Below are 132,871 nucleotides of genomic sequence, written 5' to 3'. Positions count from 1 at the left end.
TATCAAGGTAATTTTTAAATTCCTTGAACCAAATGACTTTTTAGGATTTTGAAACTGTCATTAGAAACGACAAGTTCTCCATATCTAATAGCGTTATCTCACCCTCTATCGTAGGTTGTCTTTGTTAAAGACAGGGTGGGAGAAAGAGAGATTAGTAAGTTCACCAAAGAAAAAGGGAAAGAGACTAAAGACAAAGATGGTTGGGGATGGTGAAGTTTATCGTCTCGTATGACACTTTCAAAACCTTATGGTGAAATTTGTTACTTTTTAAACCTTGTATGGGGGAAAATTATTAAATTTTTAAACTAAAAGAGGGAAATGTGATAAGTTTATATTTTTTTAATATTTTTAACTCAATGATATTTTTATTCTTGATTCTAACAATGAATTTTACCGTAAGGGTTGATATTTGGGTTGTTAAAAGATAAAAGGTGATAATTTAGGAAAAGAGTAATCTTTGAGTGGGAATCAATCCTTTGGCCTTATAAAAAATAAAAATTATCATAAAAATAAATTATTTATAAAATTACATAAAGAAGTAATTTAAGTGATAAAAGCGAAAATTTCATATATAAAACAACAAGGTTCAAGTCTCCTTTGACATTATATGAAAATTAAACTTTTAATTTATCTGATTAAGTATTGTAAGATTAGTCATTGGATTCAGGATTTGTAATAATTATTATGTGTTGTTAGAGGTATAAAAAAATACTTAGAATTTATTTTAATTAAATGTCATAAAGATTATTGAGTATAGTTACCCTCAATGGGTAACTTGAGTGGTAAAAAAAATGTTTTATATATAAAAAATTATGTGTTCAAGTTTCTTTTGACGTCATATTAAAATTAAACTCTTAATTTATCTGATTTAATATTATCAGGTCTATTACTAAACTTAGGGTTTGTTCTGTTTGATATAATTGATTCGATCCCAAAAAGATAATTAAGCTTGGATGGAGTTCCTTCTTATCCAAAAAAAAAATTGCTTATAAAATTATTAAATATGAATTATTATGCTCAATCAAAAACGATATCTATAAATAATAATTTTAATTAAATATCGTAAAGATTATTGAGTATAATTAAATCTAAAAATTATTTATATTGTTTATTATATTAATTAAAAATAAAAATATTTTTATTATAAAAATTAATAAGTATCAAATTCTCCTGATACAACATGTCACATCATCATTTACAAATAAAATAAGTTAATCTCAATAATAAAAAATATATTATCAGTTACTTTTTGATCAGCTTGAACCAAAGGCTAATATCCAATTGAATGGACTGTTATTATAAAATATTCAGGAGTGTCTTGATCTATATTGAAACTTTTGTTGCTTGCTTTTGTTTTTTGTTTTTTTTAAGTTAGTTTTTTGTTGCATGCTTTAAGCAAAATAAATGTTCAAACATGAATTTTCAATTATCAAACTTGCTTGAAAGAGTTGCAGAATTTCTCACATAGAAATGAACATGAAAATTGAATCCACAAATATTAGATAAAATCAGAATGCATCTATTGAGGCTTTGAACACACAATGTGGAAGACCATCTGGACTGGATGGCTGGTTGGCTGCTGTTCTTCTGCAAATTTACAATTTTTCACATGGGCTTCAGTATTGCATTTCTCTTCAGACTTCAACCTTCTTCTGATTAAGAGCTGTGTATCTCCATCTAGCCTTCTCAACAAAATCTGCATCTAGAAATTGAGCAACAAAAGCCCACAGCCTGTAAGCGTCTTCGAAATTTGCCAGAAATCCTAATGAAGTTGTAACTACGGATATTCCAGGGACCTTTTTATCTTTCTTCTTGCTTTCGGTTATGCCCGTTTTATCCAAAGCTTTGTCCTTCTCTCTCTGGTACTTTTCCGAGAACCATATGTTATGCAGTTTTCCATGGCTGAGAGATATATTTGTTCGATCGGCAAGTTTTTGTACAAGAACAGGCTCAACTTTTTCGCCTTTCCAATCAAACACATTGAATGCCAATGCAGGTCCCCGATCAAACTTTATCTTTGGCCCATAAATTTTCACCAGGGCAACCCCATCTGTGCTGGGATGTTGCAGCTTTAACAATGCATTCACCAGCCAATTAATGAGGCATCTTGCTCTTCTGCTAATCCTTGTCAGCCCCATTGAGTCCACCTGATCCAAACCCCTGCATTCAATCTCTATATTCTCGACTCCTCTATTTTCAGACGCTTTAAACGCTTCAATTGCTGTTGGTTTGGCCTCAATTTCTGGCTCCAATTTTATCTTTGCCGGCAGAAGACTGACCATTCCAGAACTGGGTTCACCTTCAAGAATCGGAAGAGTTGATTTTTTAACAATTAGGCATCCAAATCCAGATGGGTTTTCCCCAAAAATCTTGTAGAAGGAACAAATGAGGAAATCAGGGCGAAAGAGGGAAAAGCCGAAGCTATCCATATCTTTTGGGCCCAAAGCACAAGCATCGATCAAGACGTGCCATCCATTTTCCTGAGCGATTCTCAGCCATAGATAAGGATATCTTGCCCCTGTAACTCTAGAATGAAGAGGGAAAACAAATAATCCTTTCTTCTTGTTCTTCTGACTCACAACCATCTTTTTCAGCTTTGCAGACTGAATCCTCAGTCTTGGCCATGAGAATTCTGCTGACATGACTCTTGCTCCTTTCTTCTCAGAAGTATTTATCATGGCTTCCACCGCCTCGCTCTCGCAGTCATAAACTGTTAGAAGCTTCTGACTAGACTGAAACGGATAAGATTCCGCCAGAAGTTTGAAGGCTGATGTTCTGTTTGCAGTGAAAACCATGCTGTAATCATTCTCAGAAAAATTTAGAAAATTCATTATCTTCTTTTTCATTGTAGATTCCAATTTCGATTCAGCCCCCCCATGAAGCAACTGCGTCTTCAGACTCCCCATCTTGTACGACACACTAAAGAAGGGAATATCCAAAATCCGAGAAGGAGAAGAAGAAGATGCAGTTTCATAATTAAAAGACTCCTCCTGGTTTTGCAGCTGAGAATAAGAGAAGAGGCCTATGCCAATGTAATCAAGACAAACATGGCTAGAAAGAGAGAGATGATAGTACTCTTTGGCTCTTATCTGATCAATTTGAAAGTTTTCAGCATATTGCGGATAAGCGTTGAGAAATTCAGAGAAAGATTTTTGCAAAGATGGGAGAGATTCATGATTAGTAAACTGGGTATTGGGGAAAATACAAGAGGAAGTTCTTGCCACAAAATCTCGACGGCAATCGGCAGAACTACTTCTAGGCTTTGAGGCTTTGTGCAGAGGCTCCGGCGGGTTAAAGAGAGGAGATAGGCAGCAGCGATGTGGGCTTACTTGCGTAACTTCTTTCAGGCAAGGTGACTGCATTTTCTGTGTACCTTGAACTTCTGCCATTAAGATATGGAATTTCAGCCAAATTCAGGCTCTCTTTTAAAAAAACTAATACAGCAATAGGAGGATAGTAATTTAATAATTTATTAGTTTTGAAAAATAAAAATAAAAAATGACAATTTTTTACTAGATCCAAACAATATAAAAATCACGTTTTAATCTTAAAAGAAAAGTTTGCAAACTCATAAATCAATTTTAAAAATCTTTTCGAATCTCTATATATTTTAAATTATTATATGATTCAAATAGTTATAATATTATATTTATATAATAATTTATTATATTATGTTCAATTCTTTACGGGTTTTGATGTCATTATTTAAATTATTAGGGTTAGAGAATATATCAAATTTTTTCAAAAAACCTCCAATTTTTTTATGAATTTCTAATAACCTTTGAAATTTCAAAAAACATGACCTCTAATATTTTAAAAATTATATGTGACCCTCTAGTACAGGAATATTTGACAAATATATTCCTCTTTATAAGATGAGAGGAAGCAACAAGAATGAAAGGAAAGAAAAATAAAAAAAAAATTTTATATAATTTGAATATTTAAAATATGAATTTTTTTGTTAATTTGAAGTTATATGATACTATTAAAAAATAAAATAATAAAGGGAAAATAATAATTTTAATTCCCAATATAATTGTTTAATTAACAAAGTATAATTTTGGATCAGGAAAAAATATTATTTATACTAATTAGGGGTAAAAAAAGGTTTTTAAGGTCAAACATTGGGTGGGAGTTTTTCTTTGTCCCAAGTGGTTTTGGACTGAATAGCTGATGATGGGCATTAATGCCCAAACACGCTGATTGAACAAGTCAAGCTACTAAGTTGACCTTGTCTTTCGTGTATTCCCAAGTAGGTACCTAATGATGCATCACACTCATCTTTCCGTTACACGTGTCCACCAGTTGAAGAATCAACGGCACAAATTTCTCCTGATATGGTGAAATTGCAGGCAGGTAGTTGTTTTCAAGTGCAGGAGGCGGAGAGCGGCAGTCAACAATAACTAGTGGACAAGAAAATAAAAGTGCCTTTTCATCGGCAAGGGAAGGCCTCATAATTTTCCACTTTGGCTAAAAATAAAGCTGCTTTATAATTGATTCTTTTTTTTTTATTTTAAAGAAAAATTTATTAAAAATTGAGGCATTATATTTAAAATTAAATTAATCATATTAAATAAAATAAATTTTAAATTAAATAATGGATGTTATAATTATTAAAAATATTTAAATTTATATTTACTCAAATACAAAATTTCTTTCCGTACAACCCACTTTTGCGGCTATAAATGCTTCGCATTGAAGGCTTCCAAATTGCTCGGCAATAAACGCCTGACACATTCTTCACACTTCACCAAGTCAATCGATTAGCTGCCAAATGTCCCCACCAATAATTACTCTTTAAATTTGGTAGAATTAAAGATTAATTGGACAATTAATTTAAATTAATATAAATTAAATAATTATTTTTCACATAACCTGTAATAAAATGATAAATTTTTCTTTTTTTAATTTAAAAAAAATTAATATCTTATATATATGATAAGTTTATTACAAAATTATTTTTTTATAAAATTATTAAAAAGACGTAAAAACACTCTAACAAAACAACATTGTACTTTCAAAATTTTATTAGATAATTCTTTAATTTTTAATTTATATTAATTTTGATTAAAAATAAAAACTTGCTAATACAAATATTTATAGAAAGATCAATGATATATAATCAAATATGTAAAGTAAATTATAATTTGTGAAAATATTAAGAATGGTAATAAAAATTTTAGAGAATTTTTATACATTTTAAATAAAATTTAGAGTGTTTTTTAAATTTTAAAATTTTAATAAACCCTTCAATAATTTAAAAAATTATAATTATACAGTAAAAAATAGAATATAACAAATTAGAAACGTAAATATCATATTAAAACTATTAGAATTAGAAATATATTTTTAAAATATATTAAATGGATTTGATACTTTATAAAACAATATAAAGAAAATATTTATTTGTCGTTTATAAATTTTAAAAAATAAAACATACACCTTCACTTACTCTTTATGTTATAATATTGAGCAATGCTATGTGTACCCAATTTTGGTACACAATTCATGTACACAATGATGTGTCATCATGCAATTAGGTGATTTTAAAACATGTGTCACCATATAATAAAAAATTATCCAATCACATGATGACATCTCATCTGTGTACATAAATTATGTACCAAAATTGGATACACATAATTTTATTGTATAATATTTGACCAAAATAACGTAAATACTCTTTAATTATTAAAATTAACTTATTGTTGATAAATAAATAAAAATTATCTTTTTCAAACTTTAACGATAAGAATTGTGGGTGAGGAATACTCATTTGACCAAATATTTATTGGTATTTTAAAAATCAAACTAGTCTATAATCAAATCTAGTTTATATATAAATATCAATTTATTTGAAATTCGGTCAAACTAAATAAATCCATTAAATTGAAAAAACAATTTAAAACAACAATTTGTAATTTTTTTTAAATCTATGTAATGAAGTTTCATTTATTTAATTAACATATTTAAAATTATGTTTTATGTTTTAAAAACATGGTAAATATTTCATATTATTTAAGAAACATATAATAATTTGACAATAAGTTGAATCGATCAAATTGTAAACCAGTGAGATAATCAGTTTGATCCTGTTTTAAAAACACAAATATTTATACAATAATACTATGTATACAAACAATGATATACATCATATAATTGATTGTTATTTTATATTTAATTTTTAACTATCTAATTATAAAACAATATATCATTATTTATGCACGTAATAATACTCATGCTTATATAATGGGAGATATTAATTAAAATAGTCCATTTTTCTCTCTTGTATACATATATAGCTACTTTTTTTCCTATTATACATATATAGTGTAAAACATAAAATATCAAAAATAGTCTTAGATCTTGTACTCATTCAACCAAGTATAAATTCATTCAATCAAGATACAAAACTCATTCACTCATCCAATCAATGTTGAGATATAAGATAAAATAAGATGAAAATATAAAATTTTCTTACAACTTTGATAGTGAGAAGATTTGGTTAGGTGATTGACCAGCTGGTTAGACAGTCGATCAAACATCCAACTAACCATATTTTTTTTTAAAAATTGATTGGTCAAATTGGTCGACCCAACCAATCTATCTAATTAATATCAAATTTTAGAATTTTTTAAATAAAATCAAATTAAAAATTAAGTATATTTATATAATAAAAAAATTAGATATTAATTAAAATCGGTAAAATTTTGTCCGCTTAAACCTTTTTAGGCAAACGTACAGCGGTTTTACCTTTATAAGCAAATTTACTTTTAATTCCAAAAATATCCTCTCCAGCTTATTACGTCACTTTCAGCAACTTCTGTGTGCATATCACAATGTATGGGGGCGTAAATGGTACGTAAGTGCATACAAGGTGCGTGTAGGGTGCGTACAGGGTGTGTAGGTGCGTATAAGGTGCATGGATGCTTGCATGGTGCGTGAGTACGTGCAGGGTGCGTAGGGTACGTTAGGATACGCAAGTGAAGAGTTGATGCTTGGGGTGCATGGCTCTTGGAAAATGGTGAGCCAATAACTAATATATATATATAATATTTAAAAATTATTATTATTATTATTTATTTATATTATATCAAATATTATAATATTATTAAATATTATAGTATTTAATATAATATAAATAAATAATAATAATAATAATTTTTAAATATTATATTATATTATTATATATAAATATATATATTTATTTATATTTTTTACACACCGCACACCCTGTACGTATTCTATACACATCTTGCACGCACTCTGCACACATCTTGTATGCACCCTACACACATTTTACACTTCATACACACAGTGATATAGCATCAGTTCGCATTTATCATTCTCCTCATCTATGCTATTTTTTCATTACTATCTGTATTTGAAACCTAAACAAAAATTTATCAATTTTTAAGTATGTTTTTAATCCTTAAAACGTGAATTAGTGATAATTCAAATAAAAAATTATCAAATATGTTAAGAAAGTTTTAGGTGATCGAGCGTGACGTAAATCACTGGGAGTGACACAATAAGCTGGGAGACGGTATTTTTGAAATTAAAAATAAATTTACCTATAAAAGTAAAACCATTGTACATTTGTCTAAAAAGATTTACGTAAAATTTTTTTTATCAATTTTAATTAATATCCCTAAAAAAAATTGACTAAATATATATATATATATATATATATATAAAAGATAAAAAAAATTATTTTAATTAATATCCCTATAAAATGGTTCTTCATCAACAAATATGAGCGATGTTTCTTCCAGTTTTGTGCATTAAAACCTTTGAGAATGGGACCGAGTAAGCATGTTGAAATTATGATGATCATCACCCTTTAATTCACTTTAAAAAGAGAATTTTGACTGCGGAGCTGACCCGCTTTGTTAAAAGGCGACAAAAAGGCCCAAAAAAAAGGCCGCACGCATGGAGGACAAAAACAAAAGAAATCAAAGACATCTGTAAATAAAAATTTCAGGTTGCAAGTGTTATAAAAATAATATCCAAGTATATAAAGATAATGAGATTAAAACGAAAGTGAGAGAAAAGGAGAAGAAGAGCAGAAGCTATTCAAGGAAAAATGCTTTCCCGGATGAAAAGAAGAAGAAAGAAGAAAAGCAATATGCAATTAAATTGAGAGAAAAGTATCTGTACAAATGAGAGGAGAGGGCTTTATATAGAAAACCTGCTGCCCCCCTTTCTTGACTTTAATGCATGCTTATATTCTTGCATTCACACTAATTTGTCAATCTTGCCTACGTGGTGGAAAATCCACCATATATAATACTCCCCCTTGGATTTTCACCACTCATAGATAATTATATTAACTTTACTAAGGAAAAACCCAGTGGGATAAAAACCAAAGTAAAGGAACATAATTATTAAATGTCCTGTAAGTTGGCGTTGGACGTGTTTAAACTGCCTCATTAAAAACCTTACTAGGAAAACCTAGTGGGATAAAACCTAGTGAAGGGAAAAAGAGTACAATGCACCTTTTGTCCAATACTTCAAAATTTTGTCTGATGAATGCTCTCCTTGATGAACGCTCCTCCTCTTTGTAGTAGGATTAATTTGGTTGCTTGTTGAGCTGCCTCATACCGATGTTATACACTAACTTCTCAAATGTTGATGTCGGTAGTGTCTTAGTAAACAAATCTGCAAGATTCTCACTAGATCTTATTTGTTTGACATCAATCTTTTTACTCTGCTGGAGCTCATGAGTTTAAAAGAATTTCGGTGAGATATGTTTGGTTATGTCTCCTTTGATGTACACACCTCTAATTTGGGCTATACATGCTGCATTATCTTCATATAATATGGAAGGAGTGTTTGTTATAGAAAGGAGACTGCATGCATTCTGAATATGATGGATGACAGACCGTAACCATATACATTCTCGGTTGGCTTCATGGAGAGCTAAAATTTCTGAATGATTTGAAGAAGTTGCAACAAAGGTCTGTTTGGTGGAGCGTCATGATATAGTTGTGTCATTATAAGTGAAAACATATCCCGTTTGTGAACGGGCCTTATGGGGGTCAGAAAGATAACCAACATCTGCATATCTAACCAAACTAGGATTTTTAGGAGATTTGACAGAATAGAATAATCTCAAATCTCTAGTCCCACATAGGTAACGGAGTATATATTTGATTCCGTTCTAGTGACGACGGGTTGATACAGAGCTAAATCGGGTCAATAAATTGACTGCGAAGGATATATCCGGTCTCATGCATTGGGCCAAATATAATAAGGCTCCAATGACATTAAGATATAGTACTTTAGGACCAAGTATCTTTTCATCTTCTTTTTTAGGACGAAATGGATCATTTTTTGGATCAAGAGACTAAACAACTATTGGGGTGCTCAAAGGATAAGTCTTATCCATATTAAAGCGTTTTAATAATTTTTCAATATACGCTGATTGATAGATAAGTATTCTATTTGAATTATGCTCGATCTGCAGGCCGAGACAATATTTTGTTTTCCCCAAATCCTTCATTTCAAATTTTTTTTTCAGATATTCAACAGTTTTTGAGATCTCTTCAGGAGTCCCAATTAAATTCATGTCATCAACATAAACTGCTACAATAGCAAATCCCAATTCTGACCTTCTAATAAAGACACATGGACATATAGGGTCATTCACATAACCCTCTTTTTTCAAATATTCACTGAGGTGATTGTACCACATACATCCGGATTGTTTTAATCCATACAATGATCGTTGTAATTTAATTGAGTACAAGCCTCTTGAATTGACCCTTTTTGCTTCAGGCAATTTGTATCCTTCAGGGAGTTTCATATAAATTTCAGCATCTAAATTTCCATACAAATAAGTAGTAACTACGTCCATTGGACGCATATCCAGTCCTTCAGAGACTATTAAACTGATTAAATATCTGAATGTGATTATATCCATCACAGGTGAATTTGTTTCATAAAAGTCTATACCGGGTCTTTGGGAAAAGCCTTGAGCTACAAGTCTGGCTTTAAATCTAGCAATTTCATTTTTCTCATTTCTTTTTCTCACAAATACCCATTTATATCCAACAGGTTGTACGTCTTGAGGTGTTGAAACTACAGGCCCAAACACTTGACGTTTTGCTAGAGAAGCTAATTCTGCTTGAATTGTTTCTTCCCATTTAGGTCAATCATGTCTTTGTTTGCACTCAGTCAGAGTACGTGATTCAAAATTATCATCATTCAGAATTTCAGTAGCTACTACAAATGAGAATATTTCATCAACTATAATTGTTTCATGATTCCACATTTCTTGTATATGAACATAATTTAAAGATATTTCAATATTCTCATTTTCCTGTTCTTCAGGATTTTGTACCACTTTAGGGGTTTGTGCCACTTCAGGGGTTTGTGCCACTTCAGGGGCTTATGCCACTTCTGGGGCTTGAGTGTCTTCAGGGACCATAACCTCTTCTGGAGAAATATTTGTTTGATTATTTGCCTTTCTTTTTTGAGAAACAGTGTCCTTCGATCCAACAGATCTACCATGCTTCTGGCGTGAGGTAGATGGATCAGTCATGGCTCGAATGGACTATTCAGCAATCACATTGATTCTTGCTAGTGTATTAGCAGCTGGAACATGTGATCTTGTCACTTTTGCCATATCAACAAATGCATCAGGCATTTGGTTGGCAATAATTTGTAATCGCACTATCCTCTGAACTTCAGTTTCACTTTGGGATATGCGAAGATCTAAATGAGACATTGTAGGTACATACCAAATAAGTTCATGCCTAATTTGAGGAGGCATTTTCTTTTCCCCTAAAGATGGGAAAGTTGTCTCATCAAAGTGACAATCTGTAAATCGTGTAGTAAAAAGATCACCTGTTAATGGTTCCAGATATCTGATAATGGATGGTGAATTATATCCAACATATACTCCCAAACAACGTTAGGGTCCCATTTTTGTGTGTTGAGGGGACGCAATAGGGACATATATAGCACAACCAAATATTCTCAAATGAGATACGTTAAGTTGGTAACCAAGAACCAATTGTAGGGGAGAATATTGATGATAAGAAGAAGGTCGCAAGCGAATTAACGCTGCAACATGTAATATAACATGTCCCCACATAGAAGTAGGTAATTGACTTTTTAATAATAAAGTGCGTGCAATTACCTGGAGTCGTTTGATAAGAGACTCAGCTAAGTCATTCTGTGTGTGGACATGCGGGACTGGATGTTCAACCTCAATCCCCATAGACATGCAATAATCATCAAATGTTTTGGATGTAAATTCACCAGTATTATCTAGCCGTATTGACTTGATCGAATAATCTGCAAAATGTGCTTTTAATTTGATAATTTATGCTAACAGTTTAGCAAATGCAACATTTTAGGTAGGCAATAAACAAACATGAGACCATCATGCAGATGCATCAATTAAGACCATAAAATAACGAAATGGCCCACTTGGTGGATGAATGGGTACACATATATCCTCTTGAATCTTTTGTAGGAATGATGAGGATTCACCTCCAATTTTAGAGGGGGATGGTCTTATTACTAATTTGCCTTGAGAACAGGCGGTGCAAAATTATTCACTAAACAATAAAATTTTATGATTATGTAATGTATATCCATATGAATTTTTAATAATCCTACACATCATTGTAGATCCTAGGTGGCCTAAACGATCATGTCAAAGCATAAATGCTTTTGGATCAATGAACTTCTGGTTCGATACTATGTAGGATTCAATTGTCTTTATGATTGTATAATAAAATCCAGATGGTAAGACAGGTAATTTTTCTAGTATAAGCCTTCTTCCGAAGGTATTACTAGTTATACAGATGAATTCTGCACCATTTTCACTCATGGTTTCAAGATGATAACCATTTTTTCTTATATCTTTAAAACTCAGTAGATTTCTTCTGGATCTACTTGAATATAATGCATCATTGATGCTTAATTTGGTCTCATTGTTTAACATAATTGTGGCTCTTCCGGAGCCTTCTATCAGATCAATTGATCCTGATATGGTAGTTACTTTAGCTTCAATTAATGCTAAAGATAAGAAAAATTTCTTTTCCTTAAGAATTGTGTGCGTTGTTGCACTATCCACCAAACACATATCTCCTTCATCAGCCTTTGAAGTCAATACGTCAATTTTGGAGTCCATTTCCTTTCATTTAAAAATTACATTAGTTATAACGTACACAAAATATTGAAAGGAAGAGAACATAACAATAAAATACAAAATAATATGCATGACTCCAAAATATATATGATGGATTTAATTATAAAAATTTTGGGCATTTCATACTCATAATAACTACTTCTCGTAGTTGCATTCACTTCAGGGAACAATGTATAACAAGAAAATATTAATTCAGAATTTCCTTTCTCATATTGCTACTACAGGAGCAATAATAAAATGTGAGGAATATTTTATTTTCCACACTCAGGAAAAGATTCTGAACATTACAAAGTTATACTAAATATAGTCATTATATTCATATTTCGGCTTGCAATCCTTCAGGGATATGATGCCAAAAGATAATAGTCTTGTATTTGTCCTTCTGGGATATTTTATTTAGTTAGTTTTTCAAGGCTCACAAATTATAGGTGGAGACTCATGCAAAAAGCCCATTTAATATTATCCATCTAATTTTAGGAACTTCAGGTTCAATTATTGTCATATTTACAAAACTTCTGGTTTTGTAGACAATATATATGAGTTAGTCTTTGAAACTTCAGGTTCAAATATTATCTCATATGTACAAAACAGCTGATTTTATAAGAGAAATATTAGGATTAATTTTGGAAGCTTCAGGTTCATATATTATCCCATATTTACAAAAATTCTGGTTTTGTAATTAATATTCAAAATATTATAATACGTATTCTGATTATGTTTTGGACTTCAAGTCCATATTTTTCACCCTTTTATGCAAACTTCAGGTTGCAAAGGTGATATCATTATTAAAATAAAGACTTTGATGAAACTTGGGACTTCGGGCTTATATATATGTATTCTCATGATTTTACAAACTTCAAGTTGTAAATCGTAAAACTCGGGACTTCGAACTCATATATATATTCTCACGATTTTACAAACTTCAGGTTGTAAATAGGATATAAATAAAAATAAAGATGCAAATAAATAAATATTCAAATAAATGGGATAAAAATAAACATTTAAATAATATCAGGACTTCTGATCCAGATTCTTGGTTTTTGTAAGCTTCAGGTTACAAATAATATTTATAACTTCAGGTCACAAATTTATAATTTCGTAAACTTCGGGTTACGAATGATATTCAGGATTTTAGATCCAAATTCATGATTTTCAGGACTGCAAGTCCAGATTCATAATTTTGTAAACTTCCAGTTACAAATAATGTTCAGAACTTCGGGTCCAGATTTATGATGTTTTAGACTTCAGGTCTAGATTCATAATTTTGTAAACTTCAGGTTACAAATAATATTCAGAACTTCGAGTCCACATTTATGATATTCCAGACTTCAGGTCTAGATTTAAGGGTTGCAGGACTTCAGGTCTAGATTTACAATTTTACAAACTTCGGGTTGCAAATAGAGTATAATTATAATGAAAAATTAAATAGAAGCATAACATAAAAATTAAAAATAACTGGGACATCACAATTGGGATATCTGTATTTATAATATTTAAGCAGCATAACGACATAATAAAAGATATAATATACCTGAGCTGATAGTGTTGATAACGTGTTATAAAAATAATATCCAAGTATATAAAGATAATGAGATTAAAACGAAAGTGGGAGAAAAGGAGAAGAAGAGCAGAAGCTATTCAAGGAAAAATGCTATCCCGGATGAAAAGAAGAAGAAAGAAGAAAAGCAATATGCAATTAAATTGAGAGAAAAGTATCTGTACAAATGAGAGGAGAGGGCTTTATATAGAAAATCTGCTGCCCCCTTTCTTGACTTTAATGCATGCTTATATTCTTGCATTCACACTAATTTGTCAATCTTGCCTATGTGGTGGAAAATCCATCATATATAATAGCAAGGAAATTATTTAACATATTTTTACTCAAACAGACCCTGAATCAATGCACACAGTAACATTCAATCAACTTCCCTCTTCCCCGAAAAAATCTTCATCTTCATCTTCTACTTCTTCCCATAGGGCAATCTCTTTCTCTCCTGCAAAATCCTTAATCCCATGTACCTTCCAAGCATCATCACAGTAGCCTGAGGATTGGTTCCAGGAGAGTTAAAAAAAGTAGAGCCATCAACAACCCTGAGAGCGTCGATGCCAAGAACTTTATAATTATCATCAACCACTCTTCCAACTTGACACCCGCCATGATAATGCCAAATGGTCATCACAGTGTCTCTGCAAAACTGTTCCAGGGAAACTGCCGCGCTGAGGTGTCTCGGTCTCAGGTTCGTGGGGACGTTCACTATCAAGTTTATGAGCCCTTGAATCGGCATGTCACTGTAACGAAACTTTGCCAGGGCCCTGGAATTGACGACATTGATGATGGTTTGCATCCCCTGGACGCATCGTTTTAAGTCTTCAGGATCCTGAAAATAGTTGAAAGTTACAGAAGGGTTATCGTCGGCATCGGTGATCGGAGATCAAGATGACCGGTGGAGATTGGACCCATTATCTTCTCAACGATAACTCCAGCTCTTATTGTTCCATTCATGTAGGATTGCATGGTTTCAAGAGCGCTCGCCATTGCTTCTGGCGTCACTAGGGACGGCTGTCGTCTACTCTGCATGTATGCATTTTTTTTCACAAAAGTTAATTTGCTATATTAATTTCTAGCCAAATCATTATTTCCAACCGAAGGATTGTGAAATAACAATTTCAATGGTTAAGTTTGAAAAATTAATTTCCCATCCTTATGTAACATTTTTTCACAATTTTATTAACCCTTTATATTTATCTAATATTTCATATAATACTCTCATTTGTTGTCTTATATGAAAATATATCTATCTATTTCTAAAATTTCATTTAAAATATTCTTGCAATGTTTAATATCAAAACACCCCATATTTTTTAAACATTTTATTTAACCCTCTAAATTATATAACATTTCATTTAACACCCTTAAATATTGTGTTCTCTCGAAATGCATCATCTATTTCTAATATGTCATTTAAAACCGTCTAAAAAAATTTAATATCAAAACGCTCCCCGTATTTTCTAATATTACAATTAACCTCTATAATTATCTAATATTTTATATGACACCCTCACATATTGTCTTATATGAAAATACATTTATCTACTCTTAACATATCATTTAAAACCGTCTTAAAATGTTTAATTATCAAAATATTCTCATATTTTTCTAACATTTTTTTAACCTCCTATAATTATATAACATTTTATTTAACACATTTATATGTTGTTTTGCATCAAAATGTATTTATCTATTACTAACATTTCATTTATAATGTTTAATATCAAAATACCCCTCATATTTTTATAACATTTTATTTATCTCCTATAATTATCTAACATTTTATTTAACACTATTGTATGTTGTTTTGTATGAAAGTATATCTATCTATTTTTAACATGTTATTTAAATATTTTATATATTGTGTAATATCAAAATGCCCTTTATATTTTTTTAACATTTTATTTAACTCCTAATTCATTATCAAATATCAAAATGCTCCCTTTTCATGACATATGAACTAGATTTAACAAATAAAATTAAGTTTTGAGTTAAGATTCATATAAATATTTTTTTCTCACGAATTAATTTTTTTCAATTCGAATTTAGAAATACGAACTTTTTTCTTTCGAACGAACCTGTAATAACTAATATTGAGTAAAAATGAGAGTGAGAGTGAGTGTTTGAGTAATATGAAAAATGAATATGATGAGAGTGAGAGTGAAAATGTTTATATAGATGTGGCGAAGGTATTTTTGGTATTTTAAAAATTATTTAAGGTATTTTTTTTAGAATAAAAAAATAAGTATTTTTACTTTGAAATAAAGAAAATAAGCATTTTTTGCTTAATAAAAGAGTAAAATGAGCATTTAATTTAAATTTTTTAGTTTTAAAAATATAAATATTTATACAATAATATTATATACACAAATATCAATATATCATTATATGATAAAATATTATTTTATATTTACTTTTTTAATTTTTTAATTATATTATAATATATTATTATTTATATATAAAATTATATCTAATGCCTCTTCTGATTTTGATTACGTAATGATTCTTCGTTAACAAATATGAGTGATGTTGCTTTAAGTCTTGTGCCTTAAAACCTTTGAGAATGGGACCAAGTAAGCATGTCGAAATTATGATGATCATCTCATCACCCTTTAATTCACTTTAAAAAGAGAATTTGACTGCTGAGCTGACTCTCTTTGTTAAAAGGCGACAAAAAGGCCCGGAAAAAGGGAAATCAAAGGCATCTGTAAATAAAAATTTCAGGTTCTAAGGAAATTATTTAACATATTTTTACTCAAGCAGACCCTGAATGAATGCACACAGTAACATTCAATCAACTTCCTTCTTCCCCCAAAAAAGCTTCATCTTCATCTTCTACTTCTTCCCAGAGGGCAGTCTCTTTCTCTCCTGCAAAATCCTTAATCCCATGTACCTTCCAAGCATCATCACAGTAGCCTGAGGATTGGTTCCAGGAGAGTTGAAAAAAGTAGAGCCATCAACAACCCTGAGAGCGTCGATGCCAAGAACTTTATAATTATCATCAACCACTCTTCCAACTTGACACCCGCCATGGTAATGCCAAATGGTCATCACAGTGTCTCTGCAAAACTGTTCCAGGGAAACTGCCGCGCTGAGGTGCCTCGGTCTCAGGTTCGTGGGGACGTTCACTATCAAGTTTAAGAGGCCCTGAATAGGCATGTCACTGTAACGAAACTTTGCCAGAGCTCTGGAATTGACGACATTGATGATGATTTGCATCCCCTGGACGCATCGTTTTAAGTCTTCAGGATCCTGAAAATAGTTGAAAGTTACAGAAGGGTTATCGTCGGCATCAGTGGATCGGAGATCAAGATGACCGGTGGAGATTGGACCCATTATCTTCTCAACGATAACTCCAGCTCTTATTGTTCCATTCATGTAGGATTGCACGGTTTCAAGAGCGCTCGCCATTGCTTCTGGCGTCACCAGGGACGGCTGTCGTCTACTCTGCATATATGAATTTTTTTTTTCCCAAAAGTTAATTTGCAATATCAATTTCTAACTAAATTCCCACCCAAGGTTTGTGAAATTATTATTCCAATGGTTAAGTTTGAAAATTAAATATTTCATCCATCTCTTAAATTTTTTAACAAATTCTCTTTTCTTTTTTACACAAAAAAACTCTTAAGATAAATGACACTTTACTCCCATAAATAATTTTATATTCTAATGTCTATTAATTTTAATTAAAAATAATAAATATTATTAATACAAATATATATAAAAGTGTTAGTGACATATAATCATATGTTTGAAGTAAATTTAATTTTTAAAAATATTAAAAGTGTTAATAAAATTTTAAAAGGGTTTTGAAATTTTAAAAAAGTTTGAGGTATTTTTAAAATTTCAATATACTCCTTAATATTTTCAAAATTAAAAATTACATTCTAAAATACTCAATAAATAAATAATATAAATATTACATCATAAACTATCAATATTATATTATATTTTTAAAATATATAGAGTGAATATGATAATTTCTTAAATGAAATAAGAAAAATATACATGGACCTTGAGTTAAGTTTTAAAAAAATAATGTTGCCCACAATACACTATTATTTCAATATTAAAAAAAAATAGATAAATAGCATCTAATTCTTCAATTAAAAGTTAATTTTAACATATGGATGGAAAATTGATTTTTTTAAACTTATGGGTTGATTATTATCAAATCTTAGGTGTAAAACAGGTGATTTTAAAAAATATAAAATAAACAAAATCCACTGGCTGCAGAAACAACTCATAGAAAACCTGATTAGAGAACAATTCATAGTCTGCAGAAAGCCTTTGAGCCCAAGAGTAAGCGAAGCTCAAACCACTGGCTGTTTCGATGTAGCTATCGAACCTTGTGATGCCGACGACTTGAATCAGTGAGACCTCAACAGGCAGTGGCGAAGGGATGAAAAGGGCGTTCATCGGATTATCGGCCATCCCTTGCCCCACTAACGGTTGGTCCACCACCACGTCGATGCCGTGCTGCCGAAGCTGCTTGGCAGGTCCAACGCCGCTCAGCATCAGCAGCTGCGGACTCCCGATTGCACCGGCCGACAAAATTATCTCACTCATGCCGAAGCTTTTGATTAAGCAGGCTTTATGGGTCCCTCCTGACGCATCTTGAAATACCACACAATGAGCTTCTGGCCTCGGTCGTCTCCCTTCATCAATCAAAATGGAAGAACACGAACAATCTATCAGAGCCGAATATAAACGTGGTAAAATCGGTGGGTTACTCATGGTTATCCATATAAAAACAGGTATAGATTTTAGATTTTTAAACTTATATTTGTTTGAATTTGCATTCGAAGATAATGGATTTTTGCTTACTATCGGGTATACCCTCGGGTCATCAATTATTTCTTTCTTGCTAATATTTTCCTCCTCCTTCAATATCCCATCACAAAGTTGTTTTTTAATATGAAATAACTTCAAATTTATTCTTAAATTAAATAATTTATTATGTTAAAAATAAATTTAAAGAATTTAAATATTAAACATTTTGTTATAGATATTTATTTTATATACAATATTTAAATTCTTCAAATTTATAAAAAATATTTTTATAATTTAATATAAATTTTTGTTTTTCAATAAAACATTTATCATAGAGTAGAAAAATATTAAAAATTATATAATATATGTTAAAATAATACAAATAAAAATGTAGTTAGAAATTAACATGAGCGAGTAATCTTCGGATTGATTCATACTCGGAAGATTGGATACGAGTAGTGAGAAATGAATCGGCACCCCCACCCGTCGGTTTGCCGGTATAACAGTGCATGCATTATTATAAGAGAAAAATATGATTTACCTTTCGTTGTAAACAAGATTTTCTGCACGGTGGCATGCAAATAAACCGTAATCTTCTGAGGATCAGCATATTCTAGCAAATCGGCGGCAGTGTGTCGATGGCCATCGCTGTCAAAAATAGTTCCACCGACCTTCGTCCCATATATATGATCATACGTGAAGCCGTTGTACGGCAACACTCCAACTTCAATCAACCCATCTCTCACGGCGGATTGCCAATGTAACATCGGTGGTTCAAAGGCCACCTTCTTCTCCACCCATTCATAAGAACGCTTCACCAAATCTTCCCTCCACCCGGCTTTTCTGGTGTAATTTTCACCAGCTCGCGTGTAGAATCCGGCGTTGAGAACACTCCCGCCGCCGAGAACACGGGCACGGGCGTTGTACACGCCGTCCTCGGAGATAAACTGTTGGGCTGGCGATGTCGGGGAAGTGTCCGACAGAGTGGTGGCGAAGTTGCCTATGTCGTTTGGTTTTGTGTACGGTGAGCCGCCTCTTTCCAAGACTAAAACCACCGCATCCTCCGAGAGAGTTGCAGCCAAGGGACAGCCAGCGGTTCCTCCACCGACGATTATGTAATCGTAATATGAAATCGGCGGAGCTGAAGTTGCTTCTTTGACAAACGTGTAGTATGGAGCTGTTTATTATAAACATAAAGCTTTCATTAAATGTAGACCGAAACCTGAATCACTTGTCCACTCCCTGGTTTACTTATCTGGTAAAGTCAGACAGGTTCTTAAAAAAAGAAACATGCATGAACAAATAAGAAGTAAAACAAATGGTTCTCCTACCTTTCTCTGAGAGACAGAAGCCATGGAAGATGAAAATGGCAACAAGAGAAAATGGGAAAAATCTCCACCATTGCAAAGCCATAACTTGATCTGTAAAAACTTAAAGAAATCCAGCAATCTTGGTGTGCTTTACAGAAACACTAACAAGAACATAAATCACTGCCAGGCTTTAAATATTAGCCGAAGCTCAGCGGTGTATACGGTGTAAAATTCTTTTGCTGATCTAAAATATAGTTCAACGACATTAATTGAACCCCCACTTCATATAAAGATTCAATGTTAATTCTGGATTAAATGCATGATGTGTGGCATTAATTACCAGAACTTCTTCCCCTTGAATCTCTCCACCTATATACTTACCAAAACTGATCAGCTTGCTAATGGTGCTCGACAGTGAAGATCGAGTGTTCATATATCATCACATAACGTTATTTATAGGCAAAATATTAATGACACTATGCAAAAGTTATACTATGATTTAGCTGCCTGCAATCTATGTTACCTTAATCTTAATTAAAAGCTAGTCCAAACCAACTCATTCGCTGTGCTTCTGCTCTCTCTTTTTTTAATTTTCATGAAGTAATAGTTACCCATTTTAATTACGTAAATAGATATATTCTTAATATATATTATTATATAATTAAATAATTTTAAATTACTAATATAATAATATATAATCATATAATATATAAATATATATATATTTAAATAAATATATGTAATATTGCTTTTTGTGAAAATTGTGAAAATCCCGATTCAAGCTCGACCATAGTTACTTTGTTAGTAGGAGTATTATTAATAAAGTAAACCATTTGCCAGGCCAGGATATCTTAATTGGGCTGGGCCTCAGGAATGTTATTCATAATATAATCCTACCTATATGGATGATTAGGGCTATAGGTGACCCAAGCTGACTTAAGTTTGGATCGCAACTTAAATCTAACGATCCCAATTTGAGTAGGTGTTGGCCCATCTCAAGATCAAGTTATCGAAAACTTGTTCAATGACTTTTCATCTTTTTCAATTGTTTTTCTTCTTTTTGACAACCTTCAAATAGTGGCAAAATAATTGTCAATCAACCGATCTAAGTTTGAGTTGACCTTTGTTTGGTCCCAGTTAGGGTTAGACTCGAAACGAGCCAACTCTATATGAGCTTGATCGAGTTCAAACTTGAGTTACTCGTCAAATTTTTCAATTAAAATTTTTGATACAAAACGATGTCATTTTGACCAATATGTATTAAAACGACGTCATTTTAATAACAAAAAATGAGTCGAGCCAAATTCAAGCTGAATTCGAGTTTGGCTTTCACGAACTCGAGCTCAACTATATGTAAACCGAGCTGAGCTCGAGTTCGGTTCGGCTCAAATTCAACCCTAATCCTAGCTCAACCCAACTCAAATACCTCTATGGATAATAAAATAATATAAATATTATGTTGGGACATTAATTAATTTAACATTTTTTAGTCATATTATACAATTTTAGCTCACTTTTTATGTATTATACATATATAGCTAAGATCTTAATTTCATACATATTTCACCCCTATCTCTAACATTAAGAACCCTAGTCTTTCAAACTTTTTTTAATTCATATTCTTATCTAAAAATTAGTTCAAAATAAAAAGAATTCTACATGAAAATCATTTTAATCCAAGTAAATAGCATTCATCATATTGTTTGTTAATTTATTTAAAGATTTTTGAAATTAAAAATTTGAGATTTCTTTATGTAGTGAAGAATTCTATTATGTTCACTGTTTTTGTTATTGTTTAATAGTTACTTTAGTATTATGAATAATTTCTTTACATTAGAATAAAAGAATATCTAGCTTTTTAGATCGAATTGTTGGAAAACAAAATACTTTAATTAAAATAGCATGAGCGTAGGCACAGTTAGGTGGGTAGGCATGGGTTAGACGAATATTGTTTTTTGATTTGTTCAAATATTTATCTTATCTGATAACTTTTTTTTTTTCTTTCTATCTTCTTCTCTAACAATTTTTCTTTTTCTTCTTTTCAGCAACTTTCCAATGGTGGCAAACTAATAACCAATCGAGCGAGTATAATTTGAGTTGGCCTCTACTTGAGTTCGATTCAATTATGCTCAAATCTACTCATATAGATAATGAAATAATATATATATATATATATATATATATATATATATATATATAGATCTTGTATTTTTCAAATTATGAGTAATCAAATAGACAAAAATCAATGGCGTATACACATTTGCAATCACTTTGGGATAGATTCATTAAATGCAAAGAAAAACTTTAGATTATTTTTCAACCAAGTAGATGAACTACCTTGGGAGGAATCACATTAATTCAATTACTTTAAATGGATTTATTTCTAATAGGGGAAACACAATTATTTAATTAATTTGGATTTAGAATTGAATTAGATAAATCCTTGTTATTTATCATTAACACGTGAACTCAAAATCCTAAAGCTTATGTAGCGTGTGATTATTAAAATTATATTTAAGAACATATGAATGAAAAATTAATTAAAATAACATATTTTTAATACGTTTGGTTGATTTAAACTAATTTTTTCACTAATTTACGAATATGGTTAAGAAGTATATATATTTTATTGAAAATATTTAAAAGGCTAAGATACTTAAATTTAAAGATAATGGTAATTTATATATATATATTAATTAAATTAGGATTTAATTAAAATTATTTGCACACTTAAAAATTAGACTATTTTAATTAATTTTTCTTAATTAAACCCTTATAAAATCAACTTCATTTTATTCGTAAAAAGGATGATCGCGTGAAGGTGTGAACAAAGAGTGAAAAGAGGCTGAAATTTACAATAATTTAATAGTTGAAAGTGACCATGATGGAGCACAGTCAGAAGAAGAAAAAATATATATACAGGACAAGAGCCACTCCTCATTTTTGTCTTAAGTATCAGCCTTCCTTTTCTAATAGGCCAAAAGACCAATTCCCACTTAAGGTATCTCAAATTATCTAAATATTTAAAATTATGCATATATAGTTTTATTATATTTTATTATCTTGTCCCTATACCACTTATTTCAACAGTATCTCTAAAAAACCGAATAAAAAAGGCCAAAAGACTATTTTTCATCTCAGATACGTTGTATTCTTAAGTTTTTCTCTATTAATTTTGATAATATTAAATATTCACGTATGAGTTGTTAAAATTAATGGAATCTTAACTCCTTAAAATTTTATCTCTTTTTACTCTCTTAAACTTTAAAAACTAAATTTTCCCCTAACCTAAGTTTTCAAAAACTATATTTTCCCCTCTAGGGTTTTCAAACTTTTATCTAATTTTTTCAGTGATGACCGGTGATATCCAAGCACCTACTCTCTCCCTTCGACGGCCCCTCCTTTCGGTCGTACCCTTTTGACTCTGTACGATGTGACGACACGTCTTTGTCGAGACAAAGACGAATCATCTTCATCTCTGACGAAGACAAATCATCTTTGTTCAAAGACAAAGACGAATCATCTTCATCTCTGACGAAAACAAATCATCTTTGTTCAAAGACAAAGACGATTCGTCTTCGTCGACGACGACACCTAGGAGGGAAAGACATCGTATGGTCGGAAAAAGGAGACACCAGGGAGAAGGAGACGTCGCCTGGAGATTGTCAGTCTTTACTGAAAAATTCAATCCGAAAGTTTGGAAACCCTAGAGGGAGAAATATTATTTTTGAAAACTTGGATTAAGAGAAAATTGTTAGTTATTAGGGTTTGGGCGTAAAAAAGAAATTAAATTTAAGTTTATTTTTAATATTATAAGTAAAATGATGATTTTGCCCTTAAATCCGTCAATCTGACGTTTTTTTAACAATCTATGAGTAGGTAAATAGGTTTTTCAAAGTTAATAGGGGAGAATTTAGAGAAAAGCATAACTTGGGTGGGAAATAGTCGTTTGGCCAATATGATAGGAAGTGGAAGCGGCAAAAGCGTGGGAGGTGCCAACCCACAATGTCGCATTCATCGTCATTATCCCAAGTGTGGAAGAGGAAACATGGCTAGTTGAGGAAGACGATGATTACACGATGGATGGTCTGTGATGTATATATAATTTTTAATTTTTAAATAATATGTTATTATATAATAATATTAAATATTCAAATTTATTTATAATTATACCATCCAATTTCAGTATTAATTTTTAATAACTAACTATTATATATAAATGGGAACCCATTATTTAATTTTTATTTTATTTTTGTGAATTAAAACGACAAAATAGAAAAATATTTTTAAAAAATCCATTATGGGCAATTTGATGGTAGAATTGACAATTGATAATCACCCGGAAAGAAAACAAACAAGTCATTTTCCTGGTCTTTGTCAGTCTCTTTAATTATTCCCTTTTACATCCCATTTTCTGTGCAAAATACTTATTCCATTTTTTTAAGGATTTTTTATTTTTATTTTTATTTTTTTGAATTTTGGATTCCATAATCAATTTTTCAATAGTAATATTATGTATAACTATTTTTGAGAATATAAATAAATATATAATATATTAAACCATTATATAATTATATATTATTTTATTTTTAATTCAAAATTACTCAATCATTTAATTATATATATCAAATATGTACTTACGTATGTATTTAAAATAAATACAAATAATTTTTATTGATATTTTAAACGCCAAAGGACTGATTCCCACCCAAGTTTTAATATATTTTCAAAGTCACATCTACAATGTTTAAAAAACCTAAAATCTCATTATTTTACTAATAATATTAAAAATATATAAATTTTTTTTTTAATTTTAAAAATTAATAACTCCACTTTAGTCTACAATTAGTCTATAAATTACATTTTAAATTTTTTAAATTTTGTAAATATAACTTTAAGAACGTATTAAAACTTAAGTGGCAAATATTTCTTTGGCCTTTTGGCCTTTCTTTAAAATCTGCTCAAGGCTCAAGGTATGAGTTCATATATTTTATATCTTTTTTAATCTAAACTTATCTGGTTTTTTTTGTTTTTCAAATGTATATAAGGTGGATATGATATAAACTAAATTGGGTTTGAAAATTTATTAACTTGAGTTTGATTGAATAAAAAATAATTTGATTGGAATTCAATGAATTAAAATTAAGTATTATTAGAGTTTAATTCATATAAAAATAACACAGTTTAAATTTATAATTTAAATTTGTGATTTTAATACACAAATTATTAATAAAATGAGATTATTTTATTTAATAATTGATAAAATAATGTTATTATCAATTATTTAATATAATTTAAATCAAATTATGAGTTAAATTTAAATCAAATTAAATTATTCATAACTTATAAATAAAATTGAATAGAATATTTTAAATTTAAATTTAATTCGATTTTAAAAATAAATTTACTCTTTTAACTTAAATACTATTTAACTTTAAGTTAAAAGAATTTAAATTTACTGAAATTAAACCAAACTGGCTTTGGAAGCCGAATCAGCTTGGGTCACGGCTTACATCCAGTATTGAGGTATTATTCCGACGCGGTGGTTGAAAAGCATGGGAACTTCAAGGATTCCTATAAACGTGTCCAGATGAGTCCATTTGAAAGAAGACACGTTTGGGAAATTGACAGTCAACTAAAGAGATCTAAACAGAAAATTATAGTTCATTTAAAAAATAGGCTGAAGGACTATTTCAAACTCAAGTTTTCACATGTAAGTGAAATTTAAAAAATTCACAGTTTCATCATTGCTTTAAAATCTCATATAGAATTAACGATGAAATTATTATTTTAAAAAATAAAATTTTATTATGTTCACTTTCTCAGTTTAAAAATTTTATAATTTTTTAACTTAAAATTTAAAAAATTAATATTTTCTCATTAGAGTTTGTAAACTATTGTCGAAAATTATTGTCTCCGACTGCATTAGCTATCCCTTCCTACTTATTTTTTTCTATCGATCAAATTTCAATCACTGATGAAATCAATTTTCTTTAATAAAAACAAGTCTTTGTCTAAGAGGATGATGAATGTCAGAGATCTCAAACGAAGACGATATGATTGTCTAAGACCTTCGACGGTTGTCTTCATATTAGATAAAGACGAAATCATTTTCGTCTAAGATAAAAACACTCTGACAAAGACGATTTTGTCTTCGTCAGAAGAAATCAATTTTACCGGTAGTTAAGATTTGATTGGTAGGAAGAGATAAGTCAGGAGAGAGAGCTGACGAAGTTGGAGATAGCGAACTTTATAGTCTCCCGCGATGGTTTGCAAACCTTGGGGGAAATATGGATTCTTCTAACTTTAGAGGGAGAATTGTGAGATTTTCAAATTGAAATGGACAAATGTAATAAAACTTTAGTTTTTATAATTTTTTTATTAAATAATAATTTTACCTTCAATTCTAACTGGGATTTTAAACAAATGGATGCGATTTTAGGTTTTTAAAACCTTCTAAATATGATTTTAAAAACGCATCAAAACTTAGAAGAGAGGGAAATAGACGTTTGGCCTTAAAAATATATTAAAAAATTTAATTTAAAGATAAAAAATTATAGAGTGAATCACATTTTCCGACCCAAAGTTTGGGCTGAAACTTTAACACTCATTTATAGAATAAATCACTTTTTTAAATTTAAAATTAAACTCAATCAACAAAAAATAATCTTAAATAATCTTTGGGATATATTTAATTTAGATAATTTTTTATTATTAAAAATAAAATATTACCTTAAAGATATATTACTTAAGAGGTTATTGAATATAAATTATTATTATATTTAATAAAATTTGATAAAAATTAATAATTATAAATAATTATGGTATTTAATTTGAAGTAATAATAATTATTACTATCAGAAATCGTAATGGTTGCCAATGATGGGTGGAAAAGTTATGGAACAAACATGGAGGGGGCAAAAGGACTCCCTCAAAATTATAGGAACAAAAAGAAAATGTTTATCAAATTCCCCTAGCGGTTGAAGGAAGGCCGCAAGCCTTTCTTCCCACCATCAACCGAACTCATAGAAAAATTTGTTCTTTCAGCTCTGTTAAAAACAAATCAAATTCAAGATGAACTCGAATTAAGTTTTCGAGGAATTCAGAACATTTGAGATTTTTCAAACTGCAGAAATCGAAAATGAAGTTTATGAATATCTGATAAAGAAAAACGATCTGCGTACCTCAAAGAGTCTCTGGAACAGAACCGGCAAAAAAACTGAAGAAGATTCATTACTCACGAAGAAATATATACAAAGAGTTTATTTTTATAGTCAAATTTTATTCTCTGTGATGAAAACAAGTCGTATCAAAATCAAAACAGCTAAAAGTATTAATCCTATCAGAAATCATATACTCGTATAAGTATATATATACGATACAAGCTAGAAAGAAGAAGAACAGAGCTTTCCTTTCTCTTCAACCAGCTACCTCAACTTTCTGGGTTCCGAAGGAGTAATTTTGATGACGAGACCCGGGAAGACATCATCCGGGTCATGGATATGCGGGTTGCGCTCAACTATATACGGGTCGCCACACTTGTCGCTGATGGTGTGGAGGGTCTCGCCTTCACCCACCACGTAGATTTCATCACAGGGTCTGTCTAAAAGCTGGTTGCCTTTCACTTGAGTTTCATCGGGAAGGGAATTGTTCTCTCTGATTGAGCAGAGTAGTATTAAGGCTAATAGCACAATGGCACAGTACCAAGAGGCGGCATCGGTAACGGTTACTGAGGCTCTGGTTAAGGAAGAAGATGAAGAAGAAGAAGAAGCCATGAATGGAAGAGGACGAAACAGAGGAAAAATCTGGAGCTGTTTAAGGAAAGAAAGGAGAGATGGATGTGTACATATATATACTGTATGAATGGTAAGAAGAGAGAGTTGGGAGGAAGTTGAAGTCGGGTTCAACGCTTGGCTACGTGTGTTTAGGTTAAAGCTAAACTAAACATTATCAGCAATGTTAAGCCAATGCAGACTTTAAAAAGATAATAAAATTAATATAGTATTAAATCTTCTAATAAAAAGATTTGGATTTGAATCTTTGTTACGTTTATAAAACTCTAATAATAACATATTATTAAAATATTTAAATTAATTAAAAATTAGATATATATAATTTTATTGAAACATTAATACTTTGACCTTCTACGATTATCGAATTATACAAAACTTCTTTGATCTCTTTTTCTTCGATTAATAAAAATGGCAGTTGGGAATGGTTGCTTTAGTTCTTAAAAGTTGCTGTAGAAATAAAATTACCTAACCAAGTTCTTTGACTTCCACTTTTAAATAGGGTTAAATTTAATTTGAACTGTGTGACTTTACACTCAAATTCAAATTTTAATTGGATGAATGAGATCGGGCAAGGAGGTTTTGTTCAAATTGATTTAAATCTTCAAGTTCAAATTAATTTATATTGAATTCAAATTCAAATTATTTTTTAATTAACTCAGAGCTTCGACTCTTTGATTTCAAACAACTCTTAAATAAGTTAGTTTAGGGATCAATCTAGATCAATCTAACTTTACTTTAAAGTGATGCTGTTGAGTATCAATGCATATAAATCAGTTAAAATTATATAAATATGATAAAGACTCGAACTTAAATTTTTACTTTCGAAATTCTAATACTCTATTAATTTTATTAACACTTGAAGTTTGTATGATTGTATAGTTCGTAAACTTGATAACTAATAAAATATTAATAAATCTCTAAAATTTTAAATCATTAATTTTGTATACGAGAAATAATTGATAAATATAAAAATTATAAAATTTAAATATAATTTTTTAAATAAAGGTTGGGTGAATTGTTATTTTCTCGTATTTAAATTTAAACTTGAAAGTATTTTAGCTTAACTGCCCTTGAGTCAATGACTACTTAACATGGTTGGATTACACCCCCGCTTCCAACTTCAAAGGAGAGAAATCATAAGTAAATTGTGCTTGAAGATTTATAACCATAGAATTCCCAACTAATTAATTAACCAACAACTCCCTGGCAGAACCCAACCCCGAACCTGAACCTTTGATCCAGTCTTCTCTCCTTATGATTTCCCTGGGATCAAAATTGACCTCAGTCTCACCCCTGGACTTTACTGTAGACGTGCTCAACCCGGGAGGAGGACCTCGCCTATCCAACAAGTTTACGTTATTCTCTGCTTTGAAAACAAAAAATTATGTCGTGTTTGAAGGTTCAACAACTTTAGTTTTATTTTTCCTAGTTTTCATTGGCTCGGATAAAAAATACTTACTACTGTTTTCTGAAATTAGAAAATGACTTTTTAGCCCCAAGACTAAAAACTAGTAGAGTATTAAAACTTTTAAGAAGAAGACCTAGATTCAAATATTTATAATATTTATAAAATCTTGACTTATTTAATACAATGATTATAGGTCTGATCATTGTATCTTAAGTTTATCTGTCTAACAAATATTGATGGGATCCTTGGTTATTAAAAAAATGAGTTTTTGGAATTCTCAAAAACCTCTTAAACATACTTGAAACAATAAAACTATGCATACATATTTTTTATATATAATTTGTGTAGTGTGTGTGTGTGTGTGTCTGTATTAGGGTCAGACTAGATTGGATTAGAACAGTTTAGTTTAAATTTAAACCAAATTCAAGCTGAAAAAATATATATTCATTTTTAAACAAGTCGAACCCAAGTCATAAGATATTTAATTTAAGTTTGGTTTGAATTCATAATTTAAATCTATAGTTTCAATTCACGACTCAAGTTCAGCTAAAATTTATAGTTTAGTTTACAACTAATTTCTACAGTAATATTATTTTGTCTATTATTTAAAAAAGCGATATTATTTTATCAATAAATTACGAATTTAAATTATAAATCTAAATTGTGAACTTAAGTTACTAGAATTATTTTTAAATTTTGTTTAATAAACTCAAATCAAGTTATATTTTATGTAAATTGATCTCGAGCCTAGTGTATAAATAAATTAGTAATAAATGTTGAAACACGATTTTAATTATAATATAAATTAATACAACATTTTCAAATTCTCTCATTTTAAATACATGGACGTGAGAGCCATAATTTCGGATCCTAAACCAGAGGGAAGCACTTGGCAATGGCTATGATGAACGTTGAAAATGTCATTGCATGTCGTTGTTAGGTAGTAAATGGTTGGCCGAAAATTTAATACAAAGCTTGCCCTATTTTGGTGGTCAACCCAAATGTGACCGACCAAGCTTACAGATGAGCCCGACGCACATGTAACTTATGTATCTTGCTTTCAACTTGTTAGAAATTTTTTTGGTTGTGAAGTAATATTAATTATGTTTTTAGTTTAATAAAATTAAATAATTTAATATTATTTTATAAATAGATTTAAGTGCTTATAGAGATAAACCTAATATACTTAACGGTTATGATCTAAATAGATAATATAAGTATAAGTCTTGAGAGTATTAAATATTGACCGACTCAATTAATCTATTATATGTTGATCGGTTTTGTTTCAAAACCTAATATGATATAGTATAATTTACTCATTTAATGCTATTATTTATAAAAATTTATAAAATAAAAGATTATGTTACGTTGAGAGATAATCTCGATAGAAAATTTTGAAAGTTTTACGGAATTATATTACATGACAATCAAAGTATTCTTAAAACCCTAAAATTTAATTCAATATTTATAATTTATACATAGATCTTATGAATTAGAATTGTGTTATTTTATTTATTTATTCATGCATATTAAATCTTACACAACTTTCATATAGTTTAATCTTTTGGTGTTAAACATGATCCTTTTCTTCTATTTTTTAATAATATTATAATAAAATCAATAAAAAAGTGTTTTTAATTCTTAAAGCATTATCTTCATTTGTAATCATGGGTTCGGTTATTGTATTCCAGATTTATTCCTTCAACCAATATGAGTGAGTTTCGATTACCAAAAAAAAAAAAATTTAAGTGTTTATTTCTCCATGAACCGTAAAATCTAAGGTCAAATTACAATTTCCCACCCAACTTTTGATAAAATGACCATCACATTTTAAATTTGAAAAAAACTAACTTTTAACATCCACAATTAATATTAAAATATTATAATAGCGAAAAATCATTTTTCAAAACTTATTAAGAGTAAATAAATGTGTTCTTTTATTTTGTTTCATAAATTATCATATTTGTTTATATATTTTCAAAATATATTATAACTTTAATAGTTTTTAATATAGTATATATATCTCTATTTTTATTCTTTTTAGTTATTTAATGTGTAACTATAATTTTTTAAACTATTAAAGGATATATTTAATTAAAAATTTTAAAACACTCAAACTTTTTTAATTTAAAAAATATCTATAAAATTCATTATTACCCATAAAATTTTAAAAAATTATATTATTATATAACATTGACACTCTTATCTATATTTGTACTATACAATTTTTCATTATTTTTATTGAAATTAATATAAAGGACAAAAGTTATTTTTAAAATATTGGGGATAAAGTATTATCTAGTTTCAAGGTTTTTTATTTTATCAATAATTTTATTTTAAAAAATTCAACAAAGTTAACAAACAAGTGAAAAATGATTTTTTCAAATTTAAAATATGAGAATCTGTCGTTTCATCAAACCTATAATGAGAAATAGTTATTCGGTAAGTTATTGTCGAGAAACCAAACCCAATTTTATAATCAATGATATTATCTCGATATGCTATGCTACTGGTTAAAAAAGATTAGATTATTGTAATACAAAATTTTAATATAAATTTGACACATAAATTTATAATCATTGATTGGCCAAAGGACTATTTCCTATTCAAAGTATATTGTTTTCCCATGTTTTCTCTTTTTAACTTTGAAAATCTCAAATACTCATCTATGAGCAATTAAAATTAATGAAACTCTAACTCCTTAAAATTTTATTTCTTTTTGCCCTCCTAAACTTTAAAAACTAAAAGTTTCCCTCAACCTAAGTTTAAAAAATGACAGTTTCTCCCTATAGTTTAGTTTCTAGATCTCCGACGTCATCTCCGGTGTCATTATCAGTGGCCTCTCCCTCTCGAAGATTTCTCTCCCTCTGACGATCTCTTTCCACCCATTTGGATGCCTAATCGGCATGGAAGATTAAGAGCTTTGTTGGGGAAGAAGAAGCTCTTTGTCTTTCAATCCTCCTTTGACGTTAATCGAACGTCCAAATGAGTGGAGAGAAACCGTCAGAGGGAGAGGAAGCTTTGAGAGGGAGAGGTTGCCAGCAATGGTGCTGGAGATGGCGTTGGAGATCTAGAAACTAAACCCTAGGTGAAAACTATCATTTTTTAAAACTTAGGTTGGAGGAAACTTTTAGTTTTTAAAGTTTAAGGGGTAAAAAATTATATTTTAGTTTATTTTTAATATTATAGATAAAATGATGGTTTTACCCCTATTACTGTTAATTTTAACCAATCGTGGGTAGGTATTTAAGATTTTCAAAATTAAAGGAGGAAAACTTAAGAAAACAACATACTTTGAGGGGGGAGGAGGAATAAGTCCTTTGGCCTTATTGATTTAATTCAATGGAATGCAAAGGATTTGAATTAGGATTGGATTTGATCCAAATTATTGGAGTTGGAATTGAATAAGTCAAGAGTTTAAGTCAATCCAAACATTTTAATTCTAGTATGTTTCAATTTACGTTTTAACTTATCAATCTTGAACTGATCTTAAATTGATTTTTGTCTAATTAATTTGATCTAAAATTAAGTTTTACTCAAGTTTGACCTATATCAAATTTAATTTTAACCACGGCTATCTAAAATGATCAGTGTCTTGTCTGTTATACCAGTTTGATCCATGTGTCAATGTCTAAACTTTACATAACAATACACTTGATTAAAAAAAAAAGGTGTTTAATGGTTTGTATTAGAAAGGTATTTTCAACGTTCCTTTTTATATTAAAAATAATTTACTTATTTTAACTAAAGAATATAAATTTCAAAATATTTATTATGTGTAAAATCTTTTAAAATAATTAAACATCAAACACATGGGAAGTAGTAACGAAGCTTGGATTTGTTTATTGTTTTGATGCTCGTCTTCCATTTAAATTTTAATAATTTCACTTTCACAAAATTCTCAATTATTATTTTTTTATTATTTAAATAATTTTTTTAAAACAATATAACTTTACACTAAGTTAAATATTTAAATAATATATTGTTATATAATTTAATATTATTTTATTTAAAAATATTTAATTGTATAATAATATAACATTTAAATATTTTTTTATATTCAAAATTGCGGAATGTAAATATGCCTTTAAATATGTGAAATGAAACGCGTCGACAAGCCTCTCCGTGGTTTTCAGTTTCCACAGATAAACCCTCTTCATTGCTTTCTCCAAACTAAAAAAGCATAAAAATCTATGGGCAAATTGGTCATTAAATAACTAAAGAATTTAAAATTAATATAATAAAATGGATTATTATATTTAAAATTACGAAAATTTGGAATATAAAAGAAAATCCTGTCCCGCTTTAGCATAGCACTCCTCACTTTGATACCAAGGGAGCGTTTGGTTAGAGGTTCATAAATATTATTTTGATAATTAATATTTTATTATTTGTATTATCTTATTTATATGATAAATAATAAAAGATTTTAGTAGTATTTTAATACTAATAATAAAATAATAAGTAATATAATGAGTAATCTAATTATTATCTCTATTTTAGGTATTAAAATATTATCAAATAATTTTAATTTTATTATAATTATATTTTTATTTATTAAATTTTTTAGGACAAAAATAATTTTATTTTTCAATTAATATAACAAATAACGTAAAAATATTTTAGAATAATTATATTCAAGGGTATTTAAATAAAATAATATATTAGTATTTTTTTATTGTCTCTAATCAAACACAATAATTATTTATACTTACAAATTTTCATCAAATTTTATCAAACATAGTAATAATTTATACCAGTAACTTTTAAAATAATATTCCAATTTTGATAATAAAATATTATTTAAACTAAACATCCGGTAAGAGTATAATTGAACTAAGTCAGTCTAAGTAGGATTTGACTTGAATTCTACTCAATCATTTTAAAGGACAACTCGAACCCTAATTCTTCAAATTGATAATATTTTAATTTAAGTTTAAACTCAAGACATGAATGAATAATTCAAATTTGACTCAAAAAATTATATTTAAATTTTTTAATTTTCAACATATCACTTTAAATTTTATAACTTATATATTTATTAATTACATTTATATATTTACAGTGAAAAACAAAATTTTAAGAGGATAAAAACAAATGTTAAAATTATTAAAAACATGTTAATATTTTATTTAAATTGAATTATAAGTCCATGAATTCACTAAATCAGCCAATATTAAATTTAAGTATAACATAAGAATTAGACTTAACCAATTTGAACTGATTAAATTCGAAGTCCAAACAACCCAACCGTCCACAACCTCTTTAACATTAGACAAAGCCCCACCCCCCACAGGCCACAACCATAGTCCCAACCCCAGCCTCGTAAAATTAGTGTCCCTTGTACTATCCAATACAACCGAATCGTCTTTGTAGATTTGAAACTCAAGCAGGGCAGATTGTAAGAGCAAAAGGAGGAAAGTCAAATGCCTAAACTACATCATTCTGTGTTACCCACTGACACCTAAGTGTATTAAACCCGTGTTTAGTTAACAAACCTAGCCTATAGCATGACTAACATGCCCTTAGTATTACCAAAAGACAATAATGCCCTCAACTCAACTAATTACTAATTTACAACAATACCCTCAATTAGTTTACGTCTAGAGTTTACATTATCTTCTATTCAAAATAACTAATTCATTGATAAATCATACGAATATTTATTTAAGTATTCAAAATTATATATACATAGCTTATTGATTATATCATTGTTATTATTATGGTTGTAACATTAGCAATACTCTAGAAAATTCCTGACCTATCAAATAAGAGAAGCCCAATTAATTTAATAGAGATTGGCCTCAACCTACTACAGGTGTGATAAGTCTACTAATTGTTTTTGAAATCTCTTATCTTTAATTACATATAATTATATAATGATACATCGTTATTTATGCATAAAATTATACAAATAATACTACTCATATTTTTAAAGATCAAACTATTAGAAAATGACTTTGAAAATACTTTTATTTCCCGTCATTCATGGTCTTAGACCTAAAAAGAGAGGCCGAAAATGACCACATTCAAATGCCCATATACTTAAACAAGTATTCAATTAGTCTACAAGCGAAATGAATGAATTTGTGTTGAATCGGTCAATTTTAATTGAAATTTGAATGAAAATAAATTAATTTAGAAGGGGGAAAGGAAAGCTATGTAGCTTATGGTCATGGTCGACCTTGACCAGTTGAGTACCTTAAACTTTCAGCTGCTTCACTAATACGGCAGCAATTTATCAATTTATATTAATAATTTAGTATGAAAAAAAGAAGATTTTAAATCCAAGTTGTAAGCTTAAAGTGATATATTTTAAATTTAATAAAATTATATATACTTATTTATAAGAATTTAATTAGTTCTTTAAATAATATATTATCATATAATTAAATAATTTTAAATTAAAAATAAAATAATATTTAATAACATGGTAATACATTATCAAAATATTCTATTTATATTTAAAATTGGATGTTTTTCTAATTATTTTTGATGGCCCAAATTCTGGAACTTAAGCCCATATTCACGTTGGACAATTTCTAATCTTATTAATTAAAATAAAAAGATTTTAGAAATTTATTTTAAATTAAATTTAGAAAAATTAATTAAAATAATTACTTCCAATCAACAACCTAACCCTATGCTAGTGTATCAATAAGATATATTAAATATAATCTTGCCCACATCCCCAACTTTCCAAAAGTACACTAAACTCAACCTCAAACCTATTAATAAAACTCTAAAACTCTTGGTAAAGCGAAAAAAGATCATTATTCCTTTTGGGTGTTAAAACAATGAACTTAAAAGATATATATAATTTTTAAATCAATAATATTATATGTACTTAATTTTGAATATTTAATCGGACAAATTGTCATGTGATTCAATGATTAAAGTGGTTGTTTATATGATTTCGTGTCCATTATAACGGAAACCTGGAGACTATTAGTTAAATCAAGATAAAAGATATGAATAACCATTCTTCTTGTACTACCAAAGTGAAAAAGTTATTGCACTTTCACTCTTTGTATTGGATAAGCGTTGAAAGTTAATTATTAGGAAAAAAACTTCATATTTTTTCACATATTGGAGAAGTAATGATGGATCCAATTCTAGTTGGCTTAGTTTGATTAAACCAAACTCGAGTTAAAATTTTAGTTCAATTTATTTATATATCTAATAATATTATTTATCTTATCAATAATACTGTTTACCCTTATTTTAAGATGGTCAGGCGAAGAATAACGCTACTTTAGGTAGCCCACCCCAGATCACCCTACCAACTCACTCCTTAAAAACTGTTGGGCTTCATGGCCGCCCGGCCCATATTGACGATAAGGCCAGCCAGGCATAAAGATCAACGAGCTTTATTCTTCGTCTGAAAGCTTCAGACATTTCTGCTCGAACCAGTTCCAATTTTCATGAAATTCGCAAGATCCATTAAGCGTCTCTTTACCACCTCTTCAGCCAACTCAAAATTAGAGCGAATAAGCAAGAAAATAGTCTCCATCAACTCCATTAAAGAGCTCCATGCGCAGCTTATCAGAACCCAACTACACAAAGACCCATTTTCGGTATCTCATGTTATAAAATCATACGCTTTATCTGAATCTTCCTTTTATTTGAACAAAGCACATTTAGTTTTCAATCAACTTGAAGAACGCACATTGTTGGTTTTTAATCATATGATCCATGGTTTCTCCCAAAGTGACCAACCAAATAAAGCTTTAGATATGTACAATAATATGTATCATCAAGGTTTGGCTGGTGATAATTTGACCTTTATATTTGTATTCAAGGCTTGCGCTCGTGTTAAGGATGTTTTTCTTGGTCAAAAGTTTCATTCCCATGCTATGAAACTTGGGTTTGAATCGTATCTATTTGTTTCAAATGCATTAATTCACATGTATGCTTCATACGGTAATTTAAGTCAAGCACATCAAGTGTTTGATGGGATGTGTAACAGGGATTTGGTATCGTGGAATTCGTTAATTTGTGGTTACAGTCAGTGCAATAAGTTTGAAGAGGTATTGGGTTTATTTAATTCAATGCAAGAAGCTAATGTAAAGGCTGATGCAGTGACAATGGTGAGAGTTATTTTAGCTAGTATTTATTTGGGCAATTGGGATACTGCAGATTCTATGGTTAAGTATATTGAGGAAAACAATATAGAGACCAATGTTTACTTGGGAAATACTTTGATAGACATGTACGGACGGCGTGGTTGGGTGGTTTTGGCATGGGAGACTTTTAATCAAATGCGATATAAAAATGTAGTTTCTTGGAATGCTATGATCAGGGGTTATGTTAAAGCAAGGCTTTTAGTTGATGCGCGGAAACTTTTTGATGTGATGCCGAAAAGGGATGTGATATCTTGGACTTCTATGATCACAGGATACTCGCAAGCTAACCAATCTGCTGAGGCAGTGAAGCTTTTCAGGGAAATGATGTTAGCCAAAGTGAAGCCTGATGAAATCACAGTGGCAAGCGTTCTTTCTTCTTGTGCACATTTGGGCTCACTGGATGTGGGGGAGGCAATTCATGAATATATACAGAGGCATGCTATAAAATCAGATATTTATGTGGGGAATTCACTTATTGATATGTATTGCAAATGTGGGGTGGTTGAGAAGGCATTAGTGGTGTTTCATGAAATGAAAAAGAAGGATTCTGTCTCATGGACCTCACTTATCTCAGGCCTTGCTGTGAATGGTTTTGCTGATTATGCAATTGAGCTTTTCACACAAATGTTGAGAGAAGGTTTGCAACCAACTCATGGAACTTTTGTTGGGGTATTGCTAGCTTGCACTCATGCTGGATTGATAGATGAGGGATTGAAATTTTTTGGAAGTATGAAAACAGTGTATGGACTAACACCAGAAATGAAACACTATGGGTGTGTTGTGGACCTTTTGAGCCGCTCAGGCCATCTAGGGAGAGCATACGAGTTTATGAAAACAATGCCAATAGATCCAGATGTTGTAGTATGGAGAATATTGCTGAGTGCTTGTAAGCTTCACGGGAATTTGGTCCTAGCTGAGATTGCTACAAACAAACTTCTTGAATTGGATCCTTCTAACAGTGGGAACTATATTCTCTTGTCAAATACTTATGCAGGTTCAGATAGATGGGATGATGCTAGAAACATTCGAGAGTTGATGAAGGATACTGGTGTGCTGAAGCCATCTGGTTGGAGTTCCATTGAAGTAAATGGAATCACAATGTCATATTAAGGAACCGTGTCTATCTTAACTGAAGAGGAGTTGTTTGAAAACTATAACCGATAATTTAGTGAATAGACAACAGTTTTGAAAGTACCAAAATAATCTTTATCTTGGTCAACCTGATCGGTATTGATCCACAGATGGTTTGTTTATGGTTTTGTTCCAAAATTTCAGGAAGTTGGATATCAGAAGTCATGTTATTGAAGAGCATTGCAGTTTTATGTTGGAATCCTTGAGAAGAAAATTTTTGATGGTGCTGCTCATCCAGGTTGAAAGAAGGTTGATTTTACAATATATCAGAGCTCAAGTATTGCGATGAATGATCTTAAGAGTTTTATGAGGGGATAGTTCTATTACTTGAAAAGCTGTGATGAAAAGAGTCTATTGCAAATTCTTGAGGATTTCTTGAACGGAGAGGGTAACAGACCAACAGCAAGGGACAACGTGCAAGGTCATGGAATGTTAGCAGTTCTTACGGAGGGGGCAGCCTATTTGCCCAGATGCTAAGATGACAATTTTGCACACGGATGTGACCAATAAAAAGGTCAGTAATTGACGAAATTCAAAGTTGTCCATTCGAGGTATTGTGCTTGTGGAGAATAATTTTCTTAAGGAGGTGGAGAATAACATTGCAACAATTATAGAGATGCTTTTTACATAAGGTATTTATACTACAGCTTGTATAAGAATATGAAATGCTATTGGTGGATTCCTTAGAATAAATTTATAGTTTATGTGAATTGGTAATGAGAGAAACCATAAATCATTTGGTTGATAAGAAGACTGAAAAAGAAAATAAAACCTATTCTAATCTTATGGGGCTCAGGAAGATGCAGTGTTTGACAAGATTTGAGATGTAAAATTGGGAGCAGAAACATTTCATCTTTATTGGTTTGATGATTTACTGATAAGCAAGATGCTCTATCAACAGCTGTTACAGTCATTATTTATTAATTAGTTGGTACAGAATATTATCAGTTTCTCTCCACCTTGAGCTCTTTATGTTAACCGATTAAACATGACCTTGATGGCAGTGCCATGTTAACTAAATTCAATCTTCTACAGTTGCAGTAAAGCTGTTCTATATCACCTTTCAGCAGCTGGGGTAAGAGGAAATTTACCTTCCAGCAAATTGAAGTGGAATTTGTAACTGTGTAACAAGAAGAGCAAAATATATACCCAGAGGAGGCAAATGGTAAGAGTGAATTTAAGAGTTTTGATTCCAAGGAGCCAAGCAACCATATTCTCCTCTCCTCCATCTCTACTTAATCTTAACTGCATCACCACTTATCAATCATCACTTTGTCCAATTTCATTTTCACCCTCTTCTTTCTTAGCGGTTTGTACTCCCTCTTTTTCGTGAGTGGTTTGTACTGACCAACACTTAATCAAGAACTAAAAGAAAAGAAAAATGTAAATGCTACCATCCTTTTTCTGACTTTATCTTAACTTAGACATAAATGGCGGCTCTGTTGAAGTTACGTGATGATGACAATGAAGATATTTTACATTTTGATTGAGAATTCTTCCTTCTCTTTGTTTAAAAGTTTGACAATTTTCTTTTTTTCCTTTCCACTTCCACTGTCATGAAGAACTCCCTAGCTAAGTGTAATCTTTGTGCAATTGGATCATCGTGTACATTTTACTCTTCAAATTATTCATACCATTCTTTCTCATCCTCTTTGATCCTCCCTTCCGCCATCAATTATGATATAAACTCAACGTAAACATGTATTCTCGCACAACCAAATGTGATTTCCAAACTATTCAGATTGTGGTATAATGGTGTAATGGGTTGTGATTGTTTATAATGTGTGTTAAGGTTTTCCAATTTAAATTGAGATGGCTATTTGAATTATATTGACTGAATTATAAGTTTAGATTCGGGTCAAACCATTAGAATGAGATTTGTGAAAAGGGTCATTTTTTAAATTTTTGAGTAATTTTGCAGTAATATTGTTTTCTTGAAGCCATGGAAAATTCGGTAGCTTCCTAAACAAACACTTTTGCTATGGCATTTGAATAAGGGTCTCTCCCCACAAGTTTTTTTAATGTAAATTTCTCATTCATATAGTACTAGATTTTTATGGCATCAAGAGGGCTTATTGATATTAAGCGTTAAAAATTAATTTCAAATAGTTAAATAAAGAGCATTACTGATCAAATGAATGGATAGACATTGACCGTTTCTTTAGTAAATTGGAATGGATATGGTCAAAAAAAGATGAGCTGATATTTTGTTTCTAGAATAAAGCTACTAGCTTCATCGTCACATTATTTTGAAAAAGAGGATAAAGACATGGGTTTAAAACTATATGGGACTTGTCATAAATAATTATGATAGATTGGAAACTATTTTTAAAATTAAATCGAGTTAACCCGGATTTTAAATGGTTGGATTGGATAAATATTTAAGTTTGATTTGATTAAGAAAATCAGTTTAAAAAAAAATTAATTATTGAGACTTAAACCAAAACCTTACTTATCAATTTTAAGTGTGTATATTATTTAATTAAGTTTATTTTTAAGTTAAAATACTTAGGGTATTTATTTAATGATTAATGATACATATTTTTTAATATTAATTTTAAATAATTTAATTGATCCGATCATTTGTTAAATGGTTTAACCATCGGTTTGAATCGTATATATTTAATGATTAATGATATATATGTTTATTATGATTGTGGATAGATTTGAATTGAGCCAAGTTCAAACTCGCTGTAAAGATATTTGAGAGGAGTCGAGTTTTAAGTTTGATTTGATATTAAAATAACGTTATTTTAATACGTATTAATCAAAATGATATTATTTTAGTTGATCTATATTGAATTTTTAAGACTCACGAATTTAATGAGTCAAATACCGTAAAACTTAAGTTTGAAAATATTAAACTTTCAAATTTAAACTCGAATTTGCTTTACTCAAATTTATTTTCGATTCATTTAAATTGAGTTTAAATTCAAATTCGATTTAAACCTAACTCTAATTACAATAGATATAATTGCATTTTAATATTAAGAGAAAAACTATAAGCTGAGAATAAAAAACAAAAAGGTTGGCCTGTTGATTTTAAGTTTCTGTGTACTTACAATTTTGGTTATTTATTTTTAAGGTAAATCTATTAAAAATACTAATATTTATGGTAATTATAATAATAGATATGCTCTCATGTTTTTTCTTAAGAAATTGTCAACTGAGATGGATACTTCGCTTGTTGATTTTAAGTTTCTGTGTACTTATATTTTTTGTTATTTATTTTTAAGCTAAATCCATTAAAAGTTAAAAAATTTATGGTAATTATAACAGATATGCTCCCATTTTTGTCTTAACTGAGAAGATTGAAAATAAACCAGTCAGTGGCAGACAAATAATCCAATCTTCACCGCAAATATACCTATAAAATATTGAGAACTTATACCAATTATCATTATCCCATTAACTATTATTCTTCTTTACAGTTTCTGGAATAAAAATCATCCTTTAAACATATAACATCCTCCATTATAAATCAAGCATCAGTCTTTGAAGAAGCAAAGCAAGTATGGGGAAAGGAGGAATGTCACATGGGGAAATGAAGGATGGAGAGGAAGTGAACATGGCTGCTTGGCTTGTGGGTGTCAATACCCTCAAGATTCAACCTTTCAACCTTCCTTCTCTGGGTATTCTTTCTTTTTCCCTGTTTGCTAGTTGTCTTCTCAAGTTTTGGATTTTTATATCTTATCAGTACTTTTTAGTTTATTTAGAGTGTTTTTGGTGAATATATTATCTTTAAAATTGATTTAATCTTTGTAAACTTCAGGACCATATGATGTTAGAGTTAGAATGAAAGCTGTTGGTATATGTGGAAGTGATGTTCACTATCTCAAGGTATATACTTATATTCCTCTTTATGTGTCTTCTTGAATCTGGGTAATGAAGGTTATGCCAATTGATTTTTATTTCCTATAAATTTTTTGTTAAATGGCTTAGAGTTTATCATGAGACAAAATCAGTGTATTGGCTTTATACATGAAGACCGGATTCAGTTTTAAGTTTTTGTTTTTATCCCTTTATTCAGATGAAACTGTATGCAAGGCTCAGAGCAGATTTTTTCCATTTTGAGATCCTTAATTGAGGACTTTTTGAATGTTGTGTATGTTTCAGACCATGAGATGTGCAGATTTTGTTGTTAAAGAGCCGATGGTGATTGGTCATGAGTGTGCTGGGATCATAGAGGAGGTGGGAAGTGAAGTAAAGACTTTAGTGCCTGGTGATCGTGTCGCCCTGGAACCAGGGATCAGCTGCTGGCGATGCAGTCAGTGCAAAGAAGGTCGATACAATCTATGCCCTGAAATGAAGTTCTTTGCAACTCCTCCAGTTCATGGTTCTCTTGCCAACCAGGTTAACAAAAATGTTACATTTCTAACTATAGAACTTGTAATGTCCGTGTAATTGTGTCGATATGCGTAGTCCTGTTCAAAATACACTGGTTAGTTCAATTGTGTTATTCTAATTTGACCTTTTAGCAAAGGCCGCATAGTCTTGGACAAACTTGGGACTGACCCTGTGGAGTTCTTATGCTTCTGGATATAGTTGTCTTAACAGTTGGGTGTAGTGTCACGGGCTAACTTCTTGAGCATCTCCCCTAATGAGTCCAAGGAAAGATGAAACTAGTGACTCATAACGTAGGCATATGCAAGGCTAATCTTTGAGAAGGTAGTATCGGGGATGTTGCCGCCCTAGTAGGTTAAAAAGTTTGCCCGTGACAATAGGCTCTAGGCAGTGTGCAATTTTAGGACATTCATGTTGGGCAAGGCTATCAGGAAAAAACAATAGCCTTTGCATTCTGCATATGGGTTCTTTGTGATATGACAATTCTGTTCATTTCTTGTATATTGTATGCTTAGCTCTGAATATTGACTTGAATTGTGTAAAATGCTTTCTCTTTTTGGGCTTCTTCTCATTCTTCTGTGGCAGCTATGGTAGAGATAGGAGGTATTTGGCTGTGGTGTGATCAATTTGTTTCTTTTGGACAACCTAAAGGCCAATTTTAAGATGCATTATTGTGCATAATAGGTGGTGCATCCTGCAGACTTATGTTTTAAACTGCCTGATAATGTGAGCTTAGAGGAAGGGGCTATGTGTGAGCCCTTAAGTGTTGGTGTCCACGCTTGCCGCCGTGCTAATATTGGTCCAGAGACAAATGTATTGATTATGGGAGCAGGGCCTATAGGGCTTGTCACAATGCTAGCAGCTCGAGCTTTTGGAGCTCCAAGAATTGTCATTGTGGATGTGGATGACTATCGTTTATCTGTCGCCAAGGGACTTGGCGCAGATGATATCGTCAAAGTTTCAACAAATTTGCAGGTATACAAGAACTCATATTGCTCGACTGGTGTTCCAATGAATAATTGCCATGTAACTACTTGGCTGTTTTGCAGGATGTTGCCGAAGAAGTAGCACAGATACATAAAGTTATGGGTGGGAGAGTGGATGTGAGCTTTGATTGTGCAGGCTTTAACAAAACTATGTCAACAGCTTTGGATACCACTCATGCAGGCGGCAAAGTGTGCCTTGTGGGGATGGGCCATAATGAGATGACTGTGCCCCTAACTCCAGCAGCTGCAAGGTACTTCATCCAATGTGTAAATTACATTTGACAGTATTTTTGATATTATATGAGGTTCTGCATCTGAAGGCAGTTGAATTTTTCATGAATCACAGGGAGGTTGATGTGATCGGGATCTTTCGATACAAGAACACATGGCCACTATGCCTGGAATTCATAAGAAGTGGTAAAATCAACGTTAAGCCACTGATAACTCATAGATTCGGATTCTCTCAGCAGGAGGTGGAAGAAGCATTTGAGACTAGTGCCCGTGGTGGCACTGCCATTAAGGTCATGTTTAATCTGTAAACCTGATATGCTTGCTTGAGAGGGTTGAGAAAAGTTCACTTGCTTCTATGTGAACGAGCCGAGTAAAATAAACTAGAATTACTAAATCGAGGTTGCCTTTGTTGCTTTCTGTGATATGATAAGCACTGGGATTGATCGCTATGTAGTTTCCTGTTTCCGTATGTTTGTATCTTTGTAAATAAAAACATAAATTATCCATATTTAATTTATGTTTTCGTTTAATTCACCTTTTAAATATATTATTTTAAAATTTTAAATTTAAAATATATTAAATATATACTTTATATAATTCTTATATTAAAAACATATTTTTTTCCTATTTTTCTTTTTTAATGAATTTTTTACATTTTTAATTAATTATTATAATCTCATAATTATATAAAATAAAAAATTTAATTTTTTATTATCTAAATCTTTAATCTCTTTCGGTAATTTGTTACGATGATTAAATCTTAATAATCTAATATTTAATTAGATATTTTATATTTGAATTATTAACAAAAAAAAAAAAAAACTAGAAAAAAAGTTAAAATTATATTTAGTATTCTCATCTTTTAAAAAATGTATTATTAATAATGTACCATATTAAATTCATATATACATATTTTATATTTTTTTCGTATTTAAATTTTACGATACTTCTTTTATAAATATATTTTTTACTATTTACCATAATTTATCCATGTAATTCTTGTACTATTTTTTTCTGTTTCTGTATTTATTAATTAGGGTTTATATTACACTTATTAAATATTATTTTATTTTTAATTTAAAATCACTCAAATACATAATACTATATCATCTAAATATTTAATTGATTACCCAAAATTGGATACTCATAATCTTATTGCTTTCTTAAACATAAATTGTTGCACACAGAAGATGAACACTGAGGAAACCTTGAGAAAATCCAAGGCACCTCAGCTCAAACTAATGGATACATGATGAAAGGCTGGAAATGTAGTCCGTACAAAGTTCTGTATTATGAGGTCCGTTGTTGCTGCTAAAAAACTACAAACTAGGATGGGTTAAATGGCATTCTCAACTTATAATTACTTCCGCAAACTTGCACATCAGAAGAAAATGCAAAAGATAGAATGGAAAGATATAAAATAATGAAGATAAAAATACAAGATCCAGAAAAAAAATGTCACAGGTCATCAAGACGTATCAGCCGATCCATTCCACCATTGCCACACTTTCACTTGCCCAGTTCCATCACCAGTAAAAAACAGACCACCAGGACCTAGTTGGATGGATCGAATATCCTGCTTGGCAAAGATTTTACCCCTTTCAGAGAACCTAGACCAGAATACAATAAAGACAGTTGTTAAGTTGAGAGGCAAATTTGCTGAGTCTACTGTTTAAGAGATGGAAAGGGAGGACTGGAATTCAGATTGAAGTAACAAAGAGCCAAATAGAATACTCACGATGGCAAATCATAGAGATGAACAGAGTTGTCATTGCAAGAGCAAAGCAAGACTGGCTTGCCTTCCGAATCAGGCATTCCGCACATAGTAAGCACTCCCTGCAGAAGGCACAATTCATAACATAATCAAAAACTAATAGAACATAAATATACCTGAATTTTCCCTGGAACAGTTTTTTAAAAGAGAAAAAGAGCAGAAATTAAGTAGTATCATCAAATGAACAGATATAAAGATATAAGTGCAAACCATTCATAGTTAAGTCACACATCAAGAAGGAAAAACAAATGGGGTGAAGGTGTTTTCTTTACAAACAAGTACCACCAGAGATGGAAATAGCATGCTTTGACATTATAACTGAGCTTAATTTTCCAAATGAAAATCTCACTCCTAGGCGCACCCAGGAGATATACAGTATGCAACACAAATAACTTCTTTTCGTCGGTGTCTTTTCATCATCCAGACCACATAAAAGAACAAAACAGGTTAGTAGATGGCACATCAAGGACTTCAACTACCAAAGTATCACAAGCTCAATGCACATCAACTCCTTGAAAATTATGAATTCATGAGCACCCGGCCAAAAGACCCATGTCTTGCTGCTTCCTTCTCACAATGGCATCAAACAACCCATAAAGATCAAACAGTTTTGCCTCTAAATGGGACTTCAAACACCTATCCAATGTTTCATATATATTTTTGAAAAGAACCATCCAAACAATTTCTCACTCTTCCCCATATATGAAATATTCTTCTTTTCAGAAAAATCAGAAAGGATATAATACATACATATTTCAAATCAGAGAAATCTCCTGATATAAAGATGCAGTGAGAAATCAATCCCAACCTTATATCATAATTGTTCCCCATTCAACTGAGCACCATTCAAACCTAGAATCTACCAAAACCACAGCATATCTGAGCTAAGGCCCAGAGACAAGTTATTTCACACATCCCCGACAATAAATGTCTCAACCTATTATGCCTAACAAGAGTTTTCAACATCTGAATCAATCCATGCTCAACTTGATAATGAACTCACTACAATTGTACAAACAAATGTATTATAAGAAAACTTAAAAAATGAAATCAATTGCAAAAATCAAATAAAATTCCAAAATCAGGTTATGTTGATTCTACAATTATTCAAGAAAATCTGGATTGCTGATTTATACCACCCTCATATCCACAGAATAAAGATGTAGATCACATTTGCAAAAAGTTGCAACCAATCTTGTAACATCAAGTTTCATGGGCATAGAAAAAGTGCAATAAAATCTTCTGATGCATCTTAAATAATCAATATTCCACCTCTGCTCTTTTATTATAGGCAGACTCCAATTAGCATAACTAAATCTTTAAGAAATTTCAAGAGAGTTAAATCAATAACATCAATATGACATCCATTGTCAAGGCTACACAGCTAAATTCACTGACAGTAACACGACCAAAAATTCACTTTAGTTTTGACTTTATTGAAATTAAAATGTGATAGCTGATATGCATAACACAGGAAAACCAGATCTGCAAAAGAACATACATGATCTTCAGTGTGTGTATACGTTACTTCCAAGTTTCCACTTTCTGTAGCAGCCCAAACCTAAACCAAAGAAATGAATTAAAATTGGTATAATCTATGATTCATGCCAAAAGGAAAAAGAACAAAATGAGTACTTTAATGGCACAAACCTTTATTGTTTTGTCCAATGAACATGATAAGAGAAACTGGTCCCAGCAAAGAAGGGACATCACAACTGAAGTATGCTCAGTTAAAGTTTGTATGCACTGCAAAGTTTCAAGGTCCCAGGCCTGAAGGAAAGCACAATATAACATTATAAACAAGAAAGGATGGATAGCATTGCAAAATCTACTATTATGGCGCTTTGGAGAATCACCAAACTTTATCCGCTAAAAAGAGTAGACAATTATATCAAAATTCACATAATGGTAAAAGCGACTTACTCTTATAGAATTGTCCATAGAACCAGAGTAAAGTTTATTAGCTCCAACCACTAAAGAAACAACTGCAAGATTGTGACTTTTAAGTGATGCTGCTGGTTCAAAGCCGTTGGTAGCAGCATTAAATTTCCATGCCAATATAGACCCATCCTGCACCAAGGGATGTTTATACAAAGACAATGAATATATGCTGATTTCCCAACACACACACACACACACACACACACACATAGACAAAGTGAGCATGTCAACTTATGCAAGGGCCTTTGTAGTGTACTACCTTTTATCTAAAGGGCACAGAAAATACTTGTATGACTGAAAAGGATTTTTAAGGATGTAAACAAGCATTCCATATATAAACCAAAAATACATTTCCGCTAGTGTGCATAAAATTTTACACAGCACATATTTAAAAACTCAGAACATTGAATATCACAATTTTCCTCCCTCAAACATACAGTGGATCATTCAGAGCATGTCTGCTCCACCTCACAAAACCCTAACAGAAGCCCAAAAACAGCTATTTGTCCAGGTGGAGTAAGTATAACAAGATTCAGAGAAAACAGAAACAAAAAAAAATCTACTTTTGCTATTTTAGTAAGAAATTATTACCTGTGTACCAGCTAAGAGCAAATCATTGCCCACGGCCAAAGCATAAACTTGTCCAACTGGTCCAGTAAGACTAAGGTCAGTATTTGTTTGGGTATTCCATGCCTGCAATGACATTACAAGTCCCATGAAGGAAGATATTCATTCACTAGCACTAACTTAAGTTTGCCTTGCAATATTTACGTAAGAAAAAAATTACCTTGACAACATTTGGTTGACCCACAAAAATCCATGGACCTTCATTAATCATACAACCAAGTTCACCACCAAGATTAACCACACCCATACACTACACAGAAAAGATCAGCATCAGTTCTCTTACCATCCAATATTTAAAAACTCAATGAATTATGAAATTCTTCTTTTTACACAGGAGTCAAAAACCAATCAATCAGAAGAAGAACGAACCTGGCCAGACGCACAATCCCAAACCCTCACAGTCTCATCTTGACTTCCTGAATAAAGCTTATCGGATCCCGATGGCAACGCAATTCCACTAACAACCTGTTCAATTAATTAACCCACCAATTCAAAAACCAACCAAGAAAAAAAAAGCTTTAATATAACAAAAGTATACCTACCTTCTGGTGGCCTTCAAGTTGCGTTAACAACCTAAAACCCTCACCCAAAAACCAGGAATGCAAAAATTTACACTTCTCCCCGTAACCGCACTTCCCTTCAACCCAATAAGTACACACTTTCTCCGTCTTCCTCACCGGCCGATTATTGTTCCCAACTCTACCCCAAGATGAATTCGCAAACCGCTTCACTGTGGCTCCGTTGGCCGGCCCCGTCTTCTGCGGCGGAAGCGGCAATTCTCTGTGCAAGAACGGGCAAGGAAATCGGTTACACTTTCCCGCTCGCCAGTGGTAGCAAACTTTCTGCTTTGTGTCGGTTGTTGAAGGCCCAACTCCCAACCGCTGAAACACACGCTTATTTCCTCCATTCGCGTCTAAATCCATAACCAAATTATTAAAAGAAAATACACAAATAGGTCCGTCCAATAACAAGATTGCTCGAATCTGATCCGTGGGCGATTGAAACCAATCTGATCATAACAAAAGTCAAAAACCCTAATGTTAGCTATAGAGAAAATCTTTCAATCGTAATATTGCAGCCCAGATTAAAATTTGTTAATGTAAGAAACCTAATTTATGTAAATGAGGGGATGTGTCTTTCTCTGAGGTTCATGTGGAAAGGGGAATTGAAGGAAAGGGGACGAGACGGTGCTGGGGTTTGGGAAAATCGCGTCAGCTTTACGAGGCAGATGAATATGGAGTTTACGATACTGCCACTGCAAAAGAAGATTGAACGCACGTGCTGTTAATGCAGCACGACTCTGCTGATTTTGATACCTTTCGGACATTTTCTTCTTTTTATAAAAATTATTTAATAAGTATTTTTTTGGCTGATTATATCTAATTTTAAATAGAAAAATTATTAAAAAAACCAAAATACCCCTCACTAAGCAAAAATACCCAAATTCACTATTTTTAAACAAAAATACCCAAATTAAGTATTCCTAAGCAAAAATACCCATAGCTTTTTCTAAAAGCCTACCCCTCCCCTCATCTCATTTATATAAATTTTCTCACTCTCACTTTCATTATATATATTTCTTATATTACTTAAATACTTATTTTCACTCTCATTTTTATTTAATATCAATTACTACGGGTTCATTCGAAAAGAAGAAATTCATATTTCTAAATTTGAATCGAAAAAATCAATTCGTGAAAACTATATTGAAAATAACATATTATGAATAAATAGATATATTGAATACCTTAAAATGTCAATAATAAAAAAATTACTCGAAAATCTAAAAAAAATTTGAATTTTGAAAACTACACGTTCAAATAGCTTATGAACGAGAAAACCGAAAAATCGATTAAAAATTTCATAATTACATCATAAAACGTGTCTAAAAAAGCACATCATAATTACAAATATCAAATTTGAAAATTACATATGAAAAAAGTCTAGCACGGCCACAAACAAACTCAAAATCATAAAAACTGAAAATCCTAAATTTGATAAAATAAAAAAACTGTATAATACATATTGAAACAGTTTTATTTTGACCTCCAAATTTGGTGCAACCAGCAAAGCTAATTGTTGTTATAGATCTCGAAACAAGCTTCGCATTGATATATTACAGGCCCCGTAACTCCTCTCGGATCAAAAGTTATGGTCGTTTAAAGTCTGTCTCATATAAACTCTATAGTTTTAAAAAAGTTAATTTCCCCCTAACCCATGATCAATCCCTCCTAACCGTGGGAGAAATCGTTCGACAGTGGGAAACACTGTTCCCACTATCGGACTGTTGATCGCTTCAGAAGGATTTTTTTGGTTAAAAATTTGTCATTTCGACCTCCGATTTTAACACAAATCAAATCTACATAGGTTATAACACAATCAAATCTACATAGGCTATAACATAAAACCCTTCAACCAATTCAACGAAAACAACCAAGAATCAAAACATTTCAAACATTGTTCAAAATCGAAACCCTAAAGTTTCAAATCGTAAAATTTCACTCAAATCTCAATAATATGGATAATAACTTGATTCAAACAAGATGACGGAAGATATGCTAACGTTTTTTGCCTTTTTCGGTTGCCGAAAAACACGAAAATCGCTGAAAATCTAGGCAACAGTGGGATGACTGTGGGACAGGGGAAAATTTCAAATTTTCCATTGTTTTTGAACAGTAAAATGCCCAAAGATTACCGTGGAAACTAGGGAAATTTGCTATGTTTAATATGGGCAATTTCGACATTTCACAAAAGTTGGACATTTTTGCTTTAATCTGAATTTTTTAGACAATTTCGCTTAAACCCCCTTAATTTTGCCTATTTATTATAATTTCCCTTTTAAATATTTAGATAATATAAAAAATTATATTATTTAATTTATTGAATTAAAAAAGTAAAATATTCAAAAAATTATCATATATCCCAAATTGACAAAATTTTATAATATATCTTTATATATCAAACTTTTCATCCGGCTCTCTTATTTCCTTTCACGTTCACCTGTATTTTTTTGCAATCAGTTTGAAAAGGTTTTGATTTGGGTTTAATAGGTCACAGTAATATTGGTTTTTGTTGGACAGTTGCTCGTTGAGGTGGCTAAGGTTATCAAATTTGAATTATATAGCCTAAGAATAGTGTTATATACATAAATAACATATATAATTAAGTAATTTTAAATTATAAATAAACTAATATTTAATCATATAATAAAATATTATTGTTTTTACACATAATTTTATTGATAGTATTAGAAGTATGTTTTTAAACTTATAAAAAGCTTAATCTGTCATTTTGGACAATTTTGACGGGTTTAGGTTTATAACGATTTTAGTAAATTTGAGATTAAGGTAGTAACAATTCTGTTAGATTTAGGTTTGAATAGGTGACGATTAAGATTTTCAAAATTGAATTTTCGAAATGAGATACAAAAGAGTTAAATTGTTATATTTATAAAGTTAAGTTTAAAACAATAAAAAAGTCATTTTTATTAATTCTTTTTAAAATGTTTATATAAAACTACTATATTAGCCTTAAAACATTAATTTTTCAAGGAGTTAGATTTTTGGTGATAAAATGTAATTAGAAATGGATTTGAAGATCAAGCCTTGGGTGGGAAAGTAAACCACACTTCTAAAATTTTTGTTTTGAAATACAGATAGTGCCTTCAGAATTTATCCAAATGATCTCTTTTATTCATTTATAATTCTATCAAATACCAAGCAAATTGTATTTGTGTCAATTGTAAGCATGCACCTACTTTTGGAATCATTGAATTTTTAGTAATATCAAATTTATTTTCTAAACAAGGAAAATAGTTAAAAAGCCAATGCCAACAATAATCCAACAAAAGAATTTGTAAATAAAAACAACAAGAGTGAAAAGATGCGAAAGCCAACTTTAGACTTGTCCTTGGGACGGGTCGGGTCGTGGCGATGACCTGGGAAAAGGCAAACACAACCCATAACCTTTTAGGCTGTGCTTCCGTGAACTTTTTAAATATTTTAATTTTGTAATATTTATTTTAAAATTTGTGTGAGCTGTATCAGGTCAGTTTGTGAACCTTACCCGCAAACCTCAACATAGCCCACTTTAAAAGCAAGTCATGGCACGACCCATAATTTTGTACGTGCCTCACAAACCGGGCCCAGGGCCACGCCTAGCCGACTGACAGTAAAATCACTTCGCAATAGAAACCCATATTTTTTGTTTCCTGTAAAGTCGGTAGGGTTGAACTATTTGCAGCTCCAACTGCTCTCGACATCCATTTTTACTCTTAAAAATTCAAATAACTCTTATTGAACTTGTTTCCCATTTTCTTGCATGCTTCCAGGTTTCCTTTTTACATTACCAGTATAGCAATTCATATAAAACCATACTCTCCAAAATATACCCTACTTTCACATGTAATTGGAGAATAAGAACATACCAAACAATTTACTACTTTTCCATAAAAGCTATATTCTCATAAAGTCTTCTTCTGTAAGCTTTACTCGAGCAAGTCACATTAAACTGAACCTAATCTTATCTATTATCAAAGAAGATGAACTTCTAAACATTCTAAAAGAGTTTGTGCAGAACAAGATGTAAGCTCAAGTAAACATTATTTTTTCTTATTATCAGTACCAAGATCACATACCTGAACATTGGATATGCAGATCCGCAGATTTAGGGTGCAAAGGCTAAACGACATAACAATTGAACTTAATGTTTACTATCAAAATTTGAGGTCAGTTTTCTAACAGCATGAGCATCTTGCAGAGCATGTAGTTCTTCCTCAATGGTATGCCAACACTTGAAAAACTAACAACATTGTTGTGACATATGTAATCCTTAATGTTTATGTTAATGTGGTGGATGCAAACCTTATGAACAATATGTGGGAAGACAATAGAAATAAATTCTTCAATATTCTTGTGTCTATCAGATACAACCACCAATTCTTCAACTTCGCCAATAACAAAGTATCCAGAAGAACCACTCTGAATTCACATTAGATTCCCAATCACCAACCCATTTACTTTCCTTTCATTGGGTTATTTTACCTCACTCAATTTTCTTTTAACAATCATAATAAAACTTAAGTTTGAACAAGTGATTGTGCAGTTTTTTGAATTTGTGTTATTTAAAATTAATTTTGCAAGAAATTTTATATATTTTGTATTTACTGATGGATTATAAGGATCATTTAAATATTGCTTGGGAAAAAAATTCATTTCTGTTCCAAGAGATACATTTTCTGTGACAATTTTATTGGTTTTTTAAAAATTAAATATTTTCTAACTGTGTGAAGCTTAATTTTTATTTTTAATATATTAAACGTTTTCTTTATAAAATCATACAGTTTTGGTTTCCTAATAATGAAATTAAATTGCTTGTTAATGATAAATTTATTAAGAATTTTTTTTGTGACCTAGTCCTAGTTTTATAGAAAAATCAGGGTTGGGTAGTTTCAGCTTACGACCCCACAATTCGGTCCACAAGCTTTATTTGCATGCATCAAAGAGGGAGAGAAAGTACTCACAAAAAGTTGATTTCAATGAACTTCCTCTAGTGCAGTTGACAGGCTTCTACTTTCTAATGTCTAAGACACTATGCTAAGTAATGGGACAACAAGATTGCAATGGCACAAGATTAATGGAGAGTCCAGACTAGAAAATACTAAGATTGCATTGGTACAACCTTGATCTTATAAAGGCAAATACACTTGTACTGGTACAATGCAAAAAGAAAAAAAAAACAATTTCCATAGGACTATTATTAAACCCATGGTATTGATTCTACCAAACAAAATAAAATAAATAGTGCAGGGTCATTTATTCCCAGAAAAAAACCAACACATTCCAAGCCATTGTAAGGAATATTATGCTCCAAGGAATTTGTATATAAATTAAAAAAATAGTATTTAATGAAGTCCCATTCCCTCCATTAAGTGGGCAGAGGATGAGAAGCAAGGCAGTGAATGAATGCAGTATAAAGCACGAATTCTATAATAAACTAAAGCAACCCTTTAAGGGAAGTCGAACAAAGATAAAGCCTGTCAGCAAGCATATTGGGAGAATAAATTATTTACATCAACAAGTTTTCTGTCAATATTACAACAGCAGCATACACAGATAATGAATTCAATCACCAGATTTTTGCTCCCACAATGCCACCTTCAAGAGAAAATTTCTGAATACAGCTATGACAACTCTTACAATAATAACAGCTATGTAACAGACAAGTAAACCAAAGATAAAGAAAAAGAGCAAGGAGTAGAAAAAGGGAACAATTGGCTGTAATAAATTGCAAAATGGCTTTTTAAGGCATGATTAACTTGCAAGCTTAAACGCATCAATGAAGAGACCATATGTGAAACCCATCTTAAAGTTGTTGAGAAGAGCAAGGGGAAAAGTTACCTTTGGCCGGCTGTAATAAAACCTTGTAATGTATTCTGTCAAGAGAACACACAACACTGCAGCGATCACATCATTGACTCCTAAAGCTCCAAATGACAGAGAGATTGTCTGCGCTACATAAAAGCCACCCAACAAGGAGATTCCTCCAAAAAGAGCCCTCCTAGAAGGACTCCTAAAGTAATTCCTCGAGAGCTCTGGCACAGCTCTTATAATGTCAACCAGTCGCCGTGGCCCTCCATTCTCTTGCACAGCACGGATGCTGAGAAATCCAGTGGAAGATCGTGAAACCAAACCGAATTTTCTATGAGAAACTCTGGTTATAGGTACCCACCCAAATTTAAGTAGGCTTGTGGTGGAGATCAAACTCATGGAAAGTGCCATTCAAAATTTTCTCATCAAAATTTCCAATCAAATCAACTGTCCTGGACAAATAAAACCAAACAAAAACTCCCTCTTAGCTTTGGATTAGATTGAAACTATTGACATTGCCTAGATCCACACATAGGAGGTCCTTTAAAGTAGCGAGGTATTATCTGCTTTGGCCTTCATAGGCCTTAAAACACATCTTGCAAGGCAGACTGAGACAATGGGTTTCTATTAACCCAAGATCCTCGACTCCTATTTGATATGAAATTTTTTACTTCAACAAAAACTTTTTTTTTTAAAAAAAAAAAGCCCAACAAAACAAAAACAAGAAGGAAATATAGTGACAAATAAAATGCATCAGTTAGCTGCATAAGTGATATAGAAACTGCTATCTTGAATATTTCTGATATTACAAATTCTGTAAGATGAAATATAATCCAAATTAATGACCCGTTTTATGTTAATTTTTCCTCGTTACCTGAAAAAATTTTCGAAACAATATCTAGAGAAACACAATCAATGCAACGAGTAAATGCTTCAGGTCATTAACAACCAATCAACAATGCAATTCTTGAAAATTAAAGAAAAACCCATCAACTGAATGCTCTAAACCATTCAACCATTAGAGAGATTCAAGCAACCAACTACACACAAATTTTCTTCAAATTTGAGATAATAAATACTTACAAATGACAAAAGAAACGAAGTGCAAGAACGTTACCTACGACGAGAAACCCATCCATTCTTCTATTACTGATATGGGGTACCTCTGGCGAGCGCGCAGAGGGATGCAGGGCATATGAATTGTGGACCGAATCGGGTCGGCGCAAAATTTTGTGTGACCTCAAATATTAGTCTTATCCTGGAAACGGTGCGTTTTGGCAATGCAAGGGCATGGTGAACTCACTGAGGTATGAATCCCATTTTATACTGTAAAATATAAATAAGAGTATTATGTGCATAATGATATATTAATATGCAATTTAATAATTAAAAATAAATTTATATCTAATTATATATTATTTATACACATAATTTTATCAAAATATAAATAAGTTAATAACACTCGAAAAGAAACAAAAGGCAACAAGTCATTTGCATAGACCATAAACCAGTCAAAAGCCTTATTCCCACCTAGGTTTAGTTCATTAACAAAGTTTCATCGCTACCTTTAAAAAATATAAATACTCACCCATCATCTAAGTTTTTTAAAAACTATAAATTAGTATCAGAGAAAATTAATAGAATTAGATTATAAGTGAATATTTAAATTTTTAAAATTAATAAATAAAATTTTGTCAATAAATTAAACTTTGAGTGAAAATAAGTCTTTTAGCCTAATTTTAACTCTTCGAAACATTTGCCATTTATCTCAAAAAATATTATTTTTTAATCAAATTATAATATATAATTAGCATAGAAATAAATTTTCAGATTTACACATTATTAAGAATACTTTCATACAGGTTTGTATTGTACTCACCTGTTAAATTTGATAACAATTCTATTATATTTTTTATAAAATTATTAATCAAATTAAATAATATTTTACTCCTACAAAAATTAAATAATTATGTAAAGTGATTTATATTAATTTCAAATTAAAATAATAAAATAAATTTGTTAATGTAAATACAAAAAGGGTGTCAATAATATATAATAGTATATTTGGAACAAAATGTTAATTTTAAAAATTTTAGAGGTTCAATGAAATTTTAAGGGTATTTTTGAAAATTAAAGGAAGTTTAAGAATGTTTTTAAAAAATTTAAAATTTTAATATACTCTCTGATGGTTTTAAAAAACAGTTACATTTATATGAAAAACCAAATAAAACACAATAAATTAAGAATATAAATATTAAATTACAATATATTTTGAGAGAAAATATTCATTTGTCTCTAGTAAATTTAAAAAAAAAATTATATTTACTACTTATTATTGACAATTCAATTTGATATGGGTGTTATTATAATATTTTAAAGCTTAGGAACAAAATGGGGTTAATTTCACGTCTATTATAATTTTTATACAAAATAATATAAACATCATTTGATTGATAAAACTAATAGTTGATGTTAACAGATAAATGAAAAATTAACATTTTCAAATGTAGATAGTGAAATTTGTCATTTCATCATATGTTGGGCGGGACATAATTATTTTTATGGCCAAAAGACTTATTTTCACCTAGGATTTAGTGTATTTTCAAATTTCCATTTTTAAAATTTTAAAAACTCAAATATCAACTTTTTTATTAAAATTCTAAATTAGGGTTACAGGTAAAACTGTCATTTAATAAAATATATTGAAAAAACTAAAATTTTATCACATTCCTCCCCTCATAATTTAAAAACCGAACAATTTCTCTCACTCAAAGTTTGAAAAGTGATAATTTTTCCCTTAAGATTTTTTTCTCTTTCTCTTCAGCAACTATCTCATTTCTAGTCGTTGGCCGACCTTTCTATATCTCTTCTTCTACATCATTCGGTCTCTCTCCCCTCTCTCTCATTTCATCTTTATCTGAAATGAAAACGAGTCAGTTGACGCTGTGAAAGGAGATAGTTGCTAGAGAGATAGAGAAAAATAACCCGAGGGGAAAAACAATCACTTTTCAAACTTTGAATACAGAAAAATTGTTAAATTTTTAAACTAAAAGGAGGAAATGTAATAAAATTGTAGTTTTTAAAATATTTTTCGTTAAATATTGATTTTGTCCTTAACCATAACTGAGAATTTTAATAAAAGAGTGAATATTTAAGTTTTAGAAATTTCATAGATGAGAATTTGAAAAGACATTAAACCTTGGGTGGGAATAGACACGTCAATTAGGTCGAATTGAATGGAGGCCCGACACAAAGCAGGAAAAAAAATCACAGCACGACAAGACCCGATCCAGTACTGTAGCATGCTGAGCCTCAAGCTTTAATAGTAAGCCCATAAGTTGGCCCGACCCCACCTGATACTGTTTAAAAATAATTTTCTTTTCTTATTTTTGCTAGCAGAAGCTAGGGCTGGATTCAAGCCAAGCCGAGCTCGAGCTCGGCTCGGTTCATAAATGGGTGGCTCGAGTTCGGTTCGAGCTCGACTAAGGTCAGTTCGTTTAGGGCTCGAGTTCAGTTCAACTCGGTTTTCGTTATCAAAATGACGTCGTTTTGTGTAAACAATTTTAAAAAAAAATCTACCGAACCGGTTCGAGCTCGGCCAAGCCCAGCTTGTTTCGGGCTTGACCGAGCTGAGCTTGAGCTCGAGCTGGCTCGGCTCGAGTCCAACCCTAGCAGAAGCCTTGGCCTTCATTTTAAAAAAAAAAAATGTTAATTAATTAATTTTTTTTGTGTATATAAACCCATTCAAATTTTCTTCATTTTCACTTTCATTTACAAATCTCTTCATCTCAATTATTTCATTATATTTTCAATCTCATTTTCTCTCATCAATTCTCTTTCAGAAAAATCTGAATTCACAAATAATAATTCTTTGTATTTTAATTTTAATTTTATAATTACAAAATATTACAAATGAATCAAGTATCAAATGAATTCAATCTATTTGAATACTATCATAGTATATATTTATTTATGTTTTATAATTTATACAGTATGTAAATTAATTTATTTATACTATGTTACAATTTATAATATTTTTCATCATGTAATTACGGTATTCCTCCATCATAAGTGAGAGATTATAAATAAAATATTCTGAGTATTGTATTTGGTTTTAATAATTAAAAAATAATTTATGTTTAAAAATTTTAAATAAAAATTTTTAAATAATGATTAAATGGGTCGGGTCGACCCATTTAAGGCCCATTTTTATATGGGCCGAGCCTTGGGCCTTTATATATTAATGGGTTGGCCCGATCCGAAAGCCCATTATTATTTGGGATTCGGCCTCACCCGACCCATTAGCCCCTGATGGGCCGAGCCTGAGCCAGCCTGACCCGACCCATCGACACCTCTAGGTGGGAATGAGTCTTTTGGCCTATTTGTATTCATACATAGTCAAGAGAGAATTATTTCACTAAATCCAATTACATTTTTCTCCTTTTTTGCATTTACGTAACCTTGTATACATTTTCATTGGTGTACAAAATTTTGCATATCAATTGCAATGCTTCCATGTGATCGCATGCATTTTTTTAATGGAAGTCCACTTTATTTCAACACATGTCTATTTGTATCATTGCCTTTAATAAATCATATGCATGAATGAATTATAATTTAAAAATTTTACGAAGAATACATCTTATGAATTATTGACTTATTTGATATAATGATAATAAATATGACTGTTATATTTTGAGTTTATCTTTCTAATCAATACAAACACGATCCTTGGTTAAAAAAAAATCAATAAATTTGATTATTCTTATAATTTTGAATTATTTATTTGATTATTATATACCCAATACCAACCACATTAATAATGCCTCACAAATATATATAATACAAAAAAACCTATGAAAGTGGAAATAAAAAGTCACTAAAAGGGTATTCAAATTGAATAGTGCTTGACCCTAAATCGGTTTGATAATTTTAAGATAGAGTTTGAGCATTTCGAATTGATAATATCCTAATTCAAGCTTTATTTGAAAATTAATTTAAATCCCATTATTTTTAAAATATTAATTTAAACTCTAGAATTTATATATTTATCAATTATTTATTTTATTTAAAGTTTAAAAACAAAACTATTAATGTATATGTAAGATTTAATATTTTACTCAAACCAATTCATAAACTTATAAATTTGCCGAATCAGTTAATATCAAACTTGCACTCAATTCAAAAACTGATGATGTATAACCCAAACTCTAATTTGGCTCCAGATGAGTCGAGTCACAAATTGTTGACAAACAACTCTTTTTATTTACATTCCAATATTTTTTAAAAGGGAATATTGTTGACGCAAAGATCTCTTCATTTGCACCATAGTTTTAAAAATCAGATCGAATCAATTAATTAAATTATCTCTTGTTTATAAAAATAATTTTGATTTATTTAAAAATGTATTGTTTGAATTGTTTAGAACTAACTAAAAAACCAGTTTGATATGGTTTTCATTATTAAAATTTTAATACAAAATATTATAAATAGATTATATATATAAAATATTAAACTAAATTTATATTAATATTAAAATAATTCTACTGATTTATATAATTATTTTTAAATAATTAATCAATTTAATTAACATTTAAAAATTTGTATTAGTCCAAATTTTAAAAATGTTAGTTTATTTCCGTATCTTTCCTAAAAGGGAAAGGCGGTTAAATCCGCGAGTAAACGGCTGTTTAGGTCAACAAGCTAGTGGACATTGGACAGTAACAACGCATGGATGACGTATGTAATCCGCCATCAGAATGATTACATAAATAAAAAATTATTTTTTCGGTAAATTACGTAAACGAAAAATTAAACTAAATCAAACTCACTTTTCACGTCCGATTAAGGAACAGAAATTCAAGGTTCGCAAGAACAAGACACTGGAACAACATATTCCAAAAAACTTCTGTAAGGGAGACCAAAGAGAGCCCACGGGACAGGAGTTTGTGGGAGACTTCCCTGACCGCTCTGACGTACTCCTTCTCTGCGTCTCTTACTCTCTTTTCTACAAGGTCCTTTTTCTGTTTCTCCTTTTTAAAGTTGTATAATGACGTGAATTCGTTTTCGTTTGTGAATTTCGGAATGTGGGTATGATTTTGATGTTGTTCTATGTCTGTTACTTGGATCTGGGGAGCTTTGTTTTTTGGTGATTTTTTGTGGTTAGTGTTGGATTTTGGTTTTGTTTGTAAAATCTAGGAGCTTTTCGATTATGATGAGCATTGTTTGCTTTAGCCTTTTGGTGATGATTCGGGCTGGTTTCTGATGGTTTAGGTTTCTATGGACTTTCCTGAACCGAAAATTAAACTTTTGCTTGTTCATAGCGGGGATGATGTTGTGAGATAATTTCGTTTTGTCTCATTGAATTATGTTCTGAGCTTGAAATGTATCTTTTCTAAGTTAAGTTACTATTTTTCAGTAAAACAAATGATCTGTTAGGTTTTCTTTTTTGGGGAAATTCTCTTGTTTGGTATTATTGTTTCAATCCAACGATCCTGAAGTGTATATACTTTAAAATTTTACTGCAGATCCGGTTGATCCATAAAGATTCGGGAGAATTATTAGCTTTGGGAGTTGAGGTTTTGTTATTTTGACTTTCATGATTTATTAGGGTCCTTCACGGCAACCCTTGTTCTCAAAAGGTGTTTGCGTAGGATTTTGCCTGCTAGTTTTGTTTTTCTGAGCAAGTTGAGATTCTTCTGTTATCCTTTGGCTGGTCTGGGAGCTAGAATTTGGCATGGCTGTTGCCAAGGGCAACAGCAGCACTGAACCATCTAGGCAACCTTGTAATTGTTATAAAGTGGAAAGCTTAACTGAAACCATTTTGGAAGCTAATGAGATCTCTGATTTAAAAGACCGATTCATTCTAGGGCAGCACTTGGGTTGGGGGCAGTTTGGTGTTATTAGGGTTTGCTCAGATAAATTGACTGGAGAGTTGTTTGCCTGCAAATCAATTAACAAAGATAGATTAGTGACCTCTGATGATGCATGGAGTGTAAAGCTTGAGATTGAAATAATGACTAGGTTATCAGGTCACCCAAATGTTGTAGACCTCAAGGCAGTTTATGAGGATGAAAACTCTGTACATCTGGTGATGGAACTGTGTGCTGGAGGGGAACTTTTCCACCAGTTAGAGAAGTATGGACGATTCTCTGAAGTGGAGGCTAGGATTCTCTTTAGGCATTTGATGCAAGTTGTTCTATATTGTCATGAAATTGGTGTTGTTCATAGAGATTTGAAGCCGGAGAACATTCTCTTGGCTACAAAAGCCTCTTCCTCACCAATTAAACTGGCTGACTTTGGCCTTGCTACCTATATCAACCCTGGTAAAGCTATATAATCTTTTTTTTCCCCTTTTGTCCATTGAGTTTTTCATGTCAATTGTTGTCTCAACTAAAATCAAGGTGACTTTTGGTCAAACAGGACAGAGTCTGCATGGAACCGTTGGGAGTCCGTTTTATATAGCTCCTGAGGTATTGACGGGGGGCTACAATCAAGCTGCTGATGTTTGGAGTGCTGGCGTCATTTTATACATTCTTCTTAGTGGTATGCCCCCTTTTTGGGGTAACACTAAGTCACAAATATTTGATGCTGTTAGGGCAGCTGATCTACGGTTCCCATCAAATCCTTGGGATAACATTTCTGAATCTGCAAAGAGCTTAGTCATGGCAATGCTATCTACGAATCCTTCTCAGCGGCTCACTGCTCAGCAGGTTTTAGGTACGGTGAATGCTAACTTTCTTGAACCGGCCATCTTTGTCTTGGATATGCAACATTTAAGTTCAAACATCCTGTTCTGGATTCTCGAAACATATGGTAGATATCTTAAATTCTTTTTGCAATACTATATCATTGTTAGAAACTAAATTTAGAAAAAAGTGAAAAAAGGTAAATTCATTGAAGGAAATGACAATTATATGCTTGAAATTATTGAATCAAACTGAGGACATTTTTATGAGCACATTTACTGTTGTTTACAGGATAGGGATGATTCATTCAAGCAGGCCCTTTCTTTTTTTGTCCATCGTAGAACATATCTCTCACTCAATATCTATGTGTGTGAGTATCAATGCATGTGACGTGAGTGATATGTTATTGTAGATAATTTTTTGATGACATCAACTCTCTTAACTATTTTTTGGCAATTATTCTTGCCGTACTAGAACTTTTTGATGTGAATCTAGCTATGTTTGCCTCTGCTTGTGGTTGGATTTGTATGAGTTGGGGCTAGTTACTTTTACACGACTAATGCTGGTTAGGTCCATAATTGAGAAATTTGATCTCATCTTACTGATTGTGTATATTACCCCTTTGACACAATGCGCTTGCTCGTGTAGATCATTCATGGATGAAGGACAACATACTGGATTCTGAAGTATTCAGTCGGAACAACTTTGGAGGTTGTCCAGAATGGGATATAGGAAGTGGCTCATTCTCTACCCCATTCATGATCAGGCAACAGGACATCAGTTTTGGCAGTGGAACTGGATCACCTATTCTTTCTGATGTTGAATCACCTGCATTCACATGCGGAGCATCATTTTCTTCTTTCTCGGAGGATTTGTCAACACCTTGTTCTGCTTCTGCTAATTTTTCTTTCTTTACCCCTGGGAACTCTAATAACTTGGAATTCACTTCTTCTGTACCTTCAATGCCAAGTTTTGCATTTTTTGGCACCGGTTCCATTGAGCAAGGTAGTTCAGTAGATTGTTCAACTGGCATAACCAGACTAGATGCATCTAATGGAGGTAATTGAGTATTCTATCTTTCAACCTTACATCATGTTTTTTTATAGATCTTTCATCAAAATTATATCTTTAACCTATTTTGCAGAGGCTAGCTTGGTGGAGTTTCTTTCAGTGCCTGATTCTTCTCCTTGCTTCGAGCACCAGTTGAGAGCAACGGAACATAAGGCAGCTGAAGTTAAAAGAGCTGGAGGAACCATTGGACCCAAGATTTTGGGCATCCACAGTAAGAGGAACCGAACAATTGGCCTTGGTGAGAGGGAGCAACTTGATATCGTGGTGTCTGAGTCAGTGATCCGTTGGGCATCATGCACAAATATTTCAATTGCCCCATCGTTGAGATCCTCTCTCGTATGTTGAAGTCCAAACCTTACAGCATCATAAGTTGAATCGGAGAGCGGACAGAGTGTTTTAGTGCTCAGAAATTATTTTACCCATGAAAGATCTACAGGTAATCTGCAGTTCTACGTTTGTATTGTAAACATGCTGGTGAATAGCACACAGTTTCCTGTTAGCTTCAAATGGGTTGTCCTGTAATTATCCACGATGAGTCATGTGATGTTTGGGTTAGTGATACAAGTAACAATGTGAGGTAGTTGTGTCTGATGGGCTTATGCCACGTGTATAAAAGTGGATTTTGATTTTGATAGAATGAAGTTTTTCTACTTTGATGATGGAATTCTGATTTCCGACTGTTGGATCATTCTTTGACTGTGAATCCATTCGCGAAGTATGTGATGATCATGGTGACCTATTCATGATTTAAGATTCCTTCATAAAGAGATTTTGTAATTTGATTATTTGGGATATAAATGTAATATATTAATGAAATGCAAAATGAATTAAACATTTAAATTATGAGCAAAAGAATAAAATCTTTAATGGCTGCATCCAAGAGTCAAGACTTTACACGAAATTAGTGGCAAATTTCGTGCGTAAAATTAGACCTGGCCAATAGGTCATAAACTGATGGTTTTGGTTTGAAATGACTGGTTCATGGTTCAAAAAAATGGAAACCTCAAGTTGAAACTGTTACAGGATAGTTTGTAATTGATTTAAAATTGACAATTTTGATTTATGAGTCCGGTTTGAAATTGACATTGAACCGTTGATTCTGATTTATGATCTTGATTTATTTTTTAATTAATAATTATAATAATTAAAAATTAAAAAAAAAACTTAGACTTAATTTTTTAATTAAGTTTTCTATATATTTTTTAGAGTTTAGAAAGTCAAAGTCTATATAGTTTTATTTGTTTTTTTATAATAAATAAAATAAATTATATAATTAATTATAAAAGATAGAGAAAAATAATAATAATATATAATAAACAAAATTAATTATAGAGATAAATTCTATAATTAATTATGAAATTGTATAATAGAAAGATAATAATAATTAAGTTATAAAAATAAAAATTAGAATTAATAAAAATAAAGAGATAATTTAATTAAATTTGAGATAATTTGATTGAAAGATTGAAAGAGTATTAAAAATTGAGAGAACGAGAAATGAGAAATGAAAGAGTTGAAACATCGAGTAATATTTATAAGTAAAATTTTATATAAAAAATAAAAAAATAAGGCCAAAGCCGCCTAACAACCATATTTTAAACATTTGTCGGGATCGATCCTCTGCAAATGTTTTAAGCAAATGTTTTAAAAACATTTGCATTTACCGGTTCATGTAAATTTTTTTAAATTTAAAAAATAAAAAACTGATTAATGAATCTTTGAACTAACGGTTTGACGATTCACAAAAATCAAAATCGAAACCAAACCATTTGAATTCGATTTCAGTTCTGATCCAAGTCGATTTTAGTTTTGAGAATTATGGTTCTGATTTTACACAAGCCAATTTTGGTTCAATTCACGAGCCAAATTGGCCCTTGGCTAGGACTATGCGCCTTTAACCCCTATTTACTGACCAAGCACCAAAATCCCTATAAGGGGGCTCCAGCTACAATGACCTCTTTTTTTTTCTTTTTTGTTAATTGAAAATTTTATCCGTATTTATTGGATAAATAAATTCGAAACACAATAACTGAACCTATAATTGCTACATTAGATAAATCAATATTTCACAATCGTAATAAAAATTTAAGCCCAAATCTTCACTTTAAAAGTTTTAATGTTTCATTAGTTTTATTACCCATTAGTCCATTATGACTTTTAATCAATCCTATAAAGACGTCATTTAACTATGCTAAGCCTTTACACTCTTAAAATAGGGATGTAATTTAAGTATGTCCGTTATCACTCTCTCGATATGCTTCCAGAAAAATTTAAATATTAATTTTTTTTTTCATCATGTTCTGGGGAAATTCTAAATTTTGTAAATGAAATTATTTCACGGTCCTTAAACATGTCAGCATCGAGCATTAGTTGCACACAAAATGCATGCATCCGTCAGTTCCCATATCAAGACCTTCTGGAATGAAAGATAAGGTGCATAATCAAAATACAAACCAGCCTCATATCCTGTAAACTTGTGCTTCTGGTTGGTAAGCTCAGAATCACCAAACAAAAAACCGTAAAATATTTTCTCCATAGAAGAACTCAAACCAAGATCCTCAACAAATGGGTTGTAAGATAAACTGCTCAAATCCTCCAATTCTATGCCAATTTAGCTCAAGAAAACCAAGTTATAAAATCAGCATACCGGCTTTCTCTTCTTACAATCCTAGCCAAGAAAACCCCATGTACAGCACCACAACTACGCCGACTCGACTGCCAAAAACTGATGCTTACACCATTAGCTTCAAGACTCTTGGAGCTTGCAAACTTGGCATCTCCAGATATCCGGACTTCGAATACAACGCACAAGGTGGAGCCGGAACTGGGACTGGTACAAAAAATAACACAGACGGCAACTTAAACGAGGAAATTTCAGTTTCTTTTGACCTGAAAACTCTTTACATCCCACCACTTACAAGTAGAACAACTAAGTTCTTGGGATTGCCTTTGCCACCATTTCTAAAGATCGAAATTGTCCCTGAACTCTTTCAAGGAAGCATCAACCAAGAAACTGGCCAGGTAAAAGAACTCTACTCATTGATAGATAGTGGTTAGTAACAAAAGAGAAGATGAACAGCTTGTATACCGTGAATACGTTTGTTTTGTAGGTTGACCTTGAATTCACGGCGAAATTCTGGTTTTCTGTGGGGAGTATCTATAAGGCGCTGCCATTGCTAGTGAAGACAGTGCTGACATCGGAGGAGTCAAAAGGAAAAATCAGAAGTGGAAGAGGGGAGAGGTTGGATAAAGAAGGGAAGTGCAGATTGGTTGGGGTGGCAACTGTGGATCCTATTGGTGATTTCTTCATGGATTCTTTTCTTAGCCTCCCAACTGAGTGCCTTGCTGACCTCAATGCTCTCATTTCCCTTTCTTGAAACATATCGAAATGTAAATGCAGATTCTACACATTCCCTGATAAACACAATGAGAAAAGAATCCAATCTTCTGTAGTATAAATTCTGTGGTTATTGCATAAAATATCTAACAACTTTTTTGTTTACGACAAAATCTGTCGTTAAATTGAGTAATATGTTACTACCTGACACTAAAATACATACAGAAAGAAATGTATAGGTAGCATTTACAACTTGGAATTTCCAAACTCTCCTTACTATCACCTGACCCTTGCTCATTTCCCCAATGGCATAATTCAAATGCTCTGCAAGAATAATAGAGAATTTAAGATAGAAAGTAAAGATGAACAATCCCACAGCCTATAGAGAAGAATTATGAAATATCAATTCTAGAACTCACATTAGTTGCATTAGACAGTCAGCTATATCTGGCAAATGCTCTGCTTTCCTTTCCTTATAGTAAATTCACTATCACTCAAACGCCAGCCGTTGAGTACCAACTAATGAAGCATATTGACCCTTCTTACCCAGTAATTCGAAATGAGTTCCCAGCTCTGCAATCCTACCATCAGAACAAAGTGCAATTTGGTGCGCATTCTGAACTGTGCTTAATCTATGAGCAATCACTAGTGTTGTTCTGCCCTTCATGAGATGGTTCAGAGCATCCTGGACCAGGCGTTCACTAACTGCATCCAGTGCACTGGTAGCCTGTAGCAGAGAAAAGCATTTATTTTGGATACACTTAAAAAACTAAACTAGAAATGGGCCTAGTACTGTCACCATGTCATGTGTCACAATCAAGAAAGCTTTCACAAGAGCTCAAAATGAAAAACTTACCTCATCAAGGATCAGTATTGGGGCATCCTTCAGTAAAGCTCTAGCAATAGCAATTCTCTGAAGATTAGAGCAAAAGAGTCAATCACCGCTCTCTTTCTCTTTCTCAAAAAACATCAGTATGTTACCTGTCTCTGGCCTCCACTCAAAAGACCTCCACGCTCACCCACTAGTGTGTCATAGCCCTTTTAACCCATGAAAGAAGAAATGAATCAGAAACAAACACATGAACTAGGAGTTATTCACCGAACTTAGATTTGGTAGACCAACCTGAGGAAGAGAAATTATAAACTCATGAGCATTTGCTGCTTTGGCAGCTTTTATAATATCATCCTTGGATACATTGTCATCTGGAAGCCCATAAGCAATATTTTCTCCAACAGATAACGAAAAAAGGACAGGTTCCTGTATCATTTTTTATTCAACTTTTCGAAAGACAACAGATAAATATCAAGCAAATGAAAAACCAAGCCTCAGCATGAAGACTACTAAGCATCCAGGAGAATTTTCAGTAAACATATTTAATATACAAATTACCATGCCAATATAACCAAACACATCCCCAATTCCCTGATATGAACCTGAACCTTATTTAGTGCTGTATTACAAATATAAGTTTACATGAATGCTTCTGCAAAGTTTAGAACTAAGTAACACAATTATCCAGCATAAATTGGATGTGGGCTAATTATTGAATTGCATTGTCTATTATCTGATTAATGTTGACCTCCAATTGCTCCTCAATTAGTCAATATTCAACAGAACACTAAACCACTGTTGAACCTTGTCTGATCAAATCTTTTCAGGGTAAACTGGGCTGGTACAATGTAAGGCCTCTTGTCTAGAACTAATCTAGTTGTGGGTATCTCATTTATGACAGTTGAAGAGGGTATAGACCAAACTTAACTGAGAATATACCAAAAAACCAAGCCCAAAATCAGTGAAGAAAGAAATAGCAGCCAAGGGGTCAGACATATACTTGATTTACTATGGAGACAACACGAGCCCATTCGCTCTTATCAAAAGTCCGGACATCCTCTCCACCAACCGTTATACGACCTCCTGTTGGCTGCAAGAATGAGAAATCAGCTAGAGCAAATTAATCTCACATTCTATGACAAGCAAAACAGAACTTACATTATCAAATCAGAAATTCAAGTTTTAGTAAAACCTCATAAAAACGAGCCAATAGCTGTACTATTGTACTTTTGCCTGCACCACTTGGGCCAACCAAAGCTGTTACAGTTCCACATTTTAGGGTCAAATTCAGACCACTAAGAATTTCCACATCAGGCCTCAATGGATAAGAAAAGTGCACATCTGCATACCAAATCAAGTACATCAGTTGGCAGAGGACAATAGATTGCAAATGAAAACAAGAAGACAATCATTTGTTTATCATTGTCGCACTATTACACTGAACTGTATGATTAATGTATGACATTCATAAACAGATGAAAGGTGAAAGAGAAAGGAAACTCATATTCAGAAAACAAATCAGAGATAACAACAAAATAGCACATGCTCAATTGCTCTCTCAAAGTTAAGCTTCTGTAGCAATGCTAGCCCATTTAAATACAAATTCAAAAGTTGTTAAATGCAGTAAGTCAGTTGAAATAAATATGTTCTGCTGTTAAAGTTGTAATTCTTATCAGTTATTACTTGCTAAAAAACAACCTTATTCAAATTTCAACAAAAACCCTATGTTATCTCACAGGAGTTAAAGTAAATCATATTTAAGGACAGTGAGAATAAATCAGTTTGTGTGATATTTGTATCCAGTGAATTCTGCAGAACTGCATAAAAGATACCTTCAAGGCAAACATCACCACACCAAGCAACGCTACACACACTGCTAGCTGACTTTAAAGCTGACATGTAATGCATTTTTGAATATTGACTTCTACCATTTGAACCATTGGATAGGAACAATTTAATATTTTCATTGTTTACTTCTTTTTGCTGGATTTCTTTATCCAACCCATAAGCAAGTGCTTCATCAATTTCTGTTCCAGATAAAACAGAATTAATCCTCTCAACAGCAGCAAAAGTTCCACGTAAATCTCCAAAGGTATTCACCAGTCCTTGGACCTGCCAGATTTATTAGGTCAGGTAACATCAATTGACAAGTAGAAGCATAAGGATGTGCAGAGAGAGCTTACTGCAAAGGTTAGTGTGAACGTGTATCCGATAAAAGAAGCCACAGTTCCAACTGAGAGTTCACCCTGCAAGACTCCCAAGGTTCAAGACAAAGGGAAAGATAAAATTCATGAGTAGACCACGAGATACAAGGTTAAATTAAAGGTAAAATGGATTCTAACTAGGCTTGTGACTTTCATCTTGCTAGTTTTTGTTTTTTTCCCCTTTAGTACTGGAAAGAATGAGTGTTTTGTCAGTTTTATATATGTGGCTTCAGCAGTAGTCATATGGAAGCCATGAAAATTAAAAACTGAATCAGTAAGATATAAAGAAACTTAGAAGGACTGAAAAGGCAATCAAGGAAATGCATTAGATAGAGGACCATGGCATCTTCTCATATAGAGAACCAAAATCCTATAATTCATTAAATTTGTGAAAAGATAAGCAAGTGCAAATGCTGAAGTAGAATAAAGTATATTCTTATACAAAAAGAAATGGCAAATGCTCTACTTATTTCTATTTTATACCTAACACAGTGAGAGTACACTTACAGTCGGATCATAAACAATGTAACAGTTGATTTGATGAGTTATATAATTAGCTATCACTTCGCATGGGATACAAAGTGTAGGTGTAGTATCATTGATACCCAAACCTTTAGCCTCACTTTCATATTCACTGGGTTTGAAACCAAAGCCATGATAAGACCTTATAACCTTTAATAGTCAGGAAATCAATGGGATGCAGTTCCTAAATAGGATGCCCCTAGGGGATTTGATGCAATACCCCCACTTAACAAAGTAAAAAGTGTGCCCAAATATAAATAATGGATATTATTCAAAGATTTGTTAACCCATTCCACACTATCAGTATAAAAACCAAGAATAGGAATTTAGGTAGGGGAAATAAAACTTATTTCAGATTAAAATCAACCAACTGAAATTGCTGGAGGAACATGATTCACAAGCTAAGTGTGCTCACCGCCTTCACTTTGCTTCCTCCAAGGGAATATAAAGCCAATAGCGAAATATATATGGCTACTCGAGTCAAAGATTCATTTAAAGATTTGAAAGTCCCAAGCTTTATACCACTATTCCGATAAGCAAGAACCTGAAAGACTCCATGAAATAAACGCAAATTGTATTAGAGAAGTTATGATATTTCCATAAAAATAGCCATGTAAATGAAGAATTTTAGTATATAGATTGTTTAAAAAGAAAAAGAAAAATATCCAAAATACAATTTACCTGGCTACCGAACATCAACATTTGTCTCTTTTCACCACCAAATGATCTTACCTATATTTTTAAAAATTATCAGCTCTGTGTCCAAGTCTTCATTAAATCCAAAATAAAAATACATACCATAGTGGTCTATATAAATAACACTGTGACTTTGTAACTTATAACAAATCCTTAATAAGAAATCCACAATGGCAAATATATATATATATATATATATGGGCAAGAGCAAGAACATAAAGTACTTACAGTCCGAATTGCAGAGAAAGTTTCTGCCACACAATCAGATATAGATGCCTGAGCCATTCCATGTGCTTTAAAAACAGGCACAGTTGATCGTTTGTATACAGCTTGAGATAATTACAATAGTCAGCAGAGACAACAAAACATGAATTAGACAAAGTTATGGCATGAATGTTCCAAATTATAGTAATATGAACATGAATTAACTACTTATAGACAAAAGTTTGAGTTTTTTGTTGGGAGAAACAGGCTGTAGACAAGATTAGATTTATGCATCTGTATTTAAAGATACGTCTTATCATTTGTGAAACAATGATTAGAAGGAAAAAATGTAACAGATATCCTAAATATTGACACAAGCCCATAATAACAGAAATAGTTTTGGGATACCAGACACTGGGATCTCAAAATTCAAGAGAAAAATTAGATACAATGAAGTTAAATAAACCCAGAACATTTAAAACTCTGTTAATACAACCATATAACTACATAACATGTTAATGCAATTTGTTCTAATGATGAAAGGCATAGTTGAAAAACAAAAGAAAGATAAATGCAGGTACAGGAAAACAAAAGCATATTTTACTGGCTTAATAAAGAATGGTAGCATTCGCTTTAAGCATGAGAAAACTAATATAATTAAACTGAAAACTTCAAGAGAGGAAAATACCAACTAAAACAGACACAGTAAGCATCAGTAGGCCCAGAATTGGTGCAAGCTGTGGGGCTAGAGCAAATAGAATAAATATTGTGCCAACAGCCTACAAGAGCAAAGAATCCTGGAGATATAAAAACCATGTATATTAAATGTAACACACTGCTAAATAAAACATGAATTTCCAAGACATGATAAGGTACAGAGCCCTAATTAGCAACCAGACTTAATAAAAGTTCGCCAATGATGCTACATAGATGTGAAAGATGACTTGTATCCATCGCGATGGAAGATAATTAACTACATGATTAATTGTTGGCAGTACAAAGCTCACTTTCGCTTAATATAGAGTAGCTTGCCTCAGAAAGTGCACGAAATCCACGATCTCTTGAAATGTTCTCACTGACAAGATCTTTAAGAGAACCTAAATCAGACGTTAACAAACCACTGAGTTCACCAACCTATAAGAAGAAAGCACAGAAAATTTCATTAAATAATAAAGATAAATGTCAAATAGATCTCATTAAGAAATCTAACATTTAAGTTAGTCACTTTTAGTTCTTCTTTGCCACGTCAACCCAGCATTTCTCTCTGGCCTCTTCCAGAACTTTCACAATAATATTTTTAATTACTTTTTCAAAATTCACAAATCCTAACCCACATTTATTTATAAAGCAAGGAATGATAATTTATAAAACAACTTGCAAACCTTGTATCGGTCAAAAAACTCCGCCTGCACCATAAGAGATAAAAGACATATATCATCAAGCCATGCACTTTACAACAAAAGTTGAAAATTAATAATGAACAAAACAGGGAAAAAAAACAAATTACCTTCTGAATCAATACTCTTCTAAAAATCTGAGCTCTAATTATAGACATAACATTCTCCCACACTGTGCTCATATTTACAACAAAAATAACAGTGAAGATTGGCTCCAGTGCGTACAGTAGTCCAATCTTACTCAGCAACCTCCACAATGGCTCTGGCCTCGCACCTATTAGCACTTCAAAAAACCGCCCTACAAGCATTCACGAAAGTGAGAAATGGCGTTTCATTTCAGAAAATTGTTTTCGAATATTAAAACACAATTCAGATTCTGATTAATATCTTAATTTGTAAAATTATTTTTCTAATCACATGCTATAAAAAGCAAACCTAAATATTTCATTCCTATAATTTCTCTAAATCGTTTAGCAAAATCTCCCAGTCCTACCTGAAAATATGGGCATAGAGAGAGTACACGTGGTGCAACCAAGGAGAGTCAAAACTGAGAGACCAAGTCTCAGCTTGTGCTTCACCAGCAGACTCCACAACAGCCCCCAAGTAATCAAATTCGGTGGCGATTGAATTTCCTCAGTCCGCGAGTCGGACTCGCGGAGCTTCAGATCGGGTTCACTGACGATCGGGTCAGAAGCGGGCCCAGTGACGTAAGCACACGAGATTGAACGTTTATTATTAAATTTTGCGCGTAGAATCGGCGGGAAACCACGGGATTGGCGGAGAGAAGTTGGAAAGAGTCTAGGAGGTTGAGTGAGCGCGCGGCGACGTGAAGGTGGGAGGAGAGTGGGATTGGTTCGGAAAAGAAGCGGAGGAGTTGCAGTAGCGGTTGCCATGGATGCTCCTCTTCCCTATAAACGAGGAGAGATTATCTTGAAACAAACAACAAAGCAAAGAAAAAATAACGGTTTTGTAATAAAGAAACAGTCCCTGAGTTTGTAATAATTAATAAAATACTCGCCTCGATGACAAAGCCGTGACCGTGAGTTGTTGCTGTGCAAACATTAAACGGCGTCGTATAAAAAGATGGAAGTGAAAATGTGCCCAATACAGTTCCTAAATAACGTGCCTAAATAAACGTAAAAATAGTCATGGTGTGCATTATTACCGTATTACCCGTGGCTTATAGTTAATTTATAGGTGCATCTTTTTAAAGGAAAAGAAACAAATAATTACAAATTTGATTTACAAATAATTGTAATTGATTCTTTCTTAGATTCCTTCTTAATTTTACACACTCCACTCAAATGGCGAATAGATATTTTTTATTATCAAATTGGACTTAATGGCAAATAATTGCGGGGAGGAGGGTGATTTGTTCTTTTCACATTAGTATTAGATTAAAACTGAATAAAAAATCTTACTTGATTTTGGTTGGATTTTAAGCAAAATGCGAGATAAGTGGGAAGAAGGTGAAAAGAGAATGTGAGGGTGGCTCAATCTTGACAGACAAAAATGTCAAAGACAAAAAGAGAACGACATCTAAACTGACCTAAAAATTAAAATTAAAGAGGAGATGAAACTGAGATTTTTTTAAAAGACAGAAGATGATTGTAAATAAAAAATAAAAACTAGAAATTAAAACCCTAGAGTTAAGGAAAAAAGTCAAATTTTAAACCTAAAAAATATAAAGTTGCAAGACAAAAATAAAATTTTAAAACTTAAAGGTGATCTAAAATATAAATTTAAATAAAATTTTTAAATAATGATTTTATCTCTAACAATAATATATTTAAGTTTTCAATAATTGTATATTGAAAATTTAATTTTACATATCTTATATGAAGTATCATATCAAATCATAAGATATATCTTTTAATAAATAAAATAATAAAAAATATAATAGACACATCATCATTTTGAAAAATATCACGAACACTTATAAAAATTTAAAATTTTTTATATACATCCTTATTATATCATTATTTTTTCTAATAAGTGTATCAATCTGTATTGATAATACATATCATACCGTAACTCGGCTATTTGAGTCTACTCTTTGTTCTTTACCTTTTACATGTTCTATATCAATTTCATTATAAACATATCATAAATATGCATTCGACCTAATTTAATAAAATTTTTCAATTAAAATATTAGTATCCTAACTAATTTAACTTACAAAAAATAATATTTATCAAGAAAATCTTATTTTCTCGACAAAAATCATAAAGTTTGTGTATCTGAAATTCTAAAATTTTTAATTGGACAACAAAAATAGATAAAAGTATAAGGGTTGGATTAGCACTTATCTAAATTATAATGAGTTATGACAAAGTTTTAGTAAAACCACAGTTACTTTATAGTGAAAAGCTTATTGAAGCTTGTATTTTTAAGATTGCAGACGAGGGTAAACCTGACATTGTACTAGAATTTATGATATAATTATATAAGTTAAAAAATGTTGGGTAAATTTGTGGGGACCCACTGGAATGTGGATATAAATTTCAATTTCCCATTATTCAGCTTTAAGTGAAGATGATTTTAAAAAAATTATTTAACCTTTAAATTTTAAAAAAATTATATATAGATATATCAATAAAATTATGTCTATATATTTTAAATACATAAAATAAATATATAAATAACGTGTTATCATGTGATTAAATAATTTTAAATTAAAAATAAAATAACATTTAATCTAAGATAAATTTGAGCTAATTGAACTCGCTTAGTCTAAACTCAAGTTTCGCTTACTTCAATAGAGTTACGTGCAAGTTTGAACTTGAGTTTATTACAAAGTGTTTAAACATAACTTATTTAAGAGAAGTCAAACTTAATTTGATAGTAAAATAATATCGTTTTAGTACGTATTGATCAAAACGATTTCATTTTAGTTGATTCATATCGAATTTTTTATAATTGCACGTTTTGTGATAATAACTCTAAAACTCTAGCATGAACTTAAATAAAATCTATTTGAATTTAACTATAATTTAATCATATAATGATATATTATTTATAGATATATTTTATATACTTAAAATATATACATATAATATTATACTAAATACTATAAATTATATATTTATTATTTTTAAAGTTTAAAAAAAATAAAAATGTTATTACAATATTTTATTCTATTCAAATAGTGAGTTAACAAACTCATCAAACTAATAAATATCGAAGTTTGACTTGGCTTGGGAGCTAAACTCAAAGGGCTCAAATCGACCGTAGTTTGATTTTAGTCGAGCTGAGCCAATAACTGCTCATGAGGGACTCAGCCGCTTCAAATGACAATTGTTCTAAACTTGAAGGTTAATATCGTCAAAGCATTTTAGCCTCTTCAAGTCCACGTGTCTCCTGGCAAATTGTTTCGGAGATAAGCTATTCACAAGGTCCTGGTCCCTGCTTCACGATTCGTAAAAGAGTCAAGACTCCCATAACTCGAACTGACTCGCCACCTCACCTCAGCCTCTGCTCTATCTTCTCTCCACCACCTAGTCAATCCCCTAAATCGACTCCCTCCTTTTATGGAACAAACTCAGTCACGTCGTTGCTCCAGCCTCCCTCGCCGGGGCTGATTGTGTAGAAATCTTGAAACCTTCGTCAGTTGACTTCAACTTTCCTCGATTTGGATGGCTGACCGCAACTGGATTGCACTCTTTCTTACACTTTCTTGTTTGCTTCCTTCTCTTCACGCAAGTGCTGGTGACGCTGATCCGATTTACAGGTAAATTTTTTCAACTCACTTAGTTGTTTGTTATTCTTTTTGTTTTTGATAGATTCAATTTTGCAGGAAAGATATTTGCTTATGTAGTTAAGTTATGAATGGCTAGCAATTGTTTAAAAGATCTTTAGATTCTTATTTTATTACGATGAATATGGTTAGTAGAGTGGAAGATTCTGGTTTTTTTGCTAGAGGTTCTTCGTAATTTGACATATCTTGAAAGTCGCGAAATTTTCTGTGATAAGAATCTCGGTATTTAAAATTTTGTGAGATGAAGGATGGATTTTGGAGTGATTTGTTATTGTAGAAAATTAATCAACTGGTCAATTTTTGGTGCCCTATTGGTTGTGTTAGGTTAAAAGAGACAAAGGAAAAGTGAATAAAATAAAATTTCAGTTTTTTGAAACAAGTATTTGATAGGTGCTTTTACAGAGGGCATGTCTCGAATCTAAAGAGCTTTCCATAGAAGCCATTGATTGTTTTTCTTTTCTTCCAGAAAGCAGTTTGAGTGCTTTTGTAGAGATCACTTTTACTTTAAACCACAACCACTGTATACGAGAACATTCTCAGGTACATCCTAATACAGTGTGCTTTGTGTTAAATGATTAAATCATGTCCCATAGAGTTTTTTGGGTAGGTTTTTTGAAAGTAAGTTTAACCATTTTAGTTTTGGTATGGTATAGGAATTGGATCTGTCTACAATTGTTGTTGTTAATTGAGAAGGGTTTTTTCCAATGAAAATTGGTAAATGTTTTCTGAAATTTTATTTTGGCATTTAGTTTATGAAATTGGGCTGTTATCTTCACTCTCACGGCAGTTTCACTTATTGCTAACGACAAAGTCATGCTTAAAAAAGTTTGGGCTTAAAATTTAGGAAGGAATCTCCTTTTTGACAAACACATGAAATGTGTTACCATTTATTTGGCTACATGATTGCATGCCTTCCTTTTTCCTGTCAACTTTCTCAAGTAGTAGTTGTGCTATCTCTGTTTGTGAGTTCCTATATGGTATTTCATTAATGTCTTTCATTGATTTTTAAAGTTGGTTTAAAATGATGAGAAGTTTCTTGTAGTATCAACTAAAGTATTTGACAAACTCTATTATTGGAATAATATGGTTATTCTTGAAGCTAGGTATGAGTTTTCCTAAGAAATAAAGTGCACTAGGGGTGTGTGTAAAATGTTTCGAACTATAAATTGACTTGAACTGTTTGAAATTCGTGGTTTGTTTTGGTTTGGGTTAGAAAATTTTTTTAATAACGGTTTGGTTTGAGTTGCGGTTTGGGTGGTGTCCACATAGGACCAAACTGTAAACCTTTTTTCTTTTTTTGTTAATATTAATATATATACATATACGTGTTTTATCAAATGGAACATTATTGCGCATTTGGTATAAAATATATTGTGTTAAATATATAAACGCTCTCCAATAATATCTTTCTAATTTATTTATATGCAAGAAATCTTTGCATGGAAACGTATAAACTATATTAAAAACATTAGTATTACAAAATAATTTTAAGAAATACTTAAAAGATTGTATGGTATAATGTAAAATTTATAATCAAAAGCTATGTCTAACGGATACTATATATAAAAAAATGGAGATATAAACTCTATTGAAAAATAATAACATCTCTACATTTCAATCTTGTATATTACTTTCAATACAAGAAAATCATATATTAAAAGAAAATATTGATCAAAAGTTAAAAAATTACAAACAGATATACTAGGATTTTTCGTTCATGCCTACCTCAAAGTTTAATACATAAACATGACAGCAAAATACAAGATAAGGTACTTATTATCAAAGAAAAAGAAGGAAATAAGTTTTTTCTTAATTAAAAATAACATATTAATCAAAACTGAATATGAAAACTGTGTTGCTATTAATCAAGATATAAAATTTTCCCATCACATACATTGACGAGCACTTCACTTTGCTTATTCACAAATAGCATTACATTTAATTGAGTGGATAACAATGCATATTTGTAATTCTTAGTGCGCTGAGCTTGATAATATTAACACTATAGATAATTGAAATTCAAGGAACTTTATAGATGTAAAAAGGAATAAAATGTTGAGAATGTGATTGGTAACACATCTTTCATTGATGATACTATATTTTATTTTTATTGGCTCAAACTGTAAACCAAATAAGACTAAACCGCAATTTTTCAATTCGGTTCGATTTGGTTTGATTTGAGATTTTGCCAAATCATTTTTTTAGTTTGATTTAAAAATTTTTCTAACTGGACCAAACTAGACCATGCATATCCCTACTCCCCAAATGTGGCTGCTCAATAACTTCTTGAGATTTCCTGAAGAACTGGCTGGAGGATGATCTAAACCTGAGATTTATGTTATACTCAACGTACTCCGTCTATGTATGTTGTTTCTTAATTTGATTGGACTTATATAAAATGTTAATTTTATATGCATTCCTTCCTGGATGTTTGATATGATTATGATCATGTCTGTTGATCTGTTATCCTTATCATAGTTTTGTGATTTATTTTCAAGGGCTTGTGTGGGGCAGTGTGAGAAAACTGGATGTGTGGGGGATAAATGTTTCCAACACTGTAACTTCTTATCTGACGGGAAACCTATGGGTGGACCATGGTATCTTCAAGAACCACTCTATATCAGGTGGAAACAATGGGACTGCAGCAGTGACTGTCGATATCATTGTATGCTTGCTAGGGAAGAGGAGAGAGAAAAAGTTGGTGACAAGCCTGTCAAGTATCATGGAAAATGGCCATTCCGTCATGTTTATGGCATCCAGGTTATTTCATATTTTATGCTGGAATGCTATTTTACTGTTGATGTATAATTAAGTAATTAAGCTAATTTAACTTGAATGATCTGTCAATCTAAATGTTCTTTTTAATGTTTTCAGGAACCTGTTTCTGTTGCTCTCTCTGCTCTCAATCTTTCCATACAATTTCATGGTTGGTTGTCCTTTTTCATCCTTCTAAACTACAAGTTGCCTTTGAGGCCAGGTGAGAAGACCCATTACGAATATACTGGTTTGTGGCATATCTATGGCATACTAGCGATGAACTCCTGGTTCTGGAGTGCTGTTTTCCACAGTCGGTATGTAGTCACCTCTCGTTTGTACCTTTATACCTGCATGATAACATGTAAATTCTTCTTCCCAATGTCACTACTTGCTTCAACAATTTACAATTTTGTTTTTCTTCCAAGAAGTAGACCTGAATTCTTTCATTTCTATATTCAGATACTATTTGGAATTTGTTTTTACTCATCACAGAACACATTCCTTTCTTTTTGGTGCTATATGGGTACATTTTTGAGGAACTTGGGGGGGGGGGGAAGAAATTATCGCAGAATATGCAGTTTAATGTAATCTGTACAAAATTTGTCTGCAATGATAGTTTAATGCAGACTTGCATTACTGTGCCCAGAGGAAAACAAGCTTGTTCTACCATGTTTCTCTTAAGATCTTTTGATGTCTAACAATAGCCAGATTGTTTGTTTATTATCTTTTATTTTCATTTTTGGTACTATATTGATGATATATTGCTTTCAATTGATGCGGTGCTTGTGCTAAATTGACTGTAGAGATGTTGAGTTGACAGAGAAGTTAGACTATTCATCTGCAATCGCATTACTTGGCTTTACTTTCATTCTAGCGATACTGCGAGCTTTCAATGTGAGAGATGAGGCTGCCAGAGTCATGGTTGCTGCTCCAGTGATTGCATTTGTGACAACTCACATCTTGTACCTGAATTTCTTCAAACTTGATTACGGTAATTCATTTCTCTATTCATCTTAACTTGTGACATGCCATAACATATCATCATACAAGGACTCAGTATTTCGACATGAAGCACCTGTCTGGAACTGGAACACTGTATTATATATTGACATTGTTATCCACATGACAATAGCACTGGTCCTCTTTTGCTGGGTTTAAAAATAATACTGAGATAGCTTTTTCTTTTCTATTTGGAATGAGCCATCAAACTTTCTTTGCTATTTGTCTGGTCTACTCTTGTGCAAAACTTGTACTTTCACATAAACCTTATTTTTGTCCTTTCTCTTGTATTCATATTCAACTTTGACATTTGCTTCATATCTAAAGTTATTGATTCCATTGCACCGAACTTGACCAGCCTATTAGAATTTCATTTTCCCCCTAAGTTAGCATTTACACTTGATTTTTTGCTGTGTTGCCATTAATTTATTTAAACTTTCATTTTTAAGTTTAACAAGATGTTTTGGGATACAAGTACATCGAAATACAATGGAAATCATCTGTTAACATCACCTTCAAAGCATAATCCATAAGATTGTGGTATGTTAAAGCATACATCAAGGATCAAAAACAAACTTGTGTCAATCATTTAGAAATTCAAATCCATTTTTGCAGGACTGAACATGAAAGTCTGTGTCACCATGGGTGTAGTTCAACTTCTCATATGGGCGGTATGGACTGGTGTCAATCATCATCCATCACGCTGGAAGCTGTGGGTGGTGGTTGTTGGAGGAGGTCTAGCCATGCTCCTGGAGATTGTCGACTTCCCACCTTACCGGGGTTTTGTTGACGCTCATGCTTTACATAATGCCACAAGCATCCCTCTTACCTACCTTTGGTGGAGCTTTATCAGGGATGATGCTGAGCTCCAAACATCAACTCTCCTTAAAAAAATGAAGTAACATTTTCTTCATCAAACACATGCACTTATCAGATGGTAAATTGTATCAAATTGCATTGACATGCCCAACCATCTCTCCTCAACATCAGATTGTATTCTCTGTCACCTGGTGTAACTTTTTTCCTGGACTGCTTACAATAGCAGGTCCTGTTGTTTCAAAAAATTTTCTTTTTGATTTTGCATTATTTCCATGGAGTATATGGGGCATGTTTTTATTTTGTCGCTGTTCGAATTCTTACATCATTGTGCTTTCTTTTCTCTAGAAGATAAAAGTAGATTGTTAGGTCACAAGTTAACAAAACTAATGAAATATTATAACTTTCGCTTTTACTAGTTTATGCCTTCAGTCTAATTAACTTTGAAACACTACTTCTCCAGTGTTAACGTGGTGGCGAAGTTGATATGCTGCTCCCTCATATGGCTTGTATTGCAAACTTTACTCTAGAACAGCCACTGGTAAGTGGATTGTTTTAGGGTTGGATTTGAATTCGAGTTTAAATTTGAATTTAGTTTAAATGAGTCTGAAATGATTTTAACTCAAACGAGTTTGAGTTTGAGCTTAAGAGTTAAATGTTTTCAATATCAATCTTTAAAAGTGTTTGACTCGCTAAACTTGTGGGTTTGAAAATTTTATATATAAATAAATTAAAATGATATCGTTTTGATTAATACACATTAAAATAACGTTGTTTTACTATCGAAATAAGTTCAAAACTCGAGTTAAGTTTGAATTTGAGCTTAGTTCCTTTAAACAAATTAAGTTTGAGCTCAACTTTACTCGATTGAGTCAAGTTTGATCTCGATTCGATTTAAATCTAGCTCTAAATTGTCTGATTGAGCTTGGTACACTTTCAAGGCATTTTGCCCATAATTATGCGCTTATAATTTATATATTACGGTGGTAGTAGAATCATATATTGTATTGTGTATCAAATACTTAATTTTTCGTATCAAATATTGTATCGTAAGATACAACTTTTAAAAAATAAAATAATCTAATTGATATATCATTATTTTTAAAAATATTAAAAACACACTTAAAAATTTAAGATTTTATATATATATATATTATATTATTTTTTTTTTAAAATGTATTAATCTATATTAATAATATATTTATTATATCGTATTAATTTGATATATTTTATAATATAATTTTTTTTATCTATATTATATTATAATATATATGTATCACATCATACTGATTTGTATAGACATTGCATCAAACTCAATCCCCTTTCCCTAATTCCACCGTACCAGTAAAAAATCTTGAGTACGGAACCCAATAAGCTAGCACACTTAGCTTGTAAGAAAAACTCTCAACTAGTCACTCAGTACTCTTAATATTTATATTTATAATATTATATTGAGTAACTCCACAGTGACATGTCGCCATCTCTTTCTGCTTCGTCACTGTCTATTCCACACTGAGGAGGTGGCAACAGCATCCCTTCAGCCATATTTGCAAGCAATCCCGGCATCCCAAAAACCGCTTCTTCATCCATAAAAAACACCTCGTCTGACATTGTAGTCCGCTCTTCTTCTGTAATCGTTTTTTCATCCTCTTGCCTCGACCCTCTCTCTTCCTCCGCAGGCCGGAATGCCTCTGCGGCTTCCGCTGCCGCCTTTTGAATATCCTTAGGGTCATTTGAAGCCGGCACAGGAAGTCTCGAAGCCGAGTCGGCGAAATTCAAACAAGCCATTCTCCCTCTCAGAGCAATGGCTGCCACGTCATGAGCTCTTGCTGCCATCTCCGCCGTCGGAAAAGTCCCAAGCCAAATCCTTGACGTCTTATTCGGCTCCCTCACTTCACAAACCCACTTCCCGGAATTCCTCCTTCGCACTCCTCTATACACCGGGTGACGAGTCTCCCGAAACTTCCTACGACCCGCTCGCTTTTTCGGATTGCTTGACGCTAATAAAACATCTTCATCGGAAAACTTTCCTCCTCCTGCAACTGCACTGTTTCCGTCAGATACCGGAGACGAAGCAGAAGGCAAATCAGAACCTAATGACCAAAAATCAGAAGCACGAGGATGTGGATCAGAAAAACTAGAGAAAAACTCCATAGCTGTGGAGAGTCTGAAGAGTGAAGTGATAAGTGTGTAAAAATATTTAATTCGGAAGAATCTGAGAAGGAAGTATCCATGGATGGAAGATTTTATAAGAAGGGTGGCTTTGTATTTGCGAAGCACGAACACGGAGTGTGAAGAGGAGACAGCTGGAAGAGGGAAACGATCCACGGATTTAACGAAGGCTTGCTTTGTTCTTTCCTTAATATGTAATAATACTATGAAGCATGAAAGAAAGTGGGTCTGGATAAATAAAGTACCAGCTGTTATTCAGACAAGTCGAGTTGTGTGCTTCATTGATTGACACGTGGTGATTTGACCTTTTGTCGGAAGGTTTGGACCGGTAAGTACTTCGATTTTTTATTTTTTTTTGGGGTTAAGTTAAGTACTTCCAAGTGTTTTTCGTGGAAGATGTTCATGTCCAAGTCAAGCGTCACTCTCAATCCTCTCCATTCTTTACCCTGGTTTATTATTAGGCCATAGGACTATTTCCAAACCCATGTTTAGTTTAAAGACAAATTTTTACTCGTTATTTTTTAAAAAATTTAAATATTAAAATTTATTATTAAAATTAGAGATAAAAATATTATTTAGTAAAAATATCTTAAAAAAATTAAAATTTATCATATTTCTCTTTTAAGTTTAAAAATTTAACAATTTTTTTTTATTGAAGATTTAAAAAGTGACTAAATCTCTTATAGGTTTTCTTCTCTTCTTCAATCACCTTTATTTCGACAGATGATTGACTTTTTCCACCTAGATCTCCTTCCTGATCAGATCTCCCAATGTCAACTCGTCGTCGTGATGATTCTTCTAGAGATGAATCATTGGTTTGGATGATAAATAATTCATCCAAACAAATTGTTTTCATTTAGACAATTCATCGTCGTCCAAAGGAAGATGAAAGGTTGGTTGACTTCATCTTCATTTGGACAAATTGTCACGATGACAAGCACTGAAATTTTGACATTGGTAGAGATGGTCAAGAAGAAGAGAAGGGTCAACTATCAATTGAAATGGAAGTAGTCAGAGAAGAGAAGAAAACTATATGGGGGATTTAGTTACTTTTCAAACCTTGGATTGGGGGGGGGGGGGGGGGGGCGGAGGAAAAATGTGATAAATTTTTAGTTTTTTTAATATTTTTACTAAATAACATTTTTATCCATAACTCTAACAATGAATTTTAATATATGATTAAGTATTTAGGTTTTTCAAAATTAATAAGTGATAATTTATTTTTTTACTAAATCTTTAGTGGGAAATAGTCCTTTAGCCTCTTTATGAAATACTTGCTTCTCCTCTTGTAACACACTCTTTCCTTTTGTACTTTAGTAATTATTTTCAATTAAAATGTGATTTTTTTATAAATAAAATCAATATCACATTATGTAATATAATTATATTAAACAATTAATTTTAATTGACTTAAATAAAAAAAAATCCCTTCTAAAATATTTCTAATATTTAGAAGTTTGATATCACCCCACGGAAGAGATTCAGTAGGAGGATAACAACCTTTAAATTTTTTTTCAATAATATTTTTAAAACAAACTTTTAATACACGTGATATAACGATTATAAGATTAGTTATTAAACTTAAATTTCACAGATTTAATGCGATTAATTCAGTTATAAAAAGACAATTTAATTTTAATAAAAAAATTTCATTACCAAAAAACAGAATAATAAAAAGAAAATAAAAATTGATTCAATTGGATATAAATTTAAATAAAAATTAATTTGATATCAAATTCAATTTGTTCGAATCATGGAATAAAGAAAAATAATTAACAAAATTTTTTTCTAATATAATGAAACTGATAAAATGAGAGAGTTTAAATGGAATCAAGTGTATTTGAAATTTAGACTAAGTCAAATGGATCCTAAAGAGTAAGTGACGTGGCACAAATAAAAACAAAGAAGGCCCTTTTCAAAATGACGTCACTCGATTGTCAAGACACGGGGTGACAGTTAACTCCAGCCCAACCGCTCTAGATTCAGGAGCCCTGGGGGCGGGTGGGATGGTTCGCATGTAGCTTTAGCCGCGGTTTCGCGTGGACCACGTGGCTTAACCTGACCTTACTGTTTTTTATTATTATTTTATTTGACGGTTAAGCGATCGACAGTTGGAAGTAACCGTAGGAAGTTGGTAAGGAAAGCAAGAGCGTCAACATCATCCAAAGGGTACGGAATTCGTCACCCTAAAACCGTGTTGGGGACTCCTAGACTTTTCTTTTTCCATCCAATTTTTTTTTTCCCGGTTTCCAATCAAAACCACAACTGGGATTGTGGGAAGGTGGGCACCGTCGTAGGTTTTTGATTGGTCAACTGACTATTTCTCATTGGATGATTTGATGGAACAAAGATTTTTCATCCATTAAATTAGAAATATATTTATATAAAAATAATAATATAAAATTATATAATTTAACAATTTTAAATTAAAAATTACGTATTATTTAATTATATAATAATATATTATTATTTATATATAAATTTATATTTATTATGTGAATCCACTGAAGCAAGGGACAAGCTTAAGAATATCTCACCCGTGAAATAACATATTCTGAAAATCCCCAGGAGCAGTTGATGATGTGGACAAAACTGACACACTTCGAAAATCGACAACATAAACAGAGCCTTCAAATTTTCTTTTCCTGGTATCCAATCAAACCACAACTGGGATTGTAAGAAGGTGGGTTTTTGATATGACTATTTCTTATTGGATGATTTGATGAAACCCTCCCTATTTTTATTAATAAAATTATTTAATTTTATTTTAAATTAATCAATTAGCTTTTTAATAAAATTATGAAACTATTTTAAATATTTAATACAAATATTAATTATTAATATGTTTTTATTTTTCTAAATTATAAAAATATATTTTCCATCAAAATTATACTCTTTCTTAACTTATAACCAATCGATAATTCTATTACTAAATTCAGTCTTCTGATTGACAGGAAAAAAATTTAACTTTACTGTAGAGGCTATCACTTGTTGTACAAATGTCTCGTGAGTTGGTTTCCATGAGAATAAGCACGGTCTATGTTCTCGTTGATGATGAGGATGGTTCTAGTGATGTTGTTGTTGGTTTGGTTAGTGTAAAGAGAGATAATTTGCCACTACTTGGAAACAAATGAAGTGAGGGAAGGTTTGGTGTTGGTTTGATGGCAAGGGACTTTAGTGGTGAAATGGGTGAAGTTTTCCATGGTTTTGATGGTGAAATTGTTGGTTGATTTTGGGTCGAGGAAGATGATGTAAATTTGATGATAGGTATTTTTGTAATTTCAAAAATGATTTTATAATATTTCAAAAAAATAAACTAATAATTTATAATAAAATTAAACAACTTTTACTAATGAAAATAGATAATTATGGACAAATAAATTTGGTCCATCCATTTTGATATTTAAAGTTATGAAATCTTTAGTTGGATACTGGTGGTCACAATTGCCTGAAGCTGGAAAAGACTTTCAGCCACGTGCTTTAATTAGTCTTAGGAGGGAACCAAGTCGATAGCATTTATGTGGTCCCTTTCTGAACCACAGACTTTTTCCTCTTAATCTTAAGATTCTGTGGAGACCTTGTCTTCAAATGTGTCCAATGTAATCTGGCCTACCAGCTGCCAGTGGAGCTTCTACAATGACTGGAGCAAGACCAAGTAATAATTTCTAATTATTGAGCCTTTTAAACATTGAAAATGTGGGTTTTCTCGATTTAATTTTAATTTTTAAATACTTAATTATATAATGATATATTATTATTTATATATAAAAATTATATACATAATACTACTCTTAAGAAAATATTCTATGAAAGGAATTAAAGAAGTACATGTAATACACTTACATACAAAAAGGTAAATTGATATTTAAGATATATAAAAACTGTATGTACATACTTTTAATACATTATTTAAGTACATAAATAATATATTATCATATGATTTAATAATTTTAAATTAAAAATAAAATAACATTTAATCATATGATAACATATTATTTATATACTCAAATCGTGTACCAAAAGTGTGCTCGCATAGCATTGCCCTTTACACCAATTTAGTAAAACATTTTTCCATGGAATCAAGTCCAAAATGATTTCGATAGGTAAATTAACAGCACATGAATATACTATTTTTTAACTACTTAGAGAAAATAATGATATTACAGAAAAAAAAAAGGGTTGTAAATAATAACGGAGGTTATAATTATATATACTTGTAACTGAATAAATGTGGTGTAATGTCGCTTGATGGGTGTTACATCATTGTGTAATATTGATAAGGTAGGAGAGTGAGTGTATTTTGATTGCAATTATAGAAATTGTGAGAAGTGGTCTTATAATGATAGAAAACTATTGTATAATACTAGAGAGATTGTGGGAGTTGTGATAATTATTGACTTGTGTTTCCTTCTTTTTGCCACTATATATATATATATACACACAAAACCGTGCTTTATTTGTATCTTATCTTAACTTACATATTTGTATACCATCTATCGACTAACCACTGATCATCTTTTGAGTATTATATCTGTGAATTTGATCAAACAGTTTTTATCATAGTAATAAGTTTCATATTTGATTGTAGATTAATAACTTCTAAAAAGCGATCTAAAGAAGTGAAGGGCAATGACAAGGAGATCACAATATTTTATTTAGCCGATGTATAATGTTATTACTTCCAGTAATTTTACTTCTACTTTTGAGACTTGGTATTTGACAATGGTGAAAGATATTTAACCTAAGTGATATTGATATTGTTATGTAGCAATCCCTTAATAATCTTGCTATGAACTTATATACACAATTTTTAGTTCTACTTAACATGGGTTATAATAGCAACATTATGAATTAACTAAGCAACACTATTATCCATTACAATGACAACAATCGAAAGTACATATAAATTAGACACAAGTAGAGCTGGTAATGAGTTATGCCGAAATTAGTGTGACCTATAGTGTCAATACTTGCAAAATTGTAAGTTTTGTTAGACTGTGTCGGCATATGAATTTTCAAGGTTCATAACACAGCTCATAACATGGCAAGCAATGCCTCATGAGCTTTTTGGCATGTCAATTAGTTAAAATATAATTTTTTTTAATTTTAATTTTTCAATTAGTTTTGTTTTTGGTGGGTCATACCATGTAGACCTGCAGTCCTTCTTGTAAGGCTTTGATACAACTCACTTCATTTGTAGGTTTGGCCAAGGCCATCAAATTTGCGGGTTGTGCCTAAAATTTATAGGACACAAGAATATTTTTAATGAGGTTCAACCCGCTACTTAAGAACCTATGTTTATAGTTTTATTTCTAACGACTCTAGGAAATTGTTTTGATAAAGCATGAACAAAATTTTACAAATTAAGAATATGTCTTAAGGATGACTAAATTTTGAAGAATTGTTTAAGGAAGATAGCTAAATTGCTTTGATAACCACCTTGCTTATTTTAAGATAATTTTTATATGATCTAAGTGTTAGATTTTAACTATATAAAGTTGTATATTCGATTAACTAATTATTTATATCATATCTAACCTCCTTCATAGAAGTATTTTTTCTTCTCTTTTTTCTTTAAACAACCTTTTATATATATGACAAAAAGGAAAAATTATAATATTATTGATTTTAATTTAAATTCAAATTTGAATTCATATAGGTAAATATAAAATAACAATCATACCTTATTATAGTATACCTTATTATAATAGAAAGTTATTGTTTTTTACCATTATAGTAATGACATGCCATTTGTAGTTTTTGGGCAAGAGTCATCTCTTGCATGTTGAGTGGCTGGTCATTATTCATGTATTTCAAGCATAGTAAGAGTGCATACAACTCAACAACGTAAGCACTTTGACTAATTTGATGGCCTTCGCAGACAAATTGGTCAAAATGAGCGGCATATGGCTTGAACAATTCAAAATTAATGTCGGTTTTTGTGAGTCTATTCTCTGCCAAAGGTTCTTGGAATAACTCCAATAAAGACAACTTCAACAAGATTTTTAATTTAAAAAAATCTCAACATCAATTAGGGCTTGGTCAACTCTATCATCCCAAAGCCAGTTTTACGTGATGACTTCACTTTTTTTTTTTTTTTTTAAATGAGAAAATCACACATGAGTAGATCGTTTTCTCGTTTTTCTTTTTCATTTGAATGGTCCTATTCAATAAGCGAAACTTTGAATTGCAATTTTCAATCTTAGGCTGCCATTTCAGGATTGGGATCCATACCGAGTTATATATGACTAGCCTTATGTGGCTCATGAATTTCAAAGACCTATTGGCCGGTTCGGCTTTGAATCCCTCAGTAAATAAGGAGCCTTTCGATAGATTGACCTAATGACCCACTTGGAGACAAAACAGGCCTAAAAGATTGATTGATTATAAGGTTGTACACGTTTGGTTTAATATAGCTTGAGAAGTTTTTTTTTAATTAAATTAAAAAATAATTTAAAAAATATCAAATTAAATTGAAAAATCTGATTTAAAAAAATTTTAAATTAAACTAAACTAAACTAGAAAAATTCAGTTTAGTTAAGTTTGGAATACAATTTAAACCTATTAAAATTATTCACTTTTAAATATATATTATTTAATAAAATTAAATGAATTATAAAGTTTTATAATATAATATAAATATGAAATATATATAATATACCTATAAAAAAATAATAAAATAAATTTGAAAAATAAGTTGTACACTTAATTGTTTATTAAAAAATTTTATTAAATATATTTATACGGTTTATAGTTTGATTTGATTTGAAAATCGTTCAAATTGTAACCTAAACTAAAAGCTTTTTTTTTTTTTTAAGTTTACTAATCAAAATTAAACTATGTTACAAATAAAATCAAATTAAACTATAAATTTTAAATGGTTCATATCAAATTTTATTTTGAATTAAATTATGAATACCCCAAATATTGATCTGGGTGAAGCGGTGACGACGAAGGGTCAAGTTTTGGTTGGTGGTCTAAATTAGTAAGAGGATCAGGATCAGCCATATATTATACCACATGTGGGTAATATATAAGTTAATGAAATGAAAGATTATTGGGTAATTACGTGGGGAATTCGCGGAGCAAAGAAATCAGAGAGCTGAAGAAACTTGTATCGTTTGTGACTTTCTTCCTTCAGAATAATTATGTTGGGTGATGTGACGGTAAGCAGAGGATACAGAAGAAACACGTTTTTGGCGCTGGAATCTTAAGCTTGAAGGTAGATGACTCAAGGTCAATTAACGTACCAGAATGTCTCCCCAACTTTATCAGCCTGATGGCTGGATGTTGTCATATTAGAAGGGGGAAAGGGACTATTTTTCACCTATTTTTTAACCCAATCTCAAATGTATACCTATCTTAAACGCATATCTATATTTGATAAAAAAATTAAATATCTATCCGAAATTTAATCTATTTGCTTCCACCCATATATTTTCTGTTAGATTAAGAGGTAAATTCGTTATTTTATCAATAATATTAAATAATTAAAATTTTATCTCATTTACCCCCATTTAATTTAAAAAACTAACATTTATCTCCTGAATTAAGTTTTAAAAAATTTCTTTTCCCTCTAAAATACAGTCACTTTTTCCGACGACGGCAGAGAAGTTTTCGTCCAGAGATTGCCCACCTCTGGATGACGATCTAGACGACGATTCGTAGTCCATTCTGGATGACGAAGTGTTGTCCAATATGGATGACGTTTCGTCGTCTATTCTGAACGACGAGCGTCATCTAGAGAATGGATGAGTGTCGTCCAAAGAATGGATGACGCTCGTCACTCTCCCTCTAGCCACATCGTTGTTAGTGGCCGGAGGAAAAGTGACAAAAAATCAGGGATTTGGGAGGGTGAAAGTCACTTTTCAAAGTTTAAGGATAGAGGTAAAAGTTAATTTTTAAAATCGGAGGGAGAAAATACAATAAAATTATATAACTGGAATGTAAACAGTAAAATGATGATTTTATCCCTTTGTTTAATGAAAAACTTAACGATGATTTAGAGATTAATAGATGTTTGAGTTTTTTATCAGATGTGGGTATGCCTTTTAGATAGGGTTAAAAAATGGGTGGGAAATAGTCCTTTTCCCATTAGAAGGTGCCAATCATGCACGCACTTTCATCTATAGAGGTTTTATGATTTGGTGGTCGGGCTAAGCCGAATTGGTCTTTCAATTTAAAAAAGTGAATCCGTTATGTAAAATCTAAACTTTGACTTAGAAAACCCCATTTATTCTTGTAAAAAAGATGATCGGATTTGTCATATTATGAGACGGTAAATTTTAAATGGGTGGACTCTAATTACGATAAAGCAATGTGTATTTATTTGAAAGGTTGAAGGACTAATTTTCATTCAAGTTTTAGTTTAATTTTAAAAACACATTTATAATAATTTAAAATTTAAAATTCTTACTTATAAATTAACTTTTATTAAAATTTTCAGTTATAGGTATGTGTAAAATTATTATCGTACTGTTAAACCCTAAAAGTTATATTCCCTCTCCCTCCTCCAAAGTTTAAAAAACTAATACTTCACCTCCATTATCAAAGTTTGAAAAGTTAATATTCCATCTCTAGAGTTTCATTTCTTTTCCTCCATTCTCTGATGATTGTTCTCCAACTAACCTTTCATTTGCTAGCACACCCTCTCTCATCCCAAATGATGATGAAGATTAATAGGTAATGTGACGACGATGCTAGAAACACAATAGAGACACTCAGGAGACATTATTTTTGGTCGAGATCCATCACGTGACAAATTTGAATGAATGGCTATGATCCATCATGCCATTGTCACCATGTCAACATCTGAGATGCAAAAAGGTGCACCGATAAATAAGAGGTTGGCCAAAGAACAATCGCTGGAGAATGGAGAGGAAGATATGAAAACCTAAGAGTGAAATGTTAATTTTTCAAACTTTGAGAATAAAGGTGAAATGTTAGTTTTTAAAACCTAGGGAGGAAAATAATATTATTTAGGTTTTACTTATAAAAAAATAATTTTACCCTTATCTATAACTAAAAATTTTAATAAAAGTTACCTAAGAGTGGGTATTTGTGTTTTTGAACTATCGCAGGTGTGTTTTTGAGATTGAATTAAAACATGGATGAGAAATATTCTTTTGGCCCATTTTGAATACACAAATGGGTATATATTTGATATGTGTCATCATGTGATTTTGAATTAAGAATAAAATAACACTCATTCACATAATAACACATGCAAATGCTTACTAATTTGTGTACTTAAAATAGGTACGTATAATATTAAGACATGACATTTCATAACACATGTTGGAAAGGTGTTAGAATTTGTTCCATAGGAGTATATTCGAATTAAGTCTAGCTCAAACTTGATTCGATTTGAGTATAACCAAGCCAAATTCGAGTTCGCTTCAAAGATGTTCAAACTCAACTCGTTTAAGAGAAGCTAAGCTCAAGTTCGAGTTTGAATCAAGTTATAACCTCGGCTTAATTCTGTAATTAAACAAAAATAACTAAAACGATGTCGTTTTAATTAATTTATATTGAATTTTTTAAATTTACAAATTTGACGAGTTAAATACTTTTAAAACTCTAATTGAATTAAAAAAAAAAAATTATTCTCAAATTAAAATTTAAATTCAAATTCAAATAAACTCAACTAAATTTGAACACTCACCCCTACCCATGCTTACAATAATGCAATAATGGTATGGGCAGGGCAGGTCTTGTATTCAAAGCATTGGCCCATTTTTGTTAAAAGATCTTTTACGAAGTGGTTTATCTGACACGCGTCGGCATCAACAGATAGCAGATGCAATCATGGAACGTCCGTTCCCAATCCTAACAGGAAAGGAAAGTTTTTAGCATTCTCCTGTCCAATCATATGGCGCGTGATGTTGGATAAAAAATGCAGATTGATTATCATTGTCCCACCCAAAGTTTAGTCTAAAACATTTTACCCGCATAAATTATTAAATTGTAATTTTCCACCCACAACTAAGAAAAAGGCTTGACTTAGGTCTGATAATTATAATTATTATTAAATCCCAAATCACAATAGTGTAGATGGAAAGTAAGGCTGATTATTTAGAATAGATTTTTAATTTAACGGTCGTTTGATTCATGTGTAATAATGATTATATTGGTATTTTATCTTTTATTATTTATATTAATTTATTTATTTTATCAATAATAAAATATTATTGTAATATTCTATTACTAATAGTGATGTGATAGATAATATAAGTGATAATCTAATTACTATCTTCACCTTATGTATTAAAAAGATTATCAGAGTAATCTTGATTTTATTATAATTATATTTTTATTTATTAATTTTTTTGAACAAAAATAACCTTATTTTCAATTAATATAAAAAATTTAGAATAATTATACCTAAAGACATTTAAATAAAATAATTTACTAGAATTCTTTTATTACCTCTAATTAAATACAATAATTAGGTTTTTGGTTTAATAGTAAATAGGGTTTATATTTACGATTGAGAGTAGTACTTTGTGCATCTAATTATGAGTACCCGATATATTTGATAAAACTTGACACTATTTATTAACTTGATACGAAAAAAATTAGGTTAAAATTATGATTTTTTATATGAAAAAAAGTTTATATTAGGTTTAAATTGACACAAAGTCAACCCAAATTAACTTGAAAGTTTTAAACAAAATATTTTATAATATTATGATAATAAAAATCTCTCGTATCTTTTATTTTCTTTATTTGACCAAAAAAACTTTTATCTATAAAATCCCTGTTCTCTAATTCAAATCAACAAAGAAATCAACATTACACCAAATCTGCATCACCCGAAGAAATTCATTTAAATTTAATATCTTTTTTTGACAGATTTATAAAAAACTATTTATTGTTTTTTTTGTTCTTGATAATAATATTCAATTTTTTTTTTTATCTTCACATTGATCATATAAAAAGACAATAAGCAAATATTAGTATTAATTTGAAATAAAATAATTTTGTTTTGACAAAATGTTGTTTTATGTTGAAATATCTTTTTAGGTATTCTTTTACAATAAATCGTATTATTCATTGATTTTGTTATAACAAATCATGCCACTACATGTGTGTATTAAGATGAGTTTATCTGTTATATAGTTTGAATTAATTCCGATTTGATTAAGTTAACTAAAAAATATTTAGATTCGGTTTAAGATGAAAAAATTTTGACACGATTTTATTTCAGATTATATTAGGAATTAGAGTTTTCAATTTAAAACTTAAATTAATATGACATAAATACGATCTGATGATATGAACGGCCACATCTAAGTATCCAATAGGATGAATTGGGTGCATACACTTTTATTGCAACAAGGAATATAAATGAAATATATATAATATTATTAAAAAAAAAATTTGAGCGTCACTCGACAAACAAACTCTATCTCTGGTCTTGACCCTGCAGTTCAACGGCCGATAATTTCTTATCCAACCCGCAACCTAACCTGAAGAAGAGAGCTCTCACTCTCTCGTCCATGGAGACTCTTGTAAAAACAACGATCCCCAATTTCTCTGCAAACCCAAAGCACCCCACAACCAAACGTCTTAAGCCTTTGAAGGTCTCAATAAAACCTCCACCACCGGAGTTTGACTTCAGGACAGAAATTCTGTCAGGCTCTCGAGCCACAGTCGCCAAAACTTGTCCAGAGTTGCTTAACTTGGCAGATAATGGGACCTTAATATTAATAGAGAAACGGCAGTTCGGTCCAGTGCCCGCCTGGAGGACCGAGTTTATTGAACCTGACACCATATGGTTGATCGGCACCAACCATCTTTCTCCGCGTTCCGCCACTGACGTGGAGCGTGTCGTCCGGGCAGTTCAGCCGGATAATGTGGTTGTCGAGCTCTGTAGAAGTAGGCAAGTTTCTTCGTTTCGCTTTCCAGGAAGCTTAATCAGCTTCTATCAAATGGGTCCTTTGAATTTTCTTGGATTTGTGTCAAGTATGTTGTTTGTTTTCAATCTTTTATTCGGCTTCTTAATTTATATTATTTCACAGCTCATTTTCAGAGCTGGGATTATGTACACTTCAGATGGAGCTGAGAATGACCAACAATTGCGGTCAAATATGTTCTCTTTGAGCGGGACTGGGTTTTTTGATGCTGTTGGCCGCAGCATTAATTTGGGTGAGGATTGATTTTTTTGTGTGCTTGTTTTTGTACGAATCAAAGTAAATGGCAAAGTTACTAAATGTTTATATATATGACAGGGGGCCAAGCAGCTCTAGCTTTGCGTCTATTTCTGGCCCTTTTTTCATCCAAAATTTCTTCTGATGTCAACCGCCCTTTTGGGGATGAGGTAATGGAATGAAAACTAGCATTTAAAGGGACAATTTGATTACTAAACTGGAGTCAATTTGTGAATTTGTCCTATGATTTGCAGTTTCGTGCTGCTCGAAAAGTCTCTGAGGAAGTTGGAGCTCAAATTGTTTTGGGAGATCGACCAATTGAGATAACTGTATGTGCATAAAGTTAGCATTTTGATTCATCAGTGTTAAAATTCTATAAATAGGTTCTAACTGCTTCGAATGTTTATTTGTATGAACTATGAGATGAAACAATAATCCATCAAACTAATTCATCTCATTCTGTTTATTTTGTTTTTGTAGCTTGAAAGGGCTTGGAATTCTCTGAAATGGACTGAGAAACTTAGTTTGGTGATAGCGGTCATTCGTGGGATAACATCATCATCTGATATGTCCTTGAACAATCTCAAGGTTTTTCTCTAACTAATTTTCTCCTCTTTATTCTGTACACATGTAATTTATACTTTCATTAAGCTGTCTTAGGCCTGTGACCCAATTTCTTGCTAGATTTTGACATGATTTAGATATATTCCTGCCATGCAACGATAGAAAATGATAACAAAATCAAAACTCTTCTTGTTTATGATTTATTAACTCAAATGAACTTGTACAATCTTCTTGTTCCCTATCTTGGCAACTGGTTTTAGTTTGTAATATGATGGATGATATTATGCGAATTCCATGAAACCTGTTTGTTCTGATGCTTATATATCGAGCTTCTTCTTGAATATAAATTCATCCTATGTGTTCACAAAACCGTAAACCATTGCCAACACCCACATAATAATATATGATGTGCTGGTAGCGGTGATAGATATAGGATACCCTAAAAGAAGAAGAAAAGGGACAGATAACCTTATCTGTGATCTAATTCTGAGACTAGATAAGGAAGTGGACTTCATATTTGAAAGCATTATATGATAAGGTCTTGATGAGCTTCTGGCATGTATCTGTCCTGTTTCATTTCTGAAATGATGATGATTCTATAATCCTGCTCTTTAGGCATAATATTTTTCAATCTTAATGGCCTCTTTTCGCCCAAATTCTGTTACAGGAGCCAAGTCCAGATGACAGCACTTTTCAGCTGTACGAATGGCTAAGCTTTTCGTATCCATCACTCTTGCAACCTCTTATACATGAAAGAGACACGGTAAATTATCTTGGATTTTTCCATTCTTATACTCCATTTGAGAGTTATCAGTATTTATCAAATTTGTTCCAATTTAATGGAATGTTATTGAATCAAATGACAAAGACATTGTTGAAAAAATGATGGCTTTTCTTGGATGAAATGAAAATTGGATTCATGTAACGGGAGAAAGGTTTGCCATTATGTAGCTGGAAAGATATGTGGCCATGAAATAGGGATTAAGTGGAACCAAATTGACTGGATGGTAGAGTAGTTGAACTTTTATTATTTATAACATGCATGATGAACTTTCACTTCTCAAATTGTTATTATTTATCTTTTAAGGGAAAGCAAAGGAGGAAATCATGTCTTCAAAAGAATTATGACTTCTTTGATAAATTTTTGTTATCTAACAAAGGGAGCATACTGCTACATTTTCAGTATCTTGCATGGTCACTCAAACGAAGCAAAGCAGTGAACAACTCGAAGAAAGTGGTGGGAGTGATCGGAAAAGGCCACATGAACGGCGTAGTATATGCACTGATATCAGATCAGGGAAACTTGCGATTTCGGGATCTTGCAGGGAAGAAGGGATCTAGTGATGGCTCTAATGGCTTGGTCGCTGGCCTCCTTAAGAGCTTGCTTAGAGACACTGTGATTGGCATTGTGTTGTGGGCATTGTATGAACTGATAAAAGGTTCACTATAGCCAACCAGCAGATTTCAGTTCTTTTGTAAATCCCATTTTTCTGGTAAATGTTAAATTATATAATTATCATAAATTTGAAGATTTTTTCTTTAATTTTTAAAAATGGTTCCAATTATGTTTTCTGATCAACTACTAATATTAGATGTTATTTTATTTTTAATTTAAAATTATTTAATCACATAATAATACATTATTGATATATACAAATTATATATAAAAAAATATGTACGTATAATTTTATTGAAAGCATTACTCTTTCCTTTAACCCCATCGTCTATTTTTTCTGGCATGATTAAATTCATGTTAGTCAAGACAACATAATTTCCATACAAAAATTTCAAATTAGGCTTTTAGAAAGGGAAAAAAAGGGAAGGGTTTTAGGGAATTAAGAAAAATATTTCTTTGATCAATAAAATTATGCGTATATATTTTTGATATATAATTTGAATATATAAATAATGTATCGTGATGTGAATATATGATTTTGAATTAAAGATAAAATAACACTAATCATATGATGATATATCATCTATATACCTAAATCGTATACAAAAAATATATACACATAATATTATTTTTCTTTTATATATGTAGTGTACTAAAAATAAATGTCCTATGTGGTAATAATAAATTTACATTTAAAAAATAATGTTAAAGCTTAAAAAGAAATTTGGTAAAGCTTGTTAATAACACAACGAAAAATAAAAGGGTATTACTTCTTTAGGTCAATACAAATGTAACCAACAATTCTAATCTTATATAAATGTAACTAACTGGCTTATCTAAAAGCAAATTTGTCTTAAGGCACGGGGAAAATGGCATCAATTCGATCGAATCGATCCACAACTAGGCTCAAGGCACACGAAAATAGTCTGGCTTGCATTGTAGCATGTCGGGTCTGACCCATGGGCCTTTGGGCTGGGCCTTGAGCCTAGACATAAGACCCATAGATAGGCCTAATACTATTCATTATTGTTTACATAATTAACAAAAAAATAATTAATTAATAATTATAATATAAAAATTTATTCTTTTACTAAAATTAATATGTAAATCCATTCAAAGCTCAACCCAACCTTATGTATATAGGGTTAGACCTTAGGTTTTAAAATTTTCCTAGGCCAACCCGACCCAAAGGCCCGTATAATGACACCTAGTGACACCTCTATCTCCAATAAAACCTTTATCCTTAATCTCAACCCCATTAATATCTAACTCTCATTCGCAAAATCTCTAGCTCTTAAAACAGAAAATTAAATAAGAAAGATTATTACATCATGTTATTGAGATCAATCTAGCTTAACATTAAATAAAGCAATATGTGACAATTTCTTAGATAAATCTAGTTATTTGATGTACTTGACTGTTATATTGACGATTTTGTTGTGAATGTGAATGAGATTTAAGAGAGTAGAAATATATTTGCATGAGATAAAATTTATTTTTTAGCAAATTAGATAACATATGTAAAATGTTGATAAATTTCGACACTTGTGTATGTTATCCGATTAGTATAAATATCGGCGAGTGTAAGAATTTTATGTTAAAGAAAAAATCATTGTAATTTGTTATTTGACATAATGGAATTAACTTGATATTGTAGGGTTTTTACATGCATAGTGTTCACATCAAATATTATCATGACAACGGAGAAATTAAAAAATTTCCACAAAACTCTTTGTCATATGATCAAAGTCATATTATACATGTGAAAGGGAGATAGAAACCATTATGCCTATGTCTAATAGCTCAATCTTTTCGAATTTATCCCAACTCTATCTCAAATGAAATAATGTCTCATTTGTTAGTAAAATAATGTCCTACTCAACCACATAAGGGCTTTATGATAATACAAAGTACTAACATGTGTTATGAAAGTGAGTGTATGTTTTTCTCCCTATAAAAATTCAGAGAGACTATGAAAAGTGGCTATAGTTATGAAAAAATGTAAATTTATATCATAACTAGGATAGCCTCCATATATACTCCACCCTTATATAATGGGTATTTGCACTTTTTGCTCAATCCCTTAAATTATATTAATTGGACCTATATATATTTTTAATATTGATTCCTAAATATTTAAAATATATTTTCATAGATCTATGTTCACTAATTTTAAAATAACCTGAGATAACTCATTTTTTGTACAATATACACCATATTTTGAATCATAGCAAATAACTTTTTATAGTGTGTGCCCGTAGGTTCTCGCTAATACGTTGGCAATGATTATATTGTAAATCTTGTGTATCTTTTGTATTATATATACATGCCATTGTTAAATGTGACATCTTCTGTATAGTGTTAACATACATAACCCAGTTCCTATTAGAATATGTCCTAAAAACCAATCTCTTTAATTGGTTTTAAGAGTTATATATCTTGCATATACATTATTAATAAAAGAAGAGTTCGGTCATACTTCACATGTTTTATACGTCACTTTTATATCTATGTTGTAGTTGTATATTATATTCATATTAGCTACATGCATACGACATGTGAAAGGTCCCAATGAGTTTTAATAAACGTCATCAAATCGTTTTCTGTATAGACAATCTGTTTGGGCAATAGTATTGCATAGTGGGTATGTGCTATATCACTACAATATATCAATGGATAATATTAGACATGGTGGATATACACATGGGTAAAAAATGGAACCATTTGATGGTTAGAGAACTTATCAAAAGTTATTATATTATATTGTTTATCGAACGTGACCGTTGAACAATGATCACATGGGCATTAATATGTAATCAATGATACATCATAAATCATACTAGTGTATAGATCCTTTGACTTGAGATATCACAATTATGTTTCGTTCCAGAACGTATGGTTCATATGGTGTATACCACGAGACTAATCATGTCTCGTTCATAAGCCACTTTGATCATATGTTGCTTGAGCGAGAGGACAAGTGATGATCATACAGGGATCCGTCAGCTCGACTGCTTCCGAGTTTTCATACGAATATCGAGATATGAAAATCTAAGACACTGGCCAGTGTAACAAAAAGACCACATGAAGAGAGTTTCGATGTGACACGTTATGATGTATGACTTGATATTCGAAAAGATTAAATATTGAATTTTGATATTCCATGAATCCAAGTTCAATCGGGATGTAATGACGGAAGAATTGAACTATATGGTAAGTGTGAGTAAGAAATGTTCATTTGACATTATGTGAAACTTGTACTTCATTATGATGTAGGGGTCATGAGACATTGCTAGATGACATCACATGATCAGTGGGAGCTTCGTTTTGTAGCGAAAAACAAAGTATATTGGTTAACGACAGTTTTGAGTTATACAATGATATAATGAAACGTATCATTCGATATGAGACCCATGACTACGTCACTATGAACCTTGAAGATCACACCTATATTTCAAGGAAGAAAATGGTGTTATGAAGCTGAAAATATTTATCTATGGTTGGCTAGCACTTTTTGAGGATAAAAAATTGTGTTTTTCGAATAAGATTCGGAAAATGGGCAAAATTGTCATTTTACACCTTTTAAATTGTTTAGAAAGTTAAAATGAATAATTTTGGGCACAAATTATTTAACATGTGTCAAATTCTAATTTCTCTTAATTATCAACTAATGAGAATTAAACACATGCTTTAACTTGATAAATATTAAGTTTTAGTTTAATAAAAGAGAGAAAAATGTAGAAAAATATTACATTTTCTCTTCTTCTTTTTCTTTTGCCAGGAAAAACACCATTTTTCTTCCTTGAAGGGTGCAAGTCAAGAGATCACTTATTTTAGTGATTCAAGCTTCCAAACTTCAAATCAACTTACAAGGTATAAGGTAGTTTACATGTTTCTCTGATTTATTTCTTGAAATAATATGTAAATTTTATATTACCATTGTTACATATGATGTGAACATGATCTAAAAATTCTAATTTTCTTGCCAAAATCCTTCAAATGGTATCAGAGCAAGAGTTTAATCCTTGAATGACAAGAACATGCCATAATTTTAGGTGTTTAGAAATGTTAGTGATCAAAACCTAAGATAAGTTTTGTTATGTGTGATTGTTCAAACCAAGTGTTCATATATTATTAGGAATGTCTTAATAGCATTTGAGAAGCTTTAAATTGTTGAAATTGTGTTGGATAACTTTTGACATAATTAAAAAAAAAACCCTAATTTTAGAAATTTAGGTGTTTTTGAAATTAATGGTTTAATCATGATTTATACATGATTGTCATGATATACACATGAATTTTAATCTTGACTTTACATGGGAATGTGTTTTTAAAAAACTTAGTTTGCGTGACTTGGTGAAGGGCATGAACAAGTTGACATGATTTCCATGTGTTTGGTTGATGGAAATAACATTCAATGTTGATTGAATTGTTACTAGTTCATTAAATTAGTGTTTGACATGGTTTGATTGAGAATTGAATTCTTGATAGCTTGAATTGGATAAATTACTTTATGAGTAACTATATTCATGCTTGAATAATTATTGTATGGTGAGATGAATTATGTTTGAGTGATGAATAATTTATATATATATCATGATTTGGTGAAATGCATGACACTTGTGAATTTGGCTCACATTAGGCATGTGTTATGTATTTATTTTACAACTTGTCATTCTAAAATCTATTCATGTTTAAGTATGAATTAAACCATGTTTAGTGAGATTTTGGTGAACTTGGTATGTGTTTAGGGTTTCATGGTTGGTTTCAAGAAAAATGCAATATAAATTTTGGTTAAATTACTTTGTTTACTTGTTATGGTTTGATTTTGTAGACACCAAACATTGGATGTGTTTGTGTTTTAACAAACTTGAATAAAAAGCATGACGTATGGTAAATTATTTGTTAAGTTTACCAAATTATAAATTTAATTTCTATGTTTGAATGTTTGACTATGGTATTACAAATATTAATATGATACCCAAAATATCATGTTATTATAGGTATATGTGATAGTATTAATGTGTGACATGTGTATGCTATATATGAGACATTGTGACATGATAAACATCATGCATCTAAATGTTTAATATTATGTATGCTAGATTGAAATGGACTTAACATATTGAATATATTTGTTGTCTTAGATACATAAATAAAAACTTAAGTTTGCTAGTCTAGGATTAAGTTATAAGATATTAGATGTCTTATATGCAAGATCAACCTAATGTACATTTTAGATATGTGATATGCTAAGTTGTATGAAAATATGATTTCTTTTTATTATTGAATAATATAGTTGATATGTGTTCAATAGCATGCCTAAGTTTTATATTTTATGTTATCATGTAATTTATTTATGACATATAATACATAGTTTTATGTTTTAGAGAACTAAAACTTTTAGGCATGAAATATTCTTACAATACCATTTAGAATATTAGAAAAGTTTTCAATGACATAAATTGTAAAAATATGGTTTAGTAACATGTCTTGAGTGACAAATACGTATCCAAAAATACATACTAGACTACCCAAGATATAAAATGAACCTAATTAATAATAATAAAATCTTTCCCAAATTTTTAATATCAAATTAGAGTCTTCCATTATGGGTTGATTAGGGTTACGTCATAAGGCTAGAAATCATAGATTTTTATTATGTGACAAATACTATGTCATATGGCGTAAAATTAGTTGATTGGTGTCTAGAGTACTATTTCTGTCATTCCCTAGATTCTATTATGTGTATGAGTGATGGGGTATTATATCTAGAAAGCACGATGGGTTGAATTTGACTAGTTTATAGTGCTTAGATCTATTATGTGCGTTGCTCAAAGCTAGAGACTCATATGAATTATAGCTTGCATTTAGAATGTAAAAGGAAATCGATTCCTACTTATTGAGCTTGACGGACTTAGATCTATTATGTGCGGTTTGTCAAGTTTGATAAGAACTTGATTCCCCACTAGAAAGTGATCCAATGAACTTTCCGAATCTTCAACCGGGGAAGTATAAGATTTGAATAAAATAGTGGGAGCTAATAAGATTAGGTTTATTGATAATTTCTAATGAATTTATTATTTCTTGCAGCATTCTCTCTTGTGATCTAGAATCTCAAAATGCCAACGGCAAACAATATACTCCTGAAATTAATGGACTAGCATGTGCTTATTGGCGGGGTGCGTAGGTTGTTGCCTTGTTTTAACAAATTTGTTGGTTTACTTCTCCTTTTGTTTGATATCTTATTAAAATACCTTAAGGGGCCATTTGGTTATTAAGTTTTAAATATTATCTTGGTAATCTATCTTTTATTACTTACATTACTTTGTTTGATTTGTCAGTAATAAAATATTATGATAATCTTCTATTACTAATGATGATGTGATAGGTAATATAAGTGGTAATTTGATTACCACATTTACTTTAGGTATTAAAAAATTACTAAGATAATCTTGATTTTATTATAATTATATTATTATTTATTAATTTTTTAAGAAAAAAATAAATTTATTTTTAATTAATATAATAAATAATATAAAAATATTTAAAAATAATTATATTCCAGGGTATTTAAGTAAAATAATTTACTAGTGTTCTTTTATTATTTTTACCTAAATACAATAATTATTTGTACCATTCATTTTTATCAAATTTTATCAAATGTAGTAATAATTTATATCTAGTAATTTTTTAAGTAATTTATCTTTAAGGTAATATCTCTATTTTAGTTATAAAACATTACCCAAACTAAACGCTCCTAATGGCTTAAGTTAATTCTAGAAGGACATAAATAGAATTTATCAAATTTAACAACAAATTATAATTATTAAACTAGGTTAATTAAAACAAAACACAAGCAAGCAAATATAAGTAAATATAAAATAAAGTTTAAAAGAACATATTTAAAATTTATAGTGTTTCAAAGTTTTTCAGCTCAAGCCTCTTGTATGTACCTGTTTAAGTCACTAACATGTACTTCTTCAAGTCAATCCATTTGATGTTCCACAAAAAATTCAACTGATCTCTATATTAGTTTATTCGAGATGACCTCAAATACAATAGTTATCTGAGATTTCACCTACAAAGAGTTGAATAATAGTGTTTGTACAAGAATACCTCTACAAGACTTATTATAAGATATTACGCTCAAGGTTTCTCTCAGGAGAATGAATTAAGTACAAAGAGAATGCTTTGAATAATTGAATGAATAAAAATATATTTCCTTATTAATTTGGTTTCTCTAACCTTCTTCCAACTCAAAATGCATATTTATATAGGTCTCTCATGTTGGAATGCTTGAAATAGTTGTTGGACACAAGATCATAGTAGTTGACATTTGAAAGAAATGTTTTTCTCATTGAAAAATGTTGTCAAATGGGTGTTCAATATGAACAAACAGGTATTCCAAACTAGAATATCTATTTTTTAGACAAAGTCAACCTCAATCAACTCTTTAATGAAAAGATACTACGTCGTCCATTGTGAAGAACATAAAGTTTGTGTTGCTTGATCAAGGGTATTCCTAAAAAGAGAATTTATTCTTGAGAGAACAAGTGGGAAGAAGATTAAATCTGATGAAGTTTTGATTGCAAGAATCCTGTGAACATATATAGTTATTGATCTAGAAACGTTTGTAGTCTTAGTAATTATGACTTAAAACACAAATAATACGATAAAACTATTATAGTGTTAAACTACCACATCAAAAGGTAGTGACAAATCTCACGTGTTGAGGTTTTTGATGTCAACATGATATAACACATGGGTTCATATTGATTGCATGTCCACCAAACAAGACCTACTAAAAGAATTCCACATGGATGGTAACCACAATATATGTGGAATAGATATTCTAATGAATAGTACTGCATGTGATTCTCATATTGGGATCATCAGAACATTTTGAACATCAATTGACATAGTTTGATGCTAGTCAAACATAGTCCTTTTTTTAGGGTTATTAATATGGTAGTGGTTAGCTATATCGATAAGTGTAACAAAGTTATTTTGGACCACTATACAGATTAGGGTTGATGCTCGAATTCAATATAACCTAGTCTTTGCTTGGAAATTCAAGTAAAGAAGTCAAGGGAACTAAAATAGACATTACTTTTGTATCTCATCCTTGATGAAATATCAGTATGATGAAATGATTTGATTTCACAGTAATTATACCATTGAAATATTATATTAGTTACCGCTAATTTGTTGTATGTTGGGTTATCATAATATCTTACTAGAGATTATTCATAGTCTGTGAATAAAGAGATTAATTTGTGATAGTAAAACATTGAAGAACACCTGACAAGTTATGAAAAGATGTGGAATTCAAGTCACCATCACTAGTGGCTACTTTATTAATTACCATAGATTGGAGTTCGAATCGGTTTGTAGTTGAGTGTGTTTTGTTGGTGAAGAAAATCCTTGGCATTCTTCATTTGACATAGAAAAAAAAAAACTATTTTGTCATCATGTAACCTGAATACGCAAGAAACAATGCAAAGGGCTTATATTTGTCATAGAAAAATTATCCTTGAGACTATTTATGAATCGGTGAAGAAGATTGTCACTGGAACTTGTAGGAATAATGTCATCAATATACAACAACAAGAAGATCAAACAAGCATTAGCAATCCAATAAACAAACATGGAGTTATTTGACTTGCTAGGCATGACACCAAACCAATAAGAAAGGTGATGAACCATTGAAACTAGACAATACCTCATGGAGATCAAGATAGTTTACCTATAAATTCACCCCCATTATTGAATTGAAAAAATAAGATATTTGATGAGAACATAATTTTTTTTTGGTAAGTAAGAATATATTAAAAAAATGTCAAACGGTGAAACGAACAGTCAAAGCTCATCTTACTTCATGTAGTAAAACAAGAAAGTGCTTCATATTTGTATCGCATAGGATATAACCAACAAAAAGTGAGAAGTAATGGTAGAAGTATCTAAAAGGTAATTTACTAGACTTTGACACTAAACAAGAGCTAATAAGTACAGTTTGTGTTTGAGAAGAGGCAGTTGAAAGAGAGTCAGTACCCTCCAAATGGGCTTCACAGCAAAGAAGCCTTGTCCAATGCTTGGCAAAGGAGGGTGGCGGCTTTTAATTTGAAGCAGCAATCACCAGGGATTCATATGAATGACGAAACCCTCGCAAAATCCGGGTGACTTGTCCTTTGTCACTCAAGGGCTGTTGAATGGAGGCAAGGCAAACAGAAATTTCCTTGAATTGTTGGCAATAAGCACCAATACTCAAAATACCCTTTTCAAGTTTATTAAGAGCAAACATGAGTTGTAGTTTAGATGAGAGGAAGTTCCATCAGGAGAAGGAATAGTGGACAATAGAACCATCATTGTGGGAGAGACGTGATCATCAAGGTCATCAATGGCAAGAATTGGCTTAAAGAGATAGAACCAAGTGAGATAATTTGTCGTATCCACTTTATGGTAACAAAGTCAGAATTATTCAAATGAAATATGGCAAGATTTGAGGAGGAGGAGACGGCCGCGGCAGCCATGGTAGCATTAGAGAAGGAGTGGCGGTGCCCATGGTGAGCCAGCTCAGGAAATGTTGTCCTAAATAAGATGGAAAGAAGCTTGATACCATGTAAAAGTGCAATTGACTAATTGAGTTGAGATGATTTATTTATTTATTACAATAAAACTATGTATATATATTTTTTGTACATAATTTGGATACACAAATGATATATCATCATGTAATTAGATAATTTTGAATTAATAATAAAGTAGCACTCAATCACATGATGACACATCATTTATATACTCAAATTATGTATAAAAAATGTATATACATAACATTACTCTATATATTAACACTATCCATACAATGTTATATTTAACAAGAATATACATATAATAAAAAGAGTAACATTATATGTACAAATAATGAGTACAAACTTAAATATAAATATTGATATATCATCATTTGATTAGATATTATTTTATTTCTAATTTAAAACACTTAATTATATAATGATATATTATCATTTATACAGACTCATTATTTGTATTTATAATTTTATTGTTTTGATAATTTTAACCATTAATAAGATAGATAACTAAGCAATTTGTCAAGAAAACAAACTAATTATTGAGGGACTAATAAGGGGAAGCCGAATAAAAGATTTCGTAATCTTCTTTAAAAAGAAGTCAATCTATCACTTCTGGTAATGAACAATAAATGCAGTGATTTACTCCAGATTTTTGCATTAATTATATAAAAATTAAGGGGCAGTGATGGATTTTGTCAACATAATTTTATTAAACACAACATTGTTTTATTGTTTTATTCAAAGATAGAAACAAAAAAGGGTGGAAAGTTAAAAATTACTATCTTTGGTTTCAACATTGTTTTATATAGGACTGGCTTTCTGCATCAGATTCTCCTATAAACCCATCTCTTGTCAACTTTGTTGAAGTTAGAAAAAATCCGAATTCTTGTTATAATGAGTGGAAAAATGCGTCGATCTTTCAAATCAAAAACCTCTCCTCATAAGTTTAATATCTTAGTTGTGGATGATGATCATACATCTCTTTCTATTGTAGCAGCTATATTGAAAACATCGCACTTTGAAGGTATTCAATGGATTTCTCTCACAAGATTATTTAATTTTTTCAGTTTAATCATCAACAAATTATAATATTTTGTTGATGATTTAATAAAAATTCATGAAATGATAATTTAAAGTCTGTTTATTTATTGTTCCATTTAATTTTCAAGTCAATGTAAATTTTGTGTCTTTTATTTCATTTATCTTCTAGTAAATAATTAAATTACTTCATGATCTATTTTATTTATCTTTACTAATATCACTTAGCCAATGGTTGAAATTTAGATTCTTCTTCTTTTGTAAGGTCCCCTTTCATTTCCTTTGAAGTAGATCTATATATTGTTCTTTATTATTTGAGTACTTCTAGATCTTCGTATTTGTTTGATAATTTTTTGCATGCATGAATTTTGGGTAGAAATGATTCAATCTTTTTAAACAATAATGAGTTCAAATGTTAGATTTCAACTTCCGAAATTGCGAAATTACACTTAAATTCATGCACTTTTTCTTTTCTTGCGACGATCCTTAGATTAAATCTCAATTAAATTATACATACTCAGTTTTAAATATTCAATTAAGTATTTTAAATTGTGGGCACATAATATTGTTTATCGTATTTTTAATTTATTCACAATAACCGTGTAATCAATTTTCAAATTCATCTTTTTTTCTTTGGATAGCTATTAGTCACGTAACAAGTGTTTGAACAGATTGTTTTCCATATATATCATTAAGTTGAATTTAACATTCCATAATGGAATTATGTGTGTATACAGTTTTAAGTATACAGTTAGATATATTGATTGTGAATTTAACATTCCTTGATAAAATGATATATTTACGTAATTATATATATATATATATATATATATATATATATATATATATATATATATATATATATATATATATATATATATATATATATATATATATATACACACACACGCGCATGTTGATTTACCTATTTTCATTCTTGGAATTTTAGCTATGACTGTCAAATCTCCATTGGATGCTCTAGCTACTGTCAGGGCAAGGCATGATCGTATCGACCTTGTCCTCACCGATCTCCATATGCCTGAAATGAACGGGATAGAACTGCAAAAACAAATCCAGGAAGAATGTAATCATATGCCTGTCATTAGTAAGAACCCTTTAATTGAAAAGTTTTATTCTTATGTTTGATCAATCAATAAAAAGATACGCAATCGTTTTAATTATATAAATAAGTATATATTTGATGTGTAATATCACATAATTATATGATTTTAAATTAAAAATAAAATATTACTTAATGATATGATAACATACATAAGTATGTACTCATTTATATATTTAAAGTGATTACCTTAGTATTGATCTTAATCAATTTACATGAATATTTTCTCAATCTGCTTCAATATTGTCAATGGCAGTAATGTCCTCAGATGACAGAGAGAGTGTCATACTGGAGAGCTTAGCAAGTGGCGCTGTGTTTTACATAGTAAAACCGATCAACCCAGATGATCTGAAAATTGTGTGGCAATATGCAATTAAATCTACGAAACGTAAATCTATGCACATTGAGGAAATTGGTAGCATCCATTCTGGAGGATCCTTAGCTCCTAAGGATGTTAATTCAGCATCATCTGTGAACCAAGAAACTCATGCACGTAACAAAAGAAAGTATTCCAGAAGGGGGAAAGAATCCATGGAAGAAGAAAACCCCGTTGCTCCAAAGAAGGCCAAGTTGGTTTGGACAGATTCTCTTCAGAGTCTCTTTTTGCATGCCATAAACCATATAAGCCTAGAAAGTAAGCTCTATATGATATCATTCTGTGGCTTCTTCTTCGACTTCAACTTATGAATAATATTTTTGTTTTTTGTTGTTATGTGAAATTCTTGCAGAGGCTGTCCCCAAGAAAATTCTTGAATGCATGAATGTTCCAGGCTTAACTAGAGAAAATGTCGCTAGCCATTTGCAGGTTTGTTAGCATTAGTTCTACAAAAATTCCACCTATGTCATATAGAACAATGTGCACATATTTTATAGCACATAATTAGGTTTAATGATAATATGTTATTATGTTATTAGTTTTTATTTTATTTTTAATTCAAAATCATTCAATAATATGATGGCACATCATCTGTTTATCCAATTATATATTCAAAGATGTGTGTATATAATTTTATTGTTTATTATCATGTTGTAATTAAACATGCACCCTTAATTGGCATATATATATATAACAGAGTAGTACTATATACATAAACAATAGGTACAGATGATTTTATATCATCATTTGATTGAGTATTATTTTATTTTTAATTTAAAATTATCTAGTTAAAAATGACAATTTCAACCCAAATATAGGGTCACCAACCCTAATGAGGAAGAGATTCCTCAATATAAATGGGGAAGAGATTAGAGATGAGGACAAGAATGCATGTGTTCTCTTCCCTTCCTGCCCCCCTCGTCTCTGTTATTTTATATTAATATATTTGTTTAAAATACTAACATATATTTATTATTTTATATTATTTATGTTTTTCAAATGTATTTATATTTTTATTGTGCATATTAAGATAGTTAATATTTGTGATACTTGAAATAGTATGTTAGTTTTAATTTTAGTTAATTTTGTTACTTAATATATTTATATTATATTTAAAAAGTATGAAAAAGAGATTTTTTTTGCAAGAAAGGGCTAGAGAATCATTGTTATTCTCATGACGGGGACGAGGATTGAGATTCTCTTCCCGTTGTCATCGCTATATCCAGTGATAAGGTAATATGTTATTATTTATATTCCATGTTTATATATATAGTTTTAGTGACCAAATATGGGTACTACACTTAAATACAATTGTTTTGTTTATATCAATACACTCAAATTTTTTTTATTATATATTTTTGCGTACTTTACAATTTTTCTAAATTTAGTTTTATATTGAATTTGTGATGGTTAAGATGATCTTATATAACTTACTCAACTAGTTTGGAAAACAATGTAATGGTAGTATAATGCTGTGAATTGGCAGAAGTACAGGATCTTCCTGAAACGAGTCGCAGAGAAAGGCGCTAGTGTCACAACCAAGAACTACTCTACAAAGAATAACGTTATGTCCAGTAGTTTTGCTGCATCAGGGCAGTCTTCATTGTTATTACTTAATCATTCTCCACAAGACAGTCAGCAATTCCAAGGAAAACAGCCAACGAGAGCTTCATTTCAACCTCCTGGTTATGGAGGCCTGTGGGCTCTTAATGGTGCCAACATTGGCGCAAGGCTCGGAGCTTCAAGCAGTTCTGCGTATCAACTCGGTTCGCAGCTGGGAAATCAAGCAAATGTGTACCAACCGAACTTTGGTAACACAAATCCTCTCTATCCGGCAAATCGCACCACTTTCGGAAAGGGATCAAATGGCTTTGTTCACGATCTTCCTCCAAATTATTCTGGGATGCCAATAACTGATGCTATGGAGGCCCTTCGAATAAACCAAACGACACCCAATGTTAATTTTCTAAATGGTGGTTGTGGCTTCATCAATTTGGCTCACAATGACAATATGAGAATTGGGCCAACTGGAAGTGCCCCATTTGCTTATTTCCCTCCTGGAAAACCTTCATCTGTAGGGTTTTATCCTGCAAATTACCCATTCCAACAGGTGTATGCCGGTGTGAATCAACAAGGCAGCAACCCAGCGCTGTCACAACTGCTGATGCAACAATATAATCTCGTCAATGGTGGACAAAGTAATGCTTCTGTCTTTGGTTATCCATGGCAACTCGGGGAAGGTAAAATTTCTGACATTCTGCTGGGGACGACAAACTATCCATTTCCATATCAGGTATGCAAATTTTATTATAACCTTGCTTCAACCTACCAGTGATTCAAACGAAGTTTTTGTTTCTTTATTGACTACAAATGTTGATATGTGTAGCAACAAGGTGGTGAAGGTTTCCTGAGCCCTAACTTTCCTAGCAACTCAAATTTTGGTGAAGTGAATTCTCAGAGAAATCCATCAATGAACCAGGGTTTTTCTAGCGCAGTTGGTGTTGAAAAAAAAAATGAACCAACTCTAGAAGAAGCAAGGAAACCGGATTTGGAGAATGGAAAACGTCCCATTGATGACTACTTCCCAAGCTTTAATCCAGACCCACGTTTCCAGGCAAGTCTAGTTCCTCCACATATTAAAACTGCCTTCAAATTGCTTTGAGTTAAAACTTAAACCCTAATTAACCCACTGGTTTTCTTATTGTTATAGCAACAAGGAAACGAAGAGCAAGTCAACTTTGGGAGAAACGGCCTGCTGGTCGATAATGTCCTTTCAGGAAATCAAGTATGTCCACAGTTAATTTTTAACCTCGAATTAATGGCTTCGATTTAACTTGAGTTACAAATTTTTTGTAACCTTTTCTTAAAGGTAATGTGTATGGTTTTCACTGCAGGAATGGAACGACGACTACTTGAACCATTTGCTCGTTGATCGCCCGTTTTGAAAGAATGAATATCATAACCTGGAAAGGATCTAAATCCAACGATGGAGAAACCCTTACCAGCTTCCTGTATTGGCTTGTGTTCAATTTCTAGTTTTCTATTATAATAAAATTATGTGCACCCAGTTTTAAAATGATACATCATTATATAATTAAATGATTTTAATTAACATTCTATTATATAATGATATATTATTCGAATATTTTATGAAACACTCAAAACTGAATACACATAATATTGTTTTTTTCTTTATCATATGTTGTACTTCGATACAAAACAACTCTTGGGCTTGGCTGTTGTCCTCATCTCTACGTTCAGTTTGATACTTTAGTTTGCCTATTGTGATCTATATAATATGTGATCGTATATTTTAATATTAATTTATTTTTATTTCAAAATTAATTAACCATAGTGTAAAAAATCTATGGAGCCAGCAATGTTGCAAAGATGCTGCAGGTTCTCTGTAATTAATCAGTTTCATCTTGCTTAATCAAATTAATCGTAAGACAGTTCAGCCATATGGCCACTTTTAATATTGACTTCTCATTTGTGCATAGAGGAGTCAAATGGGCTCAGTTGGGCATTTTTTCAAATTATAAAATCGAGTCATTGAATATATCTTAAAAGAATTCAGAAATCTTGACGTTGAAGACGAGTAGATAGATAATATATATATTATTGTATTTATTTTTGTAATTGTATAATATACAAATTAATTTATTTATACTAAATTATAATATTTTTCATGATGTAACTATGATATTCCTCCACTACAAGTGAGAGATTATCAATAAAATATTTGAGGTATTATCCTCGGTTTTAATAATTAGAAAATGATTTGAAACACATAATTTAAAAAATTAATAAGAAATTATTTTTTTAAATTTTGGGTTGGCCCGATACTGTAAGGCTTGACCTTATATATAAGAACGAGCCACGGGCCCAATAAGCCTGGCTAGAGCCGACCTGGCCTGACCCAATACCATATCTATTTGTGCCGATTGAGTATTTTAACTCTATTATTTAGTAGTATTTTGCATTATTTTGTGCATTTTTTCTCTTGTTTATTATGAATATGAACATGTGCAAATTAATGATATTGAGATTACTATATCATTCAAATTTAACATTCAAATTTATTAAATATTAAGCAATTTTTAAATGATTCGCTTCCTGTTTTATCATATTTGTTTTCCTTGTTTGATAATATTAGTTTCCGTATTTGATTATAATTCATATGTTTCTTTTTATGCAGGATTTAGCTTCCTTATTAAAGTGTATTGCACTTGTTTAAATTGTACAATTCCTCGTTAATATAAGCATGCAATTTTACTCACAATTCTTTATGATATTATAGTTTAAAGGCCAAAAGACTTTTTTGCACCCAAGGTTTGGTGAAATTTCAAATTCTCATCTATTAACTTTAAAATCCTAAACACATACCTTTCTGTTAAAATTTATTGTTAGGGTTAAGGGTAAAAATATTATTTAACTAAAAATATTTTAAAAAACTAAAAATTTATAATATTTTATCCTCTAAGTTTAAAAATCTAACAATTTTTTATCACTCAAAGTTTAAAAAATAACTATTTCTCTCTAAGGTTTGTATTTTTTCCTTTGTTGCTTCTCCGATGACTAGAGCCAACTAATCTCCATACCAACACTCCTCCCATCTCCCAAACAAGGATGAATTATTGGTATGAATCTGTGTGATGCACAAATTTGTTTGGGTTGGTCAGACAAAAAAATAAATTCTTCATCCGACCAATGCACATATTTGTATATCGCACATATTTGCATTGATGAATCATTGGTTGACAATTCATCCTTATTCAGGAGATCGAAGGAGTGCCGATATGGAGGTTGGTTGGCTCTGGTCACCAAAGGTACAGTAAGGGAGAAAATGTAAACATTAGGGGGAAAATAGTTATTTTTTAAACTTTAGATGAAGAAAAATTTTAGATTCTTAAACCTATGAGAGAAATGTGATGAATTTTTAGTTTTTTTAATATTTTTAACTAAATCATATTTTTACCTTTACTCTAATAACAAATTTTAATAAAATAATGAGTGAGAGTTTAGGATTTTACCAAGCCTTGTGGAGGGGGAGGGGGGAGAATAACTCTTTTGACCTAGTTTAAATATCTTTATGTACTATTCAGTTTTACATTTTGACCTTTTTACCCCTTAAACTAGGGTTACTTGTTTTTAATAATTCTTTTTTACTAGTGAAATATCTTTGTGTAGTATTCAATTTTACATTTTGACTTTTTTACCCCTAAAACTAGGGTAACTAGTTTTTCTCCATACAGTCGCCTCCTTATTCCATTCAGATTCCTTATTATTGCACAATTCTTCATTAATATAAACATACAATTTTACTCACAATTCTTTATCATATTATAGTTTAAATATCATTATGTCTAGAATTAGGGCTACTAGTTTTTCTCCTTGCAGTTACCTTCTTGTACTATTGAAACTTTATAGTTTCATCCCCCCACAACAAAGCAAAACTATCTTTTCTGTGCATTATAATACCCATCTTTAGAGATATACTCTCTGAAGAAAGTACACATCTGAAGATACATGTTAATTTACTTTACTTAAAACCATGATATTAACACTAATAACTCATCTCATTCATTGACTCTTGCTCCTTCTGTAACTCTGCATAATTATTTATTACCTATAAAACATTCAAAAAGAAATATGTAAGTGGTAAACACTTAATAAGTAAGTAACCTATATAATACTTTTAACTCACACACAACTCATCAATAGTCATCTTATCATTTTTTTTTTTTTTACATTATCTTGCATATAATTGCACATAGTTCAAGTCATCAAGGCTCCTCTCTTGTCTCTTCTCATGATGACGAATACGCCACAACTTATCCTTTCTCCTTGTGAAAGCTTGACTATTCATTTCTATCTAAAACACATCACTTCGTTCCTCTATCAAAGCTTAGTCGAATAGTCATTTTCAAAGTTGAAAATCAATAAATTCCCGTGTTTAGTAAGACTTTATTAATAAATTATATCAATTTTGGTAATATCTAAGTTAAAATAAAAGAAATACCCTTAATTAAAAGAAAACTGAAATTTTATAATTTTTTTCTTTCTCATTTTTTCAAATTTTATTTATTTCTTCTTTTTTTCACCACTCAGGTTACCCATTGTTCTTATTCCTCGTCAAAACTCAAAACCAACAACCATCTCACCAGATTCTTTTCTTTTACTCGTTCATCTTCTTTCTCTTCTTTATAAAACACAAAAACGAAATATTAACCTATTAGAAATTCCTTGTTACACAACATTTGACCAATATAGAGTTAGCCACTTGAATAATAAAAGAGAGAAAACATTTTGCTTTCAATTGGATAAGATATAATTAGCAAATAATAAAACTATGTGTACATATTTTTTATACATAATTTATGTACATAGATAATATGTTATTATATGATTGGATAATTTTAAATTAAAGATAAAATAATACCTAATCACATGATGACACATCATTTATATACTTAAATTATGTATTAAAAATATGTATATATAATATTGCGCTTTAACAAAACTTCACTTTGTTTCTAAATTTGGACTTTACACATGAATCAGTGCATGACCAAGCCAACCATTAAGTTGACCCTCAAAACATCCTCCATCTGTCATTCTACAATCTAACACTACTAAGTTGTATGTAGGGTATCTAAGCCCATCATTAACTTCCATCATCTAACCAAAGATATCTCCTCCAGTTTGAGCCCAAAAAAAAAAAAATCTTTTTTATTGTTTGGGTATCCAAGAACATGAAAGAAGAGATAAGAAGAAGGGTGGAGTTGTGGAGTTGTTAGGAAGAGAGCTATTATTTGTGGGTATGATCCAATAGCCATTGACCATGGTGGTGGTGGTAGCGACGACGGTTGATGCTTTTAGTGGTGGTGTTGGGTTGGTTCTAATGGTGATGACACTAAGTTGATTAACAAAGAAGGAAGAAGAGGAAAACTAGGAAAAAGAAAAAGATGAGAAAGAGAGCAAAGAGAGAATTAGATGGAGGCAATTTTTGGGAAATTAATTAATTGAAACCCTTCTCAATCATGTCATACCATATTAACACATTTTTTTATGTATGATACATATATAGTCAAAACTCTAACTAAATACCCGTTTTATGTTCATCCCTCGTCTTAGAAGCCTAACCTCATAAATTAATTTTCATCCATTAACTCATCTAAAAGTCATTTAAAAAACAAATAAATCTTGTATCAAAATTATCTTAATTCAAGTAAACAACATTTCGTCATATTGTTTGTTATTATTGGATCCGGTCCACCCATGATGAGTTGACTCTATCTATTAGGGTTGCAAATACAATATTAACTCATGATATGTAATATTCTAATTTTGTCGTTGACAGTTATTAAAGATAACTGTTACTCTCCCTCTTTATTTAAAACTGGCGTAACTTCCATTGAGAGTGGAGAACTCTTACGCCAAAAAAAAAAATAAAAGAAACACAATACTCTTTCTATTCAATTCTCTGGAAGAATTCTTGCAGAAACGAGAAAGCAAATCAGCAAAGTGTGTTGTGGATATCGTCAGGAGTGCTTTAAATCACCAATCATCATCAATTGTCAGATTTAGTAAATCGGGTATGTTTTCCTGTGATCTTGGATTGGTATTAATTTTTGCTTACAGTTATCTTGTTTAAAAATTTGAAATTGAAATTTTGAAAATTTTTTTTATGTAGTGCTAAATCCTATTTTGTTAATTCGTAAGTTGTTGTGATTTTATTATTATTTTGTAATTAATTTAGTTATAAAAATGGTTTATTTACATCAAAATAAAAGAATTTTTAGCTTTTGAGATCGAGTTGGTAAAAATAAAAATACTTCGATTCTTTTGGAAATAGTAAACATGTAGGAGTGGGCTAAGCAAATAAGTGGAATAGACATAGTTATTTTAAAATATAGTTTTTTAAAATTGTTTTAATTTATTTATAAACATATTTTAAGCTATAAAGATTTGTATGGTATTTTATATTTCTTAAATAACATAACAGTTTAACAATATCATAACAATTAAAAACAATTTGAAAATAAAATATTATATTTCTACAATAACATAACAGATTAAAAATATTATAATAATTTAAAACAATTTGGAAATAAAATATTATTTTTTAAATAACATAATAGTTTTAAAATATTATAAAAATTTTAAATAGTTTAGAATTAAAATATCATAAAATATTATAAAATTTTTATAAATTCTAGTATATTTGAAAATATATTAATATAATTAAAATTTTTAATTAAAAAATCCAGTCTACCCCACTTCCATACACCTAATGTTTTTAGAAAATCAAAATTTTATTGTTTTCTACCCATTCGATCTAAAAAATTAAACGTTCTTTTATTTTGACGTAAATTTGATTTTAAAAAATTATTCCTATAACTTTTTTTAATTACAAAATAACAACAAAAAACCATAACAATTTATGACTTGGTAAAGTATGATTCATCAACAAAAAGAAATTTCAAATTTTTTATTTTAAATCTTTAAACAAAAACCGCACATTATGATAAAATGTTATTTACTTAAATTAAGATGATTTTGATATATAATTTCTTTGTTTTTTAATTTATTTTTAGATGATAATATGGGTGAAAATAAATGTGGGAGGCTAGGCTTCTAAGGCTTGGGACAAAAAGTACAATGTGTTTTAAATTAGAGTCTTGATCAAGGTTTTAAGAACTAGATCGAATAATAAATTGTTTTAAGGGCTGGTTTTGGTTGAACCGATCAGACCATTTTAACCGACCAGTTCAACCGGATTTTTAGTCATGCAACATTATTAACATTAGTAAATATTGTCTTTCGCTCAGTTAGTTATGAAGAAAACAAAATTACACTTTATAACAATTAAAGGGTGTTATGGTAATTCAATTTCATGAAAAAAAAATTTAAGAGAAAAGTGAGAATAAATTTTCTTCTTTTAAGAAATAATCACCATCACATTGGATAAAAAGAGTCAAAAAGATTTGCAGTTTGTTTGGTTTATTACTACCTTTTTACAACAGCCCACCACTTCACCATGTTCATCCCATCCTTTCAATTTACACACCATAATATCTCCCAATAAACCCTCTGTCTTTCTAAAATGAGCTTCGGTGAAGCAACCAAACCCATACTCCCATAGAAGACAAGGATCTTTGTTTAAAGGATATTCAATTTTTTCAATAAACCCTCTGGTTTCGTCTCTTCTCTCCCACCTCCACCACCAGCCCCATTTCCGTCATCATTTTCTTTTACAGAGATGGATTCGCTTTCCTTATCAGTGCCTCTATGTCCTACAACGCCGTTTGCCGCTGTTTCATGCATAAAGTTTCTGCGTTTGTTGTTTCTGTTAACTATCATCTGTCCCCCGAACTTCGCTACCCCTGTCAATTCTAAGTTAAAACAGCTGGTGTCACACATCATCAAACATTGTCAGCAACCATCGTCAGCAATTCATCGGTTGGTGAGTTCATCATAGGTCACAGCAGCGACGACACACGTGAAAGGGTTGGAGGAGTTGGGTTTCTGCAAATATTTTTTTCAATTTATATTTAAATTTAAAAAACCGGATGGATTCTGAACGGGATTGGACCGAAACCGAAAAAAAACCACAGGTTCGATCACGGTCCAGTCTGAATTTATGTGGAAAACGGTTTTATTTGTAATAGGAATCGTCTGAAGCGCCGATTTACGGTCTGGCCGATTCAACCGACCGGTCCGGTACGGTTTTGCAATCCTTAGTCTTGACTATACCTATGTAATATATAAAGAGTGAATTAAAAATATATATGATTATTAAAAAAGGTGAAATTAATTGATCTCTCAAAATTTTGTATTTTTAAAATTATAGTTAGTATTTAAAACTATTTTTCTTTTGTTTTTATAATTTTAATGTATTATTTTCTTGTTTTTTAATATTTTTTTTCTCAAATACATAAGTGTTCCGTAGAGGAATGAAAATTTACAGTAAATTATATAAATATTTTTTATAAATTTAAAGCATTTTAACATTAAACATGAAATAAACATTTATAGCAAAATATTTAATGTTCATATTTTTTAAATTTATTTTTAACATAACAAATTTTTTAATTTTAGGGTATATTTGAGTTCATTTCATATCAAAAAAAAAAATGTAAAATTTATGTTGAGTGTACCATAAATTTGATGTTAAAGTGAAAAAATAAATTAATAGAAAAAAAAAAAGTGACCTACGGACATACCTAATTCACCCACAAAAATTCATCACTCATAGGTATGGATCTACAAATTTAAAATTTATATATGTATTTAAATGAGTTATCCACAGATTACGCGGATGACCGGTCTATTTTGCCACCTCTAGAATTGACCAAATAAGTCGTTGGCCTTTAATTTTTTAAACAGTATTTGTGGTATCTTCGGGGTCATTGTACAATTTATAAAAGATAGGATGATAAATATTAAAAAACTCAGGGGTATATCAAAATTGTTTGGCATATATCAACGTCATCTTCTTTTGTTTTTTACTACCTTTTTGTAGGCAGCTTCAAAAAAATTTCCGAAGAGTGTTTGGGTTAGGTTTCGAAGCTCCATTCATAGCTTTCAATCGCCGCTCTCACAGGTAAGAACTAAATAATAGCGGACTTTACACCCTCACTTCTGAGATTCTTTGCTGAAATTTCTTTGTTATGTGTTTGTTTCCGGGTGAAATTACGAGATAAAGCTGTAAATTTTTTATGATTTCGAGAATCAACTTTAACTTTTTTGTTTTTCACTGAGCTTTTGTCCAACTAAGCATCTGGTTTATCTACATCTGAGGTTTGTTTTTTCTTTTACGATAGATCTGAATCTTATCACCTGTATGACCAGATCTTGGTTTATTTTTTTATATGTTTAAGATCTGACTGTGATGTGTTTGATATTTACTTTGAAAAGACATGTTTACTGAGGATTGTTTGATTCATAATTCATACTTTTATTTATTTATTTATCATTTAAGAGAATGCTTCAAAAGCTGGAAATATTTGTGGTTTTCTTTGTTTTTTTCTCGCAAGTATATCTTGAAAGCACTAATGGGTAGGAGCTATGTATTGATTAGATTTTTACCTCATAAGATTTTGTTGCTCTTTTTATTATGGAGAATGTTAGAAAACGATGTGAAAGAATGTTCAATATTTTAATAATCTTGATAAGTTGCCCTTGGGGTTGAAAAAGGAATTTAAAATCTGAACCACATTCATCTTCTTAGGTTGCAAACGTTGATACATTTTTTTCTTAATATAAGTTTTTCCATGACCATTTTCATAGTGGTTGTTACTCGGTTTCCCGTGAAGCTATATTTATTAATTTTGAAGTTGTGGTAGTCTTAGTTTCTTTCTTCATTAAGCATATTGAAAATTAAGTATTGTTTGATGATCAATAGATTTTCATGGCGTATTTGTTGTATGCTTTTACAAGTTTAGTAAGGAACATGTAAATTTTTTGCTCAAAAGGAAATTAGTATAAAATTATACAACTTTTGTAGTGGGAGCTCTTAACAAAATGTAGAATGTTGAGCAAATTTTAAAATAAAGAACATACTGAAAATTTTACGAGGTTTGACAAATGTGCCTATGTCCTCATGTCGTGATGACAAATTCACTATTTATGAAATTACAAAATATTGTGGAAACTGCTTACAAATTTAAGACATTCACCCAAAAACTTAGTGGAGTAAATGGTTACTAATTTATGGGGTACCATTTCAAAGGCTTAATAGTTAATAGCCCTTTATATAGCGTACAACAAAATCACAAATTGTTAACCACTCCATGTGGCACAAAGGCTTGAAACCTTTTATATAACCAACAACTATGATGACAATTTGTCAATTAGTCCATGTGAGACATAACCCACTATAATGTGTTTTTGAGTCATTTTCGTAAATAATCTTTACCTTGGTAAAAAATTCAAGGAAAACTTAGATCCACATTCCAAAGTCCAAACATCCTTTCAAATACAAACTCACCATCACAACCTTCCAAAAGATGTCCTTTGGTGTTGTACACCAAGCAGTTTCAAACTCTTGTGACATTGATCTAGTTCAAACAATGAGTGAACTTGACCTTTGTCACTACCTTAGTCAACATATTGGCAAGATTATTCTCCATTCTAATTTTGTGAAGAACCATCTTCTCGTTTTTGGTATAATTCCTCAAAAAGTGAAACTTAACATCGATGTGTTTTGAATGTGCATGATAGACTTGGTTTTTTTCAAATGAATTGCACTTTGACTATCCCAATGCTCATTAATTTGTTTTAAAACTATTCCAAAGTTCTCAAGCAACCCCTGAAGCCAAATGCCCTCATTTGCAATCTCTTTAATTGTCATATTCTCTACTTCTATGGTTGATATAGTAATTGTAGATTTTAGAGTTGACTTCCGACTCACTGATCCTTTAGCAATTGTAAACATATGCGTAGTAGTTGAACAATGCATAACTGAATCACCGACGTTATCAGAATCAACATAACCAACTGCAAATAGACTTAGATCATTATCCCTCTTGATAACCTAACCAATGTTGGTCATACCTAAAATATATTGTAGAAACCATCTCATAGATTGCTAATGTCCTTTACCAGGACCAAGCGCATATTTGTTCTTCATACTAACTGCTTGTGAAATATCAGTTCAGGAGTATGAAACTTTTGACATATATTCATGTTTAATATCAATATTTGGAGATAACGATGCTTTAAGTTTGAAATGAGGAGCTAGTGGCATATTTACAAGCTTTGATTGCTCCTAGATGCCAAATTGTTGTACAATCTATTTTAAATATTGCTTTTGAGTTAGACTAACATAGCCTCTCACTCTGTCTCTACAAATCTCCATGTCAAGAATCTTCTTGGCTTCATACAAATTTTCATTCAAACTTTTGATTCAATTGAGATTTCAACGCATTAATCTCGTTTTTAGAAGGTCTGGACATATCATCTACATACGAGAGTATATGTATGAGAAACCATCTTGTAACTTGCAAACATACACTTACTGATCAAACTAGTTTGTTTTATACTCATAGTCTATCATGCACTGATTAAATCACTTGTATCTTTATCTTTATTTCAATTATGTAGTTACATTGTGATATTTTGTTTCATTGTTTAGAATAAAAATTGCCTTTTCTTAGACTCAAACAATTATTGAGACGAACATCTGGTTTTCTTGTTAATCTTTCTTCTGATGGCCTCTTCTATCTCATTGTTATCTCTTAATATGGTGATCTAATCGACTCTTCACCTTATTTCATTCATCAATCCTCACATTTATGGCTTAATTTTCTTATATATTGTTGTTTGGTTGTTGAGAAAATGAGGGAACATAAACGATTGGTTAAGTTTGTAAAGTTACATTAATTGAAAAGATATCTAATTCTAAAGAAGGGAGCTCAAGCAAAAATGGAAAAGAAAAAGAAGAAATGAAAAAAAAAACTTTACTATCTTTTTATTTAATAGTTTTTTATTTAAAAAAAAAAAGGATAGCAGTTAGACAAATTATTATTTGTTTCTTTTATATTATACAATATTAGAACACCGAAAATTTATCAAAAATGATGTAAAAATATATTTTAGTCTAATTGGCATGAATCTGCCTACTAAAGCTAATTATACTTGCTCACATTTTGCGTTTGATTTTCATTTTACTAATATAATTACATCTCCCTCTTAATTTCTATCAATACTAAAACAAACCAAAAAAATTAAGTAAATGTTCATTTTTTTTAATTGAGTCAAATTTTTGCTTGATTTCGTGTTCTTTAATTTGAATGAATTTTTTATAATGAGATGAGATACCTTAATGTTTTATTATGTATCAAAAGTTAGGGACTAAGAAAAAGTTAATATCATGCACAGTGTAACTAGTTTCTTTTATACTCATAGGCAATTTGAAAGATCTTTACCCTTATCTTTCTTCTTAACTTTGGGCAATTCTTCTTCCAATGTCCTTTCTCACAAAAAGTCACATTTGTCTTTAGCAATCAACCCTAAACTTAGACTTGCTTCTATGGTTATCACCAAGTTTCTTACTATGAGATCAACCTCTAACTGTTAAAGTTTGATCCATATTTCTCTTTTTCAAGTGTTCTTTCTTCATAATTTAAAATAGCATTACAAACATATTCACCAGATATTTTATCCTTCCTATGAATCAAGGTGATGTCAGAGCTTTTATGTAGACATCTTCTTTATGTAAGGATACCGTTTATCCCAAGTTGGACATGAAAGAATTATCCCACATGCTTGTTGATTGATCTTTTCCCATATTACATTTCTCATGTCTCCTGATTTCTGTTCTTTAATGGCTGCCTTTAATTCATGTTGACACAAGACATTTTTCAATATGCATTGTCACATACTAAAGGAATTCAACCATCAAATTTCCCTACTTCAAAATTTTCACTACTCACAATTGTCCACAAGGACGACAAAAATTTTGTCATCCTCTTCTAAAGCTTAAACTCAAATGTGGAATTCTAATGGCCTTGGGTAGAACCTAAGGTTTTGATACCACTTTTTGTGCTCAAATGGAAAGTATTTTAAAATTGTTGATAAAAATGGCTCAAAACACATTGTTGTGGTTTTTGTCTCTGTTAGGATCCCAAGTGTAAGGTATGGGACTTGGATTCCACATTGGAAAGTATGAGCAACTAGTGTGGGGTTTATATGGTCTTAGGCTCTCCCATCTCAATAGCTAGCTTTTGAGGTGTGGTTCTCTTAAGGTTCGTATCATTTGGTATCAGAGCCATCACCATGTCTCCCAGTTGCAATCGTGCGGCGCGGGTGGTGACGCCGGCATTGCAGTGTTCGCCTGGGGCTAGCAGGGAGCTAGCACACAGCCAGCCCGCATGGGCGCCGGGGTTGCGGAGCGTGGTGGTATGTTAGGATCCCAAGTGCAAGGTATGAGACTTGGATCCCACATTGAAAAGCATGAGCAACTAGTGTGGGGTTTATATGGCCTTAGGTTCTCTCATCTCAATAGCTAGCTTTTGAGGTGTGGTTCTCCTAAGGTTCATATCAGTCTCACACGGAATAGTTAAACTAGTTGTCATTGTAGTTGTTAACCATATAAAGGGTATTAAGCCTTTGTCCCACATGGAGTAGTTAACAAGCATTTGTTGTTTTTAGTTATATAAAGGGGTATTAAGTAGGGCTGGATACGAGCCGAGCCGAGCCCGAACAGGACCTAGCTAGTTTTCAACTCGTTTTCAGTGAGCCCAAGCTCGGGCTCGGGCTCGCTAAACACATGTTCGTGTTCGGCTTGTTTCATAATTTTAGTGTTCGGACTCGGCTCGCACTTAGTTGGGGTTCGTGTGTTCGGGCTCGGGTTCGCTTTGGGCTCGTATTTCAAAGAACAAACGGTGTTGTTTGTTCTAAGTTAAATGTTTTTTTATTTGAGTGCTCGGTTCGCTTAACTGGTGTTCGGATTCGGGCTCGTATTCGTTTTTTGCTTAAAATTCAGGCTGGTGTTCGGGCTCGGGCTCGGGCTCGGGCTCATTCAAGGCAAGCTTTGGCTGGGGCTCGTTTCGAGCCCGAACAAGTTCGCTTCGAATCCACCCTTAGTATAAAGCCTTTGATTATATCCGACAAATTAGTAAACACATTTACACAGTTAAGTATTTTGACGAATGTCTTAAATTTGTAAGTGAGTTTTCACAATATTTTGTAATCTTTTTATATGGTGAATTGGTCATTGCAATCCTAGAACGTAGACACATTTGCTGAATCTTGTAAAATTTTGTGGGTGTTCTTTATTTTAAATTTTGGTAAATATTTTTGCATTTTCTTAAGTGCTTCTACTACAGAAATGGTATAGTTTTTGTTGGTAAAAATGGCTCAAAACACATAGTCGTGGCTCGTGTATCTCATATAATAGTTAACAAGATGTCATTATTGTTTTTAGCTATATAAAGGGGTATTAAGTTTTTGTCCCACATGGAGTAGTGAACAAGTTATTATTGTTGTTGTTAGTTATATAAAGGGGTATTGAGATTTTGTGATGGTATCCCACATAGTAGTAAGCATTTACCCCATTAGGTTTTTCGTGAATGTCTTAAATTTGTAAGTGAGTTTCCACAAAATTTGTAAGTCTCATACATATTGAATTGTTCATCACAAAATTTTGCATGTGTTCTACTACTTTTCTTTTGAGCACAACAGTAAACAGTATAAAAGTACGAATTTTGACGATACCTATACAATGAGAATTGTATGTTTCTTTTTGTTTCCTTGTAAATGAAGTTCAGGATTAAGTCTGAGTATTTGCTTTTTGATGTTCTTATTGTGGGCACTTATCAGCATACTTGTAAGGAATCTTTAAAAATTGATTATAAAAATCATTATGGGAATTGGGTTTTAGTCGACTGAATGTGATAATTGAATCTTCATAATACTTGCAAAATTTGTTATTTGAAGTCCATTTTTTTTTTAAATACTGTTATTCTCTCTTCAGAAATAGTAAAAGTATCTTTCATTTTGTCCCCAGGTATGATGAGGCCTATATTCTGTGGGAACTTTGAGTATGATGCACGTCAATCTGATCTGGAACGACTATTCAGAAGATATGGCAAGGTTGATAGGGTGGATATGAAGTCTGGTAAGCATGCAAAGTCTCTTCTGTTCTTTTTATTGACTATTGCATCAATTTAGTTGGTTCGTGTAATGGTCTTGATGGCTATTGTTGCTGCTATTCAAATTTTGCTTCAAAATTTTATGCTTCAGCTGGTTTTTAATAAAGTGGACTCAGTTACTCCCTACTTCCTTTATTGTAAATGCCTATATGAGTGTATAAATGGTTGTTAGTAGTTGAATTGTATTGGGCATTAACTAATGACAGTTAATGTTCACTTTCAGGAATTTTACATGAATGAATTTCTTTATGAAATAGTAAGTTGAAACATTTATTTACTATCTTAATGTTAATGATTTAGTCTCTCTGGCATTTGAATTTAATTTATCCTTAAAACGAAGGAAGAGACAGAATGGTGTGAATAGGGCGTGGGGTTGACTGTTGTGATTATCATACATTCTATAGGCAGACGTTAATGAAGTTAGTAATTTTTTTTTAACTATGTTAGGTGAATTCTCTCATCGTAATGGAATTAAAATTACCCGTATGCTTATAGTTTGTCATAGTAATCTGTATATGAAAGGATGTAAATAATTTGGTACCACACACATTATAAAAAGGCAGTTAAGTCCAGCATTGACAAGGCACTTCAGTCGGTCCCATTCACTGTCGTCCATGAAGGTAGCAGCTCCTCATGTTTCCTGGTTGTCAGCAGCACTTCTGAACTCGTGACTCAGAAACAGCAACCATCCCTTGTTGAGTTTCAGTGGGGGTTTGAGGATATGGTTGAGAAAAAAACATCTTTTTTAAAACATAAACCCCCATACTCAACATTTTCTTTGGCGCAGGATTTTCTTGGGATATCCATACTCCTGGCATATGGATGCACTCTTCAGAATTTCATTTCCTGCCTGTGACGAGCTTCCTCTTCTTTTTCTCAAGAAGAGTCACTCTCATCTGCAAGGGCACATCCATACCACATTTTTTTCTCATTGCCTTTACATTCCTCATGACTTTTGCCCAGCCTTCCATTTCAGACATGTTTCAACGTAGAAACATTGCCGACCTTACAGCAGAGGCATCAGAATAGATGAAGAAGGCTCTCTATATTCATTGACCTACCATGAGACATCCACTTTTGGAATCTTGTTCCTTGACATCACTTAGTTCATCACACAAGGTCTGTTACTACTTTTGCTAGTAAGTTAGTTTACAGATTTCACGGAGGTTGCCAAAATTTTATTCTAAGGTAGGACATAGGTGGTTTGTATGATGCTGAAAGGGGAAAATGCCATCTCATACAGAGGATTCTTTTTACCGGAGGATTCTTAACTTTTTTGGTCAAGATGTATAGAAGTTACGACATTTATACAACTTTTATTGCATACAGGGTTTGCTTTTATTTATATGGAGGATGAGAGAGATGCTGAAGATGCCATTCGAGGGCTTGATCGGACTGAATTTGGACGCAAGGGTCGCAGACTTCGTGTTGAATGGACAAAGGTACAACCTCTTTTGTAGTCTGGATTAATTACTTTTTCATTCATCTGATTTCAATTTTCATTATGGTTATTTGGCATCTTAGAAGAGCTCTTTTTATTTCTTTGTTGTAGCATGAACGTGGTATTAGAAGACCAGGCGGTTCAAGAAGACCTTCTTCAAATACAAAACCTTCCAAGACCTTGTTTGTTATCAATTTTGATCCATACCATACCCGGACTAGGGACTTAGAAAGGCACTTTGAGGCATATGGAAAGATTGTTAGTGTAAGGATCAGAAGGAATTTTGCATTTGTTCAATACGAAGCACAGGATGATGCCACCAGAGCATTGGATGCTACAAATATGAGGTTGGTCTTCAAGACTTTGTTTGTGCTTTGTCTTGACCTTTGTCATCTTGTACCTCTCTCTTTCATTATATATTTGCTCTATTTTAATGGGTTTTCCTCTTCTGATTTGCAGCAAGTTGATGGATCGAGTTATATCAGTTGAGTATGCAGTTCGTGACGATGATGATCGGAGGAATGGAAATAGTCCTGATAGGAGTCGTGACAGGTCACCTAATAGGGGCAGGAGGAGATCCCCAAGCCCTTACCGAAGAGAGCGGGGCAGCCCTGATTACGGTCGTGGCTCTAGCCGCAGTCCTTATCGGAGAGAAAGGGCAAGCCCTGATTATGGTCATGTTCGCAGCCCAAGTCCATACAGGAGAGATCATGCCAGCCCTGATTATGGACGGGGTACTAGCCGTAGTCCTTCTAGAAAAGAGAGGGCTGGTGCTGATCGTGGTCGTGGCCCTAGCCGGAGTCCCTACCGAAGAGAGAGGGCTAGCCCTGAAAATGGCCATGGATCTAGCCGCAGTCCATATCGGAGAGAAAAGCCAAGTCCTGACAATGGTCGACAAGGTAGTGGAAGTCCCTATGGAAGAGAAGGTAGCCCTGACAATGGTCATGGCTCCAGCCCGAATTCTATGCCTGAAGCTAGGGACAGTCCTAATTATGGTGGTACTGAGAGCCCCGACAATGACAGATACCGGAGGTTGCTTTCTCCTAAATTTATTCTTTGTTAACGCTTATCTTTGTACAGTTTATGTGATACCTTGTTAATTTCTTATGTAGTCGTTCACCTCCGGCAGATGACTGAAGATGATCTTTGATTGCCTCATTGGCGGACAGCAGTTGCAGTTCTATGGAATTTGTCCCCGTTAACACTCAGATGTGTACTGCCTGCCAATGACATCTGTGCAGAAGTAAGATCATAATTTCTGCAGATGAACCCATGATGTAGTTTATCTCCTTAGTTTAGTACTTTTGTTTTAGCTCTTAAACCGAATGGATTCTTATTTCTGGCAATGAACAATTTAGCCCTGTCGTTATGGAGTATTTGATTCATGCTTCTCCCATATTGTGCTTTTGTTTTTCAAATTAGGCAGGCTATATTATTTTGTTCCATGTTATGTAAAATGTTGAAGTGGTTGCAGCTGCAGCATCAAGGTTTATGGTGTCTATATTAGCTTCAGACATAAGAATCAACTTGTAGTTACAGGGAATGTCCATTATGTTGGATCTCTGCTAGTTCGCTCTAATATCATTATTGAATTCGAGAATTTGACATGACCAATTTTAATCTCTGAGCAATGGTATGTACATCTAATTTTGAATATCTAATTAAGTATTTATATGGTATATTATTATGTAAATAGATGTTATTTTATTCTTAAATCAAAATAGGTGATGATATATCATTTGGTTAATATTAGATGAACATATATTTATTGGTAGTTTTACAATAAAACTGTGCATCCATTTTAGGTACATAAGTATATATATTTATATGTGTTATCATATGATTTAGGGATTTTGAATTAATGATGAAATAATGCTCAATTATGTGAAAATATATATAAGTATGTATATATTTATGTATTCAAAATAAGTTTGTATAATATTATTCATAGTTTTATTATTACACGAGAAGAAATTAAGATGGATCTGGGTTGGGCTTCAGTGTGACCATGACCAATTAGAAAATGTACTAGTTGAATCTCTAAATTTAGACTTCTCGGATAGCTCAGTTTGAATGGTAAATAGTGAAACTAAGGACAACACCCGAGAATAATCGAAGAAAAGAAATCACTAGAAAAAAGAATTCTTGAAAAAAAAGTTTTGGTGAAGAATCATCATCGAACTCTCCCATAATAACCAGTTTGTTGAATAAGAGCTTTAATTTGAGTTCCGTTCAATTTATTCGAACCTGAGCTGAGCCCTCCATTTGAGTCCACCCCTGGGAGAAAATTGAACATTATCCTAGATTATGAATAGAGCCTTCTATAGTGTAGGGCGGCTAGCGATGTTGTGATTAAGGCATAAAGAAAGAAAGTTGGACCATGAATACGGTGGAAATTTTGCATTTGCTTTTTATCCATTGTTCTTTTTTCAATAGTAAATCTTTGAAGTTGGTCCAATTGCTCTCTGCCTAATTTTATCCGACACTTTAAAAAGCAAACCCACGGGTGGAAATATCAGGCCCACAATTTGCATTTGCTTTTTCAGACAAGACACTTGTCTATAATCCAATCCACGCTTCACATTCCCCTTACAATATACGCTGACAAAATACGACAGGATATGAAGTTCCTACAGCACGTGCTTTCCACTTCCAAGACAGGAGCGTGACATGCAATTTTCATCTTTCAGGTAAATATCTGGAGCTGGATAATGGTATGATGAGATATCAACCCCACATACATCAATCCAAGCTAAAGCTGTCATGTTAAAGGAAACACAGTCAGATACCATTGTTTTCCGCCGTAAGATGTGCAAGTCAGGGGACCAACCATACACGCGCCACCACCTCAGTCGTCTTCCGGTATTTATGTTTCCGTATTCTATTAGGTTTGATTAAGGGCAGAGCAAAATCGGGTTAGCTCAAATTCGATTTTTAATTCAATTCAATGAAGTTTGAAGTAAGTTGCTTTTAGATGAGCTTGAGTTTGAGGATATAATATTATGACACTCAAACTTGAGTCTAAGTTGTTAGGTTCACTGTGATCTTGAACTCTAATAAATATAATTTAATATAATCAAAATAATATTATTTTAATTGATATACTTTAAAACAATTGTTGTTTTAATATAAGTTAGGCTAAGTTTTAATTTGGTTTAATACTCGAGTTTGATTTACGATTAGTTTGATTGCACAATATCCAGTTCTAATTGTGAGAGTTGATATTGGATTAAATAACTACTGAAATTAAATTATATGGCTAATGGTGATATTGATACAAGCAATGTTATGTGTACATATTTTTAATTATATAATTAAGTATAAATTATGTATCATTATGTGTTTAAGAAATACGAAAAAATATATACACAGAATTTTATTAATATTACTATTTAAATACAATGTTTATAGTGACAATTTAATAAAAAGGAAAAAGACATTTTCCTTTACTATTTCATTTAAAAATAAAAATATCTTTTATTTTTGTCTTACTTCTCCACTTGTAAAAACCATTTATCGTTCACATGAGGCATGACGCAAGGGGTCCCATATTCATAATTCAAAGCTTATGTCCTTTGAAAGATACATTTGTGATAAAATCATGTGATAAATTGAATTTTGTATATATTACAAAATAAGGGTCCATACTAAAGACTTTCATATGTTTTGTCTACAATTTTTCGACACGTGACTAAATCAGTGTCTAATTTTATTACATGCACATTAATTAATTAATTTTTTATGAACATAAATTTGAAATTTTTTTAAACTATTTTTACACTTTCAAGTATATATTATTGAGGTATTATTGTGTACATTGTATCCTGTAAATGCTGCCACTTTTTACCAAGTTTGTAGAAAACCCACTAACTTTGGGACCCCAAATATTTCAAAACTACATCTTACATCCCATGTCTTCACTTTTGGTCCTTTCCTTAACATTAAAGCCAAAAACGGATCATGTCTTCTCTGATGAAAAATTAAGATCAATCTTTTGATTTACTTAATTTATTAATTGTGGGATCGATCACTAAATCTGGTGTTTGGTATGCTTGTTATGGTTGGTTCACTCTGAAAAGACAACCAACACAAGTGAAATTTCTTATTATAAAAAAAGCTTAAAATTGATGGTTGACTTGCTTTCATAACTACATAATTGTTAAATTCATCCTTCATAAACAATTATAAACAGACAATATTACTTCATTTACAATGGGTGGGTATTAACGAGTACAAACTGAATGATAATTATCATATAATTAAGTGATTTTAAATTACAGATAAAATAATATTCAATTTTATGATAATACATTAGTTTGTTTATACCTGTTAATACTCATCATTTGTATATGTAATATTCGCATTAATTACACCATAAAATTATTTAAAAAAAAAAACTCTCTTAAATTATCAAATTCCCTATTTGTAAGATTATTAAAAAACCCTTTTATAAAAATATTGGAAAAAATCTCTAGCTAGCATAGAATGACACTAACAATTTGAATTCAAAGAAATATTTAGAAGAACTCAGAGAAATAAAAATAAAAACTTGAAATTATAATATATATATATATATATATATATATATATATATATATATATATAAAATCAAACTTAATGACCTTTTTTATTGTATTTTTTGAAAAAAAAATCTTTTTTAATATTAATTTTTTCTTCAATATTGTGTTTTGTTTTTTATTTATTTTCCTTTTATTTATATTATCAAAAGAGTAAATTATGTGTATACAATTTAAATAGATAGATAATGTATCATCATATGATTAAATATTGTTTTATTTTTAATTCAAAATCATCAAATTATATGATGACATATTATATGTGTACTCAAATTGTATACCAAAAATATATACATATAGTTTTATCACTATAAAAAAAGTTTTTTTTTAAGTAGTAATTTTATTATTAATAAAATTATGTGTATTCATTTTAGGTGTATAAATAAGTACATATTTAATATATGTCATCGAATGATTAAGTAATTTTAAATTAAGGATAAAATAACATTCAATCATATGATGATATATTATATATATATTAAAAAATAGATACGCATAACATCACTTTTTGGTTATTATTCTACTCAGAGTCAATCCATCATCTATTCTAACATCGAATAATCCAAAAGATATACTTAAGGATATGAGTGTGTATTTTGAAACCTCTTGGGTCCAAACATAATTGCTTAAAGTTTAGCAGTGGAAATATCGGTGGAGTAAAATAAATAAATAAATAAATCATTTTGGATTATTATATAAATAATTCACGTGTAAATTTCCAGGCACGTTACACGTGTGGTGCATAGGCAAACACGTTATGAGTGGCAGGTCTAAATCGCCAACCGAAAAAACCTTTGGATTCTCACTAAGAAACAAACAAGCGAGAATTTGCTTTAATTGAAGAAGACAGATGTAAAACAAACGAAGACCCATCACTGGCATTAAACAGGAAAACAAAGGACTTTTTTAGGATGCTTGGTCACGGAAAATATTGGTTTTGTTAATCCATAAAATTATGTTTATCTAATTTAAAATAT

At 31.2% G+C, this 132,871-nt stretch overlaps 15 protein-coding genes and 1 pseudogene across 22 annotated transcripts; 8 read left to right on the top strand and 8 right to left on the bottom strand.

Moving 5' to 3' along the window:
- Nucleotides 1-1,405: 1,405 nt before the first annotated feature.
- LOC123225118 (molybdenum cofactor sulfurase-like) lies at nucleotides 1,406-3,451 on the bottom strand. Its single transcript, XM_044648985.1, has one exon. It carries the CDS (start codon nucleotides 3,387-3,389, stop codon nucleotides 1,635-1,637), a length of 1,755 nt encoding a protein of 584 aa, XP_044504920.1. The 5' UTR covers nucleotides 3,390-3,451; the 3' UTR covers nucleotides 1,406-1,634.
- A 10,577-nt stretch (nucleotides 3,452-14,028) lies between these two features.
- On the bottom strand, nucleotides 14,029-14,709 carry LOC123225449 (annotated as a pseudogene).
- Nucleotides 14,710-16,295: 1,586 nt separating this feature from the next.
- On the bottom strand, nucleotides 16,296-19,901 carry LOC123225661 (protein HOTHEAD-like). The gene is made up of 4 exons (XM_044649768.1): nucleotides 19,820-19,901; nucleotides 19,030-19,665; nucleotides 17,970-18,373; nucleotides 16,296-17,162 (listed from the first exon to the last, which is right to left on the bottom strand). Exons 1-4 carry the CDS (start codon nucleotides 19,899-19,901, stop codon nucleotides 16,551-16,553), a joined length of 1,734 nt encoding a protein of 577 aa, XP_044505703.1. The 3' UTR covers nucleotides 16,296-16,550.
- Nucleotides 19,902-27,002: 7,101 nt separating this feature from the next.
- Nucleotides 27,003-27,715, bottom strand: LOC123225172. The gene has a single exon (XM_044649054.1). It carries the CDS (start codon nucleotides 27,571-27,573, stop codon nucleotides 27,226-27,228), a length of 348 nt encoding a protein of 115 aa, XP_044504989.1. The 5' UTR covers nucleotides 27,574-27,715; the 3' UTR covers nucleotides 27,003-27,225.
- Nucleotides 27,716-36,373: 8,658 nt separating this feature from the next.
- Nucleotides 36,374-39,968, top strand: LOC123225076 (pentatricopeptide repeat-containing protein At2g22410, mitochondrial-like). Its single transcript, XM_044648928.1, has 2 exons — nucleotides 36,374-38,888; nucleotides 39,292-39,968. The coding sequence occupies exon 1, from the start codon at nucleotides 36,424-36,426 to the stop codon at nucleotides 38,233-38,235; it is 1,812 nt and encodes a 603-aa protein (XP_044504863.1). The 5' UTR covers nucleotides 36,374-36,423; the 3' UTR covers nucleotides 38,236-38,888; nucleotides 39,292-39,968.
- A 1,683-nt stretch (nucleotides 39,969-41,651) lies between these two features.
- LOC123226085 (sorbitol dehydrogenase) lies at nucleotides 41,652-44,347 on the top strand. The gene is made up of 6 exons (XM_044650563.1): nucleotides 41,652-41,888; nucleotides 42,029-42,096; nucleotides 42,373-42,609; nucleotides 43,285-43,575; nucleotides 43,650-43,837; nucleotides 43,933-44,347. The coding sequence occupies exons 1-6, from the start codon at nucleotides 41,771-41,773 to the stop codon at nucleotides 44,123-44,125; spliced, it is 1,095 nt and encodes a 364-aa protein (XP_044506498.1). The 5' UTR covers nucleotides 41,652-41,770; the 3' UTR covers nucleotides 44,126-44,347.
- Nucleotides 44,348-44,932: 585 nt separating this feature from the next.
- On the bottom strand, nucleotides 44,933-49,428 carry LOC123226125 (zinc finger CCCH domain-containing protein 48-like). The gene is made up of 9 exons (XM_044650611.1): nucleotides 48,702-49,428; nucleotides 48,529-48,624; nucleotides 48,320-48,409; nucleotides 48,124-48,225; nucleotides 47,515-47,661; nucleotides 47,242-47,361; nucleotides 47,093-47,152; nucleotides 45,556-45,653; nucleotides 44,933-45,427 (listed from the first exon to the last, which is right to left on the bottom strand). Exons 1-9 carry the CDS (start codon nucleotides 49,080-49,082, stop codon nucleotides 45,286-45,288), a joined length of 1,236 nt encoding a protein of 411 aa, XP_044506546.1. The 5' UTR covers nucleotides 49,083-49,428; the 3' UTR covers nucleotides 44,933-45,285.
- Nucleotides 49,429-54,208: 4,780 nt separating this feature from the next.
- Nucleotides 54,209-55,796, bottom strand: LOC123225066 (ycf20-like protein). Of its 3 annotated transcripts, none has more exons than XM_044648911.1 (2): nucleotides 55,645-55,796; nucleotides 54,209-54,979 (listed from the first exon to the last, which is right to left on the bottom strand). In XM_044648911.1, the coding sequence occupies exon 2, from the start codon at nucleotides 54,936-54,938 to the stop codon at nucleotides 54,471-54,473; it is 468 nt and encodes a 155-aa protein (XP_044504846.1). In that variant the 5' UTR covers nucleotides 54,939-54,979; nucleotides 55,645-55,796; the 3' UTR covers nucleotides 54,209-54,470. The 3 variants fall into 3 exon arrangements, with proteins under 3 accessions (XP_044504846.1, XP_044504848.1, XP_044504847.1); XM_044648913.1 differs by having other exon boundaries at nucleotides 54,209-54,974; nucleotides 55,645-55,788; XM_044648912.1 differs by having other exon boundaries at nucleotides 55,611-55,755.
- Nucleotides 55,797-60,368: 4,572 nt separating this feature from the next.
- LOC123224840 (calcium-dependent protein kinase 26-like) lies at nucleotides 60,369-63,950 on the top strand. Of its 2 annotated transcripts, none has more exons than XM_044648565.1 (5): nucleotides 60,369-60,541; nucleotides 61,055-61,852; nucleotides 61,950-62,342; nucleotides 62,864-63,274; nucleotides 63,360-63,950. In XM_044648565.1, the coding sequence occupies exons 2-5, from the start codon at nucleotides 61,264-61,266 to the stop codon at nucleotides 63,629-63,631; spliced, it is 1,665 nt and encodes a 554-aa protein (XP_044504500.1). In that variant the 5' UTR covers nucleotides 60,369-60,541; nucleotides 61,055-61,263; the 3' UTR covers nucleotides 63,632-63,950. The 2 variants fall into 2 exon arrangements, with proteins under 2 accessions (XP_044504500.1, XP_044504501.1); XM_044648566.1 differs by having other exon boundaries at nucleotides 60,371-60,541; nucleotides 61,950-62,246.
- A 1,783-nt stretch (nucleotides 63,951-65,733) lies between these two features.
- On the top strand, nucleotides 65,734-66,745 carry LOC123225595. Its single transcript, XM_044649685.1, has 2 exons — nucleotides 65,734-66,307; nucleotides 66,397-66,745. The coding sequence occupies exons 1-2, from the start codon at nucleotides 65,852-65,854 to the stop codon at nucleotides 66,661-66,663; spliced, it is 723 nt and encodes a 240-aa protein (XP_044505620.1). The 5' UTR covers nucleotides 65,734-65,851; the 3' UTR covers nucleotides 66,664-66,745.
- Nucleotides 66,714-73,456, bottom strand: LOC123225594 (ABC transporter B family member 28). Its single transcript, XM_044649684.1, has 17 exons — nucleotides 72,972-73,456; nucleotides 72,589-72,776; nucleotides 72,464-72,487; nucleotides 72,114-72,215; nucleotides 71,770-71,860; nucleotides 71,106-71,206; nucleotides 70,863-70,913; nucleotides 70,597-70,725; nucleotides 69,639-69,701; nucleotides 69,288-69,567; nucleotides 68,648-68,796; nucleotides 68,456-68,545; nucleotides 67,747-67,881; nucleotides 67,605-67,661; nucleotides 67,480-67,536; nucleotides 67,043-67,350; nucleotides 66,714-66,947 (listed from the first exon to the last, which is right to left on the bottom strand). Exons 1-16 carry the CDS (start codon nucleotides 73,369-73,371, stop codon nucleotides 67,114-67,116), a joined length of 2,154 nt encoding a protein of 717 aa, XP_044505619.1. The 5' UTR covers nucleotides 73,372-73,456; the 3' UTR covers nucleotides 66,714-66,947; nucleotides 67,043-67,113.
- Nucleotides 73,457-75,880: 2,424 nt separating this feature from the next.
- LOC123226110 (post-GPI attachment to proteins factor 3-like) lies at nucleotides 75,881-81,077 on the top strand. The gene is made up of 5 exons (XM_044650594.1): nucleotides 75,881-76,208; nucleotides 78,734-78,995; nucleotides 79,110-79,306; nucleotides 79,796-79,983; nucleotides 80,607-81,077. The coding sequence occupies exons 1-5, from the start codon at nucleotides 76,114-76,116 to the stop codon at nucleotides 80,891-80,893; spliced, it is 1,029 nt and encodes a 342-aa protein (XP_044506529.1). The 5' UTR covers nucleotides 75,881-76,113; the 3' UTR covers nucleotides 80,894-81,077.
- Nucleotides 81,078-82,032: 955 nt separating this feature from the next.
- LOC123225197 (dehydration-responsive element-binding protein 1D-like) lies at nucleotides 82,033-83,037 on the bottom strand. The gene has a single exon (XM_044649098.1). The coding sequence runs from the start codon at nucleotides 82,959-82,961 to the stop codon at nucleotides 82,254-82,256; it is 708 nt and encodes a 235-aa protein (XP_044505033.1). The 5' UTR covers nucleotides 82,962-83,037; the 3' UTR covers nucleotides 82,033-82,253.
- Nucleotides 83,038-94,361: 11,324 nt separating this feature from the next.
- LOC123225189 (traB domain-containing protein-like) lies at nucleotides 94,362-97,257 on the top strand. 2 transcript variants are annotated; one of them, XM_044649089.1, is made up of 7 exons: nucleotides 94,362-94,863; nucleotides 95,014-95,129; nucleotides 95,213-95,301; nucleotides 95,386-95,460; nucleotides 95,612-95,719; nucleotides 96,363-96,458; nucleotides 96,879-97,257. In XM_044649089.1, the coding sequence occupies exons 1-7, from the start codon at nucleotides 94,481-94,483 to the stop codon at nucleotides 97,143-97,145; spliced, it is 1,134 nt and encodes a 377-aa protein (XP_044505024.1). In that variant the 5' UTR covers nucleotides 94,362-94,480; the 3' UTR covers nucleotides 97,146-97,257. The 2 variants fall into 2 exon arrangements, with proteins under 2 accessions (XP_044505024.1, XP_044505025.1); XM_044649090.1 differs by having other exon boundaries at nucleotides 94,730-94,863; nucleotides 95,003-95,129.
- A 10,330-nt stretch (nucleotides 97,258-107,587) lies between these two features.
- LOC123225660 (two-component response regulator ARR12-like) lies at nucleotides 107,588-112,160 on the top strand. Its single transcript, XM_044649767.1, has 8 exons — nucleotides 107,588-107,705; nucleotides 108,669-108,824; nucleotides 109,096-109,473; nucleotides 109,568-109,644; nucleotides 110,702-111,508; nucleotides 111,602-111,829; nucleotides 111,926-112,000; nucleotides 112,110-112,160. The coding sequence occupies exons 1-8, from the start codon at nucleotides 107,588-107,590 to the stop codon at nucleotides 112,158-112,160; spliced, it is 1,890 nt and encodes a 629-aa protein (XP_044505702.1).
- Nucleotides 112,161-119,705: 7,545 nt separating this feature from the next.
- On the top strand, nucleotides 119,706-128,713 carry LOC123225765 (serine/arginine-rich splicing factor RS40-like). Of its 4 annotated transcripts, none has more exons than XM_044649987.1 (6): nucleotides 119,706-119,824; nucleotides 125,732-125,842; nucleotides 127,206-127,318; nucleotides 127,429-127,664; nucleotides 127,777-128,349; nucleotides 128,430-128,713. In XM_044649987.1, the coding sequence occupies exons 2-6, from the start codon at nucleotides 125,734-125,736 to the stop codon at nucleotides 128,452-128,454; spliced, it is 1,056 nt and encodes a 351-aa protein (XP_044505922.1). In that variant the 5' UTR covers nucleotides 119,706-119,824; nucleotides 125,732-125,733; the 3' UTR covers nucleotides 128,455-128,713. The 4 variants fall into 4 exon arrangements, with proteins under 4 accessions (XP_044505922.1, XP_044505924.1, XP_044505923.1 ...); XM_044649989.1 differs by having other exon boundaries at nucleotides 119,783-119,824; nucleotides 128,447-128,713; XM_044649988.1 differs by lacking the exon at nucleotides 119,706-119,824 and adding an exon at nucleotides 119,898-120,021.
- The last annotated feature ends 4,158 nt before the right edge of the window (nucleotides 128,714-132,871 follow it).

Source organism: Mangifera indica, chromosome 9 (genome assembly GCF_011075055.1).
Source record: "Mangifera indica cultivar Alphonso chromosome 9, CATAS_Mindica_2.1, whole genome shotgun sequence".
Classification (NCBI taxonomy): Eukaryota; Viridiplantae; Streptophyta; class Magnoliopsida; order Sapindales; family Anacardiaceae; genus Mangifera; species Mangifera indica.
Note: the sequence above shows the minus strand (reverse complement) of the source record. Positions and strands in the feature narration are given on the sequence as shown.

Bases quoted from the DNA above. Each gene is read 5' to 3' on its own strand.
- LOC123225118 (XM_044648985.1), bottom strand. From the start codon at position 3,389: ATGGCAGAAGTTCAAGGTACACAGAAAATGCAGTCACCTTGCCTGAAA.
- LOC123225661 (XM_044649768.1), bottom strand. From the start codon at position 19,901: ATGGCTTTGCAATGGTGGAGATTTTTCCCATTTTCTCTTGTTGCCATT. The intron at 18,374-19,029 runs GTAAATCATATT...TGATTGATGAAG, and splicing joins AATCTTGTTTACAACGAAAG to GGAGACGACCGAGGCCAGAA. The intron at 17,163-17,969 runs GTTTTCTATGAG...TCATATATGCAG, and splicing joins ATGAATTGTTCTCTAATCAG to AGTAGACGACAGCCGTCCCT.
- LOC123225172 (XM_044649054.1), bottom strand. From the start codon at position 27,573: ATGGCTTCTTCTTCTTCTTCATCTTCTTCCTTAACCAGAGCCTCAGTA.
- LOC123225076 (XM_044648928.1), top strand. From the start codon at position 36,424: ATGAAATTCGCAAGATCCATTAAGCGTCTCTTTACCACCTCTTCAGCC.
- LOC123226085 (XM_044650563.1), top strand. From the start codon at position 41,771: ATGGGGAAAGGAGGAATGTCACATGGGGAAATGAAGGATGGAGAGGAA. The intron at 42,097-42,372 runs GTATATACTTAT...TGTATGTTTCAG, and splicing joins GTGATGTTCACTATCTCAAG to ACCATGAGATGTGCAGATTT. The intron at 42,610-43,284 runs GTTAACAAAAAT...TGTGCATAATAG, and splicing joins ATGGTTCTCTTGCCAACCAG to GTGGTGCATCCTGCAGACTT.
- LOC123226125 (XM_044650611.1), bottom strand. From the start codon at position 49,082: ATGGATTTAGACGCGAATGGAGGAAATAAGCGTGTGTTTCAGCGGTTG. The intron at 48,410-48,528 runs GTTCGTTCTTCT...TTTTCTGTGTAG, and splicing joins GGGATTGTGCGTCTGGCCAG to TGTATGGGTGTGGTTAATCT. The intron at 47,662-48,123 runs GTAATAATTTCT...CCCTTGGTGCAG, and splicing joins TGCTCTTAGCTGGTACACAG to GATGGGTCTATATTGGCATG.
- LOC123225066 (XM_044648911.1), bottom strand. From the start codon at position 54,938: ATGGCACTTTCCATGAGTTTGATCTCCACCACAAGCCTACTTAAATTT.
- LOC123224840 (XM_044648565.1), top strand. From the start codon at position 61,264: ATGGCTGTTGCCAAGGGCAACAGCAGCACTGAACCATCTAGGCAACCT. The intron at 61,853-61,949 runs GTAAAGCTATAT...TTGGTCAAACAG, and splicing joins TGCTACCTATATCAACCCTG to GACAGAGTCTGCATGGAACC. The intron at 62,343-62,863 runs GTAGATATCTTA...TTGCTCGTGTAG, and splicing joins CTGGATTCTCGAAACATATG to ATCATTCATGGATGAAGGAC.
- LOC123225595 (XM_044649685.1), top strand. From the start codon at position 65,852: ATGGGTTGTAAGATAAACTGCTCAAATCCTCCAATTCTATGCCAATTT. The intron at 66,308-66,396 runs GTAAAAGAACTC...TTTGTTTTGTAG, and splicing joins TCAACCAAGAAACTGGCCAG to GTTGACCTTGAATTCACGGC.
- LOC123225594 (XM_044649684.1), bottom strand. From the start codon at position 73,371: ATGGCAACCGCTACTGCAACTCCTCCGCTTCTTTTCCGAACCAATCCC. The intron at 72,488-72,588 runs GTAATTTGTTTT...CTTATGGTGCAG, and splicing joins GAAGAGTATTGATTCAGAAG to GCGGAGTTTTTTGACCGATA. The intron at 68,797-69,287 runs GTATCTTTTATG...TTTGGTATGCAG, and splicing joins TGGTGATGTTTGCCTTGAAG to ATGTGCACTTTTCTTATCCA.
- LOC123226110 (XM_044650594.1), top strand. From the start codon at position 76,114: ATGGCTGACCGCAACTGGATTGCACTCTTTCTTACACTTTCTTGTTTG. The intron at 78,996-79,109 runs GTTATTTCATAT...TAATGTTTTCAG, and splicing joins GTCATGTTTATGGCATCCAG to GAACCTGTTTCTGTTGCTCT. The intron at 79,984-80,606 runs GTAATTCATTTC...CCATTTTTGCAG, and splicing joins TTTCTTCAAACTTGATTACG to GACTGAACATGAAAGTCTGT.
- LOC123225197 (XM_044649098.1), bottom strand. From the start codon at position 82,961: ATGGAGTTTTTCTCTAGTTTTTCTGATCCACATCCTCGTGCTTCTGAT.
- LOC123225189 (XM_044649089.1), top strand. From the start codon at position 94,481: ATGGAGACTCTTGTAAAAACAACGATCCCCAATTTCTCTGCAAACCCA. The intron at 94,864-95,013 runs GCAAGTTTCTTC...GCTCATTTTCAG, and splicing joins GTCGAGCTCTGTAGAAGTAG to AGCTGGGATTATGTACACTT. The intron at 96,459-96,878 runs GTAAATTATCTT...CTACATTTTCAG, and splicing joins TTATACATGAAAGAGACACG to TATCTTGCATGGTCACTCAA.
- LOC123225660 (XM_044649767.1), top strand. From the start codon at position 107,588: ATGCGTCGATCTTTCAAATCAAAAACCTCTCCTCATAAGTTTAATATC. The intron at 108,825-109,095 runs GTAAGAACCCTT...TGTCAATGGCAG, and splicing joins TAATCATATGCCTGTCATTA to TAATGTCCTCAGATGACAGA. The intron at 111,509-111,601 runs GTATGCAAATTT...TGATATGTGTAG, and splicing joins ACTATCCATTTCCATATCAG to CAACAAGGTGGTGAAGGTTT.
- LOC123225765 (XM_044649987.1), top strand. From the start codon at position 125,734: ATGATGAGGCCTATATTCTGTGGGAACTTTGAGTATGATGCACGTCAA. The intron at 127,665-127,776 runs GTTGGTCTTCAA...TCTGATTTGCAG, and splicing joins TTGGATGCTACAAATATGAG to CAAGTTGATGGATCGAGTTA. The intron at 128,350-128,429 runs GTTGCTTTCTCC...TTTCTTATGTAG, and splicing joins GACAATGACAGATACCGGAG to TCGTTCACCTCCGGCAGATG.